General features: G+C 41.5%; 2 protein-coding genes and 1 long non-coding RNA gene across 20 annotated transcripts in view; 1 reads left to right on the forward strand and 2 right to left on the reverse strand.

Annotated features, from left to right (window-relative positions):
- Positions 1–18,027: 18,027 nt before the first annotated feature.
- On the forward strand, positions 18,028–76,472 carry EYA2 (EYA transcriptional coactivator and phosphatase 2). 2 transcript variants are annotated; one of them, XM_026057611.1, is made up of 15 exons: positions 18,028–18,145; positions 22,116–22,164; positions 22,774–22,916; positions 25,764–25,880; positions 42,627–42,694; positions 43,906–44,083; positions 45,761–45,888; positions 46,368–46,451; positions 59,346–59,435; positions 65,635–65,693; positions 68,697–68,857; positions 69,892–70,006; positions 70,630–70,751; positions 71,501–71,601; positions 75,560–76,472. In XM_026057611.1, exons 1-15 carry the CDS (start codon positions 18,037–18,039, stop codon positions 75,638–75,640), a joined length of 1,605 nt encoding a protein of 534 aa, XP_025913396.1. In that variant the 5' UTR covers positions 18,028–18,036; the 3' UTR covers positions 75,641–76,472. The 2 variants fall into 2 exon arrangements, with proteins under 2 accessions (XP_025913396.1, XP_025913387.1); XM_026057602.1 differs by lacking the exons at positions 18,028–18,145; positions 22,116–22,164 and adding an exon at positions 26,060–26,074 and having other exon boundaries at positions 22,814–22,916; positions 75,560–76,126.
- A 3,399-nt stretch (positions 76,473–79,871) lies between these two features.
- Positions 79,872–82,871, reverse strand: LOC112961910. Its single transcript, XR_003252153.1, has 4 exons — positions 82,776–82,871; positions 80,816–80,971; positions 80,214–80,294; positions 79,872–80,108 (listed from the first exon to the last, which is right to left on the reverse strand). It is a non-coding gene; the product is annotated as an uncharacterized LOC112961910 (long non-coding RNA).
- Positions 82,872–83,873: 1,002 nt separating this feature from the next.
- The window catches only part of ZMYND8 (zinc finger MYND-type containing 8), an 88,957-nt gene continuing 28,651 nt past the window's right edge, over positions 83,874–144,179 (reverse strand). For 3 of the 17 annotated variants that reach the window (XR_003254024.1, XR_003254077.1, XR_003253993.1), the window contains 21 exons: positions 142,356–142,426; positions 126,026–126,174; positions 121,541–121,759; positions 120,670–120,783; positions 118,028–118,120; positions 116,763–116,850; positions 116,153–116,208; positions 114,962–115,039; positions 114,001–114,116; positions 112,362–112,843; positions 108,665–108,805; positions 102,761–102,913; positions 101,388–101,891; positions 97,853–98,227; positions 95,554–95,744; positions 93,704–93,784; positions 92,461–92,539; positions 90,343–90,582; positions 90,015–90,172; positions 87,706–88,602; positions 85,261–85,344 (listed from right to left, as the gene is read on the reverse strand). Coding sequence is in view for 2 of the 17 variants with exons in the window: in XM_026068845.1 (XP_025924630.1) it covers positions 85,243–85,344; positions 88,513–88,602; positions 90,015–90,172; positions 90,343–90,582; positions 92,461–92,539; positions 93,704–93,784; positions 95,554–95,744; positions 97,853–98,227; positions 101,388–101,891; positions 102,761–102,913; positions 108,665–108,805; positions 112,362–112,843; positions 114,001–114,116; positions 114,962–115,039; positions 116,153–116,208; positions 116,763–116,850; positions 118,028–118,120; positions 120,670–120,783; positions 121,541–121,759; positions 126,026–126,174; positions 142,356–142,426 (3,580 nt within the window). In the remaining 15 variants the exon portion in view is untranslated. Of the gene's footprint in view, positions 85,345–87,705; positions 89,717–90,014; positions 90,173–90,342; positions 90,583–92,460; positions 92,540–93,703; positions 93,785–95,553; positions 95,745–97,852; positions 98,228–101,387; positions 101,892–102,760; positions 102,914–108,664; positions 108,806–112,361; positions 112,844–114,000; positions 114,117–114,961; positions 115,040–116,152; positions 116,209–116,762; positions 116,851–118,027; positions 118,121–120,669; positions 120,784–121,540; positions 121,760–126,025; positions 126,175–140,024; positions 140,546–142,355; positions 142,427–144,179 lie in introns of those variants that run through there. The other 14 variants (XR_003254089.1, XR_003254035.1, XR_003254138.1 and 11 more) reach the window with 12 other exon arrangements.

The raw sequence follows: 144,179 nt of genomic DNA on the forward strand, positions 1-144,179 counted from the left end.
AAAGAAATAAAATCCCTTATTCTGCAGTATTTATTTCTGAAAACACACCTTAGGAACATTCAGGATCCGTGTTGGAAATGAGAGATGCAGGATTTTAAGATGTCAGATGAGCCCCAATGCTGAATTGTGATAAGAAGCTAAATTAAGTCAAGCTGGTTCTCCAGTTGTGGCATTTCAATCCCTTGCTTCAGTTTGCAGCCAAACTGGATAAATTCGGTTGCTGGGCTCCTAAAGAAGCCGTGTCCCGGTGGCGGGCACGCAGGCTGGCTTTGAAAGCATGTAAAAGCAGCAGCTGTCCAGGGGTTGGCAGGTTGGTTATGCTCAGTATGAGCCGTGGCAGGACAAGTACTAACAGATGATGCATGACGTATCCAGCACCTTTTGCTCAAGGCTGAACACTTGCCAACGGGAGTAGAATGAGGGAGAGAAGAGTTTCACAGTCAAATGTGAATTTAAAGGGAAAATTTTGCCATGCAAAAGTTGGGTGTAGGAAGGAGGGAGTGTAATGTGGTCTTGCAGATTATAGGAATTTATGATTGTTTCCATTCTGCATTGACAACTGCAGGCGTTGTCCGCTCTTTCCAGCGGCAGAAGAGCAGAGAAGGGCTGTGAAGTAATAAGAAACATCAGAAATAAGTGTCGTGGCATTTTTGTGAGGTGTGGGGTGATTCTTCTGTCTTTGGCATTTGCATGGCTTTCTCCCTTGCCCCTCGTGCTGACTCATCTGCGTGCAACATGTTATCTTCATGGTTTGGAGCGCAGCGTGGCCAGAAGCAGAAAAATGCAATTATCCCTACTTTAGAGGACAAAAATAGAGGCAAACTAATTAAAAATACTCAGCAACAGAAAACCTATGGCAGACAGAACCATATCCAAGTCTCCTTAATGAAAGTCCTAACCACTGGTTTGCGGCCTCAAATCTGCCATTTCTGACTATTCTGCTTTAGAAAAAAAATATTTCCTAATTACAGTTTTATTGGTGTTAGTATTTTTAGATGACTGTTTAATAGTTCAGGGAAATTCCCATAGCACTGTAAAACAGCCTGACAATTTATCTGAGCTCTAACCCCTTTATTCCAATTTTTATTACTCCTGTATATGCAGTAGTTTAAAAAAAAAACAAAAAAACAAAAAAACCCACACAACTGAAACCAGGCGTGCTCTCCTTTTCCTGTGTTCCCCCTGGAGTTACCAAGGCTCTTTCCTGAGGGAAGAGGTGAGCAGCCGTGTTTCCTTTGGGAGCCGAGTAGTGCTGCATTCAGATAGTTTGCGCTGTTGTTGGGTTTTGGTAGCTCCTTGCTGCCAGCAGCAGGGTTAAGCAGAGCATCTTTGCGTGCTGCTTACGAGTGAACTGGTTGCATCTGTGTCATCCTCCAGTAATGAGAGGGAGGAAATTATTTTGATTTTTTTTTTCTGTTGTAGAAGTCATTCCATAAAGGTGTCAGAGGTAAACGGCAGTGAATGCGACAAGCTGAAGTGAACCCGGAGTCAGGAAGCCCACGGGCTGTGGAACCGGACTGTTGGGCTGGTTGGGCTGTGAGAGGGGAGGGCCTTTGAAGTCCCGTGTGGGTGAGAGAATTTTGCCCTTAAGCTGGGGATGTTACAGATCAAATCTGAGTTTTAAGTCTAAGCCAGTCACCTTTTTAATGGCGTACATAAGCTTCCTCTCAAATAACCAAGGAGCTAAGGTCTGCTTTTACTTGCAGCTGGATCTCCTAGTTGTACAGGTAACGAGGCTCTTCTCTCGGATCATCCGAGTGAGCGCGAGGTAGCTGCCATCTCGCTGTACCTGCAAGAAACTTTCTTGAGCTGCCTCGCGGAGCCGTAAGGGAAGCTGTCGTCCCGGTTGCTGTTCTGAACCCCTGTGCTCGTGGCCAGCACAGTCTCCCGTAGATCTGGGCTGGTGCTCGGGTGCCGCCGGCCCCCTCCGAGGTGGTGGGTTGTGCAGCAGAACCGCTCTGTGAGCTGGGCTCGTGACCTGGGCAAGTGGGGTATAACATGATGGGAGGGAACTAACTGCTCATCAGGGAAACCAAGTGGGCTTGAAGATGCCAGTTTTGTTCCTGAAGTTGTAAACATTTTCCAGTAAGAGATACTGTAGTTTGTGGTCATTTGAGGTTGTCCTCGTTTTCAGATTTGTCAGTTTTGCTTGGAGAATTTTAAGCCATCAGGGAAAAAGTTGGGTCACAGTAATCATAGTAGTTTATATGCCTACCCATGCTAACACCGGCTTGGGTTTCCCATTAGGAGTGCTTGTCCATACTATATGAAAACTTCATGGTTATACTGAGGATCAGGTCATGTAGCTTGAAATGTGCTGTCTGCTTTGAATGTCCTTGTAAGCTTTACTACTAGCCAGATTCATGGCAAAAAGCTGCTATGGCACAGCTCACTTCTGACTTTTATCCGGATTTTGTCTGCCTGGTGAAGGTGGTCCTAAGTTTGTGAGTTGGTCCTTATGGGAATTTAAAATTTGGAGGAATTTTGGATGGAATCTGGAGCTTTCCTGCTATAGGTACTGAGTTTAAAAATAAAATTAGTGTCAATTGAAAAATGCTGCTATTGCCTGGCTGTCTAGCTGACTGTGTGAAAGCTGGTGGCATCTGTCCAGTTGCAAGAAGACAGATGTCCACATCACAAATCATCGCATCCTCATACAGAGCAGAGAAAATCAGTCCATGGTCTTTCATTTCAAGCCAGGGAAGTGACACAGTGGAGATGAAAACTTGCATTTCTATTCTTTATTCTGTCTGCCTTTAAAAAAGATGCATGCACACTTGTTTCCAGAGCACTGCTTCTGCATCATTTATTAGGAACAAATTCCCGCCCAAGGAAGCATAGCTGAAAAGTACTGGAAAGAAAAATTTGAGACATGCATTCTTGTGTGAACAAGTATTTTTTACAGAGTGATCTGGCAGAACTTGCATTCGTGTACAAAGGGTCTCCTGGCTAATAGCTACCTGGTGGGTTTTGTAGGCTGTTTGGTGTGATGGGCATAGGAAAGGCACTGTTTTGTTACGCTTTAGTTCCTGCTAGTGCCCTCAGTTTTGACATGTTCTTGTAAAACCCTCTAGTTATAAGTAGGTGCTAGATTAAACAGCTAGCTAATGGGCATCTTTGTTTCAGTAGCAAAACTGTGGTCTCTTTCAACACTTCCATTTACTGCACTGTATGCTGTTTATGGCAGCAGTGCAAACCTTTTCCATGTCTGCCAAATTTATTTTAAAGATCCCTGTGGTTAGTGCCAGCCCTAGTCACTGGGTGCCAAACTTGGCACCGGTGCCGGTAGTGCCACATTGTTGGGCTTTTGCAGCAGTTGCATTACACCATGGGGAAAGGAGGAAAAGGGATTTTAAAAATTCCGGTTATTCAAATGTACTAGTCACAGGAGGGGGGAAAAACCAGGCCGGAAGCAAAACTCCTGCAGTTCAAATGTCAGTGTCCCTCTGTACTTTGGTAAGTGATTTGAGGCCTGTTTAATATCATAAAATGGCACTTTCAGGAAGTGCTTTTCTTTATCAGATGAGACTTTGCAAAGAAAAACAAGGGCTTTTGTTTGAATGGTTTTGCGTTGGGGCATTTGTCATTTGGCTTTTTCACTTCCATTGCTGCCCTGGGGTGTTTCAGTGGCTGCATGGCAGGATCGCTGCAAAGGGGCTGCGCAGCTCTTCTGGGTTTGATAATACCCTCTGGTCATGCCTGCTAAAATCCCTTCCTTCTGTGTTGAAAATAAACCTGACGCTAACAGCCTTCTGATCTCGGGCCCAGGTTAGCTTTCGCTTGGAGCTTCAACCTACTGTCGCGCAGCTCTTGCGAAATCAGAGCTCAGCCCGCTTGAGCCCCTGGAGTGAGCCAGGCTGTTCCCGGTTTGCTCTTTCCGTGCTGTTACTTAACCTAACTCCCAAAGATCCACAGAAGTAGCTGAACTTTCAGGGCAAATGAATATTAAGGAAATTACTGTGTGAACATTTGCCCTGAGTGAATTCTTCCTCCATTTAGCCATTTTCACGCTACTAATCAGCATGAGTGATAAAGCAAAGTAGCAGGCTAGCATTGCTGTCTTAGGTGTCTGTTTTCTCCTTGTCCCCGAGACATGCAACAATTAGATTACATTACTTTGTCCACTATTTTTGCCCTGTAGCTCTTGCAAATGAGAAGTTTGCTGCACTTAACTCTTTTTATAAGCAATTATCAGCGGCCAGCCTTCTGGTTTGGAGTATCCCTCCTGAAACTTCCAGGAGATACAGGAACAAAAAGTTACCGTTTGCTGTTGCTACTTCATTTCTAAACCAACTTTCACTACAGAAATAATATTTACTAGCGGAGTAACTGCAACGCATTTCACACAGGTTCCTGAAGACCTTAATCTAAACAGTAACTTTCTTTTGTGATTTTAAAAGCTTGGCGCTCCATACTCTAAAAATGCATATCTGGTGTGCATGGGTGATTGCCAGTAACGACAGCCCAAACTGTTCTGTGTCTGTATGGGCAGATGAAAACTTAGCACGTGCACATGTAGACACCTAAATTCCAGTAACCAAAAATTACAGGTGAGCAGAACTGCTAGCTCTCAATTTTAAATAAACTTTCACAGCCCTAGACTAGGGAACTGGTAGAGGTGGTGCGCTGTGCATGGCCACTGAGCTAGTGTCAGAGCTGGGAGTGAAAACCTTTGACTTCCTGGCTGTGACCTGTAGAAAACATTTCCCTCTTCAGTTAAATTTTTTTGAGGTGGTTATTCATGACTTGATTTTTTTGAGAGAGAGTCAAAATAAAAAAAAATGGTTTAAATAGATCGGTGGACTGGAAGAGAGCTTTTTAAGGTTTAGTTGGGTGATATTCTCTCTTCCAAGACCACCATGTTGTCCTTTCAAATAAAGAAAAAGGATTGTGACTAAGCAAACATCAGAAGTTAAGTTTGGGGGGGCTGGGGTTTTCACAATAATATTTACTAAATCCAGATTGGTATCCTGACTCACTTGAAATCACAGCAGGGAAAGCATATCTGAGTACAGTTGGCTCTCATAATTTAGGAACAAATTAGCTGAACATTCAGGCCTTGTACTTAGAGAGATGCTTCAGGATCAAGTGGTGCTAGACAGCTGCATGCAAAGTAATTTGGATAGCAATTACACTAATGCTATGCAAGCTTTGCCTGCAGCATATGTGAAGAAGGATGTGTTAAGCAGGGTCAGAAAGAGGGAAGCAGCTCTTACATTATTAAACTTGACTAGTTTGAGCCAACCTAGTTGAAGATGATCCAACCAGAAATTTTATGTTGCCCACAGAATGGTCTAAACTTTGTCTGACATCTCCATAAGCCATAGCACCAACAGCAGTTTTGTTCAGAAGTCTCATGGTTTTGTCTCCATCGTTCCCATTTTACAGACAAGGAGAACGAGGCAGGGAGTCGCAGACTGGCTTTCCCTAGCAAGAACACACAGGCCTCTTGATGTCTGTAGTTGGATGGGCTGTCCCGATTTGCAGAAGTCCTTCCCACCACGGCCATGGTGAGCGTCAGGGGCTGGGGGGGGAGCGGTGAGTCCATCACCCATCAGACTCCCCTCGAATGTGGGAACGGGATCCGCGTACCAGTGCTCCCACAGACATGCTCAATCAGCAATTACTCGGTAACCGCGAGTCCTGATTTAGTGATGCTTAATGAAGACCACAGTAAGGAAACCCCGGAAAGAAAAAGAGAAAATTCACCCCCTCCCTCTGCCCTGAAAACTCCAAAACAAAAACCTATCTGGTGAAGAGAAGCAATTAGAGAAGCCAGCTTTGGGCGGGGGTTAGAGCTTTTGTTCTCCCTCATGCGTAATAATGGACTACCACAAAGTTTGGGTTTTTTTTAGTATAAGGAGCTGAGGGATGGTTGGAAGGCTGTATAAATTCCAGACTTCAAGACCAAACCAAAATGTTACAGGGTTTTCAGGCACATTGTTAAATTATATTGCACTTCCAGTTTCTTAAGAAAGTGCCTTCAGTTTTAAAGAGCACAAACTCTGCATTTCCTTTTGATACGTGGGGCATCGGTTACCTTTAGGACTATGAGGCCAGCATTCATGTTTTCCCCTCTTCAAATAGTTTGTAAATAGATGAAACATCTTTAGTTGGGCATTCATTGCTCCTTTATCCTTGAGACTGGTCTTCCTTGGCTTATTCCTGCAGACGGATGAGATAGTCTTCCCTTGCTAGCAGGAAAGAGAGTCTACATCGAAGGAAGATGCTTTCAGCCCTCCATGTGCACAGCAGACCTTCCCCGAGCAGGTCTCCCACTATGTAGAAACTCTGCTAGGGAGGGTTTAACCAAGGAGAGGGTCTGTCATTCCCACTCCCGCCTCACCTGTACTATTACACTAAATTTTCCCTTCCTTTTACTAGCTTCCAGTTCAGAGGTCTTTTCCCATAGCTCCTCTTGAATTCTTTTTCCCCGAACGCCAGCCCATGGCAGGCTGAGAATCGAGGTGCTGACGGAGGCCTGGTGTAAAGGGGCAGCCCCAGCTTTCTCACTGGTTTGCTGGAGCCGCTGCAGGACTCTGACAGCTGCCAGGAGTAAATCGCAAGGGTGAAGAAATGCCCCTAACCTGGGAACAGAGAGCTTTGGGGCCAAGAAAGAACGAGAGAGCATACTCTGACACACAGCTCTCGTGCCTCATCTCCTGTTTGGCTAGCCCATGTTCAGGATATTCATTATTCATCAGCAAGGCTATTCATAGTGCAATATTGCAATAAATTTCACTTGGAGATTTCAGAGCACTTTCTGGCCCTTAAAAAAGCGCCTAATTGGCAGCTGTTAGTGTTTCCCAGTTTTGCAGAGGCCTCAACACAGTGGTGAGAAACTTGCCCAATCTGTTAGCGATGGAGCTCGGAAGCGAAACCAGAATTTCAGTTCTTGGTTGCCTCCCTCAACACCTAAGCCCACTTCTCCCCAGCTGGCGTCAGACCTGGCCCTATGATGATGTGCACCTTGGTACCCTATCGTTGTTGGTCGGGCGCCTACCAGCTCTACAGCGCGCAGCACCCCGGGCACGTGGGTGGCTTTGGCTGCCTGCGAAGCCTCCGTGTCCCTCAGCAGGCAGTGGGGAGTCTGGGCTGGCTGAGACCTCAGTCTGTCTTGTTTTCCCAGGACCATTCACATGACATAGCTGCAGGGGTAAATAAGATACCTGGGCCAGCGCAGACTGTGGACCAATGCATGCTTGGCTCGTGCCAGGGTTAGCACAGGGTCTTAACCTACTGCTAGGAATTGTCCTACTAAAGCATCGTCTTGTGGACAGTGTGGATGCTAGTGCACTCAAGATACCCAAAGATATTTTCCTAAAATCTCCCACTATTAATGCAGTGCTGAGTGCTAGTGTGGCCTGGTCACAAGGGACAAAACTGAGTGCTTTGCAAATTGGAAGAACTCAGCAGAAGCTGCCTTGTGTTACTTTGAGATAAACTGCATCCCTCACAGAAAATGATGTATTTTTTTCACTGTTGCTGTTCACTGAGCGCAGCAATAGCAGGAGGGTCCCCCTGGGAGCAGGACCTGGTTGCACAGGTAGATGTGAGAGTTGTCCGCATGGGAGCACGCTCTCCCGTGCACGGTGACTGGGGGATTTTATTGACAGAGTTATCTCCCAGCTGCTGTGAGCAAGTATTTCTGGTACATTCCTTTTTTTGTGGAAACTGCATAAATGAGGCATTGCTACTCTTCGAATCAGGGCTTCTCCCTTAGGAGCTGGCTGGTATGAGTGTTTACGGGTAACCATGCACATTAAACCCACAGCAGCGCTAAGCCCTCCGTCTGCGCCGAAAGGCAGCCTCCAGCCCTCCTCCCCCAGGGTAAAACAGTCCGGCGCTAAACTTGCTGGAAAAAGCTTCCTTTTGGCACTTGTTGCAACTAATGGCTGAGTTTTACAGAATTAAATGTTCTTCGTTTCTCTTGGCGTTAAGAAGCTGCCCAGCTCCTCTGCTCCCTGACCGCTAGGCAGCAGCAGGAAAACCGAAGTCGCTGCCGACGTTCAGGTTGGAAGCAAAGCGAGGGGGAAGGCTCGCGCGCGGCGGGTGCGTTCGGGCAGAGAGAAGAGCAACGCGACGTGGTGGCTCGGCCGGCAGCCGCGTCCGTCACCGCATCTGGTGCCCTCACGACAGCGGCTTCCGTGTCGGGTTCGCGCCATGCTTTCCCCGGCCCTCTGCCCCTTGGGATGGCTCCGCTGCCTCCTGCCACGCTGACTGCACGGTTTTGCACAAATTATCTCCAAGTAGTTCCTCCGCGTGTTGCGGCTCAGCCAGGCTCTGCGCGAGGGAGGAGGAGGAGGAGGAGGAGGAAGAGCTGCGCTTTCACTGCAGCGTTCGCACCTTTTTGAGACCGATGCGCTTCTGTGACGTTCAGCATGGCGTTGCATCCGCTTTGGTTTGCTCTGGTACAGCTGTAATAGCTTCTGGCTTATGAATTTCACGCTCGTTGTGTAGTTGCTTTACATTACGAAGCGCTGAGAGGGGTTTTATGCAGTGAGGCCCCAGGCCCCAGTTCTGCAGCAGGGTGCTCGCTTTCGTGTCCGGACCTAGACGCTGTCCCCTCCCTCGCCGTGGCAAGTGCAAAGCAGAAGAGTGAGAGGGAAAAAACAAAAAGTGGCGTTCGACCCCCTAAAGTCCGTGAGCGGGTGTCCAGCGCCAGCGGGCAGAACAAGCCCCTGCGCTCGCCTTGCGCGTCGGCGCTCCGGGCCCACGAGCCAACCTGCTCCGCTGGTGCTTGGTGCTGCTGAGGCATTTGGGGAAGGAATTGCTTCCTTTTGTTCTCTTTTTTTTCTTCTTTTTAGAGCTAATTACTGCTCAGAGATACAGCACGAGAATTGTAGGTGACATAGTTTCTTCGAGTTCGTTCTCCTATTAATTTCAATGCTAAATCAGTGACTTGATGTAAAAGTGATGGGGGCTACAAGGCAGAAAACATTCCCGCGCGCTCCGGTGACAGGAGCTGGAGTACTTCTGCGTGAATGTCCGTGCTATCAGCTGCTATTGTCTCGTTCCAAATCTCATATTTTTTTTCTTAAAGCACTATTACCAGAATCATTATCTTTGTGATTTAGTTTTAAATAATTTTTTAGCCCTAAAGGGGCCTCATAGAGTTAAAAATCCTGTTGATGTCAAAGAGAAATGCAGAAATTGAAAGTGTGTGTGTGAATATATATATATACATATGTATACACGCAAACAATTTTAATTTCCAAATGACTGCAGGCTCTGAGCTCACAGTGTTTCTTTACCAGCTCGGTGGTTCCAAGTGGTACTTGATTGTACGCAGCGAAAGAGCGGGAGCAGTTTTATTCACTTTTTGGCATATAGCAAGTTTTTTTTGCAAATGTTGCTCAATTTAGCAAACAGGTTCAATAGGAAAAAAGGGAAGGCATTTTGAAACACTTAGCTTTTTCCATTTTGACTTATTCTAAGTGAAATACTACCATTGAAATTAATTTAAAAACAAAACAAAACAAAAACAAACAGTGACTCAAAGCAATCACACGTATTTCCTGGTTAGGCTGCCAAATTGGAAGCCCGTGGTGCAAACCCTATTATTATCCCCCTCCAATTTTCAAGCTACCTCTCATCCATCAGACCGTGTCCTCCTTGCAAGCAGCAGCAGCAGCGAAGGTAGCTTGCCTTGTTTGTTTGTAGGGGCGCTCAGTCCTTTTCAAGTATTTATCCCCAGGTTTACCTTGGGCTGATCAGCCTGAAAGTGCTGATGCTTCCTCCGGCCTATCTGTCTTCGATCTCTTCCCGGGTTAATCGCAGGAAGCGCGGGGGCATTGCTCCCGGCCCCGCGGCCTCCTCCTCCTCGCTCCGCGGCTGCCGCTTGGGCGTGGGGCAGGGAGCCGTGCTGGGAGGAGGAAGCGCATTGATTTACCCCGAAAGAGCCTGCTTTGTTTCAATCGACAGGTCCGAGGCAAGGAAAAAACGGTCTTTATATACTTTAGAATATGCGTGTATGTATATCGTTGAAAAGCAGTCTCGAATAGCAGGTGGTGAAGGCCGGCGAAGCAAGCCAAGGCTTCTGGAAATTCAGAACTTGCAGAGAAACAAGGCGGGCGGTGGCCCTCGCCAGCTCCAAAATCGTAATGCAGGCTTCCTTCAAAGGAAAAAAAGACATGAAATTGGCTCAAAATTCATAAGACGGTCAGGATTTTTCATCTGTTTTTTACTGTCTAGTCTGTGAGCTGGGGCAAGACAGAAAACGTCCAGTGAAAGTAAAATTTCTATCAAAAAGAGTGTCTCATTTAAAAAAGTCGCGGGGAAGGATTTTAAAGCTGTCAAAATACTCTGGGCGTTTTTAAAACAATAGTGGTTTCAGAAGTGTGACAAATGACCCATTTTGTTATTTTCGCAGTCATTTTTCTTAAAATTGTTTAGAAATTGACATATTAGAAGAGGAAAATAAATGTGAAAACTTTAGCATAAACCCAAGCCAAATTTATTATTTTTACATCATGGAACTCAATTTAGATTTACATGGCGTTAATATGGAAAGGGAAAGGCTGGTTTTCTTTGTGGAAAATTTGTTTCTCATTTGGTTACTGATTTAACAAGCATATTATATTTCTTATATGGGTGCTTGGGCTCTTATTTCAAGCTTTTTTGTGCAAACTGAAGTGCTACGAAGGTATTTGTTTTTTTTCCTTTGTTAGAATCACAGCTTTTATTAACAGCATCTCGTGTTCAGCTCTTCCAGTGTGGACTAAGCAAAGGAGGAAAGTGTCACACGCCGGACAGTGAGGTTTCAAACTGGGTGCCACCACGTGCCGCACTCTTGTCCGAAGCGAGCAGAAAACGGGGCTGAGCCGGCGGTCGCAAGCTGTCAGCCCCGTTGATTGAAATGTCAGAAATACCATTAGTTAGTACAAAGTCCTCAGCGAAGTGCAGGACAAGATGAAAAATTATCCCTGTCCTGAAGGGCCTCGGTGCAAATATGGTTTTAATAAGATCACGTATAACCCTGTGATGGATTAAAGGAGAAGTTAAGCGCAGGGTGCGTGCAACGCGTCACCGGCCGTGGCGGGCAGGCGTCCCCGCGCAGGGCAGCCGGCCCTGGGGACCCGGGGGGACGTCTGCGGACAGGGCGGAGGGCAAGAGCCGTGGAAGGAGGCCGTCTGCGAGGCGATGGGCACAGGTCAAAGCAAATGGGCTGGGGAATGATCCAGATCTTTACTGCTGCTTTTATTACTTGGCTACGTCGGCGCGAGGCAGCTCTGGGGAATACAAGCCGCCTGGGGCGCGCTGCCCTGCAGGTCACCTTGGAGGCGTATCTTGTCATCGCTGCCTTGTACGCGCACATTTGTGCCAGCTCGGGTTTAGCTTTATGCCTGTTCAGGGCTTTCCTGCGTACGTCTATCTGATGTGCTAGTGGATGAGCTAAGATGCATTATGGAAGAGCAAATAGCACGGCGGCTTTCACCTCCTGAAGCGTTTTTGAGTTCTTGAAGTCAAAGGAACAAAGACTGTTTTACAGAGAGAAAACGCCCAAGCAGCACGGGGTGGCTTGTAGTGATGGAGGAAACAAAATTACTTTACTTGCAATACGTGGATAGATGTAGCCAAAATCTTCCATACGGGAGATTCCCAGTTACTATGCAACCTGGAAGGTGACCATGAGGTGATAGGGTTTTCGCTGCTAACGAATGATTCTTTCCAAGGGGAAGAGGAGCAGGGTGAAAGGGGAGGTGTAATTTTATAAGCAGTTAGTGCTTGGAAAGCTGGCTAAGCTGTAGTGCTTCCCAAGGAATTAAAGCATTAAAGATCTTAATTTCCAATGAAAATTAATGAGACATAGTCAGCACGTGCTTTTGAAAATTTTACCCAAGATACTGAAAAAGGAGCAAATCTGGCACTTCCTGAGAGTGGAGGACAGATAAACCTTTTAGCCCTGTTTTTTTTTTTTCGTTTTGTTTGAAAAAGGGTGAGAAAGCCATCTTCTCACTTTTTTGCAGATTACCTTTTAGGAATTCACTTCTGCAATGAACTAAGTAGAAAATGAGGCTGTCATCTTTTTTATGATGAGAACCACTGGAGATACAAAGCTGCAGCTTGGAGGAGAATAAAGGTGAAAGCAGTTGATTAAATAATTAAAAACAGATAAAGTCATGGAAACAAGACAGAAATGCTACTTTTGTAATTAGGCTGCAGTCCCCATCTCTACTCCTCCCCTTCCCAGCAAAGCTGAAGCAGAGGACTTGGCTTGTACCAGTCCTGCCTAGGGCTCTGTGTTGGCATGTGCATATGGTTAGGAAGATCTAGTGGTTTGAGCTTGTATTTGGCCTCTAGCCAGATATTAGTACAAATTCTTGAGAAGATCCCTGCGACAAGGTTGTTGCAGGGAGAGTAATTTCTAGATTGGCCTCTCCCCTCATGGGCAAACTTTCTGTGAATTTTTTGGTCTGCTGAAGTCTCTTGCCTTTCCCTCTGTGGGATCTGGCAAGCTTTTCCCAAAGGCAGGAATCTCTTCTTTCTCACCTGCGTCGTCCTGCAAGGCGCCTGGCTCATCAGCTCGTCCGCGGAGGGCGGATGCAGAGCTCATTCTCTTTATTTTCCCACAGCCATGTCAGCTTTTTTTCCATGTTGTATTTTACTCATGGCATGTCTTTCCTGAACTGAACCATCAGCCTCTGGTCACTCAAATACCCTCCTGCAGACCCCTGCCATTACCAGACAGATAGTTAGCTCTTTCTTGCACATGTTGCTGTTGAAAACTCTTCATCACTTGGCCTCCAGGTTTATCCCCTGGTACTGCTCACTCTGGCAGTCTTACTCACTGCAAGTGCTCTGGAAGTGCTCTTTCATTTGTGTACTTGTACGTATTGAATCCAGAGTACTGTCTTCTCACTCCAGAAATGTAATAGAGATCAGGAAAATATAGATACCAAATCTGTTGCCTCCAAGGTAGGGATGGAAATCGTGCAAAGGTGATGGCTTTAGTGCTTTAAGTTATGTCTGAGGAGGAGAAACCTAAGCTTTGTGAAGAGCCCCAAGCGCCTTCTGGGCTGTGAGCTGTGCTGGGTGGGGTGACCATGTGGTGGCATCTGCCCACAACTCCGAGGCTGGGGTCCTGCTTCATCCTTTCAGAATATTATCCATCAAGTTGCTCTCTGGTTCCCACCACTGTTAGCATCCAGAGTGCTCAGCAGGTCCCACTTCAGCATTGCACTTGCGCCCGTGTTTAAACGCTTCTCCAAGGAGAGATGGGCTTGCTCGCTGGTTTGATCTTTGGCTCGTGTCTGAGTGTTTCGAGTTGGGGCCTGGAGTTGCTGCCTTCAAAACTTCGTAGTAAAGGAAAATGTGACTTGTAGGTTACCCTGAAACCTCAATCAAAAATTTGAAACCTTAAAATGTTTAATTTAGCATTCCTAACTTCAGAATGACTGAAAAGGCTTTTCTTTTTCTTTCTTCCTTCCTAAAGTAAAGAAAAAAAGTTTGTTCTTGGCAGAGATTTTATAGGCCAACTTTCAGGGCAAAATATTGGTTTTTGTGTAGGGGATTCTAATGGAAAAGCTGAGCACCAAATTCACACAAGGTTCTTCTTAATTGTAGAAGCCCAAAGCTCTTCCAGATGTCTGTCAGCCCAGCATACTGGATGCTGCCATTGCTGGTTTTAATAAAAGCTCATATTCAGCAAACTTTATTACTGATTTACTGTACACTACTCAAGCCAGAAAATGTTTTTGCTCTAAAAAGCTAGCAAACAAAGACCTACTGCGTTCACTGATTGCACTCCAGCATGTCATTTACTGTACTAAATGCCATCCAGGTTCCATTATTTCACTAGAGATTTTCTCTAGTTTGCTATTGTTAAAACTGGAATTTCAGAAACTCTTGTGGAGAAGTACGAGCAAGAAATGTGCATGAACAAATTGGTAAATAGTGCGTGCAAACCAGGCAAAGCCACTAACGCAAACACATACATGATACGCACAACCAGACAGGCATTTCTGAGACAGGTTACCTGTTTGTACATGCAACTAATAAATACTCTAAAGTAAAATGGAAGCTGAAAAAAAGTAGGAAAAGGGTGTAGAGGACAAATACAGGGAAGCGCGATGTGACTTTGTGAATTCAAAGTGAACAGAACAAAACCAATAGAAGAATCATCAGTCAGAGTAGCTAATGAAATCTCTGAACAATGATGTAATTAGAGTGCATTAATCATTATAAAAGATCATTTCCCTTTAAACATCTGCTCCCCTTCACTTGGCAGCAGTCTGGGCAGTGTCGTGAGTGATGGGCTTTTGGATTGTGCTGAAGGGCGTGTGTTATCTGAGAAACAATGTCGACCATCCCCTGCCTGACAGGATCTGGGACGGCACTGCTTTTCTCCAATTCAGGTATAGCATTAAAGAAATAAGAGAGGGGGGGGGAAAAAAATAAAAAGAGGTTGGACGTTGCTCACAGTGGAAAGGAAAACCTGGTTTTCAGAAAAACCGAACCCAGCCTTCTCAACAGTGCAAGCAAAATTTAATTTTGGTGCCAGAGGATTTGAACAAAGTAATTCCTCTAGGAGAAGAGCCACAGCTGGCTCAGCCTGTCGCTCCTTCCCGCAGCAGGAGTAGCCAGCGTTGCTCCTAGGGGAGACCTCCTTCCTCCTTGCCCGGCCCCAAGAAATTGGCCCCACTGAATCCTGCTCGGCCCCTTTCTCTGCGACAGCCTGGCCATGCGGGCAAGAGGGCGATGAGCCGTTCTGGGAGGACACCTCTTTCATCCAGCACTGGCGAAGCGTGCAGAAGGGTCATGGCTGCCCTCACTGTCCATCAGCCTGGTGCTCCAAACATCTGCCGCCTCCCCTATGCCCGGAGCCGACTTTGAAGCAGAGGCACGTGCGGTGCCGTGAAGCAGCCTGCAGCGAAGATTTGGAAACGTTCCCCTTACGGCTGAGGACTCCCTCTCATGCTCGCAGCCCTTCGGGGCCAGTGCTGGTCTCCAAGTCGCGCTGGCTTTCCTGGAAGAGCCCATCGGATGGCGGATACTCTGGAAAGCCTGCTGCACCTTTGCTGTCTTTGGGAGCCACTCTAGCTTGCGCCAGCTGACGGCGTTCCCCTTCTGGAGGGGGCAGCATGCTTTGATGTCCATGCTGATCTTCCTTTCCACCACGAGGAGCCCGGTTTGCATTTGTCTTTGAGCTCCTGTGAGTCAGTATAATTGAACAGAACACGGCACCGTGGAGGTGGCCACACGGATATGCAGAGTCACGTAGGTAACATGTAAAAGTGTACCTGGCTCCGTTACTCTTAGGACTGGCAGCACCACAGTGTCCGTCGTTGGGGTTCCTGGGTAAAGTTTCTGGTGGGTTATGTTTTATCTAGGGCAAGAGTCGGGGGTCCTGGGTTCCTCTTTGGCCATTAGATTGAGTCACTTAGGGAGGGATTTTTAAAGTCAGGAACTAGGTTTTTTGCCCACATACAAATCAGATGCCACATTGCATTTGCATGCTGTTGGTAGCGTGGGCAGCAATTGTGAGCACAGCCGGTGGCCCCTGTGCGCCTTCGTTTTACATGTCTTGCTGTGCTTCAGTGTCCAAGGCAGGAGTTGTGCTGGTCTTGCAGGGACACATCAGATGTTAGTGCTTTGAGATCTTCTAGCAAGAGGGGAGCTGCAAAGCAGCACTCACTCCTATTAACAAATTTCTAAGGAGCAGCAGTTAGGGAACACGGATCTCATGAGCGCTGCATCCTGACTGCTGTATTTCTACTGCGTTGGTCGGCTGTCGTTGCACCTACTCAGACAGCGTTCGCTAGTCTCGGGACTCGAGTCCGTGTGGGTGGCAAAAATTTCTGCGCGCACACGGATTTCCAAGGGGAGCCCGCATCCCGTTTGGAGAAAGGAGGAGGACCAGGGTGGTGGACATCGTACACGGCTGTGCCGCTTGCTCGCCCTTTTTGGCAGGCCTGCGTGTTCCCGGAGGGTGGGTGGTTTCTCCGCCAGGGCATGGTGCCCTCCCAGCTGGGGAGCCGACAGGGAGCTTGGCTCTGCGAGCCCCGGGGAGGGCGGGTAGGCGTTGCTCCGAGCAGGCACAAACCAGATGAAATATTTTACCTGTGAGTGAACAGACCAAAGCTGAGTTCAGTGCAGCAGATGGCACGGCAGCCGCAGCCATACGACTTGACCAGCTTTGGTCTTTGCTGTTCACTCACAGGTAAAATATTTTGTGTGGTTTGTGCCTGCTCGTAGCGATGCCTACCGCCCTCCCCGGGACTTGCGGTCTTGTAACAGCGCCTGGAGAGGGTCGGGTCAAAAGCACCAGTCTCTTGTGCTCTGTTTCTCCAAGCTGGTATAGTCATATGCCCGTATTTAAACAGAAAATCAAAACGAACCTCCTCACTTCTGACAGAAGTGCCTAGATTAGCGTCGCAGAAGCCCAGTGTCGAGATTTCGGATTTGTGTGCCGTTGTCTCTTGCTCTGTGACGTTTCGGGTGTGCTGTGCTCCACGTGTCACTCCCAGCCTGCCTGCGGCTGCCGTGCCGTCTGCTGCCCCTCTGGTCCAGAACAGGTAGATCCATCCCTGGCTGTGGGCAGGGGGGGTCCCAGCTGCGTTCGCCACGGGACATGTTCAGCGGCGGGTGGAAAAGTGAGCCCCCGGGGGCTTTTGGAGGTCGGTCCCTGCTCCCGCTTTGCCCCGCGCCCCAGCTCCTCCCTGCACCCTGCCTCTATCCCAAAGCACAGGTGTGCTCTTCCCTAGCACAGCGGGGACTAACTCCAGGGGACAGGGTGAGGACATGCGTGATGTTGCTACAGAAAGCTAAGGAAAGTAGTGGCATCTTTGAATCCTTTTTTTTTCGTGGTTTGCTCCAGACTTGAGCCAAAAGCTGCAGAATACTTGGGTGTAGCCTTAGAAATTTCATGCGTGTTTCCATGACATTGTGTGTGTTTAAAAAAAAAAAAGAAAGAAAGAAAAAAAAAGATTGGCAAGTTTAGCTTCAGATTGTCTTTGGCCAGCGGATTCTTCATGGTAGTTCAAGTTGACTGCAGAGTGAACAAGGGCAGAACATTTTGGGGGTGAAGTTGTCCAGGCAACCTGCCTTGCATAAAAACATCATGCCCATCTGTCGTGTCTATCTAATATAACGCAAGGTTTCCTTCCAGACTTCAAAGACAGGTATGCAAATCTGCGCACTTAATGCCATGTTTTGGTTCGCATCCAAAAGATCTAACCCTTCAAGCAGCTCTCTTTGAAGCAGGTGTCTTTGGAGCCCACTTCTGAAAGGGTGTCCTGGTGCACTTAAAGCACATATATTGAATATTGTGGTATTTAGATGAATAGACCTATTCGTTCTGCCTGTAGGGTCTGAAATAATGACCCAGTCATTCTTTTTGGATTGCGTGGTGTATCGTTTGTATGCTTTCATTATTGTGCAAGTCATGGGTGCGCACTCAGGAAAAGTGTGGTTTTCTTTGGAAACGCGAGGCCTGTATGGCATAGGTTGTTCATCTGAGATTTTCAGCTAAATCACATGAGGTTATTTATATGAAAAAGATTGTCTGGTATCGCTGCCACCTAATGGTCAGGACATTGTAGTTGGGATCAGTTTTCCAAGGGATATCCAGCAGTTATTGGGATTAGCCTGGACACCTAAACTGCTCCCACCACCTGTAGGAGCTTTCTTACTATCCTGTAAGACAGATATTGCTGTTAGCTGCCCTCAAGTTCATTTTCAGTCCAAAATGCTCTGTTCTGGAGCCTCACTGGACAGTCGTGTGCACATCCTTGCTCTGATAGCATTTAAGAGATAAGGAAATTTAATTTTCTGATGGCAAAATCCAGGAAGAAAAGCAAAGCCTTAATCAGATGGGTGTAATCTCCAAGGGAACAAGTACTTCATTTTAATTCCGCGTTTCCCTTTGATGAAAACTTTAGTGAATGCTATTATGTGGAATTTATATGAAGCCTGGGTTTAGGTAATCAGCTTTAATATTTATACTCTTAGGGAAAAAATTTTGAATCATTAGTAAGCATGCATAATTAATGAATAAATTATATTTTTTCTTTGTTTTCCTTCAGGTATAAGGAAATGCTAGATTTAGTGATATCACCCAGCCTGACTGTAAATAGAGAGTGCCCCGACAGACTGAAGCTCAACCTTTCTAACGTTTATGCCGCGGCTCCAGATGACATAGAAGGTAGGCTGCCTCTTCTGCTTGCTGTTTATTAGCTTTAGCGTAACGTATATGTACCTATATATCTAACCAAAGGGAGCTGGCCACACGTGAGGCCTCCACTGGTGATGATTAGTTCTCCAATGTAGTGAGCAATCTAGATCTTTACTTGTGTATTTTTTGCAACCATGCCAGATGCGGCTGAATCCATTAGTTCAGCAAAGCTGTGAGTGCAGAACTGGAACGTTGTATGTACGTGTGTGTGGTAGGTGTATACGTACACACACACATATCCGTATGTTCCTCTGGAATAGCTGCACGTATAAAACATACTTTGTGTAGAGCTGGCAGTTCTGGTTTGGACGCCGCTAGGGCAGCGGCCCCGAGGGCGGCGTGGATGCAAGGGCGGCGTTGCGGTGGCCCCGGCTCGGGGACAGCGGCGGCGGGCGCCAGCGAGGGAGCGCTCGGCCGGGGTGGCCACCGGTCCCCGTCGCTCCCAGATCCTCGCTGTCCTCCCCAAACCGCCCTCTGGTCCGTGCTCTGGACTTTCGCATTTGGCAGGTACCGGGGACGAATTCTTTCGGTGGCTCAGGGAGGCTCTGATGGAAATGTATCTGCTCTTCTCCTCCTCCTCCTCCCTTTGCCCCCCCATCGTACTCTTCCAGTGAAGGAAACAGAAGAATGTTAAATCTGTTAAAAAAATTATTGGCAAGTGATGCAGCTGAACTAGTTCTTGCTAGCACAATCCCAGCTATTGTTTGCTGCGGTCGGGATCTGTCAGCCTTCCTGTTGGAGGGGAGCGAGCAGAAGGCCCCGGCTATTATGTTTTCGGAGTATGCTTAACCCTTCCTTTACAGGCTCCTAGGAGCCATGGAGGTGTTTTGTTGCATGTTTGCAAGGCATTAGAAATTGCGTGACTGAGGCACGTACGTCATATCTACCTGTTTACAAGAACGTAGGAGGGAGAAGAATCTAAAGGAAACATCCTTTTAAATATGTGTGTATACATAAAAGATTAGAGACGATTTTTAAGTGCATCATTTTGTAAACTCCTTGGTGCAGGAACTGTATGTTATTATGCTCTATAAATAAGAGCCGGCACAACAATTGTACCGTTGGACACCGCTCTGCTAGCGCGGCTCGTGCTGATAGACTTCTTACAGACATTTAATACGGCAGCATCTAGTACCTGTACTGCCAGCATTATGCACTTTCCTTTGAAAGTATTTCGTTGATTTGGAGAACAGGGGAACGCTTGTGTGATTGGCAAGTCCCAGGTCTCCAGTGCAAGAAATGCACACAAATATATGCTCTGTATTGCAAATAGTTTTTTCTTTGTCAAGCTTAGCTGTAATACGTATGTATGTAGATGTCCACTCAGACGTCTGGCCTGCTATTTTCATGGATGCTTGTCATGAGATGCGAAATTATATCAATGTATATCAATTTTCAAATATATGGTTTGCCAGCAGTTCTACGCATTTGAGTTGAAACGCTTGTAATTTTGACTTGCCTCTTTTTGGCAATGACAGTAGCACATTACATATTCATACCTAGTAAATCCCCATTTTGCGTTCTTAACTAATGAATTTACTCTGTACTTAACTCTTTTAGAATTAAATTTGAAGATGTAATATTTTTCAACTACAACAGAAATTAAGCTCTGCTCAAACTGTCCATTCTCCTGCAGTTTTTCAAATTTAAAAGCCATAATAATGAAAAGCAAAAAAAAAGTCCTCCAATGCATTTGTATTTGGTAATGAGGAACAGCTTGATGGAAAAGGTATAGTTTTTTGTTTCCACAATCTAAAAATCTAATTTTCTTAACTGTTTTCTTTCAGGTAAGTCAAACCAAATTTTTCCTAGGGAGTTCAATCGTGAGTCAGGTAAGCCCACCTTTGGATTTAAAGACAGTCTTTTTTCTATACCTGCTATTCCTGTACCTGCATATATAAATCTATATGTACATTTATATAACACTGTCCTGTTTCAGTATTTTTTAAAATCTTTAGAAAAAACAAACCGTTGCAGCCTCTTGCTGGGGTAGTAGGTTAGTGTAACCACGTTTTAGAGGTAGAGAACCTGGGGCAGGGATGTTTATGGGGTTTTTCAGGGATGATAGTGCCTAGCTGGGGGTGTGTTTTGGTTTGGTTTGGTTTGGTTTTTTTAGGAGCCTCTTTTAATCTTGATGATTTGTCCAAAATCAGAGAAGGAGCCCTTACGGCTCAGTGCCCGCACTGCAGTCAGTAGGCAGCACGAGTACACCTACGCCAGCGGGATTTTCTCCCTTGGTAGTAGCGGGAGGCAGCGCCGGCGGTCGCAGACAGCAGCCGCGGGCGACCCCCAGGCAGGGACCTCGGCAGACGGGTGTTCGGCCGAGGGCCGAGAGCGACTGGCCGGTGCCGAAAGGGGCCGCTTGCTCTCAGGTGCAGAAATCAGTCCTAAGTACAAACACCTCTATTTGCACGTTTTTGGTCTAGTCTAACCGAATGTGCAGTTATTATTAAGCATTGCAGTTATCTGGGAGAAGAGAGGAAGGAGTATGTGGATATTTTCTGAATTTTGTTAATTTTGAGTGAGGTTATCTGTGAACATTTCTGAGTTTGGGGAAAAAAGGACTCCCTTTTCATTTCAGATGTTTCCGTCTTTTAATCAGATATAATTGTTTCCTTGGAAATGGAGTTCTTTCAGTAGTATACGTCTACATATAGTAGACGTTACATCAATTAACATTCTAAAAAGAGAATATCTCTGATTAAATATTTTTAGTTGAAAGCTCATATACAACCGTTGGGTTTTTTTCAATAAACAAGCAAAGATAAGAATGCATCTGAAATGAAATTTAGTAAAAAATTCACATCAGATTAAATGTCTGTTTTTTAAAAATGGTTTAGTGTACCTCCATTTTTTGACGTAAAATGATAAAGCCACAAACTATTGCGAAAAAAAGTTGTGAAGGAAGGAGTAATTTTTAAAGAGAGGTAGACCAGGAAGAATGAACCTTTCCTATGTGAGCATGCTGGATCGTTCTGGAAATTCTCTCCAGGTTTCTGGCATACCAAGTTACTCAAACCCATAGGACTATTTCCATTTATTTAGATTGTATAGGTATTTGCATATTTCATTAAATAAAACATGCTTCAAATGTTTAATTCACCAATTTACAAACTGCTATATGAAGCAAGCGGTGCTGTTTTAGATGACTTCCGATGGAGGATAATCCTTCTGCGGCACTGGGGTTGTGCGCCGGGAGGAGCCCTGCGGATGCTCCCGCCTGCTGGGGGACCTGCCGGCTTGGGGAGGCACCGCAGAGCCTCCCTCTCCCCCCAGCTCTGCACCCGTGGTTGAGGTATCATCTCCTCTGGCCGAGACTGGATGGTGTTTTGCCTCCCCCATAACAAATCACACGATGGGTGCCACCAGCTGATGCGCAGGGTGGCGGTGCCGTCAGCGGATGGCCTGGTACCGATGTTCTCCCTGCATGGAGAAGCAACATGCAGTTAATCTGGTGTGCTGATTATTACAGCTAGCAGACGTTAGTGATGTTTCTGAGGGTATTTTGGTATTTATGCTGTCATAGTAACATCTAAAGGCTCCAACCAGGAATTCAGTCACAGTTTAGGACAGTATGAAAATGAAAAGGGCAAAAAGTGCAGTGATCTTAAGTCATTTCAGTAATCATAGTACTTGCTTTAAAAGCCCTTAGGATATGAGTCATCCCACCAAAGCCCAGTTTCATGACTGATATCTGTCCCACGAGAAGAACCTAGTAGCTCAATCAATAGCACCCCCAGTTAAAAAATAAAGCTATATTCATTGTTAAGTGGAAAATAGCTTTAGTATCTACTTCAGCTCTTTGGAGATTCACTGAAAAACAATGTCTCTTAATTCCTGTATAAATCTTGCAAACCAGCAGTCGTAAAAATGGTGGTGTCAGCTTCGCTGTAGAACAGAATACGATGGAAATCTAAGACCCTTCAATTTTGCTTTCCAGGCAACAGCAAAGCAGCACCACAGTGTCCTCTCCATCTGTACTCTGCAAAGTGAGTGCTCCTGCCAAGTTCTGTAATTTAAAAACCTTGTTTTGCTGAACAGCCATTTTGTGGGGACTGCTGTCACCTTAAAAAGCATGTGCCTAAGCCCCTCCACCTGTTCCCCTGCATGTCTTGGGCCCAAGGAAGTGACCATTTCTTAATCTTGTTAGATACGGAGTGAGAGAAGGTTGGAGGTACCATGCGCTATACACTCAGACCCCTGGGAATGCAAACCTCTTTGAATATAGGTTTGTTTATGAGCGACCATAGTGGAATATGTTAAAACATCAGAGGTTTCCCATGACATTGGTTTGTTTGGCAAACACAAAGTGAGGAGTCAAAATCAGACTGTGATTTTTTTACATGCGTTGCACATATTTTGCACAGTCCTTAAGTCCCCATGCATTTAGGAAATTTAATCTTAATAGATCATATCAGGAGCCATATACTGAAACAAACATTTGCCCTTGTCTAGGAAACTGCGAGTTCCCAAAATACTCCCCATCATGCTTCGAGGTGTATTTTATGCAAATGTTGCTAGAAGTGTCTTACCTGTGCTCTAGAAGACCATGTATGGTGACTATTGCCTTAGACCTTCTGTTTTCTTGTTCTGAATAGACATTATCCCCATATAGTGACAGTCCCACCCTTCCCAGCAATGGCAACGTATGGACAGACTCAGTACAGCGCGGGACTCCAGCAAGCTGCTGCTTACACGGCCTACCCTCCTCCAGGGCAGCCCTATGGGATACCCTCCTACAGTGAGTAGTCCAACGTCCTGTTATCCTTGAGCACATCCTCTTCCTCCTAGAATGCATTTGAAGCTTTATACTTTACAATGAAAAGTCATTGCTATCTTGGCAATGATCTCTTCTTAGGCTTAGAGGGAATCCTGAATTTGTTAAAAATAATGTTAGGATTTCTGTGAACTATCCATCAGCTTTTGATGTCTGGAGCTATGGTTTTGCAAACTAAATTTTGAGGCAGTCAGTAGTAGGATAGGAGACAGCATGAGAAACTTGGGTTCAGAAAGACATACCATTGGAGAGTACTAGCTAGTGAGGGTTCCCGTGACTCACTGCCAAGACAGTCTCTTGCAGTAAATATGATGCTTAGGTAAACTACACTTTGCCTTACTTTGCCTTCGTTGATTCCTTCTTGAGTTTGTGATACAAGCTACTGTAAAAAACTGATTGTGTAGTATTCCAGAAGAACTGAGCCACAGAACAGAGTGAGGCATGGGTGAGATGGTACAAAGTACCTTGGTTTTGGAAGACAGCCTGTATTTAGATGGCCGATTGTAGGTGCAGTAAGTATTTTTAACCCAAGGCAGCGTCGATACCTGTTTTCATGCGCAGCCTTACCAGCAGCTGCAGGGAGACCGCTGGTGTGGGGACAGCTGGGGGGATTTGGGCAGGAGGACTGACGGAGCGGGCGCTGCTGACGCTAGGACTTAATGCTAAATCTTTAGAGTATCCTTAAGCTCTGTGTGGAAACACCGAGAACCAGGAAGCTCTTCCCACTCTTGAAGACCAAAGAGGGGCTCCTCTTGCTAAGCTGCAGATCCTCGGCAGAAGGCTTTGGGCTCCTCGCCCCCAGCTGATCCCGTGCGTGCTGAGACTTGCAGCAGCTTGGTAGCTCTGTTCCTGGTCTCTCTCGAGCTCCAAAACACCTTTGTTTGCTCTGCAAATACGGTATCGCTTCCCAGCAAGAAGCTTTTCCGGAGCCATGGGCAGGTCGTTACCGAAGGGCAATCCCCGCCGCCGCCTCCAGGCCGGGGAAATGGGCTCGGCAGAGGCCAAGCGCTGCCGGCCGGGCTGGGGCGTAGTGAGCCGAGTCCCTTTGCTGGAGCTGCTGGTGTGTTTGCAGCAGCTGGCTGCTTTCCAAGGCAAACTCGGAGCAGTTGTCCTGCTAGAGCAGGTGAAAGTACAGCCATTTGCTGCTGCCCGGTCTTTAGGGCATACATGTGTCAGGCCCATATGCCGCTTGTAAATCCTGCGCGTGACTTCTTAGCATCCTTGAGCAGCGTTCCCTCCCCTGGCCCGTATCCCCTCTCTAAGACGCACCACGCATATGAAGGACTCCACCTGGCTGACAACCAAGAACAATGAAGCAGTATTGTTTTTCGGCACAAAAATAAAACTAGGCCAGTTTCTAGACAAAACAGAACCGCGTGTGGAAATTAATTTGGTGCTAAGTTATTTCACTGTCTGACAACGATTTTTAGGCTTCCAAAAAGGCCTGGGTGCTGCAGATTAATTGTAGTCGGGGCAGGCTGAGCATTCGCAGGCAGCGCGCTGATGCAAGTGGGAAGCAGGGGTGTTATGGGAAGCAGCTTCTCCGCGCGCTCTCGCAAGTCTCCGGGCAGCCGGGCTCCGCCAGCCGTGACGGAGCCTGACCCGAGCAGGAGTGCGTGGCCGCTCGCTGCCCAAGTGAAGCTCCTGCCTCTCGCAGTGCCTCTCGGTGCTAACCTGGGCTTAAACTGCACTGCAGCTAATCCCACCCAAAGCCAAAATAAGTGATTTTAGTAGAGAGAAAATTATTTGGGAGCCTTGTTCCCGACCTGAGCAAATGCAGACTTGTTGCTTTTAAGATCCATTAAACTAGAAAACAGCACGACTGGTGACAGGCACGTGAATTTGGCTTGTCTTTTGGCAAGTTTGCCTAAAAGTGCTAAAAGATGGCAACAGCCTGGGAAGCGCATAAATGCAGGAGCAGAGCATCGACAGGGTCTTTGCTCAGCCCCGGCGCACGGGGGGTGCGCCACTGCCGTTTCTTGTTTTGTGCAAATACGCATGCAAAGCAACGGAGGATCACGCCCAAAGGGTTCATAATAAGACGCACCTTTCAGCTGTTTGTTTTAAAAATACAGCTGTAGGATCTCAGCAGTGTCTCGGGATAAAATATCCCCCCCTTTCACTACCAGCAAAGGTTTCATCTTGCAATGTTTAATTCAGCTAGTGCCTCTCCCCCTGTAATTTGTTGGGAGTTTTAATTGCCTGATTTTTGTAACAAAAAGATTCTGTGTCCTCGGGATTTACCTGTTGTTCCTGAACTGCATATTACATCTAACTGAATAGGTGATAACCCTCCTGTATGACTTGCCCATTAATATTTTGTTACAAAAGCTGAAAATATAATTTAACTAAAATGATAGCTCTGATGTGAACAGAAGTCTTGAGGTTAGTTCACTGCAGTTCCTGTTGCCTTGTTAATCATTGCTTGCATCTGAAAATTGTTCAAAAAAAGTTCATGAGTCAATGGGTTTAATTTATTCTAAAACAAAGTTATTTGTCCAGAAATTGTTTCTGAAAACAGTATTATTTGTGGTTGTTTCCCCATGTTAGCAAAAGTTATTCATTCAGCTGTGGATGCAGGATGTAGCTGACTCAGATAATTTGTGATTAATGTATTTGGCTCTATATTATTTGAGAGTTCTTTGTGTAATACTGATACATTTTTTAAAAATTTTAGAAAGTGTAGAAAAAATGATCATCTATTAGGCTAAAATCTAGCCAAAATATTATGAATTCCTAAACTTGTTTTGTTACATCTTTGTGTGTCGAACCCTCATGTTCTGCTCTTGCTTCCTGCTGTATCCTCCGAAGGCATCAAAACAGAAGACAGCCTGAGCCATTCCCCAGGACAGAGCGGGTTTCTTAGCTACGGGTCCAGTTTCAGTACACCAACAGCTGGACAAGCCCCGTACACCTACCAGATGCATGGTGAGTACAGCCCGGTTCCCTGCCGGATGGGCTGTGAGAAGCCAGGCTCCTACACCTGGTGTTAGACTCATTCTTTTTCTTTTGCAATTACAACAAAAAATGGTAAAGTACAGGTGGTCAGGGTTGTGGGAAGAGGGAATCCTTGGGGCTGCTCATCAAGCAATTAATTCCTGGTTGAGGTACTGGATTCAGCAGCAGTGTGCCCTGGAAAACCTTCCCATATGACCAATACAAGCTTTGCCTTTCTGCAGGAACAATGTCATCTTTTCTTTTCTTGACTTTTATTTTCTTGACTTTTGTGACTGTCTACCAGGGACTGTTGTTGTGTGAGTGTGAATTCCTAGATTCTTAGTGGAAACAAAGCAGAGGTGCTTTTCCGCTTCATGCAGACAGCAATGCCAGTGTTATGCTTCTGCCCTAAGCTGTCCCAAGCAAACTGTTTCCTGGTAGAACTGCTGCTTATTGTCTCCACTGAAGTTTAAAAGCAAGCTAATGTTATGATATAAAAACACTTGGTTTTGTAACTGTTGAGACATAAGTAATAACTGCCAAGATATATCGGTCTGTTTTAACCCCCAAAATACCAGCACCATTAAATAACTAAAGGTTACTGAGGTGAGGTTGAGAACAGCAGAGCTGAAAGCAGCTGTTTTTCCCCCCAAGGTTCCTGAGCTGAGCTTTAGTAAATTTAGAATAACTGTTTTACTGTTGTCAAAATAATAATTGATTAAAAAATATTGAATTGAGCCCCCTCGAGGCTTCAAGGACAGTGCCTTGTGCTTTGAGCTTTATAACGTGTTTTCATGTTTTGTTGTACAACCATGAAGGTCAAAAAACATTTTTTTTCTTAAAAATAAAAATTGAAGTTCTTTTCTGATCATTTAATTCCAGAAGCCATATGAAACATCAGGTCTCCTGAAACTCAATGCTGAGTTGCCAGCTTCACGAAAATCGTGAAAGGGTTTAAATCTGAATTGACATGAAATGTGAAATAAATGAAAATGGTGGAATTTAATTTGTTTTAGCCCATTTCTAGCATGGTGGAATTTGATTTATTTGAGCATTTTGGTGCTTTTGGTCAGAAACCTGAACTGCCCACAGGAGATCTTCATTATCTTGGCTGCTATTCCATTTGCTCTTTCCTCCAGTGTTTACAGTTCCTTTGTGAATTATGTTGATTTTTTTTTCTGGGACTTGCTAAGCATGAACTGGAGGATCTGTCTTCACTGGAGAAAAGAAAAAGGGGAACACTAAAATTTGGATATAATCTATGTAATCTGAACTTTAAAACACCTGTCCAGAAACTTCTGCAAGAAGTGATGACCAATTCTAACGTAGTGACAGTAGATGAGAAGAACCATAGCATAATCAATGCTTTATCAATTAAAACCATAGCTTTATCAATCATTTTAGACTTGAGAAGGATAATGAGCTTGTTCTGAGAAGTCCTTAAAATGTCACTTCTCCTCTGTCCCTCCACCTTCAGTCCAGGGGAGGGCAGGTTTGTTCCTCATGCCCTCATGCCCTGATTCCGCTTCGATGTTTGGACTGGACTTGATTGGTAAACAGTAAAAATTAGCTTTTTGTCTGCTGCTAAACCTCAGCACATTGCATTTGAAAGTGCCTTGTATTGGACATAAATAGCTGTAAGTGCATGAACTGAGCCAAGCATTGAAAGACCAGTTCCAGGAGACCGACATGCGGATATTTTTCCTGTGTCTTAGAGGCTCCCCCTTCATTATAGTCCAAGACGTGACTGCAGCACAAGTGAGCATACCCCGGGTAGTTTGGAACCAGCCTGTGTAGGTGCTGGCGCATGGGAAGAGTCGGCAGACCCACTCCCTGTTTGGTCGTGGCTCTCCATGTCCATACGCCCTCGTTTAAAGCCATCTCTGGTTGGGCCACAGCAGCTCTCCAGACAGCAGCAAAGGCAGTTGGTACAGCGTGCACACGAGCTCTGCCAGACGCTGGTGCACTGGAGGAAAAAACCCTTCCAAAATGCAGCTGGGAGGCAAGTGCTTCTGCTGGTAATGCTCTGCCTTGGCATTGTCCTTCCCTCAGAGGTCCTTGATGGGTAGGAAAACCACAGAAGAATTACACGTCTAGCCCAAGGTCACATAGAAGCTACGGGAGGGGAGGAAGAGATCAGGTGTCTCACTCTTGGTATTGTTGAGGGTCTTTTTTAAAACCTCTAGGCTGAGTGCCCTTTTGTGTCATTATTGGTTATCCCCCAGGTAAAGAAGGAAGGAAAGAGAAAATTCTCTTCCTCTGCAACCCTGGATGTGGAAGGTGGAGGGACATATCCACTTTGATTTTCAAGTCTGAAAGCAAACAAAATCCTGAACAGTTATGTGACTGAGAAACAAGGTGAAAACTGTTTTATTCTAGAAGTGATTTTGGAAAGATGAGGACTGCGAGGTGACCCTCTACTGATACTTAGTGTGCTAGTGTTGTCAGAGCTCACGTCTCTTACCCTAAGGTGATTTTTGTGGCTTGGATCCCTAACGGGACATGTTGGAGGCAGCTGGGTTGGATGTGTCTCACACAATCAAAAAGTGGGGCCTGTGGTTTTCTTCACCTTGGCTCCTGCAGGCTTCTTCCATGCTACCCCTAAGAGGAGTCCAATTTTTGGCTTCTATTTTACTCCTTGAATGTCTCCATCTTGTCCTGTGACCATGTTACGCTCAGTCAGCAGTGGAAATCCTCTTTGGGAAAACTGTCACTTGCAATTACCAGCAGGTCTAGATGCTGGAGTGTCACGGGTTGCTTGCTGCTTCATTTAAGGTCTGCAGTGCTGTGTTTATGGGCTTTTGGAGCAACAACAGCTGTGCTGTTTCCTGGCTAGCTACTGGATGATTAGATACTCATGGCTGTAACACCACTACTGACAAAGTACAGGCATTTTCTATTGCTGCCTTCTCAGACTGGTATATTCCTGTCTAGGTTTCTGTTGGTTTTTGTTTCCCCAGAACTCAGGCTCCACATGTGCTTTGTGTTAGCTTGAAAAAATCTGAGCTGGTTGAGGAGGCAAACTCTTGACTCACTTGGGACTGAAGTTTTTAAGATGGGCCCTTTGTTCAATCAAGAGGTTTAGACAAGCAAATTTTGTGCATCAGCACTTGAAAATGTTACACTTGCAGAAATTACTGACACAACAGTGCGTGTTGTAAATAGCCCGGGAGGAACTTCATGCACACGCGGATGAGCATGAACGTGCTCCAAGTGCTTCCAGATAATGTTCCCTAGGGCAATGCTATGGTATTAGATGAAATCACTTCATTTCGTTCAGATTTTTGTGTCAGGCAGATCATTTCAGCCAGCTCGCTAAGCCCTTAATGCAAAAGAAAAACAAAGGAAAACAGTTTCTGCAAGTGGCAGGTGCTTACGCCAAGGCAAGCGGAGGAGGAATAAATCTGTCTTCCTGTTGTAAACAAACATTTCCACCCTTCTCCTACTTGCTCAAGAGCAGAAGAGGCTGGAGCAGGGCTGACTGTAAGGTTTATTTACCTTGCTGAGTGCTGCTGAAAGGTCTGAAGGAGAAGGCAGGAGCCTTCCTGTGCTGATTGCTACCGAGGAATGTGCACTCGTGCTTTCCCACGCCGCAGCACCTGGCAGCAGGGAGGCGCCTGCTCCTGCTCCCACTGCGGGCCAGCGAGCGAGCGGGAGCCTCACCACGCTGCCTTGTGCCAGCACTGTGTGGACCCTCGCCAGGTTCACCGCCATCCTGTTGGTCACCTTGTTGCTGACCCCAGGAAGTGACTCTGGACGATGGGCTAAAGCAGCTGAAAGCACAAGGTTTTATTTATGTGTTTTTATAAAATCAAATTGCAGGGAGACTTTAAAGTCTTTACCCCGCTTCAAGGACAAAATGTTTATTACATCATGTCAAAGCAGAGAAGAGATCTTGAGGACAGTGATGTGTGTGGTGGCTCAGCAAGGACAGGTATCTCCAGGAGGGTGGTGCTACTCAGTTTTGTCTTTTAATGTAGGAGAAAAAATTATTTTCTCAAGCTAACTTCTGCAAGTACTGTCAGATGGTAATAGCTGAAGTATGTAAGTGGAATGACTTTGACTGCTGTTTGTCTGCATTTAGCACCAGCTCCTGAGAGCTATCTAATGAAGTCATCTGCAGGCAAGAGCATTTGGTTAGACTATAAATCTTCAGCAGATTCTGCAGAGCCTCAAATCCTCACTGTCCCCCTAAGTTAAGAATTACATGGTGCAGCCAATGAATAGGCACATGTCGCAGGTGTGTTACACCAATCGGAGGAAAAAATGACCTCTTGGGTGACAAATACTTGGTCTCCCAGGACTCTGGAACAAATATTCTTCCATAAGCACAGACGAAGTTGGTGCTGGTGGCTTTGCTCTCCTGTTTCTTTGGTACCAGCAGAAGTTCTGGCTGGGATATGCATGTCAGGTTGAGGCCTCTCCTCCTTGGTGGCTGTTTTTGGTAATATGACACTTTTCAAGCCAGAGTCTGCTTTCCTTTATGTCTGTTCATTTTCATTACAAAAACAGATGGTGCAGGTGTAATCGGGTCGTGTTCAGCTTTTCATCTTTAACTCCAATTATCAATTGTATTCTGGTTCTTGAGCTGGAACAGAATCCACTGAATAACAGTAATGAGAATAGGACATTCTTTTGGTCACTGAGTGGTAAACAAAAAAAAATCTATTTTACAGACAGCCAGAAGGGGAAATCTATTTTCATGCTTCCCTAGCATGAAAATAAGTTAAATGTGGAAAGGTTTAGAAGCCAAATATCTAATTCAGATCACACACGTATATAAATATAAAAGATGAGATTGGCAAGTTCTGTAGCTCACAAAAATGACGTGAAACTGTATCACAAAGGTACTATAGACGGAAGTAATGATTTTAATTGCCAATTTATACTCCTAATCTGTCAAAAATAATCTTCCCTGAATACTTCCATGCCTCAAAGAAAAGAAACCCTAATATTTTCCGACCAAATCTCCCCTGTGTATCTCCTTGTCTGTGGTACTATGCCCGGTAGAGCTGATCAAAAAGACTAATAAAACCACATGCTCCTGCAACTTGTGGTAAGTCTTAATTTTCATGCATTTTTACCAAGCTCTAAATAGCCAGTCAGGATGTGAAATAAATGTTTTAGTTAAAAATACTTTTTTTGGAAAACCTGAGCTCCATTATTTTTATAGCTGCCCTCAAAGACATTTTTTTTTACCTATTCCCTCTCCAGCCATTGGGTTATGGCACCCTGTGCATATTAGGTATGGTCTTATCTATTTTTACAAAACTTTTCCAGGTGTATGTAACCCTGATTACTGGAGGAGGCTCTTGAGGCTGCAAGCTGTTATTTTGGTGTTGTGTAGGCAGTAGGAGCTTTAAGCAGCATTTCCATCCAGTCTTGCTAGTAACTAGCCACATCTCTCATCTGTCTGCTTGGCGTTCCTTGATGTTTTGATCCTCCTGTGCCTTGGTTTTGTTATGAAGAAGGGACTAAGGTTATAGTCCCATGAATGTTAGCACTTTTGGCCCTTTGTTGACTCGGAAAGAGTATTTCCAAGAAAGAGGCTTCACGTTAGTGTAACAGAACAGAATTTGGCTATACAAAGGGGCAAGATGGTTATCAAATGCTTAAGGAAATCATTTAATCAGCTATGTAAAATACTATGAGAAAGCTCTGCCAGCATATTAGCTAATGTCAAAAGCCATCAGCTCTGCAGAGAGAGTACTCGCAGCCAGTGTATAGAGCATTTCCTGTGGCTGCCTGAGCATGTGTTATCCCTTTATTGCACGTCAGGCCATCTCTTCTCAGCTTGTCATTAATTCCTGGACAGTGCCCTGCTCTTCAGTTGTTATTGCTGAAGTGACAGCTGGTCTGAAACTATGAGATTGCACAACAGTTAAAACTGTGGCCAAAGACCACTGCAGATACTGTCTTTGGGCAGGAAAAGATTTGACCATCATATTTTTTTTTCAATATCCAAATCCATCTACCCACAAAATACTTTTTACATTACAAAGGAAAATTCAGTTACGTAACTGGGATAACTTGCATTTGCCAAGGAATTACAGGGCAGTATTGAGTTCAGTGCAGACATAAATTTGGGGCCAAAGACCTATGCACTGAAATTCGTTGCTACTGCTGAGCGTTTGTTTTCTTTGTAGAGTGCTTTTTTATCAGCTGTCAAATAATGAATGAGTAAAAAGCAGCATTTCTTTTGTGCAGTGCTGATTTGAAGTGGACTAATTACGTATGTTGCTTATGTTTGTGGGATGAATTGCCAATGAATTGTTCTCCTTGCTTGAGAAAAAGTAAAGTTTGAGTATTTAATTAATCAAAACGTTTTCTTATGCTGGAAACATTTTAGCTCTTGTTAATATCTGGATAGTGTAGGTATTTTTTCTTCCAAAGAGATGCCTGAATTTCTTGTAATTGTGTGCCAGTTTGTGTGCTACATATGTAATATGAATCCATAAATATCCATTTGGCACAAGTGATTAGCTTCGCATGCATGAATTTTGCAAAGGAAGTGGCATGTTTAATTTTAAGCTTGATTCTTTAAGAACTTAGTGATGAAATGTGCAAGATGGGGAAATTTCGATTTACACTTGAGAAATGTGTTTTACACTTTGGCATACAGATAGTCAATCCATCTGAAGTCTCAGAAAACAGAGGGAGAGAATGTTCTCAGCAGACTGTCACTCAGACACTTTTGACTGGTAAAATTAAAATATTGGTAGAAACTGAGTAGCCCCTTTCAAAGCTTGTGCTTCACAGCTGGTTTGCATTAGTTGCAGCCTAAAACCGTGGCAGCAGAGCTGTGCTCCACTTCATGGTGAGTTCAGCGGGGAGAGGCCTCTCTTCAGGAGGGGTCAGACCTCACTTTTTACAGTGTAAATACAAGTTCCCCCAGAATAACAGCACGGTCGCCCTTTCAAAGATTTCTAAACACCAGGGGCTGACCATGCTACATTTACTTTATTTTAAAACTAGCCATCTTACAGGAGAGGGAACTCCTGGGGAGAGGCAAAGGTGTTGACAGTGATGCACTGTAAGCTGCAAGGATCTGTGCTACTGCTGCTCGAGGAGAAAGCCCCGCGCTAAGTTGTCCTGTTTGCTGCTTATGCAAATTTTTTTGGTGCATCATTTCAGAAATCTTGTTGTAATTGGCATTAAAATATATTTTAGATCCTATATTTTTAGATCCTTTAGATACCAAGAGGGACATGGGAAGGGCTATGCCATGAGAAGGAATAGACACTGGGGTGGATGTTCCTAGAGCTAGGGGAGCAAATGCCTGTTTACAAGAGAGAGAAACGTTCCAACAAATGGTTTGTACATCTGCACTATCAGACTGGTCAGGGGTTTGACCAGCCCAGAATGGCTTTGTCTCTGAGGAACAGCAGGGTTTGTGGTAAGGCTTAAAGCTGTGTGAGGACACAGTTTCTCATGGCCAAACAGTATACCTGGAAACTCAGAAGTAAAAACTTAATCATGTTAACTATGGAGATGATAATGGTACAGGGAAAACTGGAAATCTGTTTTGAGACAGAGTATTCACTTAAGAGATATCTCAACTCTGCTCTCTACTGAGGTGCTCAGGAGGAGGTTTTATCAGAGATGTGCCGAGGAGAGCTCTGCCCACACCCGCCTACCTGCAAAGAGGTGACTTGCGCTTCACGAGTGTTCATTCTCTTAGCTGTGTTCTTAATTTCGAAGTATCTGTCCAAATCTCTGTGCTTAAGAAGAACCAGGGGTACTTTGGAAGGACACACTCGAGTTAAATACAAGTCATTGGTTCACTGCAGGAAGTGCTGGATAAAATTGAGGGTTGTGTTGTACAACAGGTCAGATGAGGTGTTCCAGCCTTGCTGCCCATAACATCTAGCTGCCTGTCTGGATATTCACACTGAAACTAAATGTATGAATGCTGCCCGGTAATGGTGATGTTGTTGTTTGTACTTCATCACTGAAACTATGAGCCCTGCTCTTGGATTAGGACAGATAAGGAGATGGGAAAAGTATAAAGGAAGAAGGAGAATAACATTAACTGCATTAAAAGCAGCACCTTGGGCATCCTGGCCTCCTACCAATGTAAGGAGTTTTGGAGAAATCACAGAAAGGGAGAATTTTAAAGCATTAGCTTTGCAAATATTTAGGAGGAATGCTTCTTTCAGTGTGAAGAACAGCATGGGAGGCAGCTTGGAAGTCATGTTTGAATGTCTACCATCTGGCTGGCATCAGGGAAATGGAAGCAGGCATGACAGTCGTGAATGAGAGAGAATCAATAAGGGGAGAATTGTGAAGGAACTGGATAAAGGAAATATGGTTTATATGTGCTGTGATGAGGAGGTGGGAGCCAGAAGAGAGATAAGAAGAGAGAAGTGACATTTTTTCCCTAGCCTGCTGCTTTGACTATCTGGGGAGCAGCAGTTGAGATGTCCAGCAATAGATCAAGTTTGCGTTTGTGGCTCAAGACATGAGTTGATGGGGTCTTCGATGAGAGTATAGGTGCCTGGATGGATTGCACAGACCATATCTAAGGCAGAAAGAGATCTTAGTTTTGGTATAGCCTAGATGACTGCAAGAGATTTCCAAGGTTATGGTCCTGAGCAAGAGACAGAATAATAATGGTATTCATATTAAGAAAGGAGGGCACAAGAGATGATAATTAAGGTATCTGTTTTAGCTATTTTGAGCTTTAGTTAATGATTTGATATTGCAAAGAGATGTCCAAAAGAAGAACCAAGATTTTAGTTTGGCCTAGAAAGATTGCCTCATTCCTAGTTCTGGGTTCTCCTTTGTACATATTAATGCATTTACAGGCATCTGTACATTTAAGAGATGAGGAAAAATTATGAATGGTATAACTTTGCACTTAAATTGCTTCCCATGAAGCTATGCTGAGTTTTGTGTTGAGATTTCTGTTATAGACTAAAGGGGTGCATGTATTTCACAGGAAACAATATGTCTTTGCTATGCGATCTTAAGTCATAGTTCAACCTCTCAAGTGAGCAGTAGAGCTATATAGCTAATAAGAAGTAGATGAGAAAAAAGAACATTTTTCATGCCTTAGAGGAAGGGCATGTGCTTGCGTCAGCTTATATTTGCAATTCACATTTCAGCTTTTAAAAAAGCTCTGTAATGGAGGAGGCAGTAATATATCTTTATGAATTCTGAACAGGCTTAATTTCTAAATGTGGAATTAAATTACATGAAACATTTTGCTTTTCTGGAATCATCTGCAAGAAAAATGAGGGGAGCTGGAATGCAATGTGTACTACATGCCGTGTAATCTATTTTGCATGGAGGATGGACATCAAGTTTTAAAATTCTCTATTATTCTCTTTCATATAGATGTAACATCAGTGTAGAAAACAGTCATGTTGCAGAGATGTTTGGGGGATTTTCGGTGATTTTATTTTTATCACTTTTGTAGGTGGTAGAAAAAGCAATGAAGGATGGTAACAGCTAGGGAAATTATCAGCTTGATTTTGGTAATTCAGCTTAAAATGAAGCTGGCACAGAATATGCTAAAATGTTACAGGAGCTTCACTGAATAATTGATTTGGTATACCTAATAATGCTTTCTTGAAAATGTCTAGAAGGCAATAGAAGAGCTAGTATAAAATTACGTATAAAAATCTACATCAAGAAACATACCCTGCATAGTCAAGCACTTGAAAGTTAGGAAATGTCAGATTCTTGGTGCGGTGCAGTCTTTGTACTTGGTTTTTTTGAGTCTCATTTCCAGGCACTGCATGAGATAATGATCTGGTGGAAAAAGTAGAATACAGTCATACGATCAAAGGTTGTGATAGTGTTTGTGTACAAGTAAGGTCTGACCCTGTCTCAGTTAGCACAGGCCATGCAAATCAGGAGTTTCTTAGCTGATGTGCTAGCATCGGGTAACGCTCTTGCATGGCTTTTTGTATATAGTTTGTAGGCAGTTTGTATTTATATTGGCAAGGTTTAAACACTGAAACTTCTGCAAACACTATGACATTTAGAACTGCGAGAATACCTGCGCTGTCTGAAGAGACCATTGAGAGTTATTAAAGACAAAGATGAGGATGTAAACTTGGCTTAGGAAGTCTCCAAGTGGCAGACTAATGGGAGCTGAGAAGGTGAACCAGGGGAAAGCGCTCTCTTGTCCTGCTCTTACACCTTTCTCTGAACACCCACTATTGGCCGCTCTTTTTTTGCCTGGAGGCACTGCAGCACTGAGGCAATGCCTGGAGGGGCAAGAAAAGGCTTGGGGCAATCGTCTGGGTCCAGAAAGTTTTCAGCAGAGAGTTAGCTTGCTCCACAGTGATGGGTCAAAGAGTGGAGGTGTATTGCCCTCTCTCTTGCCTCTTATCCCCTGCCTTTGTATTTAGAGATCCTCCTTGCTCAAGGGCAAGGGAATTGCTAAATACATGGGTAGGCACAGACCAGGTTTCCGACCCCTGGAAGTGCATGACAGCAGAAGTTATAGGGCTAGTTAGGTTTTAATGCTGACCTGGGAACTGGAATCTCTTAATCAGTAAGTATGAGACAGCACAGAAGGTGGCAAATCCAACTTGCCTTCACCATGTCCTGTTACCTGTCAGTGGGTCTGACGGGTGAAGGTGTCCAGGTGAAACGGCAGCTGGAGGATTCTTTACGTCTCCATGGAGCCTCCCAAGTAAAGTCAGGTTTGCTGATCGTTTTGTCAACAAGGCACTGTACAGAAACAAACTACATTTTTCTTGTAACGTTCACTTTTCGGCCCAAAATGTTTCCTTGCAATTTGTTTTTAAAGGCAATCCGGTGTGGTTTCCATCTATAGCTGCAGCATCCTTTGACAGGAGTGGTTAAAAGGAACACTTTCTCAGAAATAATAAAACAGAAACGCTTTCCCAGGGCTCAGATCCTGAGAGTGAATGTAAACCATCCCAGCGCTTTCAACACCACTGTTGAGCTGCATCAAGCTGTACAGGTGACCAGGCTCAAAAGGATGGTAAAAGCCAGGCCCTTCCAACTGCTCCGGTCATCACTTGTTAAAGCTCTTTGAGGCTCTGTGGGTTGAGTACTCCCAGGAGCAGGCGGCAGTGGAAGAGCTTTGGCTCAGAAAAATTGTGCCGTGAAATGTGTTTTATATCACCATTCAAAATACCCACAAACACCTGGTCAGGCTAGCAGGACTGAATGGGATTGCAGTGGGAGACCAATGGACATATTTTAAATGGGTAACATCAGGGAGTATTATCTACAGGAGGGGTTCATATGCTTCTGGGAGCAATATGCGTTAATAGACGCTGCTGATGTCAAATGCCATAACACTGCAGAGCCACCCTTTTTATCTGGGTTAATATAGTGTGCTCTTCCCTGTCTGAGCCCTTCCAGACAGAAATACAAGACTGGTTTTGGAGAAGGGTTCATTATGCCTAATGGCAAACAGTTGAGCAATATGCCGCAATGTACATATGGGTTGAGTTTTTCTTCTTCTTTAACAGGTCAGATAGTCTTGAAATACCTCCACAGCTGACAGCCATGCAACATTTTATGAGTTTTCTTGCCCAATAAATGCAGGCAGATGTTGTAGGATTTGGAACCTTACAAGGCACTGGAGTATAGCTGGTGGGAGGTAGTTTTGATGAGTGCTTAACCTCTAGCTAAAAAAGTAGCAGCTTGAAGAACGCAATATTTACTGCAGGAAACATTAGCTTGTCAGAGAGCTAAAGCACTGCAAAGAGCCTTTTGAATGACCATGCAAGTCTTCAGCCAGATGTTGTTCATAGTGTAGAGTAATGCACACTCTGCTGGGAGTTAGACTGGGGCCTTTCCTTGCATCACTCATAGTCAACATTATTTCCTGTAGGAACAGCTTGCTAATGTAAGAATATACAAGCCATTATAGGCAGTCTTATAAAATACCAGGCAATTCAACTGAACCCTGTAGGCATTTATTTTATTAGTGCTAAGTGATCAAATAATCCTTCGAGAGAACTCTCACTGGAACCACTGTATGATTCATCTACAGGTTAGAAGAAACACCTGGGTCATAGCTTCACTGTTTTATTTCAGGCATGTTCCGAAGTGCCCGTGGTAGTCACCCACTGAATTCCCTAGCCTCAGCCCAGCTTTCCATCTTCTGGGTGTTCTTGGGCTCTCAGTTGCTGCTGGCTATCCAAGTGGCTATGAAAGTGCCCTGCTGTCCAACCCTGTTGAGACCTGGCTACCTCCTCCTCTGATTCTTGAGTATTTCATTAAATATTGTAATGAAAATACCAACTGTCTGTTCTTCTCAGTATAGCAGTTTATTCTTTTTGAGCAGCACAGGAGACTGAGACCTTTCTGATGACAGATACTCTCTGACCTGTGAAATGCAAGGAAGGGCACAGACCTAATTTTCAGAGCTTCCTACGAGACTGATCTGAACTATAGCACAGGTCCATCCTATCTCCATAACCACAGCTCCTCAAGACACTGATGTTCCTTTGATGCACTTTGCATTCACAAGCTGCTGCTGAAAGAAAACTCTTTTTGGCAATGCCAAAGCTTAGTCCTGAAGATACTGAAAATATCCTTTCTTTTATTTTCTTTACTTCTCTGAAAAGAGGGGGGGAAAAATGCAGCCTGTTATTGCAGTGATGGAAAGAGAGAAATAGAGAAACTGAGAGGAAGGAGAAATTGGCATGAAAGGTTTTGCAGGACCACAGTCCGGTTCCCACACCATTGAAACTGTCCTTCATCGCGGCATAGATTACAAAATGTTTGAACTAAAAAAGGGGATAAGGGAAAAATAGCAAATGAAATCCATCTGTTATGAAGAACAGGAATATAACATCAATCAGCTCACAAAATTTTCTCTTTAAATGTTGCCCTTAGACACTCAGAGAAGGGCTACATCTGCTTAGCAGGGAAAAGCTGTGGCACTGAGTATGTACAGCATATGCAAGGCCTTTATGCATGCAAGTGTGTTTGTGATATATATTCTTTACAGGAACATTTACAGTGCTGTACATCTGAAGAGTTATTCTTCTCTAGAATCCAGATTGTTTTATTACCAGCTAAATGTTCTTTAAGCTACCTGTGAATGAGGGCATTGTGACATTTAGCAACTGGTTTGATTGAACACAGATGTGAACCGTATTCCATATGGAGAAGATCCAAAGGGAGAGATCCTAGGGTTTTTTCTGATTTGCAAGTAGAAGTTTGAATGCAATTGCTTGACACTGCGCTACCAAGATAGATGGAAACAAATCGCTTGCTCACCCCTCCACAGTAGAATGAATGTAAAAAGCGGCTGCAGCTTGGGGTAGTGTGCTGTTTTCAGAGTCCAGGAAGCAACGCCAATGTGGGTGAAAGCAAAAGTCCTATGGAAATGGGCAGTATCCATTCAGAAATGAGAGGGGGGCATGTACATCGCTCATCCAGAGGCTTCCTAGCGCTGCCCCATTTCGTATGACCACTGCTTTTCTCGTGTCATTCAAGGCCATCTCTGATTATTACAGTAAGTGCTATTACCTGGGAAAGCATTTGAAATGAGTGGATAAATGGTTGGAAGCAGCTGTGGGGAATAGGCATAAATCAATAATGGCAATATTAGAGAGCTGTTGATAATTTTCCAGCATTTCTTGAGTGTAGAATTTACTTATGCAGAACTGAAATTTCATGCAGCTGAATTCATTATGTTACTGAAAAAAGGAAACATTTGGGGCCAGTTCTGATGCGTTCTGAGCTGCTGAATTCTGAGAGGCGGCTCACAGAAATGGTAACTAGCGTCTTCTGCTCTTCTGTGGACAAAGAGGGAGGTTTTTCCCTGTGTCTTCAGCTGCTGTGGTGCTTGTTTGTTTTCCTTCCATTTGAACTGCTTGTGCATCGTCGGAAAAGCGGGCTCTCCGGGAAGCCTAGCTTGTACTGTGGAAGTGGGCCTGAACTACAGTCCCCATGAGACAGCTGTAGTCCCTGAGACAAAGGCTAATGTTGAACATAGTTAAAATGAAATATTTCTGAGTCCGAGTCTCTCAGAACTTCCTGCTCCATGTGGGTAAGTGATTTCTTTTTCTCCTAACTTTTCATCCTTATTCATCTGGGCAGAAATTCTGACTTTTTAGTAGCTTTGCTTGGTTTTCCAGAGTGTCCTTATCTGTATCTGTTCTGCCGTAACAAGTGCTAACAAGAGAAATACGGAGCTTAGCAGCAGCTCTGGAGCTCCTCCCTGGGGGTTGCCTTCCCCAATGCAGTGCTGTAGGGGGGAGAAAGGTGACTGTGTTTGATCTCAATTTTGACAGCAGAGGCTCAGCTCGTTGGGAATGTGTTTCAGAGTGTGATTGCTGGGTCGCATCCCGCTCAGCACCCCGGATGGGTAGCCTGGTGGATGTGTGTTTAGTGCTGCGTCTTGCTCAAGCTGCCGACAGCAGGTGGTCACCTCTGCCAGGTCCTTTCTCCAGGCTAAATATTCCTGCTGGATTAGGACGCAGTGACAGGAGATAGTATGTATCTGAAAAACCTGCGTTGCCAAAATCTGTACCTKTGCCTACTCTGAATTTAAGGTTTCAGAAATACCTGTTTCACCAGTATTTAAATATATGGGTAAAAAAATAGGAGTTTTGTCTCCTCACCACAGTTGCCTGGGCAGAGGGAACCGTGCTGGAGAGGCCGGCGGGGAGACCCTCTGTGGACACGCTCGCATGGGGGAGTCTCTGCAAAAATATTCTGCAAAACCGCAGTGTAAAATGCATCATGCAGCTGGTGCAAAGTTCAGTGCAAGTTCATTCCAATATTGCAGGTCTCTTCTTTTTTTATATATAATTATCTCAAATCATTTGGAAAATGGGAAGCTGCAGTGTCGTGTACAGGTAGCACAGCAATAAACATGTTCTCATCACAATTTACACATAAAGCGTGAGTCCCTTGAGGTAACTCACCCCCCTCTTGACAGCTTTAATAAAGGATGATGGATTGTTTCTAAACGACAGTTTGGGAAGATCAGAAATTCCCCTGTGTTGTTTGGAGCGCGGGTGTACAAGAGCTGCTGCGCGTGCTGCAAAAGTTGTTTGTGCCCGTAAGCAGCGGGGCTCTGCTCCTCCCCTTCACCGTGGTGAGAAATGCGCAATTACTGCAGAAACGTGTTCATCCTGCTGCATCTGAGTCACTTTTTGGAGGAAAAAAAAAAGGTGCAGAAATGGGGAGGCTAGCATAGGCTGCCTGGAGGGGTTGGCTGCCACACAGGCTCTCCTTCTAGGACTACGTTTTGGGGTAGAAAGAGGAGGACAAACCGCCTGTGCCCACCTGCTGTGGCTCAGCTCCATTGCGGAGTGAGCTGTGCCCATGAGGGCTTCTTTGGCTTGGATACCTGTCCCCCCTCGTGTCCCCTCCATTCCCTCCCCTGTCCCCGCTCTTGGAAGGGCTGCATGTGGCAGCAGATTCGGTCTGGAGGGCAGCGTCCTCCTCCTCCTCCTCATTCCCTCTGGGCATGTGGTTTATTGCTGGCTGCGCGTGCTTTGTAGCCACACTTGGCAGAGCAGAGTTTGTTCAGCTGCCCGTTCCCAAGCTAATCTGGTGTCTCAAAATAAAAACAAGCAAGCAAGTCTTGGGGGAAGGATGCCATGTGAAGGCACTGAGATAGGCATCTGGCTAAAGCAGCTCTGCTCAAAAGCGGTAAGAAAGCAGAGAGGAAAAAAAGGCTCCTGCGTGCCTGATTAGGGCTCAGTCCAAGAGTGCATGGAAGCAGAGCCCATGCGAGAGCCCGCCGTGGCCACACAGCCCCAAAAAACCTCTTTTGCTGTGTTTAGCTGGGGAAGCAGCAAGTCAGAGCACCCTCCAGAGCCCGTTGGCTGCAGACATAGCCCAGCTTTCCCCTCCCGTTCGAGCGGCAGCCCTCAGAGCAAGCGCTGTGCAAACCCTGGAAGAAAACTTCTGGTGTAGTTTAGCATTGCACCGCATCCATTCCAGAGGCAGGTCCCTGCCCGTGGGAAGGGGGAGATTTGGAAATGGGAAACGGCAAAGACTGGAGTTGAGTTAAGGCTAGCACTTGCCAGTGGTGCTGGATCTGGGCAATGAGAAGCCCCGACCTCTCCCACCGCTTCCCTGGTGGGAGGTAAAGGAGGACTGTCCCTATAGATCTTTTCTAGACTCTTCCTTCTCCACCCAAAAAATCCCTGTGTCTGCAGTAATGTTTGCCCCAGCGAAGGAGGCCTGGCTGGACATCGGCTGCTTTAGTTAAGAGGAGTCAAGTGCTTTCCCTTTCTCATATCATGGGATGAAGCAATGCTTTCTCTCCCTGCTGGCCCAGAAACCTCAGCAATATCATTCTTATCTTTGGGATACCAACACTGGGGAACAAGTTTTCAAACAACTTTCTAGAATTCACATGTGCCTGGTCCACCAGGACAGATCCCAGGACATACCTGTGCGTGACTGTACGTGTGCACTTGGATATGCAATCTGTGGGGTTTTCCAACATGAGAAGAACAAAAAAGCCTGTTCCATTGTTTACAGGAAAGAGGAAGGCCCTGAACTTTAAATTCGGTTTGAATCCTTGTTTTCCAGTTTTGTTTCCCAGCTCCATAATTTTTTTTTTTTTTTAGTGTATGTAATGGTTGTCTTTGAATAATTTTAAGCAGACTTCAGTAATAGCTCCAAATCCTCATAGTCTATATTTGTCACGTGAAACAGGTTTTTTTTCTAGGGTACAAATACTTCACCTACTGTTGTCAACTCTTTTTATGAATATATAGTGTTACTTTGATTCCTGGTGTAGTTTGAGTGTGATATTCTTTCTCTTAGGCACGACGGGGATTTACCAAGGAGCCAATGGCCTTGCAAATTCTGCAGGATTCGGCGCTGTGCATCAGGTATGGCTCGGCACTTAGTGCTGGCAACCCTGTCACTTATTTTCAGGGAGGGAGGGAGGATGGTGCCGCTGGCAATCTCTGCCGCATCGCTGCACAGTAGCGCCAAGAGTTTCATCCTTCTCGTGCCATCTCACAACTATCAGAAATTTCCCATCGTCTCCAGAAAGCTCTCTGGTGATTGAGAGTTAATGAAATAGCGGTGTCACAGCCTAAGATGTAAACAGTTAAGGAGAAAGGGGTCTTTCTGGCTAGCATGTATTTAATACCAGAAATTAACATTTTTTTAAAAAAGCACTTTTGTTGAAAAACAATCCCTACAGCGTGAATACTGCTATGTGTAAAAGCAAATAGGTGGACTAGAGCAGGAGTTGTAAACAAAAACAAACAAAAGAAATTAAACTTTATATTTCACTTGGCTGGAGAGAAGTTTCTAATCTATTCAGGGTCCTTCTCACAAAAAAGAACAGATGGAGAGAATGGTATGAAGCTCATTTGGGATCCTTAAAATCAAGACAAAGGGTATCGCGATGCCCTTTTTTGAGTTGATTCTACTACTGCTCTTCAGCTCTCCAAGATCATTCGCACCTCTTGTTATTAGTTCATATTTCTATAGGCAAGGACGCTCATTCAGGCATTTAGTTGTTGCTGAGCTAGCTGGAAAATCTCAAGCATGAACATTTCTGCAAAACAATTATTATATTTATTTTTTCATTTTTGTAACCCATTCAAACAGCTGATCAGAAAATGTTGCTGATCATGGGAAAATGCAGCCCATTTTGCTCCTTACCTCACCCAGTTATTCATTCCGGTTTTCTAGTTTCTCAGGTATACTGTTGTTGTGGAGACTGCATGTTCCACTGCTGCCCTTCTCAACATACAACCTTACTTGGCTCCTATATAAAATTGTTGAACCCTGTAATACCAAATGCGTCAGCGGTGATAAATAAAATCTTACAGAAAAAACAGGACTTTCCTGATTTTTGACCTCTTGTTGATTCAGCTGATCTTAATAAAGCAGGAGTGTGTTTGGGAGAAGCAGAAATGTAATTTCCAAAGTGACTAAAACACGGTCCTTTAGCGAAAGTGTTCCTCAGTCTTGACTTGCTGTGTGCTTAGATAACTCTGCCTTGCTGTGTGCAGTGCCTGGTGCATTTATTTATAAGATGAAAACTGTGATATGCAGAAGGTATGTGTTTCTTTTTTCCCTGAAGGAATACTCATCCTACCCAAGCTTTCCTCAGAGCCAGTACTCTCAGTATTACAGCTCTTCCTACAACTCTCCTTACGTGTCGGCAAACAGCATCAGCCCATCAGCCATCCCCACGTCCACTTACTCACTGCAGGACTCGTCTCACAATATCACCAGCCAGAGCACAGAATCGCTCTCTGGTAGGTGCCTCTTATGTTTTCTGTTGGATTTTTGTATGTATTTTTATATTTGTTGGATTTTTATAAGTATTTACCCAGATAAACCAAATTTCCCAGCTAAGTCTTATTACTGACACTTAACAGTTCTGCTCACGCAGCACTACACAAAGTTTAGGGAAGAGGTTAGAAAATACAAGCTCTCGAAGACCAACCTGTGTTGTTTCCATGAGCGTGCATGGTTTGATCTCCTCTATTTAAAGGTAGTACAGAAAGATAAAATAATTACTTATAAAAACTAGATCAGTACTGTGTGTAGCAATGAGGAGCTCAAAACAAGTGGCCGTGCTCTGAAAAAGCCCCAGGTGTCACCGTTTGCTGACTTTGTAGCCCACATCTCCATCAAGATTTATGTTCACCTCTAACAACTACCTGTAGTGTATGCATTCATAAATAAGTACATGAAGAGAAAACCTTTCTCAAAAAACAAAACAAAACAAAAAAACCACAGTCTAAGTTGAAAGTTCGGTATGAATTCCACGCAGAAAAGCACCCATACCTTCAAAATTTCTGGACTCTGAGTGCTTAGTTCCTGAGAGTCTCAAGGCTTAAACAGTTTATGGAATTACTGATGGATTATTATCCCCCTATGTACTGTTCAAACGCAGCCTTCATATATCATTTCCCTACTGAAGTTTTCATTGGCATGCAGCAACATTTATGTAAAACACCACATAATTTGCGGATGAGCACGGTATATGCCCATTGCAGGTCTGCTGACTTATGGAACAAATCTGAACATCTGTGGTTACTCTGAAAGAAAAATAAACTAATATTGGTTTTTAAAAAGAAAGGATCGCAGATTGCTCTAAAAGCAGTTGGAGGATTTTCTGTTCTTGAGATCTTATCTCAGCCTTTTTGAGAAAAGGTGATTTCAAATGGGAGTCTTAGCCCCAACCCAAGCTTTTCTGAAGAGGTATGTGGCTGTTCTAGGAAGCTTGGGAGGCCGCAACTTAGCAAAGCGAAAAGAAAAATATGTTCGAAAGGGATTTGTGGTGTAAGGTAAGTGAAATCTGGACAGGTTTGTGAAACTCAAGCCAATCAAAACAGATACTTTATACAAGGAACTTCACCTTTGTTTCTTTTCAGTTCTTTCTAGACTACTGTCCTCTGTGAAATGGTTAATTAGGGCTAAAACTGGCTAGTTAGGTATTTTTAAATAGAAGTTGAGATTGAAAATATCTTTTTAATCATGAACATTCATAAAATTTAAAAAATTGTTTTTTTACAAAAATTGAAGAGGTCCTAGTATCCTTTTCTACTGTCTTTCTAATTTCTCTCTTGGAGAGGTGGAGAGGGGAGAGTAAAATTCAGAAAGATGCTTCTTTTAAAGGAAAAATACGATGACTTTTTTTACGTGACACATCCATTTTAAAATTATCTATATGTGTAATCTTGGCCGCTTTTGAAATTATGGTAACACAAACGTTTGAAATGAAAAATTAGATGAAATGAATGAAAACGAACAAACAGCCACTCGGAGTGGTTTCTCTAACGACGTCCGTTGGCGTGAATCGAGTGAGTTTTCCGGTGGGCGTTTTCGTTACGTTTCTGTTGCTCTCCGCTGAGACGCTTCCTGCTTTGACTGTAACGGTACAACGGAAAGTGAGGCCCGCGGTGGCGTTCCTGTCTTGGCAACAGGGGAATACGCGACGACGCCGGCCAAAGACATAGAGGCAGAGCGGCACCACAGAGGGGCGGACGGCAAGGTCCGAGCCCGCTCAAAAAGAAGCAGCGATCCTTCCCCTACGGCGGACAACGAGATCGAGGTAATGAGGCCGGCGTACGTCCCCGCGGTAAATCCGGCAAAGGGAACCTGGCGCCGCAAGGAGGAAATAAGCCGCGCTCGGCCCGGCGCGTCCTCGGCGCCAGAACGAAGCCGCTTGTGCAGCTGGGGCCTACGAACGCGGCTGGTCGAACTTTTGAAACCAGAATAATTGTTCGGTTTCTGTGGCGGTTTTCTCGGGCGGTTTGTCGCCTGTGGGTTATTTTCCCTCCCCTGGGCGCTCTCGGGCCGCCGTTGTGTCCCCCCGGGGAGCCGCGCGGTGGTTGGGGCGGCAGCCCGGGCCGCGACGCCTCGGCTTTTATTCGTCCCGCTCGCAGGACGCGGCTCTGCTCGGGCTCCCGGTGGGTTCGATGCCTCGGAAAGCTCTAGTCCAGTAACGCGTATTTCCTGACTGAACCAATTCCTGCAAATGCTTAGTGCGTGACTGTGTTTCTTTTTTTCCCACCCCGTCTTTCATCGCAGCGTGTGTTTGTGTGGGACTTGGATGAGACGATAATTATTTTTCACTCCTTACTCACGGGAACCTTTGCATCCAGATACGGGAAGGTAAAATTTGATTTGTCTTTTTTTAACATTACCGCTTGTCCAGCCAAATTGCATCGGGAACTGTGGGGGCAGCTAATAAGGCAGCTTTTCAAACAGATGCTGCCAATTTTAGGCAGACACATTCATGTAAATATGTCCTGTGGTATTTCCTCCTAACATGTGAAAATTTAATTTACTTCCCTTTCATGCCGCAAGTAGCCCCTTGTTTTTCAAAAGCTGGTATTGTTCGAGGGCTGCTAGGTGGGACACCGGGATGTTCTCACACGCTCGCTCTTCTCTAAGGAAGAGCTTATCCGGCAGCCGGAGCGCGGTAACTCTAGCCTGAGTGAGGTAACGTGATTTTTTGTTAGACCAGTCATTTCATAAGAATCTCAGACAACTGTTTTTCGGAGAGCTTTTGTGCTGGTCAGCCCAGGTTGCCAGGAGGAATAGCGGCGCTTCTTCCCACGGGACTGCTGGAGCCCTCGTTTTCGAGCGGATTTAGGAAGCGTGCCTTTAGACACCCGTACCTCGGCCGCCCCTGGGGAAGGCTGGCAGTCGGGGGGGTTAGGCGGCTCGCTGTGGCTGAACAGGCTGAACTCGGCTGCTAAGGAGGAAAGGCTGGCACTCGGATTTAGTGCCGTGTGCTTCAGTTTCTTCCTAAGGCAGTTTTTTTACGATAAACACTTAAGTCACTTTGAGTTACGGAATGTCAAATACTTTTAAATGGGTAGGAAAAAAGACAATATCATTACCTAATTAAAGGTGGATGACCTATTTGGCAGCTGTTTCCACACATGGCTTTGAACAGTCAGCTTCATCAGGAGACTGGAAAATAAGCCTGCTTCTCTCGAGAAAGTAGAAATATGGTTTGACATCATTTCATGGCTTTCCCAGCTGTACTTGTTTTACGATGGTTATAACAAGCTGAATGTGTAATTAGTAAGATAGATTTATTGTTTGCTGTTAGATGTGCGTGGTTGTAAAGGATATAAAATGGTGTTTGTGGTGTGGAAGTCTACTGCAGCACTGGGAAGGCTGCTAGCACTTCCAGCAGCACCCTCGGAAAACTAGGCATGTGTTTCCAAGCAGGGATTTGCTCAGACCTGTGTTGTCCAGGGTAATTGAAGCAGTTACTTTTCCCAGGGAACATCGCGCCCGAGACGGTCTGAGGTATATGTGTGCAAGCTCAAACCTAGCTGCCTGCAAAAGATAGCAGGAATTAGGCAGGATTGGGAAACATAAACCTGTGCAATGTAGAGCTGCTACGTGGGCGTTGCTGGGCTGAGCGGAGGCCGCAGCTGGCATGTGGGGAATTCCCATCCCCGCGCCGGAGAGCCGAGTCGGGCTGAGGCCAGGCGCTGCGGGAGCTGCCGCCTTAGGGACCCGTGAGAGGGGAAAATGGAAACTCGGGGTTTGTCTGCTCTGGGAGGCTTTCAGAGCTAAGAAACAACAAACTTCTTTTGGCTGCTTCCTTTATACAAATGTAAAGAATGGTACAAACAAGGTTTGGGGTTTTTTTGTTTTGTTTTGTTTTGTTTTTTTGAACGGATCACCTTTTCTACTAAGTTACAACAGGCTTTTTGGAGAAACTTCTATAGAAGGATTTTTCGTACTCCTTCATTTGTTTTATCAGTATTAAATTCCTTGGGCCTTTTCTATAAGGGAAATGGTTGTGTTATGAAAGTATTATAGACTAACAGCTTGATCCAAAGACAACCTGAGGTTTCAGCGGGCTTTGGAGCAGCCCTTAAACCAAGAGGGAAATAGAGCCCGCTCAGGCAGGCTGCCCTGGGAACCATTACATAGTAAACACAATTCAGAAATGTTGAAGTGAGCTGAATTATCAAGTATAGGTGAAGCCGTGAGCCAGAGCTTCACAGAGTTTCAGAATTTCTTACTTGAGTAGTATAGGAAGTGTTAATCTCAAAGTAAAGTCTTAATATCAGAGCCTAAAATTCATACTTTTTTTTTCCATAATGGATTCACACATCTCTACTTAGACAAGCAGGCACTTTGAATTAAATCTCACACGTGGAGGTCTTGGTTCCATGCGTGTTCCTTCAGAAGTGCCAGCTTATATGATCTTCACTATTCCTCCAGTGAACACTAGCGTCCCTGCATCATCCTCTCCGTTGCACTGGCGTAGCCGCCGTGCAGCCACTCAGCAAACCAGGCTGCAAAGTTGATAAAGCTGAATGTTTCTAGTGTGATTTTTCTGGGCAGAGGAGAGAGAGGGAAGAGGAACAGTAACTGTGGCTTCAGAGATTTGGGACTGGGTTCTTCAGCTACAAAATCTCAAAGCTTCTGCCTGTTGTCCCTTCCTCAGTGGTTGTGGTAATAGGGAGCTGTCCAAAAAGCCTTGCTTTGGGGGGAAAAAGGAAAAAAGGCCAGGAAAAACTCACAAAAGGATTATCAGCTATAGTCAAATGCTCCAGTGGGTGTTTTCTGACCAGATTTCATGTGAGTTTCATGCTTTAGTTCTGGTCTGAAACTGTCCACAGGGAAACCTCTGACACCAACCTTGTCCTTGCTAGAGGTTGTGGGCTCCTCAGGGCATGGACAGTTCAGCTCAGGTATTAAGAAAATACTTTGCACACAGCATTCATAGAAGTTAAAGCACAAGACTTACTCAAGGTTGATGCATGAATTAATGGCCCGACCTGGGTCACTCCTTTTAGTCCCTCTGCCCTGTTTGCTCTATCCAGGGGACTTGCCCAGTGCTCCTACGCCGGGTCCTACTGCCTTTGCCATGCAGCCCCCACAGTACGACCCTTGCAGCAGCAGACAGAGCGGCCCGCGGTTTCACCTCGCCACTTGCTCCCCTGCGGTGGCCACAGACCTGCCCGAATGCCCCATGTCACACTCGAGCTGGCCGGGGCAGCCGAGCTGTCGGGCCAGGCGAAATCTCCCCACCCCTTCGTTGCTCGGCAGGAGGCCCTCTGACAAAGAAAAGGGGGGGGGGGGGGAAGTCCCATATCTAATTAGCCCTGGATATTATGTTCAGGAGGGTTTAGAAACCTGTTCTGCAGGCTTCCCATCACCATATGGGTGCAGAATATTTACCCTGTGCCTAGAGACCACGAAAGACATAGACCATTATTACGGCTTAATGTACTGTCCCCCCAGCCCTTCTAATCCCCTGAGCTGTGCATAATAGAGCTCCCATTCAAGGGGGAGATGACTGCAATCCTTGCCGTGTCTGCAAAGAGCCGCATGCAAAATCGCGAATGAAACACAATGGGAAAAACGGGTCAAAATGCACTGTAGCGCTGCTAGGGTTTCACAGGAGCGGGGCGAACGTCAAGGGGCTTGGGCCATTTGTTTGAAACAGCTAGGCGCAGCACAGAAGGACTTTTTTGATGGTATTAACTTCAGACACAATAAAGAGAGATTGCAAGCACTCCCGTGCCAAAGAAAATCTTGAGTCTCTTCCCCTTTCCCTGACTCTTGAGCAATTTGCAAGCTTGTTCTGTAATCTTTGTTGTCAAAGCATTTAAAAAATATTTCTGCATCTCTTTCAGTCAAGGAAATTTAGGAGATTCAGTCTCATGCTTTTTAAAGGAGTAATATGGAGAAGAAAGGGGGCACCAGGTGTGTTGTTTTCCCTTGCCAAGAGATGTGTGTGAAGCTAATAGCTTTTCCCCGTATTTTGTACTTTTCTCAGTACTTCCCCAGCATGTACATTGGTTCATTCTGTGTTGTTACGCTTCTGGGCAAAACTTGGCCCCAGGACTTTAGTGTCAAACTGAATTGTGACTGAAGTAAAATCTAGAGTGACAATTCATGTTTCCATGAAACAGTTACTGTAAAATCCTGGAACCAAATGGAAGGGATTTAATTTTAGCGCTGAATTAAAGAACTGAATATGGAGGTCAGTCTAAACACTTGAATTGCGTGGGATCTTTATCAGCCCTTTGACAATGCATGTTCATACCCAGGATTATGATCTCCAAAATTCCCCTTTCAATGCATAGCACCTTCTGAGATCATTCAGCATCTTGCATTGACTTGAATTTAAGAAAAAGAAAACACCATAAAAACTAATATAATACTCTATAGCCCAGTTTTAAATGAGGGCCATGCAAAGTCATATTCCAAATACTAGTTAGCTTAACTGAAAGATTTTCCACCTGGCTATATTGCACCGTGTCTCTGTGAGCCTTGCCGGTGCGGACACTTGCCTCGAGCGGCTGCTCCGGCTTGTCTCGGCTGGGACTTGCTGTTGGCAGCAGAGCTGCTGTGCGCTTGCTTGACCACTATCGAGGCTATTTGTTTAAGATGACCATATCTTATTATATTTATTTATTTATTTATTTTAATTTTTTAATTGTATTTCAAAATTTCTAATTGCATTAGGTTTACTCCAGTGCAAGCAGGCCCGCCTCTGCAGCAGCCCAGGCACATGAGGACAGGGGTTTCCAAGGATGGTCAGGCCTCAAGATATTTTAGACATACTAGGGACAGGGTGGCTAAAGCTGCCACTTGGCCCAGGCAAGGACAGGACCCGAACACCCCTTTCCAGTGTTTCACGCAAATATCATAGCAGTGCACATCAGCGCGCTGCAAACTGGCCTGTCTCGTTCCTGCCAGAAATGATGTTGTGGATGTAAGAAACCATCTCCCGCAGAAGTTTGGCTGGCAGTTATAGATTCTCACCGATTTTCCTTTAACTGAATTACATTTTCAATTAAAAAAAAAAAAAAAAACCATCGAAAAGTTCCTGCTTGGCTGTACTTGAGATGCTTTTAAAATCCCAGGATTGATTTTTGTTTGTTTGTTTGTTTTGTTTTCCTTACTGTTGCTGAATGCTCCAAGTAGCTCCTGCTTTTCCCTGCTTTGTTCTCTCCCAGGACTGCAGAGCGAGCCGGTACCTGACTGAAACACCCCGGGGATTTAATCAAACCTGAGGGTGATTCATGCTTCTAATGGCCCACTCTGTCCTTTACTACTTTACAAACTGAGACGGCATAAAAACCCATTTTATTGCTCGGCTGTTAAAAACTATTTGTAGAAGTTGCTAAGGTTCAGATCGAACGTGCCCTCCCTCGAGAACTATTAGCTAATTCCAAGTGCCGGGGCGTCTCTTTTCTTCTTCCCTCGCTTGAGTTGTGGCCTTATATCACTACCACTGGTCAAACATCTGAGAGTTTTCCGTTCCTTTGACAAACATGAGCCAAAGTGCTTAAGGACATCTGTTTATTTTATTTCTTTAATGAGAAAACCTTCCAATTTCTTCCTGGCTCAGCTGTGTTTATTTACATTTTGCTAGTCAGATGTGTGGGGCACCTTGGGACGCTGAAGCCCTGCCGAGGCGCGGGCTGAGGGCTGCGAGCAGGCGGCCTGGGCAGAAAGGCAGCGTAAGCCCTTCCGAAGGAAAACACAGGCCTTGGAACGCCATAAAATAGATTTTCAAAACAAATAGAGCCTAATTCACTCAGTAGATCATGGATTAAGTCAAGATGAATACAATTTGGAAGGGATTTTCTGAGGAAGTTGGAGATTTTTTTGCCCACTGGAGGCTAAACCTTGTATTTAATGCCTTTTTAAGTTAAATTAAAAAAGCACTCAATCACTGCAGGTAATAAAACAGTCTGTTACTTTAGACATGCTGCTATATCAATTATTAGTTCATTATTGGGGAGAGGGGAGTAAATAATTCCAGCCGTTTGATTATTTCAAGCGTGTATTTCGGCAGCAAACATCTGTGTTTATCATTTGTAGAGGCTGATGAGAAGCAGCAGCAGCAGCGAAGGCGGGTGCGGGCCGGGAGGCGCTCGGCACTCGGCGCTCCCACGGCTGCGCCCTCTCATCGCCCCGCTTAGGTGAGCCCGGGGCTTTCGGCGCGAAGCGCCCGCGTGGCATCGGGAAGCATTAAAAGATTCTTTCTGACATAACGTACATGTCCGAAGCAACGCTGGGTCACCAAATCGTGACTTTTAAGGGAAAGAAATTTTAAGATGGGCACAACTTGTGTTAGGAAGCTGCTGTGCAAAATGCGTGGTTGTGTTGCACGCCGTGACGCGTTTGCACCAAGCCTTCTGGGCGCTTGGTGTTTTTCATGCTACTATCAAGAGCTTATGTAGAGAAATGATTTTCCTGGGAGCAGGGGAAGGGGGTGAAAAGGTGCATTTAGATTAGATTTCCCCCCTCCCGCCTTTTTTTCTTTTTTTGAAAGTATTTATGGACTTTGGAGCATGAACCTTTCATATTACTTTATAAAAATAAGTTCCACTTGTACTCAAGCACCATGGCTGGGCTTTTATCGAGTATTTAAGTAAGTGCTGTATCCCCACAGGGCTGGGATCCGTTTCAGAGCTCACGGGTTCAGCTGCTGGATAAATTCGGGCAGTTCCTGCTGCTTGTCCCAAAGCATCGTTTGTGTGCGGAGGGAGGGGAGCCCTCGCGACCTCCGCGTGCTTCCCGACGCGAGGCGTTCGTGCCTGGCGTGCCCGTTCGCCTGCCAGCAGGTTCTCCGAGGCTCTGTCACCAGCTGCTTTTGAACAGATAGGTGCACGTAAAGGTAGAGCCCTTCAGCAGGCAGCAAGCAGCCCCGCAGCGGAAATGCCTCCCCATCACGGTCCTGGGGAAGGTGAAGAGGCAGCTTAAAAAGTCTTTTCTCTGTCCGGCGCAGACTTGTCAGGAAAAGTCCACACTGTGATGCTGTAGAGGCTATACGTTCACTCAGATTGAGTAGATTGTCTGATAAACCTGAAAACTTCAATATTTAGGTAAAACAGTATGTCTTCATTTTTTTCCAGAAAAAAGTTTAGAGCCTGAGAACGAGAAAGCTGGGTTATACTATTTGAAAAGGGACAGTCCTCTCTCAAAACGCTTGAAGTGTGGTCACTTAAGCGGGTCGCCTTTGAAAACAGGTTTCAGCGCCTGAGCTCCTTGGGAGCCTCAAGCAGCCGTTGTCGCAGCTGCCCCCTCCCCTCCCTGGCGAGCGCTGGGAAGCCGGCTCGGGCTCGAGTGAAAAAGATGAAAAAAATGCAAACTAAGCCACTCTAGTAAAGGAGCTAAATGCGTTCTCCTCCTCAAGTAGACAGGGGCTTGCTTGAACTAGAACTGATGCGCACAGCTAATTTTACATTTCTATGGAGGAGCCTTGTTCAGGTCTCAAATTCTGATGAAGGTGTAAGACGTGAGAGCCACAGAATGATTATTCTCGCCCGCCGTCCTTGTCTGAACATGTGGCCCAGCCATTTGTGTCTGTGCTTTTTTATTATTATTATTTTTATGCTACAACCAAACTGGCCCATTTTTTCAGGAGTTTCCAAGCAATTAAACTCAATTAAAACTCTTAAACTCTTTCCTTTGGTGACAACGTCATTATCAGCAGCTAAGCGCAAGGAGGGGGTTTGGCTGAGAAAGCCCGTGATTGTGCACTAATCCGTCTCTCACCTCTGGCTGACACCTGGGCCAGATAAACCCTGCAGAATAGGAGTCTGACGAATGCTCTTAATTAATACTTTCTTCCTTGTAGAAAAGTAATTATTTGCTCATGGCACAAACAGGTATTTGGCAGGGATTTTGAGAGACTGATTGGTTTTAAATAGTAGGGCTTTATTTTTTTATTTATTTTTTTAAGGGCGAGGGGGAGGCCCGAATCCGAGCTCTGCGCTCAGAGTGGCTTAATGCCCCGTTCCGAGCGGCGGGTTAACCGGCGCGGGCCGAAATAGCAGCCAGGTCGGGCAAGATGCTGCTGTTAGGGACCTCGAAGGAGCCGGCGCTGCCCCCAGCCGAGCGCTTGAGCGGCTGCCAGAGATGAGCCCGCGGCTCGCTGCTGTCCCGCGTCGCCCCGTGCGAGCGCCCGGGCAGCCGGCTGCGGGCAGCCCACCGGCCGGACCAGCGGCGGCCGCTGGCGTTAGCGAACGCGCGTCTTTTGAACGCGTGCTGTGGGGCAAGTTGAAGCCGTTTGGGAAGAAGGTGGTGGGAGGAGGCCGCAGGGCCCCGACTCTGCTGCCGGGAGCCCGGGCTGCCTCTCGCTGTCGCCTCCCGCCTCGTCCCCCTGCCGCCGCTGGGCAGTACGACTCCGCTTTGCCTTTGCCCTGAGTATTACTGTCGTTAGAGCTGGGGGGAGATTTTTGGTAACACTGAAATGTGGAAGTGATTCGTCAGGCTCGAAGCTTGGTTTGCTTGGGCTTAAGCAGTTCCAGTTTTCTTTCCTTTTAACTACTGGTAAAGAAAAAGCTCTACTTGCGGAGTTGAAATAAGTTTTCAACAGAAAATTTTGCTTTTTCAGAATTAATTTTAGGTGGGATGTTATTAGCTTTTGGAGCATAATTTGTCTCAAATTGTAATCTTACAATGTAAATGAATGCAAGTCTACAGAAATAATTTGAGGATTAAGAACAGTGTGTGCAATTACTCAAACATAAAAGCATGTTCAGAGCAAAGTGTCAGCTGATGCCACTGGGGTGCGAAGGAAACCATTCCCCTTGGTGGATGGGCGTTCGCCTCCCTTTGAAGCGAGGTCCACAGGCTCCTGTTGGCCGTGTTTTCCTCTAGTACAGCTCTCTGCTTAAAAGGCAGCAAAACAAAATTACCCCCAAACAAGCTGATACAAAGCTGGGAGTTGGAGGTGCCCCACTTTTAATGGCAATGACCTAGCATCATGCAGGATCCGGCCATTAGCAGCAGGCAACAGCACGCCAGTCCTCCCTAGCGAGAAGTCGTGGTGGGCTCAGGAGGGAGACGTAGGGAGACATATCCAAGGTTGCTCTCTAGGGCAAACGTTTTTGGTCCAAATGGTTTAAAATAAAAAGGCTTATCTTGAACTTTTTGTCTTTTGATCCGGTAGCGCTCATGAAGGAGCGAGGGGGGAGGAGGGCGCCTTACCCCTTGCAGGTCGCTTGAGCCAGGCACCGAGCGGCGGCGGTGGCCGCTGGAGGCGGGAGGGCAGGGGGTGCTGGGGAGGGGGCACGAGGAGGAGCTCTGGCGCTCGCGTGGTGGAGACCCTGGGGGGGCCAGGTCCCCGTGCCTCGGCCCCGGGGGGAGCACCCCGCTAATCCGGTGCGGCCGCGTGGCTGCACCCCCGCGGGCAGTGCGCGGTGGAGGGGAGGCGTTCAGGGGTGCACTGTGCTGCCGGAGGTGTTATTTGCAGAAGGAGTTTGTTAGTAGTTTTCCATCCCTGCCTCGCATTGTCCGTGTTTGTGAAAGCACGACTGGGGGATTAGCGAAGGCGCAGGACCTCGCTTTTCTAATGTTACCGAGCCAGCGCTCGGGGTTGAGTGTTTGGGTGAATCCCTTTGCGCAGCAAGAAGGGGCCGCGGGAGGAGGTTCGTTCCCCAGCAGCCTGCGGCCCCGTCTGCCCTGGCTTCGCGCGTGGCAGGCAGACGTGCCCCGCAGTGCGGGAAAGGTCCTGACGATTAGCGGGGGGTCGTCAGTGGGGACGGGGCAAGCGTGTGTTGCTCTGCTAAACTAACATTGCTCTGACATAGGCGTTAGCCGTCCGCCAAGGCCTCCCCCTGCGGCGTAAAGGACGCCCGTCAGCGGTGCAGGACTCCCATGCTACGGAGGACCTCTCCCTTACCACCGTCTGAAAGACTTTGTGATTCCCTTTCAAATCCTTTATGAACTGCACGGAGAATTTTGACAGCTTGTTGATTGAAATACTTGGGTCGTTTTGTGCTTTCCCACCAGCCTGACTCTCCTGTTTATCCCGTACTTGAATTACAGGCTCTAGGCCTGGCTCTTCCCTCTGTGCGGGTACAACCTCTGGCACGGTGGGGTTCAAGTCTGGGACCAGGGCTTGTAGATGCTGTGGTAATGCAAATAAATAACTACCAATGGAGCCCCGACTTAGCGCCTCTCGACACCTATAGCATACTGAGAGTGCTGATTTGCTTTTAACTTTATCGGCCTGTTTAAGGCTTGGAAGCATGCCTTGCTATACAGGAAATGTCCATACTGTGAAAGCACTGATGCCAAATCATTTCCCCAAACGGCTTCCCCTCTGGGTGGTAAAGTGCATTTTTCTGTTTTATTTTCATTCCATCACATTCTCTATCTCAAGAGAAAGATTTTTTTCCCCTCATCTACAGTTTAATCCCCATATTGTTTGGTTTAAGAGAAGGTAACTTCATACACTGTGGAAACATTCTCTACTCTCCATTAGTGATTAATACCAATAAAGCTAAAGACAAAATTTAGAGAATAAATGACAGATACCAACCGGTGAGACTTTCTAAAAGAGGTTTTAATAGCAAATGATCCTTGAAACGTATAAAAATAAATTGCTTCATTAAAAACTATTTTACAAAGTCACTCCTTGCTAGGAGCAGACTTTCTCCAGAACAGCTCCCCCGTGTAACTACACCTGGGCAGTAAAACTTGATGGAGTGCTGTTTGCACAGGGCCACAGTCGGATGCGCCGATTCCCCCGGTGTCCCTGTGCCTCGTCAGGGGAGCGCGTTTGGGCTTCTGAGGAGCATTTGGGAGGGTTAAGTGAAGTTTAAGCGTGGAGGCTCCTAGAGCAAACTAATAGGAAACACTGAGCGGGAGGATAAATGCAGCGTATGGCCCACCTGAACATGAGTGCTGAAGCCTGTGCTGAAATATTCATCCAAGCTCCCACGCCCTCGCAGGCCTGGGAGACCTGGTGTGCTCAAGCAGGCGCCGTGCGGTGAGTGCCCGGTGAGATTTGTTCCAGCTCTGACTGTTTCTCCGCCCCGCGCCTCGGTGTTTGGATGCAACTTTCTAGAATGGGCAGCTGCACTTCGGGCAGGAGCCGTCACGCCAGTTGTACCTCTGCAGATCAGTACGCCAGGAGTGCACGAAACGGGGCAGATACCCCTGCAGAGGGATCCCAGATATTCCTGGAACCCCTTCATACTTAGTGGTGATGTCCCAGCAGAAATATTTTTAGAAATAAATTACTGTATGTGTTGGAAATAGACATTGTCAGGGGGAGAAGGGGTAATTTTAAGCATCTTACATTAATACTTAAAATTAGAGACACGTTGAAGGCAAGTTTGTTGAAGTTTACTTTTTGCCCAGAGGAGCAAGTGCCCTTTTTTCTAGGACACAAGCGGCATGTTTAGGCATGAGTGACGGAGCTTTTCTTTAGAGGGGGCGCAGCGCTTGCGAGTCGCACGCATGGCTGCGACTGCAGCTATTCTGCCCGAATTACCGAGCCCGACCCCAAGAATGCGTAATAACGAGGTTAGCGTGCACCATCCCGTCCGTGTCACCAGCATCTGCCGCAAGGGTTGATTGAACCGTCCTCATCCTCCAAACATCGGGCGCCCTGTTAGAGCTCCTCGACTAATTCGCTGCTGTCCTGCCGTACAATAACATGCCTCCGCAGAAATCTGCAGAAAATTAGAGCAAAGACTACCTATAAATCTGCCTTGTTTTAGCAGGGCTTGTAACTGCCAGGGAGGGGAAACCACCCACATAAACATAAAGATGAGAGATCCCTGTCCTAATGAAGATGAATTGCAAATAAAAGCCTGTAGTGGGAAGGCTCTTTTTCAAGTTGTCTGTTGTTGTTTAGTTTGAACAGGCGCAATGCGTTTGAGCTGGGAGTGCCCAGATTGTTAACCACAGATTATTTTTGCTTGCATTTTTGGAGTATTTAATGATTAAGAAAATGCGCTGCTGGAGAGCCTGTTTGCATCAATGCATTTCTGTGCTTTCACAGCAGGTTTAGGAAGAAGGTCGGTTATTCGAGGGTTGAATTTAGGCATGAGAGATGTGGAAAAGTGGCTGAGGCTCACTGAAAGCAGAGTGCGCTGGGGGAGAGGCTGGGTGCAGCTGGGCTCCCGGGAGCATTTCCGCGTGCCAGCCGCAGAGGGTGTATGCAGTGCCCACCTGGCGGCTCTGTAGGGCTGTGTTAACCCCGCGGCAGCTGGTCCATCCGCGATCCGCGTCTCTTGGGAAGTCCTGAATTACGGTCGGGCTGCAGGTAGTGCAGTCCTGTGGGGCAATTCAGCTAAGGTTTTGCCATTGACTTCGGGAGCAAGGGCGGGATGTGAGGAAGCTCACACATGCTTAAGGGCGCGTGGAAAGCGTTTTGGAACTGTTCGTATATCCATTTTCCCGTTCTTTTAATCATTAAAAAAGCGTGTTTTAAAGACGCTGCAGGCAGCCTGCCTGCTGCACAGGGTCCTTGCAGTTCCCGTGTCAGCAGCAGCTTGGGAGCCGCTGGGGACGGGCCGAGCTAGACCCGCGCCCAGCCGAGGGGAGGGCTGGCGGTGCCAAAAACCCACGGAAAGGGCAAACCTTCACGCCATCGGTCAGCATGTGTCGGACGTGACAGACCGGCCGACCTGGCGTTTTAATGAGCTGTGTCTTGTCTTGCGTTGTGTTTTTTTAATGCAGGTAGTTATTTGGGTATAACTGCCAGCGTGGCTGCAGTTCTGGCTCCACGAGCGTGCTGCACCGCTGTAGAGCGGTGTAACCTGTCCTGCGCGGGAACAGTTGTTTGACATTAAAGATCTGTGTTAACATGGGAAGAATGATGCCGACCTCCTATGGCAGGTTTGAAGGACAGGGCGAGAGGAGATCACGCGCTGCATGCTCTGTTGCTTTTTTTTTTTCCCCTACCCACTCACTGCTGACGCTATTGGAAATCAATTCTTGGTCCAACCTACTGAAGCGGTTCTTTTATAGCCTCAAGTGTTTAAAGCTTCTTGTTATCCACCTCTGAAACGTGTGAGCTATTCCTGGTTAAGGGGAGCCATATGCATCCTTGAAAGAACAGGATTTGATTGTTTAGGAGAGCAAAAGAAAGGGTGGGAAAATCACGTTAAGAGACACTTGGGAAATAAAGGGCTTTAATGAATGTATCTACAGAAACAGGGATCTGTAAATCCTGTGTTTGCTCTAAGATATGCCACACCACCCCACACCACCCCCGCAAAAAAGGAAAATCAAAATGATGGGAAAAAACCTGATTTTCCCTAACAGGACACTACGACGTCTGTGCGGATAGGTCTTATGATGGAAGAAATGATCTTCAACCTTGCAGATACGCATCTGTTCTTTAATGACCTGGAGGTACGTAGCTGCTTATTTTATTTAACATCTCTCTTTTTAATCATTTGCATCTGGTCTACAAACTTGTTTTTCTGGCCAAGAAACTTTCATTAGTGACCCCAAAGAAGTGGGCCTGAGCTGGCTTATTGGAAGCATACTTTACTGTGTCTCTTTGACATCTTCATTCTGTTAAGGAATTTTTTTCTAAATACAGAGTAACAATGATGGCTTTTGGCAGTTTCCCCAAATCTAATAATGAGGACATTGCTGCTGCTTCTCCTGAAATTTGCTATTTAATAATTTTATTAAGCTAAATTAACATAGATCCTAGGGGGCAAGTAGCAGTTAACTATGAGCCAGTGCAGAGGTTTTAAAACTGGTGCCTGTTCTGGCGGGAGCTCTGTTCTGCACACAGAGATGCTGAGCGGGGGGGGCTGCTCATGCGCAGGAGGAAACAAGGTGAGTTTCTGCATAAAAGGCAAAGAGCAGAACGTCCTTCCTGTCTGGGGCAGGGCTGGGTCTGACAGTGCCGTCTACAGAGCCAAAACCTTTTTGAGTATATGTTAAAATCCAAGCAAAGTCCCACAAGCAAAGGTGAGCAGCAGCTGTACAGGGCTGATGAGGAGCCCTGTGCATTGGTAACCAGTAGTCATGGCCTGAACGGCCTTTTTTTTCCCTCTCTCAGCTTTTTTCAAAGAAGGGTTTGGTGAGGAAGGTACAGAAAGCGCAAAGTGAAAATCTTTCTCCAGCAAAAAAAGAGAGCTGCTATTTGGGTGTCCAGGGCTTTGTATAAATAGTGATAGTATTTAACACACAACCAGTGCTTTTCACCTGTGAGATCTCAACATGTCCTGGCCAAAGCTGCCCTTCAGAAACCCTCTGCTAATTTAGACTTTTCCCTGGTTTGTAAAGGATTTAAGTGTGCAAATCATTTTAAAACAAGCTTTTTCCTGGCTTCACTTATCACTCTAAAATGTGAAATAAAGCAGCAAATTGTCTGGCCTCGGTCAAATTCTGCACATTTGTCAGTCAGTAACAGCTTTGGCTGCTAGAAGCCGAGTCCTTAGGTCAGTTTTGTCTCCCAAGGCCTCTCAAGTTCTTCTTTAACCACTGGAGCAAGGCAAATTTTTTAATTATGAGAAGCTGGTTTGAGGTTTTTTTCTTCTGTGGTTTCTAGACATTAAGGCAGCAAAAGCTAAACAAAAAATCACTGAGAAATGAGACTTTTTCATCCAGCAGACCTAGGTAGCTGAGTAAGAACTAGTCTGGTGAAGACCTAAATTTTAGCACTGCTTCTCCAAGTAGCATTCAGAAAAATGCAAAATATCTGGGCTCCGTATCCAAGACAAGAGGAGAGCCAGGTGCCACAAGGTGTACCTATTCACCAAAATGCTAAAGGAGATCTTCTCCAATAGATTGGGCTACAAAGATGCTAAATAACATTTCTGTTGCTAGTGCTGTTTTGTTGCTACATGAGAAGTAGAAGCAGTTTTGCTGATTTCTTGAGTGTCTTATCAGCTTACCTTCTTTTATTAAAAAATTGAGGAAGCACAAAATGGGCAGCTGAATAGGCGGGTCAGCATAACCTTCATGGACTTGCCAGAGGGACTAAAGTGGCAGCACAGGCACCTCGGGGTGAGAACAACACCCTGCTGGACGTGGATGGTTCAAAATGATGAAAAACGTTTGAGAACAAGATAATGCTCCATCCGGCCAGAGCAGAGACCAGACAAGAGGGTGCCTCATGAGACAACTTTATCTTAACTCCAGCACTGTTTTAAATGACGATCCTTAGTAAGTATGCATTGCCCAACTAGCTGGAAAGAGAAGAGTATTTTCTACTCAAAAATTTCAGTTTTCCCTTTTTGCCTGTGCTTGGTAGGTTTTTCAAACCAAAAACAAATGAAGGTGTTTTGTTTTTAGCTGAGTGTTTTCAATGAAAAAAATGAGAGATGAGGGAGAACTGGGAAGTGAATGTCCTCTGCAAAATTTTGCTTGCCATTTCTGCTTGGAAGAATTTGCAGCAACAACAGCAGCAAAGCAGTCATCCATCTCTGTTCACTAGCCATCCTACACCTTCATTTTGGATGATAAATGAAAGTCTTTCAAGGTGGAGCATTCACTGAGTGATATTTAAGGATCACACGTCACCAAGTGTTAGGCTTGAAGAAGATGCAATGAATGATATTCTTAAAAAAAAAAAAAACAGAAACAGACAAAAAAAATCCGCACAGAAGTTGATGCAGTTCTAGACCCTCGGAGATTACCATAGACGTTAGCACCATCATGTGGTGTAACGCTGACCTGTACAAGCGCAATAAGCTGAGGCTGCACAGGGCTGAAACCCTTTCCGGCCGTATCCTGAGTTCGGGCAAGTGCAGGCTGCAATGAGAAAGTGGCAGAATAGTTGCACCGTTCAAGACCAGAGCACAAGGACTCTTGCGAGGAAATATCAAACGCAGCATAACATTTCTCTGGCACAAATCCCTAGTGCCTCTGGCAGCCGGGCAGCCTGGGGAGCCCTCCCTGCCCTTCCAGAGCTCAGCTGGCCCTCGTCCCAGCAGGCGGAGCCTGGGGGAGAGGTGTGATGGGGGGAGTATCGCTCATCCTAGCCATAGAGGCATGGTGGACTACAAAATCAGTTTTTACCTTGTTTTAGCAATAGGGGAATGGCTTAACTGTGGTGGCTGCAGTTTTCAGTGCTGTGCAAAGCGGGGAGCACTGCCAGGGGTTGAAGTCCTATGGAAGCGTGTTCCCCGAAAGTGCCTGATGAGGATGAAACACTCGCGCATTGATGCAGCAAGATTTGCACAGCCCTATCAGCACTTATGTGATGATCTGGAGTCCAGTGAAGATGTGACATCCTAGCAAAGCCCAGGCTCTGAAGTCCAAGAGAGAAGCCCACACTGGAATACTTCCTTTCTGTATGAAAGCCATGTGGTTCTTGCCCAGTGCAGAAATAAAGCTGTCAAGCTGTGGAGCAATGCACCAAATTGACTGTTTTGCCAAGACTGGAGAGAGCAGTAGAGTTTTCCTCTATGCCAATGCATGGGCAACTTGTCTATGAAAATGCTAGGCAGCCTTTTGTGCTGTTGCTCTCGCACTGAAAAATTGGCAAAACCAAGAGGATGGATTATTGCAATGATGGATGCAGGCTGTCAGCTCAGCAGGTGACTGGCAAACTAATAGCAGGTGTTTCCAGAGCTTGCCTCTCTGAAGCTGAAGGAAAGGGGCCGAGCTCTGGCTCGAGCCAGGCTCTGTCCCTCTCTGCTCCTTCCTCCCCTGTGCCATGAGCTTGCAGAGCCTCCTGGGAGCTTCACCGAGCTCAGCTGTGTTTGCAGCGCACACGGTGCCATCCTGCTACCTGGCACCTGTCGGTAGCCAGGGCTTCACGTGCTTTCAGGGTTTTCCTGGAGGGGATTCAGGCACCTGTTTCCTCCACTTCTGGATGCATTTCGCTGCTGTGCTCCAGAGTGGGAATCTTGAACATATGCAATAAGGGAAATCAGCAGTCAGAAAACCTGCTTCAGACCATCCTCTTGTGGTGCTGCAGCCCAGCACAGAGGCACATTTCTTGTGCAACTCACCCCAGCCCTCAGGCTAGTGCCTGGACAGGAGGCAGCTGATCCCTGTCCTCAGGGCTGCTGATGAATGAGGAGCCCCAAACCCGGAGACCTTCCAGCCACTTTTGGTCTTTATTGGTACAGAAAGGGATTCTCTGCGGGTGAGTTAGCTTGAGTTGTGCAACTGAGAAGCTGGACTGCTTTTCCAGCTGATTTGGGGCAGGTGGGGGTTAGGGTTTGGTTTGGTTTTTTCCCCTGTGCTTGTTGAAGTGCGGCTTAGTGGTGTGGCTGCACAGTAACACAAAAAAGGCACCAAACGTTGGCACAGGCCGACCATTGTGTAGTATTTCCAGGGCAGGCAGTGACAAAAGCTTTGCCCCGCTCTGAGTGTTTTTATCAGCACAACCCAGGCAAGCAAGGGCCTGTGTTTGCCAAACCACACATTCAAATCATACGTGTATGTTGTTGCCCCACTAAATAACCCACTCGTTTAGCACTTATATGCCCCTCTAGCACGTCATCTGTGCTTGCACTTGCAACAATACCGGCAGACTAAATTGCTGCAGTCTGCTACAAGGTGTTTGCTGCAAAGGGCTCTGATCACACTGCCCGACATGAGCAAATACTCGCTGGCAAAGCAGGTCTTCGCAAGCTTGGTTCCCTGTTGTGGGGGAGGCGCGGGAGCCCGGCTGCCTGCGGAGGCAGGCTGTGTGTCGCAGACCGGCCGGCAACGTCGCTGCGCTGCGAGCAGCTCAGGTCTGCCAGCTGGGAGGGCTGGCCGAGGTCCTTCCCCCTCAGCTCGGCTGCAGGCTGTATGCGCCGCACATCATACAGCTCTGGGTTCTGGGGGATCATTTTAAAAAGCCAGCAGATGTGGAGATGGGGCCGTGTCCCCATGGCTGACTTCCGTTCGGACAAGCTGGCCCTTCGTTTCGGCAGCCCAGGGGTCCTGCCCCAATTCCCCACGCGCTGAGATTTCAAGGAAATTCTTCAAGAATGAAAAATTAGTCTCGTAACCAAGTAGTAAAACACGGTCCGCATTCTTCCTTTAAGCAGCTTCCCTGTGTTTCACCCAGTAACACGATAGGCTCAGCTGCCGGACTATGAGGTAGCGTCTCACCAAGTGTCATGGTATTTTATTAAGTCAGAAATGTGATAGCTACTGTTGTCACACTTCAGTGTACAGAACAATTCATTCACAAATGAGAAAAGCAGATCCCTCCACAAATACCTTTCCCCTGACTTCATGCTCTGCACCGCACAACTGCGGTGGAGTGGGCTGCATCGGCGTGGTCCCAGCATGGCACTCAACAGCGGAGGGGGTAGAAATGATGTGCAGGAGAGAGAGGTGCCCGCGGAGAGCTGCTGTGCTGCCACTTGGCTCCACTCATGCAGAATATACTCTCCAGTGATGCATTGACAAGAGGACCAAGGAGACGGGACCTAGGTAAAATTGGATGTCTTTTTGAGAATTATCTAAAATAAATGCTGCAGCAAATGTCATGTTTATCGACAGAACTAGATCACAGTCATCTGTGATGTTGTGCCTTGAATGTCAAGCTTGGTTGCTTGTTTGGGGATTTTTTTTTTTCTTTCCTGAAAGGGGTTAATTTAAAGTAATTCGTAAAGCCCTTAATTGTGTAAAGAAGGTAAAACAAACTGTAGTTTATAGGACGCTGAAAGTGGTGAAGGCAGCAGACGCTGGTTAGCTACAGTTGTTCTGACTTAGGAGGCCTGCTGCACCTAGCGTGCTTTTATTTTCCTCAAAAATCAACGAAAACAAAGGGTAGTGTTCATCAGCTTGAAGGCTTTTGGTTACACCCTTACCTGCAAGGGTCACGGAGAAGGGAGATTAAGGTGCTGGGGAAGCTTCCTGATTTTTCTCTTTCTGCTCATAACGTCAAGTGAAGGAAAGAAACCATAAAAATAATGTCTCAAGTTTTTGAGGTAAGGCCTCCACCATTCAAACAATGAAGAATTTTGGATGATAAGATCGCAGGTACACACCTCATGCAGGCTTAGCTCCAAGGAGATATTCAGTTTAAATTTCCTGTGCATGGATTTCCTCATTGCTGCCACACATGATTTCTTAGCTCTGTCCGTGGAGCGGGGCTATGAGAGGTGCCGCTTCGGCACATCAAAGGGTGCTCAGCACCCTCACAAGCATTGGGAAAACACCAGCAGGATAGGCATCTCTGGAAACTTCTGTCTAACAGATCTCCCCTTGAAATTATGTTGGCACACACCTCCTCTCCAATGTGCTCTTTTCCAAGGGGTAGAGGCTGCCAAATCTGTGCCTTATCACGCAAGCAAATTTTCAAAAATACGGTTTTTCCCGGCTAAAACACAAGCATCCCTCTCCCTCCTGTCCGTATAGGAAGTAGCTTCACTTGCCGTGTTATTCAAGAGCTGTTGTGTCCTTAGATAACCACTGATCACACACACTGTTTCTATTCATGTTTTCCACAAGCACTGTGTAATACTTGTTCATAACAATCAAGTGGCTGGACTATGCTAAGCAGTACTGGCAAAATGTAAGGCTTTCTCTTCTCAATATTACCCTTAAAGTCATTTTTCATTATGTGAAACATGTTCTTTCAGATTTTTTTTCAAAGCATTTACTTCTTGATGTGCTTTTTTTTTCATACACTTCTCAGGACTGTGACCAGATCCACATAGATGATGTGTCATCAGACGATAACGGTCAAGATCTAAGGTACGGAATCTCCAGCCTGGAAGCGGCAGGTCAGGTAGTCCCCAGCTGTTTGAGAATGGCAGGGGGTTCGCCAGCAATGGAAAAGAGCATTCTCGGCCACGTGCCCTCTCCCCTCCCTGGCTCCATAAGGTCTGCAATTGTTAAGCGCACCGAGCACAAAGTCCTCTTTTGCACATTAATATGCTTGTACCTACTGTCAAGCCCTGACCATGCTGGGCTTTGAACCATCTGGGGAAATATGTTTAAAATTAAGTCTGCCTGCACCAGTTTCGGGTATGATTTGGCCAGCCAGCTGGCACAGGTGTGGCCGGACCATTTCAAGCTGTGCCTGAGCCTTAGAGGCATGTCACGTTTGTAGCCTGCAGCAAGGGACTCCTGCTGCCTGTGGGAAAGTGGAAAATAAACAATAGTAGCATGAAGCTAAAATAAAAGCACAGTCTAACATGAACATCATAGTGTGTTTTCAAGCAAATTTGATAGAAACAGTCATGTGTGCATTCCCAAACCAGACTGAAATGTTTACCACTGCCCAATCCGTAATGAATGGGTTTAGTAGTAAGGTTGGAGACCTCGCCAAGGCGGGTTGCTGTCAATGGTAGAAACTTGTACTGAAACTGCACCAAATATTGTGTGTATAACTAAGATCATGATGTATACAAAAGCTACTTCTGTACAATTACATATTGCTTTCCCCAAAATGTTTCCTGCAACGTCATGGTAGCTGGTACAGGAATGAGATGTGCAGAGCTCATATAGAGCTTTATAATTCGTGTTTTTATAGGTGGTTGTATAATTGGTATAAAAATTGGTTATATAAATTGATACAGAAGCAGCACAGAAAACAACGTAAGTGTTTTAGGGAAAAGACTTTTCCTTCTGCAGAGAACGTCACTCGGGTTTGAGTGTACCTGAAGTGCTGGTCTGTGCTTTGCAATGCACTGAACCCGCAGGTCTATGATGTGCAGTTCCACTGGCTCCAGTGGCTTGTAAGAGGGTGAGTCTGGATATCTGCTCAGCCAATGATTAAAACAATAATTTGAGTTTTCCATCAAGTAAATCACTTCACTTGCCCATGCTGAGTGAGTGAAAAAAGCCATTATCTAACAGCAGCTCTTAGATCCTGTGACAAACCCCAACCTAAATGGTTGCAGTCGTTTCAAAAGTGCTTCTTAGCTGCTTATGGCTTGTCTGCGTGGGAAATGAAGCCAAGTTGACTGAAGTATGTTAAGCATGTTAAACTTATTTGAATTCTCTAATACAGAAATAAAGTGGCCTCAGGGCTTTCTGGAAGGGGAAATTACTCTGCAGTAAATCAGGATGTGAGTGCACAGGCACCAGCTACTCCCACAGTAACATGCAGTGCGCAGCCGGCGCTGCGGGTTCATGGGCAGAATAAGCCGGGCTCCTGTCAAGCTGCGTGGGAAGGGCAGGCTGGGGCGCTGAGCCTTTCTGCTCCGGGCGCTGAGCCTTTCCTCCCCGGCCCTGGCTCAGGGCGCTGAGCCTTTCTGCCCCGGCCCTGGCTCCGGCTCTAGCACTTGTGGTTACTGAGATGGACTCACCGAGTTTGCGTGACTGTTCAGCCCAGCAATGGATCGGGGGCCTGGCCCGGCTGCCTGTGCCCGGAGCCATGTGCGCCCACGTCTGCGTGGGCTGGCGGGAGCAGGATCACCCTTTTCTGCAGCAGCTCGCTCCAATGTCTGCTTAAACTGTGAAACTCCATCTTGGGGTTGTCATCCAGCACGCTTTAAGGTGCTGTGAGCTGGTGCTGCCTCTGTCCATGCCCCCCCGCCACCAGGCAGGGAACTGTTGCAGCTGAAAAGCGACTTTTGTTTTTAAGCTGTTTATCTTGCAGCTGAACAGGTCCCTGAGCTGCTTCGCCCCAGTGCTGAGGAAATGCTTGTGCTGGAATGGAGAAAGGGCCAGGCGGAATGCCGGGAAGAAGGCGGCATCATTTCCTTTGGGAAAAAGTGCTCGTTCAGGGTGTTTGTGCAGCTACCACTTGCCCCCACTCACAGGGGCAATTACTCGGGAGCTGCTTTGAACTATCAGCTCGGTTTTTGTTTGAAAAGCTTTACAGTCCCATGTTGCAGGCCGTCAAGGCTCCCTTAGCTCATTTCTGAATTTTTTTTCTTGATCTAATGCGTTCAGAGCCTATTTAACAACATCATAGCCAGGCAGTCGGAAAGGTAACACCAGAATTTTCTCCTTTAGGATTTGAGTATTTCTGCAGTTACCTTCACAGCCCAGATGAGAGGCAGGTGAGGAGTTTTGGTGACCAGAGGGCAGTCAGGGTTTTGTGTTTTGTAGTTCAGAGAACCTCAGAACAGTCAGTGAGTGCTCAATAACATGCTTCATATTTATGTTAAAAGCATTTTTTTAAACTGTGCTAGTAACTGTGCTGGTTGTCATCGGTTTCAGAGATGAGGCTAAGGACTGTAGGGAACCACAGTTCTGGCAATCCAGTTGATTTCTTAGCTATGGCAATAAATTATTCAAGTTAAAAGCAAATAATAGGCCAGAATATTCCTTTCTGATCCTTCGGCTGTTCTAGTAGCAAACAAAAAGTTATGCACTGGAGAGTGCTGGCATTAGTCAAGATGGCACGTGTGCTTCTGGGGCACAGGGGTGACAGGCCAAATATGCTCCTAGGCCATTTCCTCGTGTGGTTCCTTCAGCAGTCTGCCCAGAACGAAAACAAGGAGGGCCCTTCATGGGTGTGTAGGTATCTACAAAGATTTGGGGCTGAGGATCCCACCCTCGCAGTGACTTCTGTAAAATAAACCCAGCGCTCTTTCACGCACTTGCAAATGTTCATGTAACACTGTAAATGTTGGCAGCAAATGCCTAAGAGGCAACAGAGATGAACTCTGTGTACAGTGTTGCCTGTGTACATCTCTGCTGCCGCTTGTCACCACGTTTCTTTCCGATCGTTGCTGCTCCCTGCCGGAACCGCGTCGCCTGCAGTTGCCCTGACCTTGTCCCCTTGCCTCCTCCCTCTCCCAGCACGTACAACTTCTCAGCAGATGGCTTTCACAGTTCAACGGCCAGCGCAAACCTGTGCCTGGGCTCTGGCGTTCACGGGGGAGTCGACTGGATGAGGAAATTAGCATTCCGCTACCGTCGGGTGAAAGAGATGTACAACACCTACAAAAACAACGTAGGCGGTAAGTGTCCATTGCCAGGCACCCAGCAGGCCTTTTATCTTCCAAAATACTCCTGACCCCATTCTGCTAGGGACATGCTCCGGAGGAGGCGCAGAGAGCAGCCGAATCAGAGCACTTCACACTGAGCTGAGCAAGTATTTCAGCCGTTAGCCTTAAATAAGTGTTCCTTGTGGGCTTTGCAGGAGGTAAGCTAAACTACCTGGTGCAGTGGTTGGGGAGGGACTGAAGTCTGAGCGTGGGGCTTTATTTTAGAATTTCTTCAGCAGGAAAGCAACCTTTCCCAGTTTTCCAAAATGCTTAGTAAACACACAAACAGTCCAAAATGGCTTGTCCACAGAGGAACTCATGGCTGATCTGTCTGTAAGTGTTCTTGTGGCATAACTGCTTGTTTTTAACCCCCCTCAAAGCAATATCACCAGGTAACAGGATGCCCTAGGTTCCTTCTTTTCAGCTAGTTACAGCTAGTTCTTTGCTAAGTTGCTCTGCTTTGGGTTTACAACATTATTGCTAGGTCTGTGACTAGATAGGGAAAGAAGCAAAAGTAAGAATACATCTGCAGCCTTTTTTTTATTGGAGGAATATCCTATCCACACGACTGGAAATGGTGCACAGCTTTTCAGTAGAAGCAGTTCCTTCCCGGCTTCCGATGTCCCTCAGCTCAGGCCCCAGACCCCTCCATGTTGCTCATTAGTCGTCTTGCTCATTTCATGTACAAGCTTACCAGGAATCCCAAGAAAGGTGTTTAACGTGGCCCTGCACACTGCAGATAGCTGATACCATTCACCCAGGTTGGAAGGAAACAGAGCAGGAGAAAGTCGCTGCAGTAGCGTAGGAGGGTGCTGGGGTGGGGACCTCCCACAGGGCAGAGCCGTGGCCCCCATGGGACATTGGGAAGCAGCTCCCATCCCAGGAATGGGAGAAGGGCGGTGGGAAAGGCCAGATGCCAAATGCAGCCAAGGGAGAGCAGGAGGCTGTTGGCATATGAAGGCAACTCCCCTTCTGTGCGCCTACAAAAGATGTTTCCCTGCTTGCAGGTTTAATAGGCGCTCCTAAGAGGGAAACTTGGCTGCAGTTGAGAGCAGAACTTGAAGCGCTGACTGATCTCTGGCTCACACATGCTCTGAAGGCTCTGAATTTGATACATTCCCGGTAAGAACAGCTTAAAGAATTGCCTACAGGCTTGATCTAGGATCTCCTTTGCTTCCCTTCTTTTCCCCCGTCTAAACAAATCGAGACACATTTATGGGACTTTGCTGGCCAAACCTGTGGGAGGCCTGTCTGCACGTGTTTGCCAGACTTGTATTATCAAGGGTTGAGGTGAGCATGAGATGATGAACTGAGCAAAAGAAAAAGCCATCCTTTTTCCTGCCTGTCTTTGGCTACATCGTTTGTGGCACACCTGTCATGAGCAGATTTACAAGAGACTAGGAAAGGGAGAAAAGAGCCCTTCCATGCCTGAACATGTTCATTCAAAGAACCCAGCATGGACATTACTACATGGTGTTTAAATTCCCACAGAATAGATCCTGGCATGCATGCATGCAGTAAGGCTGCATCACTGCTGCTTTGTTTCATGGGTTTCTTTCTTCATTCCACTAATTTATTAAAGAGACGTGACCAGTACTCAAGATGTCTGCCTTGAGCTGCAAAATCCACAGTGGCTTCGGAACTTCATTCCAGTTGCAGGAGAGGTTTGCTTCCTGCCATCCTTCAGCTCAGAGTAGAAGAGGGAAACACAGATTGCCACTCCTACTAACATTTTTGTTTTCTAGGTCTAACTGTGTGAATGTGCTGGTCACCACAACTCAGCTTATACCAGCTCTTGCTAAAGTGCTTCTCTATGGACTGGGCACTGTCTTCCCCATTGAAAACATCTACAGTGCAACAAAAACAGGTAAGAGCAAAGTAACTAAGGCCTCAGCCAATGGTTGATTGAAGTTTTGTCCCTGAATCAGGCACGTCTGTCCAACTGATTGCAATGAGCAACGTATGAGCTTTATTTTTGACGCTGTTTGCACATCCATAATTCGCAGCCTGACTGCTCATACTTAAGCTAGTACAGACTGCAGAAAATCTAAGGCTTCCCAAATGCCTCTATGGGGAAGAGAGCCTGAAAGATAACCATCCTTTGGAGCATCTCTGGCATGCGGGATGTCCTACTGCACCCAGCTAGAAGGAAGACAGTCTGGTTCAACCTGTTACAAAAGCACAGTTGGGATCCTGTTACTAAGGGAAAGGGATGGAGTGTGCTGAATCTTTATGAAGAATTGTGTGAGTACTAAATATTGGCAGTGTTGGTTACAACTGGAATGAACAGAAAAGGGCTCTCAAAACTGAATGCCGTGACTGTCACATCACTCTACCAACTGTGGGTCTAAGCAAAGCATCAGATGTCACATAGCTTATGGAAAACTTTCAGCAGCACTTGGAAGTCCTCAATTGATAAAGAAAGTGCTAGTAGCTGTCATGAGATGGAGAGACTCCATTTCAGATGGAGATTCAGTTAGGTTCTAATTTCAACAGAAAATGAGAAATGTAGAGGCAAGTTTAATTAGGTCCCAGCTGCAGTTCCAGTAGCTGAGTGCCAGCCCCACCTGCCACATGTGTCCAGGTAACAAATGTGTCTTCTCTTCTGTTGCTCAGGGAAAGAGAGCTGTTTTGAAAGAATAATGCAAAGGTTTGGAAGAAAAGCCGTGTATATTGTAATAGGAGATGGTGTTGAAGAGGAACAGGGAGCAAAAAAGGTACAGTTTGTGGATGCCATCCTGGATTCTTCCAAGTTTTCATTTCAGTGGCCCTTTCTTTATTTAAGCTTTTAATGAAACTCCTTCCCTTTGAAACAGTTTACAATTGGTCTCACTTCTTCATATGCAAAATAACAACCTTGTGAGAAATTTCTTACTGTAAATCTCCCCACCTTGGCAGCTAGTGCAATTTTTCAGGTAGTCCCTCTACTGCCACATGTTCCAGGACTTATTCTTGCTTAATAAAGATGGTTTTGAACATATGAAAAGGAAAACTCCATGTGTGTGATCTCAGACCAGCAAGCAGGGTCAACTTCTGATCTTTACACATAACTCCTATTAATTCCAAACTCTTGGATTTTTTTTTTGAGTGATTTATTTAAAAAAATATATACAAACATATACATACCTATATATATATATATATATATATATATATGTATATATGACTCAGTGTGGTCATAGGGCCTGAAGTTATTAGAGTAAATACCAAAGGGACATTAAAATACTGAGTTGCTGCCTTTATTAATGATTTGTGGGCCAACGTGATTAATTTCACAACCAAAATGAAATAAGGAAGGTACACAGAATGCAAAGTAAAGTGGAAGGCTCTGAAAGCATTATGGTCAGGAATAACAAGCCCAAAGTTTTGGTAATGCTTCATGCTAACTGAACAGATGTGTCCCACTGACATTGGTAGCCTTAGAAAGAATTAAATGGACTAACCTGTGCATCCCATTGAGTCTTCCAGTCATTAGTATCCACAGTCCACCCACTGGGAGACTTGAACCATATTTTTAGGAATCGGCTGAAGCTTCTTTGTTTTGGGTAGACTGTAAGAGGAGGGAAGCTGGAACACCAGAGCTTGGATGAGATATGAGCAAAATTTGAGACCAAAGGCTTTCTGATTACAGTGATTTAGTGGGAAAAGAGAGATTTCAGAGATGCATTAGGGAATACCATCAGCCATACACCAGGGATATCAGTGTATCAAAGAAGCCCAAGAGTGGTAGAAAAATATGGAGAGGAAAGACCAAAGACTTGAAAGAAGGGAGTCAGCTACATCAACTGAGTTGTAAGATGTGAGAATTGAACTGCCAAAGCTTTCAGTTCCTAATCTTTAGAATGGAAACCACCTGGAATCTGCATTTACGTGGCTTTACCAAGACAGGAATACAATTTGTTTGTGGAAAGCATCATTTGCAGGATAGGATGACTTTGTGCATCCTGGGGCTTATGCTCCTGGTGCGACTGCAGAAATGTGACTGAGCTGCATTTGCTCAGTATGCAATGAGTATTGCATGTAAGTTGAGATGCAGGAACTGACTGCATAAACCTCATCTCCAGCAAACTAGTTAATTTTTTAATAGGCACCCAGATGACTGTTGCAGCTCAGGTGGTGTACAATTTTATCACAGCAACTCAGCTGTGCAGCTGAACTTTGTGCTGGAGGACCTGACATGCCATTCTGAATGAGGATCCTGCAAGCATTTGCCAAGCAAGGTAGTCCCATTGGGTGCACAAGCCCAGGGGGAAAGGGATCCCAGCAAGTAAGGCAGTAAGCACCTGTTCTGTCCCCAGAATTGTATCCAAGTCATCTTTAAAGCAGCAGAAACCCTCTGTTTTGTATATTTATTTCCTCTTGCCAATGGAAACAATGACAATAAAACTCCCTTTTGAGAATTAGCCAGATCCGTAGATGGTTCTCTAGTTCATGAAGGGTTAAGGAGTCCTCAGAGAAGAATCCAAAATGCCTCACTGGGAATGAAGTGATAATAGCCTGCTGCTTTTGACAGCCCAGTGCCATACTTCAAAGGTAGTGGGTCAGTGAACATGACTGCATCAAAGGCTGCCAGGCTCTCCGGCAGTATGAAGAAGTGGGAAGGTTCAATAATCTTCTATAGACAGGATTTCAGGAGCTCTCTTGCTTGTGTCTCTTGGCCTAAGCAGTTCTCCCATTAATGGAGCACATTCTTTGCTGGGCTGTCACCTCGTTTGATTGATGACAATCATTAGTCAAGGCTGCTACACACCTGAGCTTTATACTACAGAAAAAAAAAAGAAAAAAAAAGGCAGAGAGCCTTTCACTGTTTTGCCGACAGCACTGATAATATCTCCATTTTAGTGGGTCATTTTTCTTCACCTGTCTGATGAGTGATAAATCTGTAAAAGCTGAACAACAGGAGTGGCTGGGAGGCCACGTTTTCTTCTCTTTAAAGAAAGAAAAATAGATAATTTAATGGAAGGGATTTAATAACCACCAGGGAAGGGGGAGGGAGAAGGAAATAACTTTTTCCCTCTAAAGTGAAATTATGGAGCAATGGATTCCAGTCACTTCAGATGCCTGTGTTTGCTTGCTGTTTCTGCACACACTGATAAATAGCTTCAAGGAAATATTTGTTTACTGATAGGCAACATACCAGAGTAACGTTTGAGCTGTATTTAAACATTAGAGGAGTGTAAACAGACACTCTGTAAAATAAACATCTGGAACCACTGGAGTTTTTTTACACAGGTAGGTACACTTGGAAAAGGATCTTCATCAGAATCATCTATCCAGGAAATACCTATTGTCTAAAGCTTTGTCCAGGCTTTTTATCTGAGGCAGTATGTTTATAGTTTAATTATTTAGTGATTAAAAAAAAAAAAGAAATTATTCCTGCAGTCGAAGGCAAGTAACATCTGCTGATTAAGGCTTTCTATACTGTTATAACAGCATACATATCACTGACCATACAGATACCAGCTTTTTGGGAGGAGGCTAAGAAAAATCAAAATCCCCAATGTTGTTACAAATTCTACATGCAGATCAGAGCTGCATCTTTAGAGTACTGTTTATACTGTACTAGATTACTGTTTCTATCTCAGATCCCCTGTTAATTGAGCCTCAGTCATTTCGTAGCACTCACAAAAAGCTGATACTTCCTCCTCTTTCAGATGCAAGTCTTGTTTTCCAAGAGTATATACACAATTTTCCTGAACTGAATCAAGATACTATAAAGAAGATGTAGTAGGTCACAGATAGTTGACCTTTCCAGATTTAATCCAGGCACAAGAGACATTTCAAGAGGAATTGACTGATTAGAACTTGGACATTTGCATACCTGACTCCAGATTTAACATAGTAAATCCGATTTGAAAAACAGGTAGGCTGGGGAAGTACATAAGAGTCTCTTAAAAGTGGGAATTAGGAGACTTCCGTGAAGACAGGTTATCATATAAGCCTATTGCACCTTTCTTTGAGGCAGCAGTAGTACACTAAATGAACAACTGATCTGAGCAATGATACCAGTTTCTACATTTCCAGAAAATGCAGTATGAGCTACTGTTCCGTTTAACTTGGAAAGGAAATTAATTCTTAGAAAGCATTTTGACTTTGTATGATATTATAGTTTTTGTTTACATTTCAGTAAGTTTTTATTTTATGATTCTTTTATATATACACTGTTTACTTATCTATGAAGCACTCACAACAGCTTTCAGTAGTAGTAAATAGGCCAGCATTGGAGTATGTTATAGGAAAGGATTATGACACTTTCTGGAGAGTCTTTGAAGATTCTTGTATAGCTTATTACTGTAGGCAAAAACATCACTAATTGGCATGGAAATTGTTTCTAGGAGTGCTGTAATTCTGGAAACATTCCTAATTAATCCAGGAAAAAATAAGAGGGTAAAAAGTTTAGTAGATAGATAGTACATTCAGAAACTCTGCCCACATCCAACATCTCTGAAGCAGGACACCCCCAAACTATGGAGGATCTGTTTTCCTCTCTGCATAGGAGAAACTTCCCACTCCCTCCCTTCCTCCCTAAGATGAGCCTCCTTGCTTGTGATGGCGTGACAACCTGGTGGCCCAAGTACAAAGCTCTGTTCCTGAGGGTGCGAACTAGGAAAGTTATTTTGCTCTCAGTATAAAATAAAACCAAACAAAAAAAACCCTCTTTTGGTTTCACTCTAGCACAACATGCCATTCTGGAGAATCTCTTGTCATGCTGACCTGGAAGCTCTTCGGCACGCCTTGGAACTTGAATATTTGTAGCAGACCCAAACATCTTAGCACTGTGAGGGCTTCACTCGAAACTATTACATCGGTTTCACCTATTCCTCAGCATTTTCTTATTAAAAAAAAAAAAATCCCACAGCAACTGCAGCTTTTCTTTTTTTGAAGGAGAACCATTTCAGTGGAAGCCTTTAAGAACTTGCAGCCAAAGAACATTGCATCAAGTCTTTCTTCCTTTGAACAGAGGAAAAGTCTTCAGATCACCCACTGGGGATCCTGCAGTTCTATGGTTAAGCTGGATGCATAGAGCCGTAACTGCCTTTTTGCCATCAACGACAAACACAAAAGACTAGAAATTTTGGGTCTGCTTGTCAGTTTTCTTGCTTTTGAAGGGGGAAGAGGACATAGTAAGGAATCTCTGAGCATGCTCTGTGCACAACTCATCACATCACATGGGACCTTCTGAAAATAAGAGTGAAACCGTTTTTTTTTTGTTTGTTTTTTGTTTTTGTATTTTTTTAATTTATGAACTAATCTCATTACTCTGGTATTAAGCTCTGTACCTGTGTTTTTAATCTGGCTTTTTGGGGTGGGTGGGTGGGGAAAGTCCTGCCATTCTAAATTAATAGTTCACTTCTCCAGGACAAACTCTGGAGAAAATCATATCGTGTACATTAATAATAATGACACATGGGATTGTTGGTAAGAACTATAGCTGTGTTTTTAAATCTTACATAGATGGTATGTGGACTGTGCATGTGTCTACACGGTGCCTTATGCTGCCATCTTGGGTCTGGGGGTTGGGGTAGGGGAAAAATACCTTGTGATGAGTGAAAGGCATTAAATAATAATAATAAAAAAAGTGTTTACATTTTGGGGGGACTAGATTACCTGCCTTCTCTCCAGCCACTCTTGGATCTAGTGATATATGTAGAATACATACTCCCCATTTCAAGCTGGGGTTGGACTGGAAGGACTCCGAGAGCCAGAGCCCCTCAGATGTAAAACACAGTCTGTGGCCCACTGTTGTCTGTTGGTAGAGCAGAGTGAAGACAGTCGACTGGCTGTGTCCACTGGGAGACAACATGGACAGTCAGCAAATCCTACTTATCTTGCAAAGGAAGATAAAGTGCAAGCAAATATTGCAGCTGTGCATATTTATTTCTATGTAAATAAATGCATCTACAAATAAGATTCAGCTTTAGGATTTCTGCTGAGCTGGCCAGTTAATCCTTGCTGTCAAAACATTTTAACTCTCTGGGCTTGGATGAATCTCTGAGTCACTTTCAAAACTGTTCTTTCTTGCTTGCTGTGGCACCCAAATAACCTCAAAGGGATCAGGGCCTCATTGGAAAAGGCATTAGAGAGAGATGTAGCAAGTAATGTAATCCCCTTGTCCATCACATAGGAATCAGGGTGAAACGAGAAGTGTTGCACAAGTTGCTGGTGTTACATAAGTGCTACACTGTTACCCAAGCCTGAGGGATACTCCCAGTGTCCAAAAACATTCACCTCAGGAAACAGATTCACTGCTAGATTTGAGAGGGATTTTCAGCAGGGCTAAAGCAAAGAATCTGATCACAAATAATCTGATCCCAGCCTTTGGCTCAAAAAAGTAGCAGCCAGGCAGCAGCTGTAAAACATGTTAGCTATACTTGTCTACAGCAGGCATGAACAAAAACAGCCTTTAATTATGTGCTTTGGAGGCATTTGCAAGCTTCTCTTGGGGCTGAGCACAACACAAAATCAAATGTGGGTTTTTTTTCTAGAAGAGGTGTTGCTTGTCTCATGGCCTGCTGAGAAACAAGTCTGGCAGAATCTTTCCCCTAAAGGTTTTCCAGCTGTGTGACTGTCACAAATAGAAAGTTTTACCACAAGTGAAGGAAATCAAACTCAATGGAAGATTGACAGATGCTCGCAAGATAAGCACACACCCATTTATAAAAACCTCTGAAAGAGGAACAAATGCTAGGAATGGCAAACTCCTAAGAAAGCAAAACTTCAGTTTTTAACAGCCTGTCAATCAGTTAATTGCTCTTGCTTGAAATTCCAGCACTAACACCTGCCTCATCTGAGTCAACAGCACAGATTTTTCTGAAGCTTCTTAGAAGATTTTGCTGTCTGAACGTATTTAAAGATTCTCAGGTTCTCTCATTTTTGCCTCCAAAGTTCCTGGCAGAACTTTGGGCCTGTTCTCTGTTAGTGCCTGCTCATACTCTGCTTATCATTGCTGGAACTGATTTCTCCATATTCCTCCCTGGTTCGCTCAGCTAGTGATGTTTACTTCCCCATGGGTAACACTGCTGATCAGGGTGGCATAAACCAGCATTAGGAACACCTGTTTATCCGACTTGGCATACCACCTCCTTCCAGTCACAGTGGCAAGTGTTCACCTCTCACTAGAGTATGAGGATTTGCTAGTCCCAGTAATCTATGATGGCCAAAAGACAGAATCTGTAACACCGATCTACTCATAAACATATGTAAGCGCTGGGAACTGGCTGGCACGTGCACACACACACACACACACACACACACACACCACTCAGGCCTTGCTCAGCATTTTCACCTGACCGTGTTTTAAGGTATTTGCACACAATGTTACAGCATTAAATCCTTTCTCAATCACATCACTAACCAGATCAGAGTACAAGTATGCTGTGACAAGGTTCCCAGATAAGCATTAGTATAGCTAAATCCAATGGTGAGCAAACCAAGCAAATCATGCTAGTAGCATCATTAAAATGAATAGTTGATACCAGTATATGTTCTGCCAAAGAATTATTAGTAGGTTAATACACTTCTCAACCTGCAATGAAAACTTTTTGTATCTATCTTAAATATAAAAGAGGGGGTGAGAGATATGTATCTGGTGAGATTATATTGGTTTGAGTTGTGCATGGGACTGTAAGCATGAGGCTGCTGTTGCTGCTATCATCACAACTCATTTCTAACACTTCAAGGACATCCAAACAAGAAAAAAATCTGCGCACTGACAAAACATATTCATTGCATTTCCAAGGGTATCCTTTGCTCTATCATTTACTGAGTGTTAATGTTCCCAAAATTTCATGTTCAAATCCTTTCCATGCCATGGTCTTCAGGCTTCCTAATTCTTTGTAAAGAAAGCAGAGACTCTCACCTGGCAGCCAGAGTGAAGACTGCACTGCTAGCGTGAGCCTGTGCCAACACTTGGGCCTCAGGCATATATATTTTCTTACTGAAAAAATGGGACTTTTAATAGCACCAGTCCCAGATACAGTAACAGTCCACACCTCCAATCACGTCATGAACCCCTAACAGTGTTCATTCCCGTTCTGCTGTAGCAGAACAAAAGAGCCACATCAGATCCTCTTCCAGAAAGGTGAATGAGAAATGAAGCAATTCTCAAGCAGTTACAAAATAGCACAAAGCTATGGGTTAGCTGCGAGTGTGTAAGCCTTCCTCTCTAAGCTTCTGCATGGAGCAGCATTACCACGTTAGTCAGGACTGAGATAACACCTGCTGATTAGAGCAGTTTTGTGACAAGCTACCACAGTCTCTATTTTCCTCTGTTCACATAAGCACCATGTGCAGATGCTGAAGCCCAGCAGAAACAGTGAAAAGCCTCCCCAATAATTTGGCAGAACTGTGATCAAGGAAAAAAAACAAGCCCTCTTTTTCCCTCAGAAGTAGGGTTTAGGGGTTTTGTTTGTTTGGGGGGGAAGGTTGTTTTTGTTTTGCCAAAAGTGCAAGGCAGACCGAGTATTTTGTTGTCTTTTATAATAGAGACTGGATTTGAGTTAACAGCAAAGGCATATACTGGAAACTGTTTTTAAAATATTTTATGGCATTTTAAGGTCTTTTCCAAACTGTTGCAGCCTCACAGCATGTTTACTGTTTGCATTTACAATAATTTCTAGAGCAGTGCAACAAAATTTGGATAATGCAGGTTGCTTACTTGGGCCAGAAATTTCTCAGAAACAGGAGAAAAATCTGATCAAGTTTAAAATTAAGGACAGCAATTCACTTGCTATGTACTTTAGATAGGATGGAGTTTCAATGCTGATTTACTGTAGGTGCACTGCTGGATCTATTGCTGCAAGAGCAACACAAGCGCTGAAGGCCTGCTGCAGACACTTGAAACGCTGTAGTTACAGGAAGATAAATTACTTTAGACAGATTGTTATAGCCTGTCACCACAAAAGGTAGGTTCTAAGGGCCAGAGCAATTATTCCTGCTTTTCCTAGAAGTGTTTAATATTGCTCTATTACCTTTTCTGTCTCTTGTGGTATTTCTCCATCATCTCTTCTCTGTAAGTCAGGTAAGGACTTTCCGTACTTACTGTAGTTGTTCTTAAGTAATATACTGTGGGCTTCATCAGAGCTTTTTTAGCTTCAGTATGGCCAGAGCTTCACATCTAATACTCAGGAGATTTACAAGGTACTGTGCAAAAATTTATCACAATAATTCATAGTATCATCTCTCTTCCACTTTTCACAATGATGTTTTCCTGTATGCCAGGACTCTAAATAAGAAGATAATAGTTTGTTTTTAGCAGATACATTTTATAGAAAGCATAGCATACATGTCAGTATGTAAAAATTAAGTAGAAAACCTGGAGATTAGTCACCTTTTCTCAAGTTTCAATTGTTTATATATTGTTGAAAAATGAGCAAGATTGTAGCAAATTCAGTTGTGAAGAGCTCTTGTCCTGCAAACAGGGAACACACCAAATACTTAAAAAGAGAACTAACAAAATAACACTTGCTGAGAAACCCTACAACCAAGACAAAGATTATTCAAAAATGGAGAGAGATTAATGACCTAGGTAGCCACTGGCAACCAGGCTTCAGGGAATTCTCCCAGCAGACAGGGACAGGCAACATGCTTTCTTGGGCATGGCTGCCGTTCCCTTCACCTCTGGGTCCTACAAACACTGCCTCAGACAGTAATTTAGTATGGAATTGTTACTGTTGCTCCTTTTTTCCAAGACCATCTTCTGCTCAGCACATCAAATTTCAATTCTGCCCAAGCTTTGGCCTCGCTTAAAGCTCAGCAAGCTACATTTCCAGGTTTAATGTGCTTTACCTGATGAGCAGTATTCATATATCCATCCATACCTTTGAGCCTCTTCCCTATAATGACTTGCCAAACTGCACCCACTTAATGCAGTTCTCTTGTGAAAGCCTAACTCTTTGAGTTTTGAAAGCACTAATAATCCACATCACATACCTGGTTTTCCCCACATCCACTTCAGATGAAGGACTGAAAGAAAAAATAATTTTCCCAAGATGACTTCATCCTTAGAGTCTCTCTACCCATCCGATCTCAATTGCCACTTCTAGCAAGTCTTTCATTTTGTGGACTGTAACACAAAGCAACTAGCTCCTGACAATCAAAACACAACATTGAGATGAAACGTATCAAAACAGGTTATCTTCATAGGTCTTTTTTTCTTCAAACTTTTAGTTAGTTAGTTAAAATAGAACCTGGATCTGAACCATTTATGAAAACAGCTTTGGCAAAAATCACACTTGGGCCTTGCCTAACTGTGAATAGTTCAGATACCACAGAATAGCACTTTGTCAAATAACCAGAAAATTGCAAAGAAAATAGTTGCAAGATATACCTCATTGCTGAGGATGGAAAAACACATTGTAATTTTTCTGTTTTACCAATTTCTTAAATTGAATTTATTTCCCTGCAGTTCTCACGTTTAACCACCTGAGGGCAGCTGGACTTCATAGTAAACTACACAGTGCAGAAATGTGGACATACCTCCTTCCTCCTCCAGACAGTTGTGTAACAAAATCTTCATTTAGTGAAGTCCATTTCAAAACTCTTGACTCACAGCTATCGTAATTGATGAATGTTATGTAAGCAAAAACAAATTCTCAGCATTTTGCCCTTTTCCTATGAAAGATACTAGTGGACAGATAAGGCAAGCATAGAAGAACTGACTGACACTTGACAGCTTGGCAAGTGCAAGAGTACAAGTGTAAGAGCACTTTCCAAAATGTCTTCAATTAAGGAGCAGCTGTACAACCATTTTAAAAACTAGGGTAGCCCTTACCCTGCATATTCATATGAGCCACGATCATTCAAAAAGCACAGGTGTTAGGAGAAAGGGGGAGTTTGGTCTCATGGTTCTGCCTCTTTATGTAAAGGACAAACTGGGACAGGAGCCTAGACTGAGCACTGACAGCAGAATTTATAGCACTCCCTTTGAACTGGTGTATCTGTACTGAGCCTACACCTCTGGAAGGACTGTGTTGCACCTAACTGCTCCATGTTCCTCCACTATATAACCACTTATATTTCTATGATTTCAATATGGAGAACCAAAATTAACTGGCAGCAGCACAAGAAGGTGACAGCACACTAAGGATGAATTCTTAAATCCTGCATTCTTAGCCTGCCCATAGTTTCAGTACGAGCATATTCACCTCTCTCCAATCACAACTGCCCGAAGCTAGGCTATGACTACTGCAATAATTACAGATGTATGGCACTGATCCAACTTCTGGATCAGCTGGTCTGCTTCTCACATCAATATATTAACATCAGACTTCTATTATGAAACCTTATGTTAAAGTCCATCTAGATCATGCCATTTTGAGGGCTACAACAAAACTTCAGAGCACCTTGAATGTAGTATTAGCACATACTTTTTGAACAATGTAGGTTTGCTAAAGTTACACTACAGCTTTTTTTCCTCTTTGCTTGGAAAATATTGCCTACAGAGCAATCGAACCTTGAGTTGACTGGCCCAGATAAGGAATGCTGGTGTCAGTCTCCCCTCCATTCCTCATTGAAAGCCCAAGCGATAATGAAGATCATAGTATAAAGATTTCTAAACTAGAACTCCAAGACAAGCTAATTCTGTCCTCCCAAACCAGAGGAATCAGCAAAAACACGTCCACAGGCCATTTAGTAGGTCATAACAGAGGATGGCAAACCAGAGAGAGCGCCAGTGCCTGCGGCTGAAGACATGTTTTGCCAGGATGGTATGTTGGCCAAGGCCAAAGAGGCCTAAATGGATCAAAACTCCTACATCAACAAAAGAGAGACCCTCCACAGAGTAGGGGGATACTCTATACACAAGTGATTGCTGCAGCTTATGCCTAGCCATGGTTATTTGTCCAAATATTTAATAAAGTTGTAGCCTATCTTTTAAATTCTTATCACATACCAGTGTGTCCTCCTCCCATGTGTCCAAGCCAGAGATATATTCTTGCTTCACTTTAGCTAACACAAGATAAAATCTTCAGAAAAACAATATTCTTCGACTCTGTAATCAGCTAAAATGTGAAAAACAATACAGTCACTAGACTATCAAGATTATACTTTCACCTTGACTGGATAAATCCTTTTAAAATCCCAGCCTTCTTTGGGATTGTGTCAACTGTTCTTTTACATGAGGAAAGAAAACAACCCTATTATAGAAAAAACAGTATCTGTTAAAGAAAAAAACCATAAACACTGAAATAGAGGCTTCAAAAAGCATCCTGGTTTCCTATAACACTCTTTTTGACTTTTCATCTTTTTCATTTTTCCTTCTAACAGAAGATCTTATTTCAGTGATAGAGATTACAAAGTTACTAACTCAACATTCATAATTTGTGCTTCTCTCTAAAAAGTTGGACAGCTAACTTTAGTTGTTTTACAAATGTACGTAGTAAAAAAGCTACAGAAGTGGGAACTTTCAAGACAATATTCATATTAAGATTTAATAATGAGCTATTTCACTAGCTCCCTGTGTTTCTTTTAACAGATAATTAAGACACATAGCAGTCTTGCCCAATTCACGCGCTCTTAGAGGACTACAGCAGTACTCATCATGGAATCCACTAACTCTAACCCACAGATATAACTAACAAGACTATAAATACCAGTCCATAATGTCCAGCCTCAATCCAAGTAATGAATAAGTGTTACACCATAAACACTGGATCTTTGCTATTAAAAATGAGAGAAAATGAATGCTACTGTTTTAGACATAAATGGCTTCTTATTTATAGACTGCCCACACTGCTTTGATTTTTCTCAATTTGATGGACTTGGATTCAAAAGTCCCACAGTTCTGAGACTGAACACCCTAACACAGACAACTGTGATCTGGAGACTATGCAGAAATATACATTCATCCAGATTGAAGTAAACTGGAAATCCAGGAACACAAACCATTTTTCTAAAACAGTTTAATAAAAAATCGTGAAGTTTCTTGAAAAATTGGAGAAACCCAAAGCATATTGTGTGTGTCACCTGTATCAGTCACAAAGAAACACAATCATCGAAAAAGATATTTAAGTTTAATACAAATTTTATACAAAGAAAATGTGAAAAAATACTTCCATATGCTAAAAGCAATTATGCTTCACAAATAAGGCCAGCTAGGCTATTTTTGACACAACTGCAATTCACGAATATTCTGTTCTCGCTTTTTTCTTCTAATACTTTTTTTTCCTCTAATCTGGGTACTAGCTGGAGACTGTACAAACCGCATTCTTTTATAAACAATGGGAGAAATCAACATGACTAAAATGTACAACAAAATGTACTGGAATGATATCATACAATTAATTTTCTCATATACATACATCACCTTTGCTTTGTTCAATGCTTTCGTTTTACACAACATACAAAATGGTACTACAGTATAAGTGTAACAGACAGCATTTTCATGGGTTACTTTCTCTCATACTGTACTGTTTCATGCTTACATAAAAACATAAATTCCATCATATAAATAATACATGCTCTGGCCCAGCATCAAAAGTCCTTTGCCCATGTTTCCTGATCTATGTTTTTCTCCACACCTAGTTCTTGTTCCATTTGAAAAACATTTCAAAGTCCTTTTTAGAGGATTTTTAAAAAAAGAAAACTGAACTGTGAAGCATAGGAAAAAGCTCTACTTTTCTTGTCTTTGATATCACTGATCAGAAATCATGCTACCAACCAGCTGGTGTTACTCTTTCCAACTTTTCTGATATTAGGCTTAATGAAATTTTAATTTGTTTCCTGTAAACAATATAAATTTTAACAGTCTGGTCACTGTAAAAAACAAGGTAAATACCCTCTTTATGTATTGCAGGTCCACAGATTGGAAATGTCATAATTTGCCTAAGACAATTAACTGAACAGATACACTTCATCATTTGGTTGCACAAAAAGAAATTCTAATAGAGTTTCAAAGTGCAGAACTTGTTCTCAATCCAAATGCAGATCAAATTGTTCAGATTCTCCTGATTATCAAACATTAAGTGATTTGATGCACAACTGCAACTTCCCAAGACAAGTTTTCAGTGTTAGCTTGTGATAAGGCTGTTTTAAACCTTCCTTTACCAACTTCAAACACTCTTTATAAGTTAAAGTCAATACAAATATAAAAAGGAGATGGTACTCTAACTTTAATGACATCCACAAATTGTACATTATTTACAAAAGAAGCATAGATTTAACATGGATCTTACCTGTCCTCTGCTTTTTTAAGCCAGCGCTAATGCTTTACATTAATGTAGTGTAGTAAATGCTTTGTACACATATACAAAGCTAAAGTCTGAACCTTTGAGGTTAATCCAAAGAACTGTGTTTATTTTTCACATTTCTATTAGACAGATTTATTTATTCCAACAATTGTATGGACTTCTTGTTAGCAGTTAGACTCTTCGTACTTGGACTGGCATTGTGGTCTGAACATACTGAACTCCAGTTCTCATTGCCACTGTCCCAGCAGAAGGACTTACCACTACAGGAATGGTCTGTGGATTAAAACCAAGAGAAACATATTGTTATGTTAAAGGTCACATAAACATGACCACAGAAATAGAGATTTATTTTCCAGGGAAAATCCAGAGCAAGTTCTAATTTTGTTCAAGAATTAATACCTTTATTACCACAGTATTACCTCATTCCGAGACAGAAAGTAGTGTTTTACTCACTTTCCTATAAGCCAAGGGTTTTTTCTTTATTACTATTACTTTATAATTACAGGGGAAGGTGGTCCTATAGGTACTGGACATACTCTGCCTATGCTTGGAGAATTAGGTTTTCATAGTTATTAAATCCAGTTATGTATTTTCCCCAAACTAATACACAAGGAAAACAAAAAGGGCTAAGAAAATCCTTTGTCATTTGAAAAAGAGTTTTGACGAATCAAACTGGAGTACAAAAATACCCTTATTTAAAAGTATATTCTCATTACACATTACTTGAGTCTTTTTCCCCCAAAGGAACTCCTCCATGCATTCAGTCAACACAGAAGAGAACATAAAACATTCGTTTGAACAAAAAAGTACTTTAAATTAAATTTTGCCCAAATCAATAACAAAACCATCAGCATTACTGGAAACTGTCTTGTACTCCCTGCAAAAATACTAATATAGAATAAACTTTGCGCTTTCATCATACAGATCATGATTTAGAAATCTTAACAATGGGAGTTTCAGGACATCTCTATAGTAATTGATTCTACAGATGGAGAGACAAAGGCACAAGAATGTTAAACAATCCGGTCAAGGTCACATCACTCTGGAAGATCTGGAAAAGGATTTATTGAATCTTGAGTCTGAATCTTAACCTTCCTCCAGAAATGTGAGGAAGTTTAGCAATTCTATACCATACAAACTGCAGGTATGCTTTGATACAGTTCCACTGATGCACAACTGGTGATCAAACAAATGCATCCATTTCAGTTCACAATGTTTTAATGTGGAAGAAACAAGAAGTGAGATTTTGAGGAATCTGAAAGGGATGCACAGGCCTTTCCCATGATGCTAGCGTAAAATTCCAAAGAGAATATGGAAGAAGAAATACAAGTTCACTGAAGCCCAATGTTTCCCCACACTGTTTTAAGGAACTACATTAGTGTCTTGATGGTATTCAAAAAAGGTTGTGAATATCCCTACTGAGATTACAACCTAGCGTGTTTATCAGCGCCTCTGCGACAAAGTCTATGTCTTCCAGAAGCCTGCCATTCCATTCCCTGGAATGCAAAGATGATGAATTCACATTTTCACAATATCTTAACTGCAAAAAGAATAAAAACCAAACATGGAATAAATTTGCTAGATAAATTCAAGATTACTGCTATTTGGTAATCAAAGGATTTCAGATGTGTAAAGAGAGTTCAATGGAAACGGTACAAAGAAGATTTACTGGAAGTTGTTCAGAGGAAGAAATTCCTAGCTGGAAACAAAGTGCAAGTTGAAGCCTAAAGAAGCCATTATATAAGTCATTATTAGTACTACAGGTGGGGAACTTAAGGTTGCCACAGTGATCTTTTAAATATACATACTTAGACAAATGAAAAAATAAGTTTCAGTTCTTATAGTGATCAGGATATGGAATGTGCAAGACTCCTTAAATGTGTTAGGATCATTCCCTGAGAGGTAATTTTTCCACCTCTGCCAGTTTTTCACAAATGTACATTCTGCATACATATTAACATGCACTAAGGTTTAAAATTATTTAAATTGCACGTGCAATTATTAGCATACAGAGGTGTCTGTAGCTGTGCAAGACTTATGCAAATATGTGTACAAAGTTTTAAACATGCACAAATAAAGGCAGAAACCTTTCAAAGTTTCCAATTATGTTTTACATAACTCAATATGCTTTGTATTACAGAAAACTGATGAAGATAATGGCTGTTTTTCTGAATATTACATGAAACCACTTTATGATCATAAAACCTCTCAGCTATTCACAAAGAATCTAACTTGTTTGATGCTTGCTATTGATTTTAAAACACATATAAAACCTTGTTGTTATAGCAACTCAGTCCAAGTAACTTAGGTGTGAAGATGCACAGTGCTCTCAGTTGAGATAAAATGAGTTGAGTTAAAATGCTGTTAGGAATGTGAAAAATTCATGATACCCACTAAAAGCAATAACATTTTTGTATGGAGTATGATGGTTATGAAATACTGTATGTACGTGTGTGTGCGTACACACAGACATTCACATATGTATGTTGCAGCTGCCACATATATATGTGTGTATGTGTATGTGTGTGTGTAGATATATATATAGTAATTTTTATAGCAAATTAGGCCTCACAATCACAGTATGAAAATTAACTTAAATTATTTAACTTCAGTCAGAAAATGAACTGAAGTTACCTAAACATGGGCTTCTCCTGTTGAACCCACCGCTGAGACAGGACATGCAGTTCAGTTACCAGTGCAATATGAGCATTTTTCTTTTTGGAAGGAAGAATGTCAGCTCAGATCCCATGCTGCCTCTGAACTGAGCACTGCAGAACATGACCAGTTAAAAGAATGTGATAATATGGCACATTAAAATACAAAAATGAACTCACTTCTGTCCCATCTCTGGTGACTGACATTAGGGAATTCGAGTGTCCTTGGTTAATTTTCAATGGAAAAAAACAGGACTGATTCCAATGCTATTTCTCATAATTTCATAATGCTAATGTACAAGACTGCCTAGTAGATCACTACTGATGAATGTATATTTTCCCTCATAGTTACTGAGATGTCACAGGAATATCAAGCATAGCTCAGGATTAGTTAAATCTTTTTAGGATACCACAGACAAAAAGATATTTAAAAGATATTTAAAATGAATTCTATATATTTACATTGCTGTTGCGGTCAAGTAAGTACATGAAACGGACAAATAACTAACATAATAATGTAAAATGGAAGTCTGACTGTCCTCAGTGCCTTAGCTATACTTAATGACAACGTCTGAATCTTTGTTATAATCAATGATGAAATGAAAGATATGCCAAGGGTGGAATGTTGCACAGCAAAATAAGACATTTTGCACTGCAAGTTGAGACTATACCAGTGAATTCATATCTTGATAGAACAGCAGACGGAGACAACCCCCCAGAAATACTGAGCAATTTTAATGCCAGGAACAGTGCTACTGCAGGCTTTAAATGATGATGTTGTACTTACAATTGTGGGTTGAGTAGTTGGAATATAGGTGGTGGTCTGCGGTACCTGGACCAGTTTTATAGGCTGGTTGCTTGTCACACCTGTTGCTATCTGCAGAGACAGCACAGGCAACCTCAGTAGAAGTCTCAGCTTTTACATAAATTCCACCTAGTTATTATTATTATTATATGAAATTTATGTTGGATGTTTTGTTTGTGTTAAAAATTTGCATCTTAATGAATTCACAGGTTACTTCTTTGTTAATAAAACAAAATTCAAATTATGAACATGATCAATGTATACAGCATGATGTTTCAGCCTATGTGAAAGCAATTCCAGATTTGTATAATTGGAATATTCCCTGGCAGAAGTCTTGGTAATTTGACTTTCTCCCATCCCCTGTTCCCCCAGTAATACAAAGGATGTGCAGCCACAAACAATGCATGTGAACAGTGACTGAGCCAGAGAAGTTCAAGTAACTTCACCAAAGCATTCCAGTGGAACAGCACATCCTTCTTTGCCTCTTCAAAACTGTTTCCCAAGTTACTCCCTTGGAGGACATGTCATGTCCAGAGATCTAACACCAGACAGTACCAAAAGTGCCAAGAAATGAACACAGCTCTCTAGTTTACTATGCTTCCCAATTCTAGAGGACTATCTCAATGAGACATCATGCTGGAATCACAATACTATTGAAAAACATTAGTTTGCTCTTAATATTTTAAAATACAACAAGGCTCCTACTGATGTGGGGGATCATGTGAAAGGGTCTGAAAGATCAGCCCCCTGTAAAATTTTTCATTTAATAAATCTTGCAAGGGCAGAAGAAAAACACTGCTGAAATTGGTAATAGTCAAGCCCTACCTATGAAGCAGAATCTTTTCTATAAACATTTTTCTATATATGCAATGTTAAGTCCCTTTTATTAGAGCACTTGCTCATCCTTGCCTACTGAATACTATCAGAGTAGATGCTATGGAGGATTTCGTAACTGCACACTGCTCCGTTAACTGTAGATCCAGGTGAATTGCTGTATCAGTGTTATGGAACATTGTGGTACCCTAGTGGCAGTCTGTTGTGATAAAGTAAGTTGATTTGAATGCAGGTCTTGAGCTTGGCCTCTGAACCCCCAGGCAAGAAGGGCTTGGAAGTGCTGCAGTCAGTATTGCTTATCAGAAGGCAACTTGTATCGAAAGATCCAGACCAGAAGCTACACTGATGGGTCCTGGAGAGAGAGAGAGAAAGAGGTCCAGTCCCCCTTGGCTGGAAGGATGAGTCAAGCCAACACAAGGTTTTATTGGGAATGAGTGGAGGGGAAAGGGTGTTCCCAGAGGACAGAAGGAGTTTTTTTGCCAAGATGAAGAAAAAAAACCACACAACTCCCTATCTCACTCCCCAAACCACACTTTTTGAAATATGCAAATGGTCAAGAATTCCTGGCTGATGCAGGGAAACCTTCAGGGGTAGATTTAAGAGAAATCTTACATATTATTTTTGTTTGAAGTGACTACAATGATACTCACTGTAACACTCTCTTTGCTTTTATCAGCTGAACCTTCCTTTTCCTTGGGGGTGCTGGCTGTTTCTGTGGGTGTAGACTGCGCACTTGAACTGGGCTGGGATGATTTATTTAATGTTTCTGTGCTAATTTCAGTATCTGTTTCTTGCTGTGTTGCAGTAGCTAAAATAAAGAAAAAAAAGATAGAAAATAGCCACTACTCGTGTGCCAGTCCACAGTCACTCTTCTTCACGTGTGTCTGCACCCATGCAAATGAAGACTACTGAATCACTGTAAATTCCATCCACCCTAATTCCCTCGGTCGCGAAATAAACAATCCAGAGCAAGATTACCTGACTGTGTGCAGGATTTCATATGCTCAGGCCAGTGAGCTTGTTGGCAGGGATAATCACAGTAGCTGGTATTCCAACAGCAATAAAAAATGGCCTCTTTCTTGCAGTTGGCACACCACTGCTTCTTTTTAGTTTCATCCACTGCTTGCTGCTTTTCCAATTCCAGCTGCTTTTTCACCTCAGCAATCAAACGATCTCGTTCCTGTTCTAGACTCTGACGCATTTCAGCCATTGTCAGTTCTACTCAAGATACAAAGGAAGATGAATTTGCATATTTTCCCAACAGCAATGTGCAAAGCAATAATTTTCTTAAGTTTAAAAGTCAATATGAAATTGCAACTAATTGCAGCTTAAAAGACTCCATGAGTTTGAGAATTTCTTATTCACACTTCCTGAACAAATGAGTCTTCCATCCCCTTTTCTTATTCTGCCACCATCATTTTTACCCTTAATCATTACCTACCATTTATTTAACACTTTATTCCTAGATGTCCCACAAAGAATCAGAATGCAGGTGTACCAGGTGCAGCATAAACACAAAAAGCTGCTACTAACCGACTTTGTCTTTAAAAGACCAAAACATCTCTACAGAGAATTGTATTTCTTCTCTTTCCTTATGAATAAATAACAGCTGATCATTTCTTCATTGTACCTTAGTTTCTTTACAAAGAAAAATACAGAAGTTGCAATAGGGACACCAATAAAGCTGTAAAAGCATACCACTACAGGAACAAAGCTGTAAATTTGAGCCTAGTTTTAGGATTGTTCTGAGAGGTACACATTACTGCTGTAGCTGTAAACACATACCTCAGTCATTATGAGCCGGGAGAGAAAGAGAGCTTGACATAAAACTTAAGAAAGTGGGCAAGTATGAACAAAGCATTCCAATGGCAGCTACCTTGACTTAGGATTAATCTTTGAGTCTTCTGAAAAACTCTGAAGCTGACATACTTTCAAAATACTATTAAAGGTGTTTATTCAAATCAGTACAGTAAGACTGGTGACCCCAAAGGATTTTAAAGTTTTTTTTTTTTTTTTTTTAATGTCTGAGCACACCTAGACATTCAGTCATTCTGTGAGACGCAGTCAAGTTGTTGCCGTACCCGAGTAATTCTGAAGAGTGCATTTAATTGGCACCAGACTGCAGAGGTGGAGAAACTGGCCTGCTCTGATTTGAAAGAGCAAAATGCTATGAACAAACCAAAGGCATGAGTTTGAATATGGACCTACTCAGTTGCAAAAATTCAGCCCTTGGCCCCCACTTCCATTCCAGATGTGTTCTGCAAAAAACAGGCAAAAGGTGGACTAGGATAGTATTATACAGTCCTAGGGCTGTTTGGATTGCATACAGGTTAAAGGAGACTAACTTTTTCTCACTCAGTTGCAATCTTCTTCCCACAGTCAGTGTATTCAATAAATACAATTTAAGAGGAGTCTCATTTTAATCATGGTTTCACTTCCTGCCCATACAGTTCAGTGAATGCAGAGGTAAAAATCTCCCTCTTTGGAGGAATCCTATCTGTTTAAGCCAGAATTCTGATCTCTTTTCACTGACAGACTGGCATCAAGATTGAGTCAAGGCTGAAGATTAGTCGATTTCTTTAAAAATAAAATCTACTGTCAGCTAGTCTGAACCCCAGTTCAGCTACGAATTCCACAGATCTCAGAGGACACACGTGATCCTGGAGGCTATATTGACAGAACCTATCCTGTCATATGCAAATCCATATTACTATGGATTTTGTTCATATAAGCATTAGCACAAACTAATCAGCATAAAATTCCTCTAACAGAGTGTCTTATAAAGACAGGTTATCCAATGATCCATGAATTAAGAAATGAGTCATTCTGTCCTAAGAGAAGTCCTCTGTAGCCTAAATTCCTCTCACAGGGCTAAAGCAACATCTGTTGTTTACTAAGATGCACAGATAAAAGTAACTTTGAATATGTACTGGAAATGTGTCTTTTAACATCAACATAGCACATTCTGTAACGTTTTCTACCCTTCACATGGACAATCTGTAGTATCACATGATGAAGGTAGCGTATACCACAGGTATTTAAAATTTCTGTTTATGACCAGGACTAACAAACTATTTTGGACTGCTGTTTTCATACCTAGATTATGCTTCATTTCTGAGAGTTCCTGTTGATGTAACCATTGAAGTTTTTCTATCTCAATCCTCAAACGGCGAATCTAAATATTAAAGAGTTAAGATTTAATAATAACAGTGTTCAGTATATAATACTTAATTATTATATAGAGAAACATGCCCAAAATAAAAAGCCTGATTAACACTTACACTAAGGCTCCTTTTCATTAGTATGAGGATAAGACTGTAGCCAACCAAAACCCAAAGTCTAAAGTATTCTAAATGCCTGCTTGCTAGATTTTCCTACCATAAAAAGTACAAGACTATTTGAAAACATAAAGCATTTCTATTAAACTTGGTCTTGCTTCTTCTGAAATTAATTGAGCCTCAAATTTCTCTAACTGGATTCAAAATCCTATCTCTCAGGTTTTCTTTCTATTCATTTGTATGCCATTTGATTTTTTTAACTAGACCAGGTTTAGGAAAGTAAGTTTTTCATTCACTGTGGATTGGAAATACAAATATCATGCTCATAATGGTAACTTCCTTATTTTGGTTTAAACAAGCAAACAAACCATCAGACACTTCTACTCTGAGCTTTCTCTTGTTCACATTTGTACATAGGTTTATGCTGTATAGTTAGCTTTCTCTAAGTTAAAAAAATTTTTAAAAGATACCAACTATCACCTCTGAAGAAAATGACAAGCAATGCATTTCATACTAAATGTGCAGTAAACAAAGGATGATAATACGGTCAGTAAACTTAAGGAGAAGTATTAAAAACTATGGTCATAATTACATAACTGGATAAGCTATTACACTACAAGCAAATTAAAATCCTCTTGCCCTGGTAGATAAATACATGCTTTAAAAAATGATGCTTAAAAATTACTTCATTTCTGATACCACTCTGGTAAATGCACACAGAAGGAAACACAAAAACAGATTCTCAACAGAAGCTAGGCAATTAAAATATCTTTAAGGATCTGGGCTTGATGGCTTACTGCTTTTTTCTGCCTAGCGTGTAGAGCCCCCATCTGATATTTTTTCTGTGTATTCCTCTACCAGACTAGTCATTACTTCTACAACAGCACAGCAACTAGGATATCTAAACAGCCTTAACTTAGAATATTTTGCAGGTACAGCTATAAGGTACATATCTCAAATTAGTTACTGAATGCAGAATTTATATATACTATACTATTTTACAACTTTGAGTTAAATATAAGCAGTATTATTTTGCTTTTTTTTTTTAATCTTACACTAACCTCAGCTATTGTACTTCCAGTGGTATTTTTGGAAAGATCATTATATATTTCAGTCATTGTTCCTTTGATGGCATCCATCATCTGAAAGACAAAAGGAAACAAAGTTTCTTTGATATATGTTCTTAATAGATACCCATTTTATCCTGCTTTTAACCACTTTAATATGAACTTAACATTACTATCAACAATGCCACATATCCATATACATATTTGTCTGAGTCTATTTAGAATATAGAACAAAAAATTTTAAATCAGGATTCTGATTTTTAAAGCGATGCTGCCAAGACTGACTGTTGCACCAGAATCCTGAGCCGGTAAGCTGGTTTACCTTCTTCCCTCCAGGAAATGCCATTGATATAACTTATGAACAAAAAATATAACCATAAATTTAGGGAAGAAATGCAATGCAAAAAAAAGAAGAAAAAGAAAAAAAGACATTTACTGACAATCCTGATCACTGACAAACTCACCAAACACATATGGTTGAGGAGGATATTGAAAGCTGATAGTCGAGATTAATTCTGCTACTTTTAACTTCTGGGTACTCAACTTTATTACTTTATATAGTATTCTCTTTGACTTTTTAGTTTTAAGATCTAAGAAAGCATACCAAAAGCTAAATCTCCCTCCCCTCACTGTCACTATTCATTATGATGATATGCGTATTACAACACATCTTCTCATTTACAGCTTGCCTTGTTTTAACACATGAATACACAGAATCACAGAATGGTTGAGGTTGGAAGGGACCTCTGGAGATCATCTAGTCCAACCCCCCTGCTCAAGCAGGGTCACCTACAGCACGTTGCACAGGATCACATCCAGGAGGGTTTTGAGTATCTCCAGAGAAGGAGACTCCACAACCTCTCTGGGCAGCCTGGTCCAGTGCTCAGTCACCCTCACAGTGAAGAACTTTTCCTCATGTTCAGATGGAAGTGTCTGTGTTTCAGTTTGTGCCCGTTGCCTCTTGTCCTGTCGCCGGGCACCACTGAAAAGAGTCTGGCCCCATCCTCTTGACACCCTTCCTTCACGTACTTATACACATTGATAAGATCCCCCATCAGTCTTCTCTTCTCCAGGCTAAACAGGCCCAGCTCTCTCAGCCTTTCCCCATAGGGGAGATGCTGCAGTCCCCTAATCATCTTTGTAGCCCTTCGCTGGACTCTCTCCAGTAGTGCCACATCCCTCTTGTACTGGGGAGCCCAGAACTGAACACAGGACTCCAGATGTGGCCTCACCACGGCTGAGTAGAGGGGGAGGATCACCTCCCTTGACCTGCTGGCAACGCTCTTCCTAATGCACCCCAGGAAACCATTGGACTTCTTGGCCACACGGGCACATTGCTGGCTCGTGGTTAACTTGTTGTCCACCAGGACTCCCAGGCACTTAAGACAAGTTACAATCTGATGAAGTTGTACAGTGTTTTAAAACAGAACAACTTTTTTTGTATGTATTACTGAATACAAATGATGAAATATTAATGTTTACTGTAAATTTGACATTTTCCTAAATACTGAGAGGATATCTACACCTTTAGGAGGGCATACAGAAAATGGTGCAAAACACTGCAATGTAACAAAAAAAAGCAGCTGGGGGAACATGTCAGAGAACAGATCTAAAATATCTGGGCAACTGAAGTCTATCCTATATAAACTGTGGCATACAATGGCAGCATTCACCCAGCTGTACAGTGATGGCTCAGCACTATCATCAACATCCCGCTGACACTGCCCAGCAGATATAAACCTGCCACATGCAACAACCTAATGCTTACTAATTTCAAAAGAAAATTATTTCAAAATTTGAAATTTCAAAAGAAAATTTCATGAAAAACTTGCTCAAGAACTTACTTTGCTAGTATATTTAGCAATATCTGCAGCCACATCAGCTGAAGCTGTTGCTATTGGCAAGTCTGTATTAACTGAAGAAGAAAGTGTACTTGCAGATCCAGAACTGGTAACCATAGAAATAGGTTGAGTACTTGTAACCAAGGTTATAGTTGATGTGGAAGTGCTCTGGGTGATCTCTTTTTGCTGCACAGCTAAGAAAAGAAAACACACAGATGATCATCAATCACAAAATATGAAAACGAAAATGAACAGGCAAACTTCTAACTTTAATGTCTATTAAATTTATGCACATAGCCATTTCTAAGGCTTGTATTACCTATAAAATAGTGCCATTTACTCAATTATACAGCACCCAGCCACTGAACACATAAACAGTTATAAGGCTTGAAAGTAACTAAGTAAATACAACTTCCAAACTTAAAATTTTTAGTCTGGCTAACACAAAAATCTCCCCTGAATCTGCATTTTTCCCAGTTTTGGACTTCTCCATTCCACTTCCTAGGAATTCACTTCCTAACCTCTCAACCTTAAAAATTCCCAACCAGTATCATATATATGAGCACAGGTTAGTCTTTGAAATTTTCATTTGTCAAGGCTTTTAAGTTTATTAATGAATTATTTTCTTTTTGCTTTGAAACAAGATTTTGTGAGCCACTGTTCAAGAAACCCTGTTTTAGTCTTACTTCCTGATGTTATTTCCATAATTAACGCTATTAATACTGTTAGTTTTCTGTTGTGACATGTTTGCTATATATAAATCCAGCTCAACATTAGCCTTTGGTTGGCTGCAGAGCAAGGGATGCAAGATTAGATTAACTCATTAAAGCAGTTTTATTCATATTCATAGTGTAAACTCAAAGCAGGATGAGAAACCTTTGCTCATCCTTCCTCATTATTTTAAGCAATCTTTAACCATGGGTATTTCAAAAATGAGAGTAAAAATCAAAATGAGAAACGCCTCACCTTTTCATCCCTAACGAGTTATCTGCCTCAGTTTTTTTTTTTATTTTAAGGAAGACACATTTCAATCTATTTTTAATGATTCACATTATAAAAGGTCTCTCAGTTGCTAACATCCTCAAAACAGAATTTTTTGAAGTAAAAGTTGTTCTTCAAATTACATGTATGCAGTATTTTCATTTATACCAATTTAATATATAAGAAAACTGTATTTTACAGTATTTTCATCTGATATATTTCTAGCCTATAATACTTATGATAGAACATAGCTATGATGCACTGAATAATAAATATATGTATAAAACAAACTTATATACTGAATATTTAAAGTTCAGTCCATACTATTAAGCCCTTATGTAAAAGTATGAATCTAGTAAAAATAAGAATTCACAGAGTTTCACGTTTATTTGTCTCAATGAATATTTTGTATCGAAGTCGCACAGTCTACATGTAGAGATACACCTCTTCTTATTCTCAAAGGACTGTCACAAAAGCTGTCTGGGAACAGACAGATGTCACTGATATATGTCTGTATATGCTCCCTGTTACTTACACCTCTCTTCTGTCAGAAATTACTGCCTTGACAGCAGTGTTAGCAGAATGGAAAATACTTGCATGTATTGGGCACACCAGTTAACAGTCCAGTTTATTAACTTGAAACTACTAATAAAGCTAGATTTGCATAAAGTTGCTGATCTGTGAAGTGAAGCAGTTAAGGCACAGGCTTACACTAGCATGTGTCCAATACTAGGGAAACCTCTGGCACAGGGATGATAAGAAAACAGCTGTGGAAACATTTCAAAATGCCGTTGCTGTTTCAGTGTACTAGCAACAGTCGTGTCAAGTTGATTATTCTCACTAGCAACAGGGATTTCAAAGACCAATGCAGCCTGGGTAATTTCTCTGTCCTCAAATTATACTCTATGAAAAACTGAACGAATCAGCTTCTGGTCAGATAAAACTAGACCCAGTTTGTAGATAATGAGATAAGAATAGTAATCATGCAACTGGAACAGAGTTAATGATTTTATCATGTAATCTAGAAAATAATTCAGTTCGCTCTCCCAGATCTATGATGGCTGAGAATGGCAGAAATATATATACAGATACACACAGAAACTTTTTGTCATTATAATAAGCAGACATGACTCTAAATACACACCAGAAAGAGCAGGTATGGTGAGTAAGTTGTTGTATTTTTAAAGTCACTTATCAGAGTAGAACCACACTTTGAGATTTTGTTTATATGGAGGAATTCCCGGTTAGGCAGCCTTGGAGCACTGAGATCACTACTGGGGAATTATGGCATCACGGGCACATTGAGTTAGAAAGTGTATACCTTTAACTGCTTGTCTTGTCTGATATCTTGTCCCTTGAGAGGACTGAGGTTGCTGTGACTGAGACTGCTGGCTCTGCTGCTGTTGCTGCTGTCTCTGCACCTTCTGCATGTGCCATTTCTGAGAAGATGTCTGAAATTTATTTGAGGAATTCCACACTACTCGCTGCACAGCGGGCGCAGTTTCCTTAGGTAGTAGAGGCCTCTGCTTTTTCACAGGGCTTCCAGTGGCTGCAGATGGAGCACTGACAGTAGAAGTAGCACTAGTAGTCGCTGTTATGCCAGCTGGCGGAGTCTGGGCTGCAGAGCGGGTAAGTACTGGAGTTTCTGGTGGAGGCTGAGTGCTTGCAGTGGAAGAAGGTGGAGTTTTACCTACAACTAAACAAACGTAAAATGTAATATGAGCTTTTCATCATCACATCTGATCCATAATTTCCCATCTTTCTTTTTGAAAAAGAAGAGTCCTATGCACCTTCCAGTCTACTCTGAATTATTTTCCTCAAAAAGTAACTGAAATTCTACCAGTAAACTCATTTTGGTGTAGTTTAAGCTGGTGGCAATTCAGAAGTGCTAGACATTAAATAAAACAAAAAGCAAAAAATTCAGAAAATCAGCCTGACTTTCTCTGGAAGGTATGCGAGAGGTTAGCATCTGTTAGGATGTTTCTGAGTTACCACTAACATCTGTTATCCCAATTTCTCCAAGAAGAAAAGTCAATATACTCAAAAGGAACAATCAGCTGAAGGGAAAAATAATTTTTCTTCAAATTTTAAATTTCAACCATGGCAATACCAAATAAATGAAGGATCAGCATGCTAAAAACCTTCAAAACAAAGGTGAACTGGCACTGACCATCAAATACAGTGTATTTAAGATTTCTACACTCACTGTAAAGCCTCAGAGTTTATAGCTGACTGTTTCACACACCAGAACCCACTCCCCTGCTACAGAGCCTGACAGGAAAACATTAATATTGGTCAAAAAATCTCTTCACTGCAATGGCTTGTGAGTTACTTGAATGGATGCTCTTAAATGTATTTTCTTGCTATGACTGATGTGACTTCAGCAAGTCCTCTTCTGTGAAATGGTAGAAGACAAGTAACTCTTTAAGACACCCAGGCAGCAAAGCAGCTGTTATCTTGTAACAAGCTGCATCAGCCAGAGTACAACTTCGTACAGATAGACCTTAAGCAGAAGTTCCTGAACAGGCAGTGTAATTAGGCCAAGAACTGGAATATAATATCCCATCATTACCTGTCTGTCAAGTCAGCGAAAAAAAAGCAGGATTTTTTTAGCTATAACAAATAATAAAAAAGGTAACACTGGATACACAAAATCCTTGTTCAGTCAAAAGGAATATGTGGGAAAATTATTCAGGCTAGAGTTGTGATACCCATTCAGCACCTTTATCCCATCAATAAAGCATGGCACTGAATAGTCAAGCTTTCTTCTGTCTAGTCAGCTCCTTCATCACTGAATCCCTTGCAGCTGAGAGAATCCTTACAGAGCAATTAAATAAATTTTTAAATCAATTGCTGTTGTGTACAACAAGATTCTCAAATCGTCAAAAATATGAAAATTAAACTGTTTTAAATTTAATTTTAACTTTCATTTATAAGAAAAATGGCATATTCTCTAGTCATGCAGTTGCAGGTGTAGGGTTTGACTTGGATCAAAATGGCAAATTATTCCTCATGATTCACCACTGCCCACTCTTACTCAGGATTTGTCACTTGTTGAATAACTAGTATACTGGGGCCCACTGAAAGGTTTTATATACCTCAGCTCACCAGGAACATGTTAATTTATTTTCAAAATCCAGTGGCTAGAGAACCCTCTTCCCTCACATGACCAAAACACTAAGAAAACTGAGAAACCCCCTTCCCAAAGGTCTAGAGATCTTTTCCCCCTGCCCCTGCAAAAGCCAAAAGCAGTCCATCCCCTTAACAGCACGAACGGCAAAGGGGTGACGAAGCTGGGTGGTTCTCTCGGCGACCTGTCCGAGCTCGGGGCAGCTGATAAAACGGGACTCTTGATCCCATCAGCAAGCTCTAGTACACTCCGATGGCCATGAGCTAATCCTCAGGAACACTGCGTTTTAGGAACTGGACGACTGTTCCTAAGCTACGGCCAGGAAGATGATGTCTGACCGAGAGGGCTGCTGCACTGACAGTTTTCGCAAAAGGGGGCACAGACATTCAGATCTGCACGCGTCGGCTCTCCTTACTGAACCGAGGGATTTTAGTATCTGAGAGTCATGCGTAAAGGTTTGAGCCCTGGAAGCATGCATAGGACGACTTATATCTGGAGTATATTCATACAGTTTTTTATATGAATATTTAAACCCACTTTTAATTTCATTCAGAATATGTATTATTCTTTTGCCTAAGTATCAGAGTCAAATTTTAGATTTACTTACTATTTCAACCATCACTAGTCTGGGTCACTAACTACACGTGAATCAGTGATTTGGAAATTAATACAGCTGCCTTGATTAATCAATTTTTAAATAAAACAAGAAACAGAGAAATTATAAACCTCCTCAAAATAATATTCCTACCATTTTTAGTTTAACATATATGTCTATTTTCTTGAATATCTCATAGTAATATTTATCCATTAAATTCCACTTTTTAAGATTCAAAATACAGAAACACTAAATAAGCTGTCTTCTAAGTATACTTAGCAAACTGACTGAAAACATCATAAAAGTTTTAAATAAAATGATTGAGCCAACATGCTATATAACATAGAGAAAATAATATGAAGAATATTTGTTTTTAATCTTATCTTTTTAATCTGTTCTGTTTTTCTATTTTGTTTTGTCAAAAAGTTAACATGCAGAGCACAGGTAGCAACAGCATTTACTCGGTAGTTCAGTACGCTTTCTCTTTACTTCTACTGACACACGAAAACACTACCTAAGGGACAATACACGTAATTTACCTGTTCTTTTGATTACAAATGAGAGCATTTACATTGATTTTAACTGGACATTATACAACTTATAGTATAGATTTAATTCCAACTTCTGCTGCTGCTACAACTTTGGGAGGTCTATGGAAATGTTAAAGTTTGAGCTGAACGTCATAAAAATTTGCAAAAAGAACTCTAAATGGGTGACAGAACACATTATATATGTTTATAGATCTATGCTGCTGGAAGGAAATTCAATAAAAGATTTTTTATTTAAATCAGAAATTATAATGGGGACTGAAAATCTTTTCTTCATAGTCACAAAGAATGAAAAATTATTCACGCAAATTATTTGTTTTGGTCTAGGTCTTTTTTAATATTTTAATGCAGTAATAAAGCTAACAGCTAATGCTTCATTTAACTTGGCTTTCATAATAGTCCTAAAGCAAAGTAAACACACAAAAAAAAAAAGGAAAGGAAAGGAAACAATTTCACCCTATAATCTTGTTTAGCAGGCGTCTTACTGCAATAATAAAGCTAAAAGCTAAGGCAGCCTGTAACTTGGATTAGATCATAGTTCTAAAGTAAAGGAAAAAAAAGGAAAGGAAACATTTCACCCTACCATCTTGTTTAGAAGGCGGTTCTTTCGGTTCTTTCTTGGTTTTCCGTCCTTCACGCCCACAATGATCATCTCCTAGATCAATGACGAGTTCACTCTCAGAATCAGAGTCCAGTCCTAGATGCACAGTCGGCGAGTCCGTTTCATCTTTACCTTTCAGTTTTTCTTTTGCAGGATGTTGCAAACTTTTGCCCTTTTCAGAAAATTCTTTTTCAGTGTCTGTAATTGCCTTTTCTTTAACTGGATCATCTGTTTTCTCTGCTTCTGGACTTGTGCATTTAAGTTCCTCCTTGTCTTCATTCTGAGATGAGGGCTTAGGTTTTTTTTTCAATGTCAAAGATTCTTTGTCACTTCTTGCACCTTCCTTGTCCTCTCCATCTTCCTGATCATTCTTTGATTTCTGATCCTCATCGCTATATTCACTGTCACTGGTGTCAGATTTTTCAGAATCTTCAGAGTCACTGTGTTCTACTGCAGTATAAACAGCTTCAGATATTTCATTTATTCCTAATTGTGGGAAGGAAAGTATATTCCATGCTGACATCAGACTGACTGACATTATCAAAAAAATACTCTATATACTGAAATAAAGTACATACATACCATTATCTTAACTGTCAGTCCTTAAGCTATCAATACCTCCCTTAGTGCCCTATCTCAGTATCAAAATATGCAAGGATCACCTTCCAAATATTCTAAATCATATTTTTATTGGATTTAGCAGCCCTCCTTTCACTGCTTTTTTCCATCACCTGCAAGTTATAGATTTGTTTAACCTAGGATCAATGCTGGCACATGAGCACAGAAATAATTTTTATCCACACGAAATCACCATAAAAATCAGTAACACTATTTACCTGATTGAGGTTAATTATATAGATGTTTGCACATACAATTTTAGACTCTCTAAGTTTTGTTAGAAGAAACTAAAATTTTTTAGTGCCTACAAAGTCTTTAATACCTGCTAAGTGCTATACAGCACTAATGTTTTGTAACAACATCCAGCTTCTGTGTGACTGGATATATCAATAATATATGCAACTGGAATGAGCTAGGTACAGTTCTTGAATTTTCAAAATTACAAGCAAATAGTAAGACTATAATTCTGTCATACTATCTAAATCAGAATGGCACAAAATCAGATTAAAAGATGAAAGCTTTTTGACAAAAATTTGAAACATTAGGTCCTATTACGCTTTAAATTAAACTAGCTAAGTGTACTCTATTTGCCCTGAAGAGTTCAAACATCCTCTGATCTTGTTTTAATGCGTAAAATATTTAAGGCTTTACAATCTGAAAACTTTTTTCAAACTTTAAATTAAAGTTTCCTCAAGTGTATCCTTCAGGTTTCCATTGTATTCTTGCAACATACTTACCGAGTTGTGCTTTACAACTCTCTATTGTCTTGTCAAGATTAAGCTGGAACCTACTACGTATCTGTCGTTTTGGTGAAATGAGTGGCACAGGGGTGGACTGTTGTTGGACTGACTCACTCAGCTCTTTCAGATCCATTTCAGCTTTGCTACGATCTGAAAAAGGAATTAAGAAATATATTTTTTTTAAAAAATCACTTTCTGTGTAAGACAGAAATTTTACTGAGTAGCAATGTAGACAATCTGAAACATATTTCATTTCTTTTATAACTATGGGCTGCAAGTCCTAAACAATAATTCTAAAATGACTTTACTACAAACAATGGTTTTCTCCTCTCAGATACTACATATTACACGTTCAAACTGCATGCATTCGTTGTGTGGAAGTTATCTCTGTTACATGAAATTATCAAGAAAGCATCAGTCTAGGTTCATCACTTATCTGACAATACTTCCAGTAAGCTGCTGCTGTTATTTACTACTAGTAGTACATTTTTGCAGGGATCGAGAAATCAAAAATAGAAACCCTTATAGTCACAACTTCAGAGGAAGAAAAATATAAATGTGGATGGTTATACTAGAAATTAATGATTCAAACTTTTTCAATATATGCCAGCAAAATCTTCTCTTGAGCTCTCCCATACACTTAAAAGTTTTCACTCTCAAACATACAGACCTGTCTGCAAAGAGTACAGACTAGAGTGCTAAACCTAAAAATGTCTTAGCAACTAAGTTTCACTTTTCTGTCTCAATTTTTCCACACAGGTGACATTTCTGTTCCATAGTCCTATCCCTTTGTTAAAACTGCTGTTTGCCTGACAGTCCATTAGTCACCAAGGGCGCTAAACCAGTTTTGGGTTAGTTGCTTCTTTGGGGAGGGCACAGAGAAGGGAGAAGGACTGCAGAGAGGAACTGGGTTCTGCCAGTTTAGCTCCCTGAACTGGATCATCACAGGATCAAGTAGGAGCCAATGCCATACGCTGGAAAATGAGAGAGGCCATGGAGGAGAAGAGGCAACATAACACCAGCACAGATAGGAATTTATGCTTCTCTTAGACTGTCACTGTACCACAGTTAAAGAAGGTCAAGGTCAGTGTTGCCTTTTTTTTTTTTTTTTTTTTTTTTAACATATTGGCAGGACATTTTTTGATGTGCAATTCCTAGAGAATAAAGTGAAACAAATATGAAGGGCTGAATCAGTGTTTCCTCTGGTCTGACATTCTTTGCAAGTTTGGGCTTAATATCAAGGTACCTTCTAAATTTAAAATTTAAGAACCACAGTATAAAATGGCTCAACCTCAGCAGTGCGGGTGTCAGAGTCAGATTTTGCCACTCTCCTACCAGGTTGCAAACAGAATCTATATTACAGTGAGAGCAGGTAAAGAAGGAAGCATTCAAGCAGCTCACACAGTTCTTGTTTACTGCTAAAATAACAGTTTCCCATCTCCAAGGGAAAGGCAGAAGCTTGTACGTAGCGATCCCACAAGCCAAACACACAGGCTACAGTTTGGACCATCCTGGCTTATAATACACATGCAGTCTAGATTAAACCAAGGGTCAACTGTCCTTTCTCGAACCAGTGAAATGATCATAAAAGTAATACTGAATTTCGCAGTCCTCATATCGCTTCCATACTGGAAGAAACTAAACATAATACAAACTCAGGCATCACTCAGTGTGATGTAAACTTTTAAGCTTTCGATCGTTTTTGAATATAAAATACAAGGCTCTAAGTCACTTAAGTACTTTTGAAAAATTTGCTCTTTGTATTGGAGATGAGTTTACTAAATCGGGTTTCTTCTTCCTGTGTACTTATAGACTGATAAAAACAATTTTAACCTTTTGTAAGAGATGGTCTTGAAATCTTAATTCAGCTCAATTCAGGAAGAGAATTTTCTGGATGATATGAAGTATACTGATTCATAATCTTAGAAAATATTTGACAAAGGAACCACAGCCAATTATTGCAGCATGAACTGCACGGTCACCTAAGGTATCTTGTAACCTAGTGCTGTCTTAAGAATGGTTTTCCTGACGGTGTTTTGGGTTTCACTGCATAAGAAAATGGAGCTAAAGTTCTCCTTACTCTAAACAAGACTTCTGAGATTGAAAGCAAAGCAAACCGAATTCAAAAAGTGCACAGATCAGATCACCTCATTTGAACCAAACAGATGAGTGAGTCAAATAAATTACTGACAATTTCTGTGCAGCCTTCTGAAGCTTAATCATGTAATTTTATCCTTTAATTATTAATATGCAAATCCTTATCTTGCATCGCTTTTTCTTCACAGAATGTTCTCCACCCAGTTTCAGCAAAATAAATGGATATTTCTTTCCCCAGTTACCCAGTGATACTTAAAAACTACAGACTACAGAAATCTGGGCTCCATATGTCATATAAGGTTCCATATTCCATGTAAGGAAATAACAAACTTATTTCATTTTTCCCTCCACAATATTCTTTAGCTAACTACACCCAATCCACTCTAATTCCACAATAGTAACAGCAATATCATGCTTATCATAGAATTTGATTCAAAGACTTCACAGTGAAAGAGATGTCTTTTAAATGGTTTAAATAGTTTGTTTGCTTTTTAAATTTTTTAAATAGTTTAGATAGGCTTTTTTTTCCTCCCCATTTTGAGGAAACAGGACAGAAAATGAATGACAAATCAGAGCACCAAAGAAATTAAGTCAAATCACAACTGCAAATCACAGCTTAATTAAACTCTAGCTTTTCTTTAACTGTCCCAGAGAGGCTGAAATAAAAATCGAATTTCAGAGTCTAATGTCCACCTAAACTGTCAGCAGGTAATGCTTTGCAACATACAAATTGAAGTTTCCTCGACTGCTAGGCTGGGCAAGCTCTTGGTGAAGTTTAAATTTTGTTGTGATGGAAGAAATACTCATAAGAATTAACTGTGTTAGTCTATTTATTTTCTAAAACTGCACATTTTAAGAAACTGCAGTGAATTGCTTTCAATAAATGTCATTTACAGTGCCAAAACAAATAAGTCATCTAATTCCAGCGCATATGTAAAAAAAAGACTTAATGTATTTAACCGTTTCTTCCCATAGCTATTCCAGATAATGCCAGAATGACACCCTACAAATACTTACAGCAGAGTCTCATACATTTTGCTCCTAAGTGCTGTAAGAACATATAAGGAGAACATCGTCGCTGTACTAAGACAATGCCCTATCACGGAGCTGACTGCATGGAATGGAACAGCGTGATAGCGAGAACTTTGTAGCAAAGGACCATGAAAATCAATTTCCCTGACAAGATACACAAAATGCACCAAGTGCTTAATCAGAGTTTTAGCCAGTGACAGATTCTGAACTAGCCCACAGCCCCTCCAGAACAGAAACAGACTCGACATAAGGGAAACCCCTGGGGGAAAAGGCCAACTGTAGCACTTCACTGACACGCTGACCTTGCCAGAAGGAAGCTAAGGAACTGAGATCCAGGTGCCACTGTTACCTGGTGGGTGCGCTGCTACAGGAGGATTACAAGTCCAACCTCAATGCACTCTGTTCTAAAGCACTGTTCTAGTCAACATTTTCATTAATTATTGCGACAATAAAATAGCATAAAATCTGTGGACAACACAGAAACGGAAGCTGCTCCTAATTCTTTAGAAAAGGTGTCAGAATTCAAAATGTTCTTAATAAACTGCAGATGATTTCTGAAACCAAGAAGCTGAATTAATAGCTGTAAGTGAAAAATACAGCATTTAAGAAGGAGTGGGAAAAAAAAATTTTTTTAAATGAGGAGTATCTGACTAAGGAACAATACAGTGAAAAAGAGCTTATGGCTCTACAGTAAACATGAGTCAATGTGATGCTACATTTCTATGGTTTTATAATAAGCTGTTCTATTATGAGCTCATTTTCAAAAACATTGTTTCCTTTTAAGCATGAGAAGGACAGAATTTCAAAAGGAATCAGCACTCCACAATAGTTCTTATTGAAAGGATCTGAGTGCTGGGTTTTAAAAAATTCTTCCACATATATATATATATATATATGTATATATATGAAGAAAATCATAGAAAGTTTTGCTGTAGAACATGACAAATACAGAATTACTGTTAGTTAACTACATGGCAGGATACAAATACAGGCAAAAATGGAAGAAGGCGGGCAGGATGAAGACACGAGACACTGTAGTATTTCCCCTGGGAACCCTACATCTTAACATACCAAATAAATCTCTGTCAAACCAACAAGGAGGTCTCATTGAAAAGACCTGGACTTCCGATTTGCCCTATTAGTAGAAAGCAAGCAGAGTAAAGGGCAGAGAAACCCACTGAGGAGAAATATTCAGGTTCTCATCTCCAAACTCTTTATGTTTTCCCATCACCCATCTAAAAATTTTCACTCATTATTGTGTCCGAGTTGTTCTTCTATCTTTTCTGTCTCTGTCATTCATACAAGGACAGGTCTCATACCATCTGGAATATAATCTTTTTTCCAAGCAATCTATGTATAGTATAGCTTCGTCATTCCCATAGCCCATTTTTCACTTCAGCCAGTCTACCGGTAACTACAGCTGGCTCGCATCCATTATTTTTCTTTTCCTGCTGCTGAACTGGAGGGCAATCATAGGAGCCCTTCTAGTTCTCTGCCCAACGTATATAAGTGCCTTTCTATTCTGGAATTTCACTTCTGTTTTTTCAGAGCGAATCCCTGTTTGCATGATGCTTGACATTGAGACACAATGACTCATATCTGAAAGCCATACAATTCGCAGAGGAATCTGTCTGGCACAGCTGACACTCATCATCCAAAGAGAAAGGGCTGCCATTTTCATTCCTATTAAAAACAGCATATTTAGCAAAAGAAGCTTCCCTAAAGCTGAACAAATAACTGATATTCTATCTGAAAATGTGCTGTTATTTTACAGTGATCCTCATGAACCATCGCACCAGATTTTCCGTTCCACCCCATTTATTCAAAATATTCTGTGTCCCAGCTAATGTCTACCATCTGTGATTCGCACTATTTCAGCACCACATTATTTCTTAAGATTTGTTGCAAATGAATCATACCTCAGATAACAAGGCAAACAGCTGCAGTACAGCAGAAGAAACGATTCTATGGTTATGTCAAACAGACAGCTTAACACTGAAAAACACCCTGTAAGCTTGTATCCACAGTGAAAAGATCTGTAGCTCACCAAAACCATGAATTCAGCATTCAAGCTCAAGCCTTCCTGGATTCATCTAAGACCCAGGGGCAGAATCCTGCCTCTTCATGAAATATCACAGGACTGTAAAATGTAGCCAGTATTCAAACACTGAGCCAGAACACAGCATGACTGAGGAAACCTATTTACATCTGTTTGGCTTTCAGAACTATTTTACCTAGTTAGTACTTACCCACCCCATCCTTCAAAATACCAGAATCCCCAAATTTACTTTTTAGGAGTTTCAAGACATCTACTAATTCCTTTCATCTGTAGCTCTACCAAGAGAGGGATGGTCCAGTGAGGAAGCGATGGGAACGTGGCAAGGCAGAAGACACCATAGTAAATCCGAAATCCTAACAACCACGAGAAAATCTTGCCAAGAATTCACTGAAGAGACTGAGGGTGAAGAGCGGCAATGTTCACGTACCTACAGCCTTTAGAACCTTACCCATTATTTAGACACGATAATTTGCACAGTCCAAGTAAAAATCTTCCCTGAACTACTTCCTTTCATCAACAAGAAGAAACAGTAATATAAACTTTCAATTCCACTTTAAAAAATAATAAAGAATAGCTTATTTGATGAAACAATAATTACACACATGCTTCATTTAAAGCCATATACAAGAAAGTTTGTTCATATTATCTTGTATTGACACCACTGTAATTTATTCAGCTATAACAGTATTAGACTTTCAAAGGTCAAGACTAACCAAGATTAAGATTCAGAATGCTTCCTGGAGTGGAAGTTCTTTCTTGCTTAGCAGAAATTGGTGTTGAAGCTTGAGGAGAGAAAGGTTTGGGGCTGCCTGACAAGCTCCCTGCTTGACCCGTTCTTGTTGGTGCTGGAGAAGCTGAAAAAGCACAAAATTAATAAAGACAAATTTAAAAATAATCAGAATAAAGCCACTTTCACTGGGACAAAACAGCTTTTAAACCCTGTAAAAGCAGGGAAAGGATTTTTGTTTAATAATTTCAACTTTGTATTATACCTCCATTATAAGTTACAATTATTGCTTTAATATTAGTTTAATAAAAAAAGAAATTGTACTGAAAATAATTTTATTGCAGCTGCTTTGTCAGGCCAAATGTATGTTTACCCTCAAAAACATTCCATTTTAAGTTATTGAGAGTTTCTAACCTTTGAGATTTGGTTATTTAAAAATTATTAAAGTCTTGACACTCTGAATTGGCACCTTTTTATTTCATGTATGTGGGTAAACATTAAAAAAACACCTACCCCAGTTTCTAGATACTTTAAGAGAGAATTAAAAGCACAAATCACAGCAAGTTTAATGAGAGCAGCTCAAGATCAGTGACCAAATCTCTCAGATAAGGTAACAGGATATTCCTATATATACACACAGTATAAGCAAAAGCCTATGCTTTAAGTCTTCAAAATATCCATGAAGTAATGCTTCAAAAACACAAAACTTCTGGGAACAGCCGGACAGTCTACAAAAAGAAGCATCTGCAGGCTGTTACCTAAAAAACCCCCCCAAAACTAAAACCCCCTTTCTGTCAGCAAGACTCATTTCTGTCTGTTTAATCTCTGCCTAACGCTTTGAAGATGTAATCTTAAACTCACTCCTAAACTCTTGCTCTTTCCCAGTACATCAAGCATTGTCCATACATTTTCAGATTCCTAAAAGGCAGTGATATCTGCTGTTTCAATAACTACTTCCAAGTTATTTTCTTCCTTTCACTCACACAACAGACATCAAAACCTGTCAACGGCATCCAAATACAAACATTCCTGTCGAAGCATAGGGCAGTGACACTACTTCAATTTTTTTACAGCCAACAAATAATTTCATTTAAATTTTACTCAGAACACACAGATTCCAGTGCTGGCGCAACTAAGTTTATACATAATGTAAGTATTACAAAAGTTAGTGTTTCTAACAATATTCAGGTAGAAATGCCAGGTGAGAAACTGAATATACTAGTTAACTGCTGTGAAGCCAAATCCAGCACTTTCATGTACTATGCGAAAGGGTCAGTAAGGCCTCACAAAAAGTTAGAAAAAATCCCCAGAACTACCATGATAGACAAGAAGCCAAAGAACAGTGTAATATCTACCATCTTCTTTTATCTTTATCTGACAAAACAGCTTTACTATGACTTTCCATGATTATGTCCAATATTATAAAGAAATAATAATGTAGTATAATAAAAGCCCTACATTTTAAGACAAGTAACACTATTTGGCAGCTACACCTTACGTATGAAAGCTGTACACAAATATGTTCATGATAATTTATGTATAAAGTGGTATAAATAGGAAGAGTTTCTCCTGGAGGCAGCGAATAACTCAAATAATTGGTGCAAGTCCAGAGATTTTCTGAGATTTTCTTTACTTTGTTACATGAAAATGCTGCTGATGAATTATTCCTATTGACTTGGTATTCTCTACTAAGAAAGCCATGTATTTTGATATGTTTAAATTTATTACAGTTACCGTGACATCACTTTCATAAGAGGGATAGAAAGTTGTGAATGCAAATTTCCTATCACAAGATACTTTTTGTACCCAAAGTTAGTTTCATGTCCTATCCTTTACTGGCTGCGAACAGTAAGAGTCCTAAATGGCTACCTGTCAGGGCTAAAGCACAGTCTTGTTGTTTTTTGCAGGGCTACTGTCCATCTGGATTTTCATGTTTGTTGGTCTGTTTTTAAGAAATTATTAAATAACATTGCAGAACAAAGGAATAAGCATGACAGTTTTATTTTATATATATATATATATATATATATATATATATATATTTTAAACATTAGACTTATCCAAAGGCACGTGTGGCATGCCCGTGTTTTGGCACTGATTTCTCTACCTGCAATACTGATCTCAAAAGCAAAAATTAACTAAATCTCAAGCTTATTTTTCGCTGTCCTGATTCCCCCTTTCATATGTGCCTATCGCTAAGTAATACAGGACTAAGAAAAAAAGTGTATGTTACTGATGCCCCTATACAGAAGCTGAACAAATTAGTCCATGCTCCTACTGTAGAACAACACCTCCCTAAAAAAGTACATCCACTAGTTTGAAGGAGTCTTCTACAACTTCCACAGAGGTTATTTTAATATTAAACTGTCTAAAACAAAAACCTGTAAGGAAAAAAAAAAGAGCTCTCTCAAGATTATACAAATAAAAGGAAAAAGAAAAGAAATATATCATGGCTTTTTCTAAACTTGATTCTTCTTTTGGGTTGTAATTTCAAATATAACAACATGAAATAAATTCTGTGATGTTGTCCACATCAAAGTAAGTTAATTTAGGAAACTTTTGCTCATTGTCATGCAAGTTGAACTAGTTTTTCCAGGCTCCAGATTTTTATGTATATTCATGTATCTTTTATATGTAGTTTTTAAAAGTTTCCTCTATTCTTTCAGCTCTCAAGGTCAAGAAGTTTCTGCTTCCAAAAGGTTTCAGTTTCCACTGAAATTTCACCTATTTATATGCCTGTATCTAAAACAACTCTGAAAAGAAACTCTGAAAAATTAGGCCCTGCCAAAAACTGTACCAAAACCATTGGTCACAATAGAAAATTTCAGTCATTCAAAAACATGCAACAAAAAAGCTGCAAAATTGTATGTTTAGTTTGAAACAATTATTTGCAAATAAACTATCTATTAGGCAGGATTAGTAAAAGTTTATGTTCAATCAATTTCAAAAGCATTACCAAAAAAAACCCCAAACCCAGTGTTTTCTCTAAAAACCGCAACTCACAACAGACTGATTTAGCTTTCTTTACAAAGAAATCCTTTTATCCAAAACTGAAGTCTTATTAACAGTCACATTAATGAACATATGACATCTTTTGTTTCACATATTGACGGTTATTTTTTAAGGATGACAAATGTAAGGCCCATTCAGATAAAGAGGTTTGCCTGAATGTCACAAAATTAGCCAGCAGTTGATGTGGGACTACACTGTAAGTCTGTGAAGTCCAAATTCTGTATTCGTTAGTCCTTTTATCTCTTTACCCACTGTGCCTATTGCAACCATAGTTTTACCATATTTTAGCACTCAGTACTAAATGGGGGAACACTGTGGGTGAATTAAGCTCATTGCCTTGAAAAATGGCTATCAGATTTTAAATAGAATACTCCTAATCATGGCAAATCAAGCTTTTTAATATCTATTTCCACCCTTCATTCACTTTGACAGTTACAACTATTTCCTGCCATTTAAACTAAAGGTTTTTGGTCACCTTTCAAGATTATTTATTCCTTCTCAGTGCAACAGAAAGGACTGTTATTTCTTATGTGTGAAACTGAAAGTTAAGCTGGTCTTTTTTTCTAAACTTTCTTCGTAAAATGATTAATAACAACATCTGTCTTTGAAAAGTACATTTACTAAAACCAGTGCATTAACCAAATGCAGTCAGGTCTCCTCATTTTTTTTACCTGTATTTTTGTCAATAAAGTCCATGGATTCTTCACTTGCGCTAAAATGACTGGAAGTTGCTTTTTTCTCCGCATCCTGTTCAACATCAGATCCCGTGTGGACTGATGAGTTTGTACTCATTGGTGACCGCGGCATATCCGTCAGTGAAATCCTGCGACCTGCACTACTGCTCAGCATCGGCTTGCTCATCAGAATCTTGGGTGATGCCGTCATATCAAAGTTCAGTTTGATTTTCTCTTGTTTGTCTGTCTTTGCAGTTCCAGCAGTTGGGTTTGCAGGGTCTAATAACATTTGGTATTGATTGTTGGGAGTATACGGTGTCCGGAAAGGTGCGTAGTTAAATACCCCAAACTTTCTACGAATGTTATCAACATAAACCTCCATCTCTTGCATTGCACTGTTGAAGATGCTTTTAGTCTTTTTCACAGAAAAAGGAATTTCTTTAGACATGAGGTAGCAATTATTTATCGGAACCCAGGCCCTATATACAAAACAGAAAGATAATCAAATTTAATATTAAGGATTTGACATTGGCAACTTTTCTGCACATACTAATTTATTTTATCCTAACCCTAAGGATACGCACACATCAGATACTTTCAAAGGACCATGTTCACTTTCCTTTTCTTTTAATAATTCATTGCTTAGTCTTGGTAAATAAGTAAACAGCATGTCTTAGACTACCACTAGCTTATTTCTTCTACTCCAGTAACACATACAACACAAATGAACACTGGTCAGTAACGACAAGACATTCCTAATCAGAATATTCTGTACAACTGTATGAAGATCACTACTAAACAATCTTTCAACCGAGATGTCACAGTTAGCAGAAAAATAGAAAAAGCAGGTTAGAAAGCTAATATTTCCTAAGCACATTCTTAAAAACATAAAGTTTTATTTTTACACCCCATGCCAGGGTGATCAAACTCCACAATACTAAGAAAACTTTTATCACCAAGTTTTGGACAGATTTAATTTATTTTTCATTCAGACTCTAAAACCTTGCCTTCCAAGATAAGAGAATTCCAGGAACTTTGACCTAAATATATCATGGCCATATACAGTTTTAAAGTATATGTTTTAATAACTGTATAGATTTGTATTTTTGATTCATGATAAATGAATTAGTATTCACCATGGCTGCCTCCATCTAAGCAGAGGGTTGACAAGTATAGAAAATATGAACTCCTTCCTAGAGCAAAACTGGCGCTTGCAACAAGGATTATATTTTCTACTTCTATTTCATTTTTTAAAAATACAATTCTTTGTAGCACAAAACTACAGTCACAGGAAATAACTTGCATATTGACTAAATGTTTAAATATCTTTTTTTACTGTGTCTTAAAAAGTTTATTCTAAAAAACCAAACAAATAGAGAGGTAAATTTAAGAATAAATGAATATAGCTTAATTGATACAAAATATATAATTACGAGATTATATATGTATTACTCTGGCAAACGTGATTTATATTTTACAGAATTCACATAAGAAATAAAAACTATATATGCAAAAGTATTATATAGTTTATTACGGTCAAGCTTCAAAAGATAGGACAGCAAAAACTCTCAGAGTAAAGAATTACAACAACAATTTCTTAAGCACAGCCAAAGATATCCTTTGGTTAAATTCCCACCTGTCATGCTGGCCAAAGAAACGGGCATCAACTTGCCCATCTTTATCCCTCAGTGCTTTAGCAGGCCAGAACGGAAAGCCTTTGAGTTTAGCCCAGACCAAAGGGTGAGGATTGCTCTAGAGGAAGAGGCAAATACACAGTTAGAAAATACAAGCAGTTTTATCTTCAAAATCAGGTACACAAAATGATTTTTAAAAATTGTATGTATATATTAGATTCAATCAAGACTCAACACATGCAAGGCATTTGCCAAATACAAGATATCATTTTAATATATACGTGATATATACTTAATATATAAAAAGAGAAAAAAGAATAAAAAAATTACAGATAATATCTTAAGTATCTCAAATAAACACATCCTAATAGCACTTTTTAAATTTATTTTTACTTAGTCCCTTCCAAATACTTCTTCAACATAACCTAAATTCGGCCTAATCTCTAATTTCCATTTAAGTACAAGATGATCTGATGGATTACACACTTCTGCTTAAGAATCTTAAGAAGCCTTTCCAAGTCTGGTTTATTATTAAAATCAACCAATCTATTAATAGGTCATAAAACAGAATAAAGTCTAAATTCTCAGATCCACACCTATAAAAACAGACATTCATATTTCAGAAATCTTATCCTAAGTACCACCTACAAACACAGGAGTAGATATCTTATATTTGAGGACAGAGAAACTGACAACTGCCTGTTGAGATCCTCTGCAAACAGTTATTTCTGACTGAACCAATTGCTTTGTGAAAGCGAGCGGTCTGACAACTAAACATGTTGAGATGATCTTCTGACTCCACAAAGCGAACGATTCGCCAGCACAAGTCACTGAGTAAACTAGAGCAGCTTTCGTTGACTCAGTAACCACCACGGGTTTAAAACAACGGAGGGATAATAAATGGGAGTCAAATGGAAGTTTTAGTTTAGTGTATTAGCTAGACTACCATTATCTTTAACTTACACAAGGCTCACAAAACCAATTCTCTCGTTTTTGGCAAGCAGCTAAATAACATTCCGGACATACTTCAATTTCATTCATCTGAAAAGAAAAAGCAGTTATTGAAGAGCTTAAACACAATCAAAGGTATAATCAATAAGTACTATTATGGTAGCCTGTCCAGGTTAGTAACATCAATTTTCCACAAATTCATGGCCATAAATTGACCTGGACAGAGTTTTACTTCCTCTGAAGTCAACAGAGTTTTGAGTGACACCAATCTTTTTCTACACAAGGTGCACATTTCAGTTAATAAATCAGTCACATTTTTACACCCCTCTTCAGACTATAATCTGCCATTTACTCCAGTGATAAAAAAAAATCCTTACTTTGTGTAATACTGTTGTGTTTACACACAGTTTACACAAATACTGTTGTATTTATTCCAGCGACAAAAATATAACCTCACTGTAGGCATTTAATATCATAAAAATTTGTGCAGAATCAAAAACATTTTATTCCTCATACTCATATTACATAAATCAGTTAAGAAATTGAGCTCTAGTTATGTATTTAATTTCTACTATTAAAAACTGATATATTCTCATAATTTATGTGAATCATGGATATTTCTGTGCCAAATGGGGGTCAAGAAAGCATTTGGCATAATTAAAAAGAGTCAGATCATCAGTTCAAAATATATAGTTCAAAAATACTACACTTAGAATAGCATTTTTTTTGTAATACAAAATATTATGGATTATCACTGAAATAAAATCAGTGCAAATGATCAGTTAAAAATGGATGCAGTCATTTTTGTATTCAGTAACAGGACTTTGTATATTATTACAGCAAATGAACCACCAAAAATGTATCTATGAAACGGAAGATCTGACTCTCTTCTTCCAGCTCCAAACATTCATTTAGAAGGTAGGTGTATTGCTGCAGTATCCATGTCTCCTTTCTTTTTTTTCCTCACTGAAAGTCTGAATTACACACAGTGGGAATTCTAATGGAAGACACATTAGCAATGCCCCTGCCAAAATCATTCTGAAGGCCATGGGTATGCATATCTAAATGTAAGAAAGACTATACAGATTATATTTATATAATACACATGATATAAAGCATTTAATATTTCACTCGAATATCTGAAATAGAATTAATGATTTAAAAATACAGACAGAACAATTAAGTTAACTGGGATACACATACCTCATGCTCACAGATTTTGATGATGACTTTTGCTGTTTGTGTCAATTTGTGATTTCCTGAGGGATCAAAAAAAAAAATGCTTTAAGCAAGAAAATTGTTATGTTAAAATTATAATAAAAACAACAGATTTTGTTTACAAAGAAATTTACATTAAAGACAAAAGAGAACATCTGAAAAGACAATTTAAAACAACTATGTATAAAAGTAGGTCCATCCACAGGAGCATAACACAGTAACTACTCTTTAAATGTTACTTTTCAAGCTTATTGCAGCCTGCCCATCAAGGATATACTGTTCTTAAGTGACCAACATGTTGTATCATTCATTTTCTCCTTAAGTTTCCTATAAAGCACTGCATCATGCAAAATACTAAAACAACACATACTTTCTATTTGAAAAATTTTAAGGTGGAATGAGCAAGTGACAGCACAGACAATATTTGGTCCTAGAGATATATGTAAGACAGTTGTTAAAAAATTCATTTGGGCTTAGGAGCTACAGTAATTAACAGGAAGATAATTTCAGCCAACTGGAAATCTACAAATTGCTCTATGACTATATTCATTCTGAAGTTTCATATTCCAGGAAATAAATACATATCAATACTTACCCCCATTGTAAATAATGCAGTTGTGCAAAATCCATTTGGCATCAGCCAAAAATGCTTCAGTGCAACCGTACATTTTCTTTTTAACATTCTGGAAAGAAAAATTTAAGAATATATCAGGAACCAGAAATGAATTAGAAGTGACATCCTCTTCCCGAACAGCTTTCCTCATCAATTATACTATCAATAGGATTACTTATGTTCGGTAAGACTTATGATTCTAAATACTGAAGAATCTGTCAAATTCAGCACATCTTTTGATTATCCCCAAACTGTAGCAACTGTCTAAATGAATTCCAAATAATAAATTATTTAAATCAATATCTTAAACTTTTGAAAAAATATGTTAATATTCTGAGGCACTGTTCCACTCAATGTCTCTGCAGAAAACTGAGTACCCAATTTCTTCTACTGGTGTATTACTGCTTCTCAGCATTTTTAACTTTTCCAGGACCCAGACAAAATTATAGGCCATATTATATATGACAGTAGGCTTGATTTACCAGTCTACCCACTGGGTAAAGTAGCTTCGAGTAGACAAAATCATTACAGTTGGCTACACCTTTATACCATAAAGACATCAACCTCCATTGTAAAGATAGGGAGAAGGAAAACTCTTGGTATCTCTTCACCTTTTCACCAGGTCCTAGCAGAACAAAACTCTGCAATGCTCTGCTCTTCATTAAAGCAGTGGAAAATTGAGAACTTTTTCATAATTTGAAATTTTTAGCGTATTATTGGCCTGAGAATCAAACTCCCAGAGGTCAACCTCTTGACTGTTTCCCTTTTCGCCCACACCTATGGGCACAGTGGAGATTACAACATTTGCTGAATGATCAGTAAAATGAGCCTGGGATGGTCCCTGCATACACACACTCAAATGTTTCTAAGACAAATTAATGGGACAATGATGCATTAACAGCTAGTAAACATCATGGTCACATGCAAACTCTGGTTAATGAAGTCTCCCCACACAACGATTACAGGAATCCAACAGATTTATACAGGCGGAGATCATCACTGTAAGTTCTTTTTTTTTTTCATACTATTTTTACTGAGCCTTTACTACCCGTTCAGACAAAATTATGGACTCGCTCAGTTAGCAAATGATTGTTTTTAAGCTATAACGGAACTAACATTTGCAATAACAAAAAACCAGTATCAAAATAATTACAAGCAATATCTCTCCCCTTCCCAACAAACACCCCAAAAATCTTAATGGCAGCAATTAAATTCAAGGAACCTCTCTCCTTTTGCTTCATACTAACCTTTTCTAATGTACAAAGGTCCATTGGATGAAAGATATATTCTGCATAATCTGGGTGCTGATCCAGTGAAACTGGCTTTTGAAATGGCTCTGTCTGTTTGAAAAAAACAACCCCAAAAAAACAATCAAACCGTTTATTAAAACTGAACTGTTTCACCAACCATGGGGTAGTGATTCTTTTTCTAATACTACTTCCAACCGGGATGTCAGAAAAAATTCTTTGAAGGTAATTAAAAAATTTGATGAACTGATAAAGAGGAAAAAACACAGGCAGAAAAAGAGAAACCAAATGGTCTCATTTAGCTGATTTTTATATATGCCGAATGTAAAGAATTACAAAGTTTGGGTTTTTGTAAAATGATTTGGTGGGGAGGGAGTATCAAATCACAGAATAGCTGAGGTTGGAAGGGACCTCTGGAGATCATCTGGTCCAACCTCCCTGCCCAACCTGGGTCAGCTAGAGCAGATTTTCCAGGACTTTTGCCAGTTGCATTCTGAGCATCTCCAAGGATGGAGAGTCCACAACCTCTCTGGGCAACCTGTTCCAGTGTTCAGCCACCTGCAGTGGAGTTCACCACCAACGAAGAAGTGTTTTCTTATGCTCAGATGGAATTTCCTCTGTTTCAGTTTGTGTCCATTTCCTCTTGCCCTGTCACTGGGCACCCCTGAGAAGAGTCTGCCTCTATCTTCTTTACACTCTTCCCTCAGATATTTATAAACATTGATAAGAACCCCCCTAAGCCTTCTCTTTGCCAGGCTAAACAGTTCCAGTTCTCTCAGCCTCTCCTCATATGACAGATGCTTCAGTTCCTTAATTATCTTTGTGGCTCTATGAGACTTGGAAAGATCTTAGCAGAAGGAAAACACCTTTTTAAATCTCCTATTAACTAGGCTTACAATATCTCTTTTTCAGACTCTCATTAGAATCATAACTTTCCTAACAGTGGTGGTTTGGTAATACAAACACATGCAAACTTTTATCAATGGGGCTCTAGATTTTATTTGCAAATGTTGGGGGACTGCAGTTTTCTGAAAATAACCAATTAAAGTACTCTGGTAGGAAAACAACAGATTATTAGTTAAGTGTCTAAAGGGCAAAAAATCTCAAAAGCATTCATTAAACATTATCTTTCTAATTGCATTTTCAAAACACCTTGATTGGGAATTCAATATAATCTAACACTGACACTTTGCTTCTGAAAAACAGCACTTAAAATTTCTAATGGCTCATTCTAATAGCACAGTATTTACCACTCCAGAGTAAAAGAATTCCAAGATCCAAAATTTGTCAGTACTTAAGAGTATTCTTCCCCAAAACTGCCACTATTGTTCTGCTAAAATACTTATCATAGAGACATCAGAATTGCAAAGAGCCCATGAGTCTGCACATCTGGTTTTCCCTGACATCTTTTACATAGCAGGCACAGAGACACTGCTTTTGCTCCCCTAACTTGAACAAGAAGTTAAGTTAATAGGAGTTAAGAGAACTCTTGGCACTTCATCGCAAGAACATCTTTCTTTGATTTACTTTTTCTTCACACATGAAAACTAGACAAAGCTTCCATAGTGAAGAATGGGGGAAGGGAACAGTTGAAATGTACAGGCATGGTGATTTTGAGGAATAAATCTAAGACAGATATGAGGAGAAAGGGAAAAGTCAAATGAAAAGCTTAAGCCAGTTTTGCCTCTGTGATAAAAATTCATAGATCAGCAACCTCATATTGCATGAAAGCTGATGGCACAGGTCTTCAGCACATCAAGGATAATTTCTTCATTTTCACAAGTATATTGTACTTCTCAAGTGTATCGTAACTTCTGTGACAAGCACAACTTCTACTGACAAAAAGAAGCTACGTTTTCAACTGGTATAACCAATAATACAGCAATGTCTGCGCCTAATCTTCCCGCCCGTGTAACCAGATTGGCAAAAATCATGCCTTTTTGTTTCCCTGATGCTATGCCAACAGCCCCTTTTATCAGAGAGATGGCCTTGTCCACTTTTGGTGAGTGAGAGAAAACAAAGTCCCACTGGAAAGGCACACTATATTTTCACTAGACTTATTGAAATATTAATTTAAGTCCTTCTTCAATTGCTCAGTTAATTCCACTGCTTGTATAGGAAGACTACATGAAAAGATCTCAACTTCTGCTGCCTAGGATGCATACTGACATTATCACAGACTTCCTGGGTAACCACAAGCACATTACTTAATCTCTCAGTGCCAGTTTTTCCAATTAGAAAAGGGAAGGACATGTAAGAACATCTAAGAACAATCTACATTATGAGGACAAATCTGTTCATACTTTAACATAGTCGGACACTATTTGGAATATCAGGGGAAGAGTGTAAGTAGAACAAATAAGCAGAAGAGCCATACTGCTACTACAAAGATAAGCCGAACCAGATCATAAACATTCTCCATAAGTTGCATCAAAAAACTACATTTTAAATGCACTCCAATTCAGTATATATAGTCTAAACTAATCTGTCTGTACCAGACAGGTGGCAGACAACATAGCCCACTGATTACAATCTGATAAAGTAACCTAGGATGATGATCCACAAAACAGAGCCAAACCCAGTATCAAAAAAAAAAAAAAAAAAGGAAAGAAAAGAAAAGAAAAAGAAAAAATTCTCCTTACCCCTGGCTGTTTCATTTTCTGTAGTGCAAACTTCAGTAAATATGATAGCTGTTCAATGGTGAGCATTGTCATAGCTTTACTCTGTGTTTCTATGCATTCTGCTACAGTGATTTTCTAAAAATTAAGATTACAAAATATTTTATTAGCAAGCATTTCTAGGTAAATTCTTCTCCATTAAAACATTCCAGCATTATTCAAATGGAAGATAGTAACTATCTCATAAGAAACACAACATTTCTGATGATGCAGCATAAGTTCTTCAGATACGTGTTTTATTCAAATTCAACTTGGGTTATGTTAGCCAAAAAAAAAAAAAAAAAGAGGGAAAGTAAAAGAAAAAGGAAAAGGAAAATCGCATGCACCTTCTAGATCACACAAACTGAATGTGTGAAATACAAAAAAATCTCAAATGCAATGCAGGTTCACAGCAATGTGAAGGACTGAGAAAGTCACCTGGGCTTTGATACAATAAATGGCCAAAAAAAAAAAAGTGATTAAGCAGTGTTACTTTCATTAAGGATATTATTATACTAAGTATTCTTCCCCAAAAATCAAAACTGCAGAACGTTTTCAGAATTAGAGATGCCTGATGAAGGGATGACCCTCTGGAATGGTGCCTTCTCTGGAGGTGGGAACAAAAAGGAATGTGAAGATTCATGGTAAGAAGGCAAACACAATCCAGGCAGGCACACACACACGTGCGCACACATAGTAGGGAGGCAGCAACAGATGTCTCCTTTCTTGTATATATCTTTTTGGTTCCTTTCCCAAAAGGCAATAATAAGAATAAAATAGAAAAATCTGGGAGTTTAAAAAAGCTGCTTAAATCTCATGAACAAAAAAGGAAATCCATTCCTTTTATCAAACTAACCTCACATTCTGGGCAAAACCAATCCCCCTCTGGTTCGGCTGTCAGTTTCAGACACTTAGCATGATAAACCCGAGGACAGAGTTCGCAGCAGAGGACTTGGCCTTCCCGATGACAAACCCAGCAATAGAAATCATTCCGTCCATCCTGTGGTACAACATCAACAGGGTCTGTGGTGAGTGGCTGCTTCATATAGTAAAACGGACCATGTCTTAGTTCTGACTGAAATGTAGGCAAGAAAAACAGGTTTGGTTTCAAAACAAATTTGCATTTTTCAAATAATAATATTCATAATATATAAACAAAAAGCAGTTTACAGAACTTAATTAACATTTACGCAGGTACAATATCTTATTTATTTCATAAAATCATTCATGAAGAGGTCTACTTCATATTCAGGTGCCAAATACTGGCTTAAATTCAAGACTGAAAATAACTTTGTGCAAGTGAGGGCATCAAGTGCAAGACATGTAAACTAAAAAAAATATCACTAGATGTTTTCATATTCAAGGAAAGTGTAGCATTTAGATGCTACAGGTCCCAAAATTCTTAATTCCATGAGATTTTGCAAGCTAAATATTGTAAGATATTTTGTGGTGGCTAAACCTGGGATAACTGAAGAAGTTAGTCAGTCCTCAAGCAAGAAGCTGAACACCTTGCAAATATGACCTAAACTGCGGTAATTTACAACCTTGTACAATTAGGCAAGTGCTGATTTTGGTTAATAAGGCAATCTGTAAACTAGGATGACACAAGAGCAGATTAACATCTTGTTCTGCCACCTCTGCCACAGAAACAGGAACCCTTGGAGAGATTTAATCCACATGTGAATGTATATCAGAATTTAAGACTCTCAACTTCCATAGCTTTGCCTGCACTAGAAAACAGCGTTAACTTTGAAAAATTTGCACAAACTAGTCTCTCACGTGAGCCCAAAACAGCTCAAAGATGACACAGCTTATGTCAAAAAACAAGAAGCAAAGAGCATGGCACAGCCAAAATGGGTCACCAGATTTGTAAAGGTCATTAGATCAGATTTGAAGAGATGCTAACATTTTTTGGAAAATTGCAGGGGGGCAGAATACAATATTATATTTATAAATTACAAGGGAACTTAGTTTTCTGTTTGGTATTAATTATAGGGATGGTCTGCTGAGGAGGGAAAGGTGGGAAAACCCTGAGTTTTAGGCAAAGTTTATTTACTGTAATTTTTTGTTTGATATAAAACCATATGCTCATGACATTACTTGTAACTATCGAACTGGCTGCTTGTAGTTTGCAGAACTATTCTGTTTTGTTCACCGGTGATTTTGCATGCTTCCTACACCATTTACACATTCGCAGGCTCTTAGACCCTTGAGTTGTCACATGTCCATGTGACTCCAGAGAACTGAGCAATTATATGCATGTTCTGTACCTCTGCAGCATCCTGTACAAAATCAGCCACACAGGACATTAATTAAAGTCACCAGAAACCACCATCCTACCAGCTTGAATATCTAAAGTTACAAAGGACAAGGCCTTTCAGAAGGAAGGTTCTGTGAGATCCTGTGGAATAAGATGGACGGCATAAGGCCTTATCCACATTTCAAATTTATTACTATTCCAATCATTAAAACCTAGATACAAAGGCATAGGTAAACCCGAAGTAGAGAATGAAAGTTGCAATTTACAGTGAAGAAGCATATTTTGTTTGCAGTTATATGCACCACAGGTGTGAAACCAGTATCTCAGTAGGGTATACTTGGAGATGCAGCTATGGGGCATTATCATCAACTGCAGACAAAGCAAATTACTAAGAGAATTTAATATGTATTCTGACTTTGATGTGGGTATAAGCAGTAAACCCACATGAACTTCCTAAAAGTCAAAGATCTTGTTTTAAAACAAATGTCTTATAAATCTGTTACACAGAAATGAGCATCATTATTTCTAAATAGACTAGAAGTCTATATTTCCTAGAAGATGAGAGGAATTAATTTTCTGTTCGAGGATGCTCACATCTTTTAGACATCTATCACCTTAATTCATCTGAGACAAGTTTAAGGACAAAACAAAGGGTTAGAAATGAGACTCAAGAAAGACACGAACAACAAAATCGAAGGACTAAAAATGAATGGCTCAGCTACATCAAAGGACCTTTTCACTTGTTCTAATCAGAGTAAGATGTTTGAAGAGTTTAAAAGTTAGGAAAGGAAAGCTTTTTTTCCCCTCAACATTTTCAAAACTATCCACTTCAAGCTAAAATAGGTGGTAGCTTGTTTTTAAGTCTTTAATAAAGTTAGTATGATCTTTATAACAATACAGAAAACTGAAGAAAAACACAACAGTATTGTAGTATTATTTTGGAAAAAAAATCACTACTTTTATTCAGTTCAAATTAATATTGAAGCTAGGTAGGAAAACAAGCTGCCAACTTCAAATACATGATAACTGACCAATTAAGGGTCAGATTTTCCTGACTTTTTAACCTGTCTTAGCTAAATTCTTCAATCAATAACTCTTCACTTGTTAAACACTTATTATACCTGTTGCCACCCTCCGAAGATCTATTACTGCATCCATAACATGTAACACAAAGTATCACACAACTCTAATTTTAGTTGACTGTATCCTGAAATACTCACACTTAGTAAGGTAGAATATTAAGGTGGAGCTTTTTAGTGATGTTGATGCTTTAGTGATCCACCTCAAAGTGGATTTATCAGCCAGTCAGAATCACAGCCAACAGCTACATTATACCTGAAACCTAACTTGACAGCAAAGCAAGTAACTCTGTGCTTAGCTCACATCTGTTCAGCAGTAAAAGAACCTCTACACACCAGTTTGTCTTAGTCTTTACAGCAACTTCTGCTACCACAAAGAGCAGCGTTTTGTACCTGCTTTAGAAACAATTATCTCCAGGCATGCCCATTTCAAACTTGACTAGACATGCAAGATGATATATAAATTAAAAGCAACTTGTAAAAGCTAGACAAAACAGAACACAATACGCTTTATTGCTGACTTACGATAAATATAGAAAAATAAATAAGTCTGCTTTCTTTTTGTCATTAGATATACTATTTCAATCTATCCTATACAATTTCAAATCTGAGATACCCGGAAAACAGAAAAGGATTTACTGAGGGGAATGTATTAAGTTTCAACACCTCCAATTGTGTTTTCACATATACTTTTAAATGCATGAATAAACACTGGAAATTTGCCCCCTGAGATTCAATACCACTGTTCATACAATTGTCTCTACACTGCACAGCCAGAAGCTCAGACTTTCAGCAGGGCAACATCCCCCCAGTAAATGTCCAGGATGTGGAGGAGTTTATACAGCCTGCAATGAAGCTCACTAAAATCTGGCCCCATCGAACTAGTTCACTACACATGTTATTACTAGATCTCTCAATTATCCTTAAATAAAACACTCTTGACAGTGAAAGTTCTGTGGCAAGGCCTGATCTATTCACAGTCTTCGTTCCAGAATAACTATAGTAATTAGGAATCTCATTTTCTTTTTTAACCAGTGCAATTGTACCCAAATAGCATTTAACGTGGAAGCTATTACACCGGGAATAGGTGCCTTAAACCCAGAGAACTTAATCCTGTGTTTATATGACACTTGCAAAATGCATTGTTTTAGCACACAGAATTGCTTCAAACTACACACAGGCATGTCATCTACAAATGAGATTAAAAACAATTCCAGCAGGGCTAAAGATTGCTTTGTGTGTAACCACTTCCAGCATGACCCAGATGCTTTACAGCATTCACTGTTCAACACAATTCATAAAATCTTTTCACTCTCGTCATACAATGAATCAGCAATTTTCAAAGTCTTCTGGAGTCAACTTCTTCTAAGAGCTACAACAAATGCTATAAATTCAGTATTCAGAAGACACCAAACATAATGGTTTCAGACATAAAGAGTGAAAAAAACCGCTAGTGCGACCCTCTGATTAAACTACTTTGATAGCAGCAGTAATTTTGAGGAAGGGGAGGAAAATCCACAGAGCATCAAGGGAGCAGCTGGACTTTTGTTAATAATTTACAATAGGAATGAGAGTAGATGAGAGATGTCCATTTTCATTATCATATCTTTCTTAATCTGGGGTATCACATCCCTAAATGTTTCCTTATTAATGGTTTTAATTAATAATAGCTATTATTAAAAGTAAAATTATACATATATTCCTTAATAATCCCTTTGCTCAAAATTCCATTTACTGGTCATAGGTATTTTATTAGCTTTATGAAATAAATCAAAAAGGATGCAGGTGCTCTTTCTCATATAGAACTAAAAAAAACCCCAAAACAAAAAGAACAAACCCAACTTATAATGTTAACTCCTACAGCCACTGCATTCAACAAAGAATACCTCCTTCTCATAATACAAATACGGAGCTTACTAAAGAGAAAAGAGCTCCTGATCAGCTGTCTCTATATCCTTCATTACTAAATATCCTAGCACATCAAGACTATGACTTCCTTTACCTGCTCTTTGTTATTACTGTTCAATAGACCAGGCTTCTTTTTCTTTTTTATAGGACTTGTTGATGCATCTTGTGGGGAGTGGCCATTGGAGGAATGTGGAGGGCTGGGAAACTTCCTTTTTTGTGCCGCGCGTTCAGCAGAGCCAGGATCTGCAACAGACACAAACAATAAAATTTAAGAGTTCATAAACCAATTCCTAAATTATTCAATGAAAAAAACATTCAATCAAAGTTATGGTTTGTCATTCACACTCCTTCACTGAACAGACTAAAAATTCTCAACTGCCTTTTACCCAGTCACTCACAAAACTGGAAGCAGAGTGTTGGCTATGCAATGCTACACCTCCTGTTAAGTAAATTCTCTACAGTCATTCAGATTAAGATTAAACATTTTTTCTTTCCCCAGGGAACTCTGCCTATTCATTTCATCTTAAATTTTAGTATCTTTAAAAATATATCAACAATTAAATTCTGTAGTTTAGCAGAGCACTGTTCCATGCTAATTTATCCCCTTTAAAAGCAAAAAAACCAACATTAACAATTCCTGACAGCTTCAGCTCATATATTTAGGAACCTAAGCAACAGAAGTTAAAACATGGTAAGCGATGAGGTCAGACTTTCGTTTTCTTGTATTTAAATAAATCTACTGATATGTTAATAGAAAAACTGGAATTGTCCTATACTCTGAAAATGAATATGCTACCTCAAATATTCAGCCATTTGTAGTACCTGCTTATTGGACTGTAAAAAAGATAACATTAAGATCACATGACTCCCACTCAAGTAGTAACTTCTGACAGCTAGACAGAGTAACAAACAGAAAGTAAAGTAACTTTCCAATGTCCCTCACAGTCAGAGCTCTCACCCACATTCACCAAGCAACAAACTGAAGCGTTTCATTATGTCACAGCTTCCATCTATGCTAGAAGTTACTATTTGTTACTAGGTAACAAAGCTGGCAGAAGGAAACATGTGCTTGTGTCTCAGTTGCTCGAAGTCATAATTCGGCATCTCAGTGTAAACTTACCAGGGGGCTTAAACGTACACACGCCAGATTTAGGTAGCCCTGGTGTGCGCATATATTGCCTTCTGCTGTTTGGTCAAAGGAGCAACACTCTCTAGCAGAGAGGCAGGCAGATAGCTGGATTTGTCTACATCTTAAATCACCATGGTTACAGTTCTCAGAGCTCATCTGCCACATCTCTAGGCAGCGCATCTATTACTGAGTTTCAGAATCCCAATTAAGAGCAACTGCTCTTAACCACCAGATCAAGTTCCTGAACAGCTCATGCTACAGAAGCTCACTTTCAAGTGGCTCTGAACTGCATTTTATGAAACATGCACAGGATTTAAGAAAATTAGAAGGAAATTGAGACACGGCTCTATTAGTTTGTCCCAATGAACATCTATTATGTTGATCTTCACATCCACTTCACTCCTCCAATTATGCTAAACATTTTGAGTTCTTCAAAGATTTTGAATCCATCTTTATTTTTATTTGGTCACTGCTTTGTTTTCATTACAATACTTGGGAGGAATTATTGACAGGCTTAGAAGACTTAATACACTTAAAAAAGGCTCTGACAAGCCTATCAGAAATATCCTAGGCAAAAATATGAGCATTTGCAACTTCATTTCCTCAGAACAAAATTTAAATGATTCCTAATAAATATGGAAAGTTCAGCACAATTACAAAGAACTTACTGACATTTTCCAAAAGAAACAAGTATCCAATCAGCTGTAAAAGACAATCAGAGATCAGTGAAACAATCTTGACAAAACACAAGTGAAAACTGTTCAACAGACTTCTAAATCTGTTTAACTTTTCCTTAAACTTGTCATACATACTAATTAAAATGACAGATAAGACCCTAGGGTGGCAGAAGTCATCACTAACATAAAGTGAAACAACTGACTCTTCCCCAAAGTCATTCTCAGATTTTCAGTCCCCTACTCACTTGTGCTATTGCAAATGTTTTCATGGCTGTGCAGTGAACAAGTGATGAATAAATCTGTCTGAAAAGCAACTTTCTTCCAAGTAATTTTTTCCATGATTCACTGCACAGCCACACAAATGCTCATAATGGCATCAGTGAAGAAGTTATGCTGGACAGGAACAAGCAGCAAATAGGAGAAATGACGCTTTAGAGAGTAACACCATTTTGAAGGTTTTTGTCAAACTGTCACCGAAATTGGGAGTAAAACTCCTTAACACCAATGTAGTATTAAGAAGCAGGTGTTCTCTTTATTACATCCCTGGTAACAAAACTACACTTTTGATAGCTGTTATAAAGAAGTCAAAATCGATCAAATTGCCGGTTGCCATGATTCTATATATCCTCTCTCCTGGCTCTTCCTTACAGGGCTCACTGGACCAAAGCCTCAGTTGTAACAGGTGGCCAAGTCACCAAAACTCATTGAAACACTTCACCTAACGGATCCAATGAGCATCAGAGCTAGCAGAACAACAGACTAACTGTATCAGTGTCTCAGGGGGTCTAAGAATGCATGTCTATTATCAATAGTTCTAAATTCACTATAAAAAGGTCCACTGAAAACTACTGAAAATTTCCTATATGGAAAAATACTGAAAATGACGGAACTAGACCATTTCACCTAGGCAGCGGACAAACGTCTTTTCTCCACAAATGCCTCCCAACCAGACTTTAACTATTTATTGAATGAGGTAATTTTGTTGAGCTACAAGATAGTCCCCGGCTTTCTTCCATCCTCTCAAAAAGCACCTACTGTAACTTTATTACAAAACCTCCACAGATGCCAAAATGCTGCAATACAGTGTTGAATATATGCAGACAATATAGATAATATTTTTCATAATTCTTTGTATCTTACTTTAAGTTATCCCCAAATGACAAAATGACATTACCCCCACCAGCATTATCCATTTATCCCTGTGCAAGGGAGATACACATACATTCTCCACCCACAAGGCCAAAAACTGAATGATACTTTTGTCAGCTTAACCATATCAGGCAGTTAACATTCCCAGCCTTCTACCCCACCTGTAGCAGATGTCTTGGAACTGCAGGAGTTTTTAGCCCAGCCCAGCTGAAAACTGAGGCAGTTCAGATGCTCGTTTAGAAGAGAATTAGACGTCTGCCTCAGAAGCAGCAACGCTCACTAGAGGAGCTGGCAGATGGTTTGAGGACATAACATTTCAGGCATCTGATTTTAATCCACTGCCATATGTTTGTCAGGGCCCTCTGTTAGCAGGCCAGATTAGTTGAATCCCATCTCCTCCTAGATTTCATTCCTCTTGGATAGCATATGTTCCCCACTGCCTGTATTAATCCCTAGTACCTTCAGGAGTCTTTACAGAGGTACCTGAATTTGAACAGCTGTCACCCTAGTTTGCCTGTATAGCCATTAGCAAGAGAGCATGGCAGAGCAGGCAGAGCATGATTTACATCTTCAGGATCTCCAGACTTACCTCCTACTGTATTGGCAGTTAAGGGCAAGCACGCTCCCAACTTAGGTGCTTCAGTCAGGAAACTGAGGTTATGCAGACTGAATACAGGTCTGTGAGTTTATACCTATGAACCTGTACCAGTGCAAGAGGAAAAGCTTGGAGTGGCTTGTCAGAACAAATCCAATATAACTCCCTTCTACAACAGAGCAAAAGCCTATATAGCAAAGCCACAGATATCGAATAATGTGTCCCCTGACACTTTCTCTTTAGACATTCTTAAGAGTGAGCAAGAAAAACACAGTTTAGCTGAAAACTGTACTCAGAATAGTTTTCTTTCAAACTGAAAAGTTACACTGACTAGCATTCAAAAGTAAGGTAACACGTTACATGGCATCAATCTTAGAGGGTCTGTAGGCACAAAGAAGAACTGGATTAGATTTCTACATGATTTCTGCATTTTGTACATACGTGGAGGGGAAATTGTCAATAAGAAGTAGAAAATTGTCTGGAATAATCATCTGCACAAATGGAGATAAGATCAACAACCTGAGCACATTTCTCTAATTAAAAAAATGATTTGGGACAATAGGAGAGCATGAATTGACTATAAAAGAGTGATTTTGTTCTGTTGTGAAAAAGGGCAAACAACACTGTGATGTAAAAATAAGAGTGATAAATATGATGTAATTTTAATGTTATCCTTGAAATGCTTGCTTATATGTTTAGATTTATTGAAAATAATATATCATTTGTTTAAACAGTCAGAGTGAGTGGAAAAAACGAAGCAATGTCGATCTCCTACAGACACTCATGAAGCCACACAGTTACTAACATAGCAAAAGTTTGAAAAAATAGGCTTAATAAAATGAAGCATCTAATTCTATTCATGATGCAAGCTCAAGAAGTAATCTAAAAGGATATTTCTAGATTAACTGTATTTTAAGAACATAGGCAATTCACATGAATGGGAGCAAATACGTAGAAAGATAGAAAAGGTGTAGCGCAAGAACTTCCTTTTGTGCAAGAAGCTGTACTGGTCCACACTGAACTGTGAAAACACCAATCTTACCTATTACAGCTAGTAACACGCTCTTTTCAGAGGGGACCAAATGCATGAAAGATATAATTGTTACCTAATCAGCTGCGAACAACAGCATTTTTTTAGTTCCTGGAACTTTTAACTTTTTCTCTCCCCAAAAATATAGGTCTGCACAGAAAACAGCAGTGATTTTGATTTCTTTCTATGCAATTCTAGGGAAGATTTAGTGCTATATGATGACTTCTGATTGATCAAAAGCATGGTAACATACATCCAGCTAATGACTGAGCATCAAAAAATGATAAATATGAAAAACATCACTGATGTTTCAGAAAGCCACATGAAAAAAGATAAAACTAAGAGAGGGGGGAGAAATTTAGGAGTGTTTGTCCATCTTCAATTTTTTTCATCCAAAATTGCTGCACCAGGTTAACTAAATCTGTAATTTTGACAATACTAGGAAAAGTGCCTGCCACTAGAGTTAGGTAGGCAGAGCTATTTCAGCAGTGTCACCTAGTAGAAATGTAGTGTTGGCCATCAGAAACTTTTCTGATGACACAAATTATAAAATCTGAAAACTTTTCATGTCATAAAGTATCTTTGACACTAAGAAACGATTTTTTCCTCCCCCCTCTCCCTTACTACACTTGTAGCTAAGATCTAGAATCAGCTATAATCTGTCACATCTAGCCTGAATTAACTCAAAACATTCTGTCTGAGACCATTACTGTTACTTGAATGACTTGTTTCAATTTAAATGAATCTGGCTCCTAGACCTTTAAGGCCAAAATTTAGATTGATTTGAAAACACAAAGTATTGTCAGATAAGGTACGTCACCTATAAGTGTGAAAAATATAATGTCTGTGCCCTTCCTCACTGAAACTATTATGCCAACAAGAATCCTAATATAGACACAACCACGCTGACAGAAGACTCACTTTTTCAGCTTAGCTAATCATGTACAGAAGGTGGCAGAAGAACTCCTTTGGCTGGCATATGCTTCATATATTCCTAGAGAGCTGAGCCAACAGAGCTATACTGGAAGAAACATTTTAGCATCTGTGTCAGCTAAACCAAAACCTGCCACTTAACCAAAGTGATCAAACTGAAAACCAAAACAAGTTCTGGATTTTACTTTCTCCTCAAATTGAAACAGAGGTTATTCAGCATAGGAACCGTTTGAATTCAGTGTGATCAGCAAAAACAGCACCATGCTGTATCTTTTCTCTACTTTCCATCACCACGTGGCACAGAACAGCATGTACATTATAAGTCTTTGTTTCTTCCCTATAATCTGCAGTCCTCAAGAGGGACTTTCTGCATGTTCCTAAGTGAAGTCATAACTAAAATACTCTTACTGTGAAGTGACCATGCCTTTAATCCCCATTTTCCCAAAGCAGAGATCTGCAGAATTGTCTCTCTCTACTGCAAATAGCATCCTGAAAGTACTTGCAGAACCCTGTTAGCCTCAGTCTCTCTCCTGCAAATCCCTCACCATAACTTACTGAACAGACTTGAGCATTTCTTTCCTGACTGTACAAATGCAGGCACAGCATAACCCAAGAGGGTAACAGGAGAGTGCTGCTGGACTTTTCTGCCCTTCGATTTCCATTTCTTACTCACAGCCACAAAACTGCCACCAGTGCAGCACAGCAATTTCCTTTCAGCTCTTCAGCCTCAGATTGTGCGGATTACAAAAAAGCTGCTGCGACACTGCACATGGTGCCTCAGCTCTGGTAGGAAAAAAGAAAATGGGATGTAAAGATTCAGTCCTTCACCACTGGCCTGCCTCCATAATATGACCTTTCTCTTGTTTAAATGCTCTTCTTCCCTACATTAACTAATTCAGGGTCAGGTTAACAAACTGTTACTGGCTAAACCAGAACAGAACTGTGATTCAGTCACAGCTGAATCCAAATTGAAAAAAGTACCAATTCAATAGCAATTAAACCAAAGTAATAATGATCATACAGACATATGTGCTTAGTTAACTGGTTTTAAAATCTACTTGCATTCAATCAGTGTAATTTTCTTGTGTGGCTGAAACCTGAGAATACTAGGGATTTTCAGATATACTAGTGGTGATTCATAGACAACACATGAAAACAAACCTGAAATATGTATTTATTTCAAATGGCAAATTATTAGAATGTACAGAAATTTTCTTGAGGCAATGTAAAAAGTCACTGAAAAAAATTAAGGAACAGAAAGGAAAATGGCAAACAAAGTGCAGTCATTTTCTACCAGACTTCGTTGTGGTAATTGAATAGGCTAATTCCTTTAACTATCACTGTATGTTGCCACCTTACCGATCTGTGAGGGACCTCATCATATGAACAATCTCTAAATCAGTTCAGTTAAAATCAGAACAATAACATCCACTGAGTTGAGTTACAGTTTCCAATTCTAATTAAAATAAAGAATGCTCAAGTTCCATTTTTCTGAGAATTTCTTTCAACAGCAACACCCAGTTAAGCAACCTCAGCCTCTCATTCCTCCCTGGCTCTTCCAATTGCGCTAGCAGAGTTTGTGGAGTTGTGCTGTGAATCAGATCAAGAAATTTATCCATATTAAAATAACCTGTGGGGAGGAAAGATAATTTGTAACATGGATCATCAGTTCCCCAGTGCAGTTCATTTTAATATTTTTTACTTTTATAAAGTGAAACAAATCCAAGAGGAAAGAATGAAAAAGACCATCCAGTATCTTGGTGATTAGGATACTTACTTTGGAGGTGGATTCAAGTTTCTGCTCAAAAAGGAACATCAAGAATTTATGTCTCTCTTACATGTCAAGCAAGTATTTTAGAAAACGTGTTTAATGAGAAAGCATGGTCTCCTTTTGGAGAGTGGCTCACCTGTGCCACTTCAGTTGATTGTCAATCAGCACATATCCCTGCAATCTCTACTGCTGCTTCTAAAAAAGTTCCTGTCATATACTGGGCAAGTCAACCTGAACCAAACTTCTCACAAATGGGGACCAATTGTACACCCACCATCCCTAACCGAAAACATGAGGTCTGACTTGCAGTTACTGAGCGCTCAGAAAAATGTTAATATGAAATGAAATGTCCTGTGTATTAAATGAAGGGCATTACTGAAAAATAATAAAATGATCATTTCATTAAAGATTATATGATAAACCAATTGTACAATTGAATTAGTTTGCCAAGCAATCTTGCTATACATATTTCTTGATTTTTTGAGTACGCAATTTTGCCATAACATTATTTTAAAATTGTGTTTCCACTGCAAGTGAAAAAATAGACACTTCAAATAACCTTTTAAATTCTCATTAAAAACTAGTTTACTATCAATTGCTCTGCAATGTTGCCAAGGTTGTCTAAGCACTTACAAGTGCTCTCTCAAACCATCCACTGGGGAATGACAAGCTAACCTGAGCTTCATGTAAAGTTTGAAATCATTGTTTCCACGTGCCATCATGTGACTAAAGGATCAGTAACTACTGCTCCCATGAGACAGAATAGAACACACTTAAATCCTAAATCAACTTCATCTTCACACTTTACGACTATTTTAAAAGTCCAATTTCCTATCATGTTAATCCAGTTTTTAAGCAGATAAACTATGATAATGACATAATACAAGGAAATCAAGCCTATAAAAAACAAAAAAAATTATGTTTATGCTGTATCTCTGAGATCTCATCTTTCTGCATTGTATGGTCCATAAGACCATGACCATATCTTCTACATTCTATACACTGCCAAGTACTGTACTGTAAGCATTCAATAACAATGTTCCCTAATAAATAATTGAGAAGCTCATTTATCTCAATAGAAGCAGGTACCAACTCAGAAAATGCCTAAAAGTAAAATTTCTCTTGCTTCTTCCATGATACTCAAATGTAATTCTTTCTGTAAGCAAGTAACACCAGCGTGACATACCGTAAGAGAACACAGCATAAACTGCTCCGTATTGAAGATTTATTAACAATAATATATACCTTTATTTCCAAATGCAGATACACACAGTGTGCAAGTTAAAAAAATATAAAATAATTGACTATTCCAGGAATCATTATGTTGCTGCTTTTTTTTTTAATTTAAGAACTTGTTAAAGCTAAATGCAATCCAAATTAATCCAGACTAAAACCAAAATTTATTGGTGTCCACATATGGATTTCTATGTATCTAACTGAAACACCATAATTACACTTGCATTAGTTTCTCTTCCATTAAGGCCTTAGCTAATGAGAGCTCAAATCCACAGCAAGTTACAGAGAACTAAGTTAAGGCTTCAGGGTACCCCTCTACAGATGCACCTTCTTCCCTTTTCCTTCCTTTAGCACTGCTATTTGTTCAACCAGGAAGCAACATGGCTTAGATAACTGACATGGCCAAAAAACCAAAACCATCAAAATCTGATTTCTTTTCAACTGAATCAGCATGCCAACAAGTCACAAAATATCAGTGCCAGTATAAAGGAAAAGGACAGAAACATGTGGCTGATACGAAGGAGAGCAGAAGCTGACCTAACTCAGCTATATTGCCTTACGACTTATGCCCTCAGTGCAATGGATAACAAGACAGTTAGACAAAAGCCTGGGTAAATCAGTCTTATTATACATCATGATTTTCAAATTCAATCTTGCAAAAGATCAAGCAAACTTTTGTTTCCCCAAAAGTGTGGAAATTGCAGGAAAAAAGCTTTTTGTTGTAGTAAAGAATTACTCTCTTTGTGATTTAATATGGAAGAAAACAAATTTGACACTTCAAAATAAAGCACTGAGAATCAAAGTGTCTATCTTAACTTTATCAAATCTGCTATAATTCCGTGAGGAATATTAGTTATTTAAATTCTTTATCTAATTTTCTTACATCTCAAATACTACTGCTTTAAAAAATGTGCTGTTTTAAAGTGGTAGTATCTACTGTTTATAGAACAAAAACATTTCTCTGCTGGAAATTTTCAGAGTCAAAAGAAGGAAACCCAGAAACATGTTTGTTTAAACAGGCTGGGGCGGGAAAAGGCTTCTCAATACGAGTGGTGATAAAGATGGTAAAATTAACAGTCATTTGTTTTCCAGGTGCCAGAGACAACATTATGTTTTTTTCAATGGAATTGTTATTTTAATCTTCCAGGAAGGATAACAGACATCTGTAAACTGAGCCTGAGCTAGTTACATCAATAAAAATTTTCTGTGGTCTAAGTAGGTCTTTGGTGTTTTAGTGCAAGGGTGTCAAGAATGCAAAATTCTGATTTAGGTTTCCAATTAGAAACCTAGACAATTTTTTTATATATGTTTGACATTTGGCAAAAGCATTACTGTAACAGACCTTGTCCAAGCCTACTCCCAACGTTCATTCCTAATCCCATGCTTTTATTATGATGACTTGTGCCAGCACTTGGTAAACCAAATCAGGAAACTAAATTAGACCAAATGTAACTGAACAAGAAAACAAAAAATTCATGAAGTCAGTTTACCAAAGAGTTCACTTCATGGCTGGAAGAAACAGCTGGACTAGCATAAAAGAGAAGGCAGCATGAGCATAGGAATCAGTAGCCAAGGGTGAATAAAGACTGCTTAAGCAGTCATTGCCCCACAGAAATGTAGGCTGAACTATGCTCTTATAAAAAAACAAGAAAAAGAAGCAGAAAACTGCCTTCCACCTAGACTCTCATTTCTCCCTTCCTTCCTACCCCTTAAAAGATCCTGAACTGTACATATTTTATATGGCGTGGGGGAAAATCGATGAAGAATTCTGAGAGAGAAAGGGGCAACACTAACTCCAGTGTCAGTAACATTACAGTCTGATTTGATAAAACAGGCTTCAATTAATAACGTGCATCGATTCCAGAACTGTGAGGTCTCCCAGTTATATTAATTTATTATCCAGAATGATTGCTAACAGATTTATGATCTTTCAAACCCATTACCTGTTATACTATAACAAGCTCTATTATCTTAAAAAAAAAAACCAAACATAGATAAATCTGTCAGAAACTGTATTCAAACTCTGAAGCATTTTATACTCATGCCAGAATATTAAAATATGATGCAGTTGCAACCACCAAAGCCTAGTTTACACTCAAGGAACATCAGCTGATGTAATTAACCCAATCTAGTTGTTTAATATAATAAATAACTGAAGTAAGCCATAGTTGTGTAAATCCTGATGAACTCCTACATTACAGTTTTGCACAAGTACAAAAAAACACCATTACATGTTTCTACAATGTAGGACTTTGGAAGATACAGAATAGGAAGCACTTCCCAGCCTCTTCCAATACAAGAGAAATAAGCTGTTTATAAACTACACTCCAGCTTTAGGGAGACTTACTGCCCCAAGGCGCTCTTGAAGACCCCCTGTCGTTTATTAAGTAACAAGGCCTCTTCGTTAGAGACAAAAGCCTCAGGCTGTACTACTTTTCACTGGAGCATTCTCAAATTACATTTCACATTGGAGTGAGAATCTCATCTCTGTGTGATTAAATACTTGGTATCACTGCACAGAAAACTGATACACAGTGTACTATTATGAAATTGTTACAAAATATGTAATTTATTCGGGGAATCCCATTTCGCAAGTCATTTTGCATTCACATTCAAAATATCTGAAGAGACATACAACCATTTATCGCTGTGACAAACCCCTAAGACCAAAACCTTCAACACAAACTTGCAGCAATGTCCAAGTTGTACAAGTCAAATTCTCACCATCAAGTAGCGGTGTCTCAGTATATGGTTTTATGATACAGCTAAAACCATCTAATGACTAGCTGTCACTGACAGGGGTAAGTCTGCTCCCAGCAATGATGTCTATCCAATTCCTTAGTAATCTAGTTCAGGGAGCTAGGCAGGTAGAAAACTGCTTATACACACAAGTCCTTAACCAGCTCAAAATAGGACTGGGTAAGCACCAGCATAGCTGCAAAGGGAGCATGAGGAATGTATGGCTAAGGATGGGAAGTAGAGAGTGAAAAAGCTCCTTTTTAGTGACAACTTGTCACTAGACAGGCAAATAGTTATGTTAATGGCTGAAATCCATGAAACCTACATGGAAGTCCATCTTCCACCAGAGCTAACTGCTGTCAGCAGGTAACTAGATAAACTGGCAGAAAACTAACCTAACAAAAATAATCTTCCAAGTTAATAGGCTGAGAAAGCTCAGTGAAGAGTCTACTGTTCTCTAAAAGCGAACAAGTGGAAGTGAAGACAGAACTGCATTAGCCAAAAAATAAAGCTGGTTAGGATGTGTAACCACAACCTGGAAATGCTCAGAAAGTTCTCCAGAAAGCCTTGAAAGCCCCATCTTGACATATTTATTAAACAAGGTTAAAAGGAAGTCCACAGGGCTGGAACAGAAGCATAGCATGATGCTTCTGTCAGACTCACTGATATATCATATGCAGATGACTAAATATTATAATAATCTATCCATGGCCTTTCTTCTTTGCTAAATAGCTATCATCTGCTGACTATGTTCTGTGTTTTCAGATTCCTTATATTCTCTTTAAGACATCATTTCTCATTTCCAGTTCTCAGATTCTTTATGCCTTCTTATTTCGATCAAAAATAGTGTGACCGCAAGGCGGGCAAGAGAGGGTCAGATACCGGTGGAGAGAGACACTCAAGATTCATAAGGGGTTAAACAGGATAGATTTAATAAAGGACTTGCACTACAGACTGCACAGGGAGCCGTGGGAACTGCGAGGAGTTCGCCAATGGGAGGCTGCTGGAGGTACAGGTCGGATGCACAGGCTGGACCCGCTGACAGGACTTCCCCCGTTGTTCATAAGGGCCCCTTAAATCTACTAGAACTGTTTCCTTATCTCAGCTGTGCTAACCTTGAGTTGCTACTGCCCGGGAAGCAGCTAGATGTTGTTGACAAAATGGAATATGCATGCCTGGCCCTGATGGGAATTTGGTCAGTGTGTAGTTTCACACATTGGGCCTGCCACCACACACTCTACCAGTCACTGACTCCTCACCAGATCTTCCGCAGGTGTTCTCACTACAACTAGCATAATTCAAAATCTTATCTTGAGTAATGTTGCATATCTACAGCTTAAGCAGATCTAAATCAGAACTGCTATGGTAACTTGCCTTCCCCTCTTCCCTTTCCCACCCCACCAGATGTCTGTCCCCACAGCTTTTTGCAGACAGGTGCTTCTGCGCAATCACACGATTAATCAGTTCATGATGCAGACAAAAACTAATACTAAAAAAAGTGACCAATTTTCAACTAATCAGCTTCTTGATACAGCTTACTATGAGGCAGCAAAAGCGTCAGTGCCAGCATAGGAAAGAGGTAAAAATATGTACCTGGAGATGAGGGTGTAGAATTGCATAGCTCTCACCTATTGCTATAGAATCACTCTTATATAGCACATTCTAGAGCATAAGAGGCCTTAGCTATGGTTTTAAGCTCCAGCTTCATTACACCTCAACTGATATAAATGCTGGCTGCCAAAGCTCTACACTTCCTGCACCCAACTGGTATGTTCCTGCCTTCTCTCTTACAGCAACTCTGGCAGTCTACCAAGCCATTTCAGCACCCTAAGTTAATAGAAAACTATTCACTTTTTATGGTTTGGTTAGTTTCCTGCCAGCTTAGCTATGGAAGGAAGCGGAGAAACCTGCAGCATCCAGCAGTTTGACCAGCTTAGGCTGCTTTGAAACCACCACCTTACTTAAACCAATTCAAAAGGCTACATTGACACCCTTATTATAGATCAAACAATGCACATTTCAGCTTAACTTAAATTGAGTTGGAACTGATTTATATCAATTAAAGTTAAGCTGCTTATACCAAAACAAGAATGTTCATGACGAGGTCTGCATCAGGTTAATTGATTTTGAAGCACTTTAATTCATTTTGGCACAACTTTCTTTAGATGGGACCTCACATATCCGTATGAACAAACTATTACTAAGCAAGTTAGGCTATGAACTTGCAGCAGATCAGCTTTTTCATGACAAGTGTGAAGTTATACAATGTCACTGATTTATTTCCTGCACAGGCTTCTCAGACCACCAAAAAACCCAAACAAACCAAGCAGAGCTGTATGCTTCCCTTAAAGGTTTGTCTATATAGGGTCAATTTCCTCATATACATCCTTTCTAAAAAAGCAAAATTCTGAACAAGCTTAATGTTACAAGAGGAAACAGAGTTTCCCATCAAACAGGTTTAGAACCTTGTTGCACTTTTTCTGCCTTATATATTGTATAACAACTGTTTCAAAATTCTGTTTTTAACTTTTGTACTGCAGTAGCACTGTACTGAACTAACAGAGAAACTTACCTCAATCCAAGTTACAGAACCCCAGAGAGATTCATTTTAGTTGGCCTATAATGTGAACAACTCTTGCATTAAGCAGATGACATTTCTGATCAACTATCATTCCCTTTTATTTTATACGCAAAACTACACATTCAACTAGTATAAAGTTCTACCACAAATTCATAAATTAGAGTAGGAATACAATAAAAAAAAAGATGGCTTAAAGGTAAGTCTCAAGATTTCTTTACAATGTACATCATTTCTTCACTGACAAAAAACATACCTGATAGTGCTTGAGTTGGTTTGTTGTTGTTTTTGCCCCAAAGATGGTGCTGACACGGGTTTTCCCCGACATACATGTCAAGTTTAACAAACCAATTAAAATAAATTAGTAGCTAGTTAAATAAACATCAATTCCATTATTATCATTCCATTAATTCCACTTCTGTTAAGCTTTATCTTTACCATGGTGGTACTTGTCCGACAAAGACCTAAACTAACTAGCACTAAATCTAAACTAGCACTGTGGTGATTCTGTCTTTCTCTTCCAAAGCACTTCCCTTTCAATTGCTACCAGGGCTTGCCTATAAGCTGGTTCAGGGAGCTCTGCTGACAGTATAAAAACATGAGTCATTTTCTGTCAAACTGACTCACCAAGGGATCGGATGAGCACCAGAACCAAACCAAAAGCAGCAGCAAGATCACATGGTTGAGAGTAGGGGTGGGAAGATGAAAGACTGACCCTTTTAATGACAATGAGGTATTAAAACAGCTCAGTGTCTTGGGAAAATTCATCTTAACTCCACAAAAAAAAGCAAAAAGTCTCCTGTGGGCTTAATTCATTGAAACAGTTCACCTTGAGGTCAGACCAGCACTAGAACTGATGCAAGGGAATTGCAATCTGTTGTATGGATCATACATCTGCTTCTGAGCGCAGTAAAGCAACAGTGCTAAAATGCAGCCATCTATACAAATAGCTATCATATTCATAAATGATTTTTAGATACAGAATATCTCAGTGGGACATAAGCAATAAGTTAGCTCACTTGATACATGTGAAACTCTTATTAGTACTTACATCTGGGCCAAAGTCTTTCTAAAGTTAACTGATGGTGAGATTTCATGGACAGCTAAATGAACCTAATGATCCCCTTTGTCTCCTTCATCGGGTTCTGGTACTCATCAAACTCTTTCATGGACAAACTGGTCACTAAAGCAGCCAAAGGATGTTTCCCTTTTTAAGTTGGTTAGAAGGTTCAAGTTGCTGGGATCTGACAAGCGTCACAGAGGAAGTGGTGGGAGTACAAAGCTGGGAGCAGGGAGGACCAAAAATCCCCCCTTTAGCAGCAATCATTAAAGCAACAAAAAAGCAGTTAATTTTCTGCTGGCTTAATAAACTGAAACATGGAGACAAGTAAACATCCAAAGCAGCAGAGGGATGGAGACTAATAAACAAGACTGACATACAGAGGAGGGAGAAAAGGACAAGAAGAAAGGGGCCACAAGGAGCAAGTACATCTCTTTTGATCATCTAACTGTCTTCTAACCATGCCACGAGAAAAGGATCAAGCAAATTGCTGTCCATCAGCACAGACAGGACCTAAATGTAATTTTATAACCATGTTGTCTATCCAAACTCCTTAATTAGAATAGTGGACTGCAGATGACCTGTGCCATGCTTTCAAGAAAATTAAATCTACACAGTTAGAGTTAACAAGGCTATGATCTCTGTAGTAGAAATGTGAAGAATAAGTGAGTATGTGCCAGAATTTAAGCAGAATGGTATTACTCCTTACCATGGTTTTACAGAAATGGCTTTTCAGGTAAACTGAGCCACAAAGTCCAGTACAATGGGGAATGGAAAGACAGCTGGTTGCCAATTACAATGAATTGAGGTAGACATTATTAGGCATAAGTATTCTGGCTGAATGGCATTTCTGTCCCCCAACTCCAAAAGAGAGTGGGATTATCTACATTGATATAAGCATTAGGCTTTCTTTGCACTGAGAGAGAACAGCATTTGCCTATAGTAATTCAATCATATGGAAAACCCCAGAAACCAGAGGGATGGAGATTCTCAGTCCCCTAGAATTCCAACAACTTTAGTTCATGTCAGGATAACAGAATGAACCCATGACAGTCCTTGAAATAAGTACTGCTCAATGGACCATTTTAGTGGAAACAGAAATATTAATGTTCTTGTTTGTTCTTAGGGTAATTAGGACTAGTTACTATAGGAAATGCCACCTTGTTATTATTACTTTCTCCTACATTGCAAGTTTAGAAGTACTTCAAAGGAAACCAGTATCAATGAGATGATATAAGAGGTTGACATTTTTTCAGACACATAACCAAAGTTTGTTATTCATAAACCAGAAATAACAATGTAGTGGGGGATTGGGGGGAATTGCAAAATATAATAAAAACTAAGCAAAAATTTAAAAACTTATTAAGATATAATATTGTTTTCCATTAACTAGGTCAGTAGCCATTATAAAAAATACAAATCTTTACTCCAGATTAACTTCATAGCAGATTATACAGTTTCACTATCCTGCTTTACACATAGTCTTCTGTGTTGTAGAATGTAGATGACATATTCCTCCTCACTCACCTTTGGATCGAGTAGAGATATCCATCCCCTCCACCACCTCCTGCTCTGCCTTTATTTCCTCTTCAGCCAAGCTGCAAGAATTAAAAGAATGAATTAGAGGAGTGTTGGACTGTATTATTCCCGTGTCCAAATTCATATATAGAAGTTGAAAATAACATTGTCAAACACAACTGTGTTAAGATATTTGTGATGAAAGCAAAGATCTCTTAATTGCCAGAGTTTACACTGATCAAAACATGTAGGGAAACAGTCCTGGTCCACATGCACGCTGCATGCTACCTGTTACAAAGGTAACATTTTCATAATAAAGAACATGTACTGAAGATTAAGACAAACAGAACTTCTCTTTCTCATAATTCATAATGTAAGGCCTCCATAAACTGTGTGGACAGATTCCTGATAATGTTCAAATGCTCACCAGCATCAGTGAACAAATTAGCAGAAGGAATGATTTATCAAAACAGAACAACTTGCAAAATTAGTACCTAACATGCAATTTCAAAAACTCTTAAATAAATAATTTCAAGCATTTTGAAACTAGACTGTATAACAGAAAAACAAATATTTATGATTTATTGGCAGTACAACTACACCAACTATTATCTAAAGAATAAACAGAATAGAGTTGTTATCATTCAACCATCTAATCTTATACAGCCAGTTTTATTTTATTCCAGGTAGGATTAAACAACAATTAGATGGCAAACTATATCTGACTTGCTGATATTCTACTTTCTGCCAGTGATGCCAATCAAGAAAATAACACACTGTATTTTGCTAATTCAGTAACTCTGGGGAAGGAAGGTAGAATGGAGAGGAAAAAGAACTAGAATAAGTATTGGGTTAACAATTTTTGAGATTTGACTATTATAGATGAAAGATAAAGAAAACGTGGGGTTGAAGCAAGCCCAAATTCAAAATTATAGACAAATGCAGTTATGGTGTCTGAAGCAGGTATCACAGCTGTCCATTAATACTACAAGAGCAAAACAGCCAAACAGGATGTAGACCTTTTCCTCAGAAGTGACAATTTACTGCCTAGTTTGTTAATGTAAGTTTTCACAGATACCACTTACATTAATATGGTAGACTGTGAACTATTGCTGCTTTGTGGCAGACAGATTCCATTCAGCCATCTCAGCTGTAGGGACAGATATTTCTAGCACAGGGGCAAAGAGAACAGCTAGAGACCTCTGCTTTAGCCGCTGTGGTTATATCTGCCTGAGACAGTTAATCAAGGCTCTGAAACAACACCGAGGACTTGGTCATACTTAAAACAGAAAAACTCTCCAGGTGGACAAACAGTTTATATTAGCAAGAGTTTTGTATAAGTTAAAATAGTTCCCTAAACAAAGTAAAACTTACCAGCAGAAAGACTTTTGACTGGTATTTGTCAAAACTACTTTTAATCAGCTATCAACTACCAGGGGGGTTAGGTTGAAATTGCTTTCATATTTCTAAACAGGACAGTTATGCCAGCAAAATGTTTAAACATAAGTGAACCAAGTTCAATGTATGGAAGACCCAAAGCTGAGAAGGCCCATCAATTCTGGAAAACTTTATTCTATACTTCTCATTCATATGTATCAATAATTTACAAATTAAGCTGTTTAAAGCCATGAAACAATGAAGAGAAATTCTAGTCTACTAGTATCCAATCTCCCAGTTTGTGGCCATGCAGTTTATTCCAGGAAGAAGGAAAGGCACCCACGTGACCAGAATGCTGGTAAATGCATAGCATAGTTGACCATATTACAAGGCTCCCCAATTTACAATGCATGGGCAGATCAATTATACTTGCACATTCGTTACACCCTTTCCCAG

This window comes from Apteryx rowi, unplaced genomic scaffold (assembly GCF_003343035.1).
Source record: "Apteryx rowi isolate R43461 unplaced genomic scaffold, aptRow1 scaffold_0, whole genome shotgun sequence".
In the NCBI taxonomy this organism is placed as follows: Eukaryota; Metazoa; Chordata; class Aves; order Apterygiformes; family Apterygidae; genus Apteryx; species Apteryx rowi.

Bases quoted from the DNA above. Each gene is read 5' to 3' on its own strand.
- EYA2 (XM_026057611.1), top strand. From the start codon at position 18,037: ATGCTAGATTTAGTGATATCACCCAGCCTGACTGTAAATAGAGAGTGC. The intron at 22,165-22,773 runs GTGAGTGCTCCT...TGTTCTGAATAG, and splicing joins CTCCATCTGTACTCTGCAAA to ACATTATCCCCATATAGTGA. The intron at 70,007-70,629 runs GTAAGAACAGCT...TTTGTTTTCTAG, and splicing joins CTGAATTTGATACATTCCCG to GTCTAACTGTGTGAATGTGC.